This window comes from Arachis stenosperma, chromosome 9 (assembly GCF_014773155.1).
Source record: "Arachis stenosperma cultivar V10309 chromosome 9, arast.V10309.gnm1.PFL2, whole genome shotgun sequence".
Taxonomy (NCBI): Eukaryota; Viridiplantae; Streptophyta; class Magnoliopsida; order Fabales; family Fabaceae; genus Arachis; species Arachis stenosperma.
The window spans coordinates 133,642,929-133,787,107 of record NC_080385.1 but is presented as its reverse complement, the minus strand read 5'-3'; the positions used below and the strand labels follow the sequence as shown (position 1 = coordinate 133,787,107).

At 38.6% G+C, this 144,179-nt stretch overlaps 1 non-coding gene across 1 annotated transcript; it reads left to right on the top strand.

Moving 5' to 3' along the window:
* The first annotated feature begins 72,101 nt into the window (after positions 1 to 72,101).
* Positions 72,102 to 72,209, top strand: LOC130952283 (small nucleolar RNA R71). Its single transcript, XR_009074464.1, has one exon. It is a non-coding gene; the product is annotated as a small nucleolar RNA R71 (small nucleolar RNA).
* The last annotated feature ends 71,970 nt before the right edge of the window (positions 72,210 to 144,179 follow it).

Here is a 144,179-nt window from a genome sequence, read left to right as displayed (position 1 = left end):
ATGCTCCCAACCATGGGTGAAAGAGCAGTAAAGTAAGAGTTTACTAGTCTTCAAACAAATCTCTTGACTTTCATGATATTCGGAGTTAGTAAGTGCTTAGCATATCTAGAAAGCTCGATGAAATGATTCTCATACTACATCACAAACATATCAGGAGTTTGCCTCAACTTCTCAAAATCAGCAGCATTTTTCTCCTTTATACTAGTAGAAAGTAATCTTTTTAAAAAGATCTCAACAAACTCATCCCACACAAGAGGTGGCATTTAGCATTCCTTTCTACTTTGAAGAAGTGTTTCATACCAATGATAAGTATGTCCTATTAAATTGTATACAGCTAAATCTATCGCTGTGTCATCTAGGCATCTGAGGGATTGAAAGACTTTGTTCAAGCTGTTAATAAAGAATTGAGGATCATTGATGAGCGGATAATTTATACGCTTTTTGGCATTGTTTTTAGGTAGTTTTTAGTAAGTTCAAGCTACTTTTAGGGATGTTTTCATTAGTTTTTATGTTAAATTCACATTTCTGGACTTTACTATGAGTTTGTGTGTTTTTCTGTAATTTCAGGTAAATTCTGGCTGAAATTGAGGGACTTGAGCAAAACTCTGAAAAAGGCTGACAAAAGGACTGCTGATGCTGTTGGAATCTGACCTCCATGCACTCAAAATGGATTTTCTGGAGTTACAAAAATCCAAATGGCACGCTCTCAACAGCGTTGGAAAGTAGACATTCAGAGCTTTCCAGCAATATATAATAGTCTATACTTTATTTGGAAATTGACGACGTAACTTGGCGTTGAACGCCAAGTACATGCTGCTGTCTGGAGTTAAACGCCAGAAAAACGTCATGATCCGGAGTTGAACGCCCAAAACACATTATAACTTGGAGTTCAACTCCAAGAGAAGCTTCAGCTCGTGGATAGATCAAGCTCAGCCCAAGTATACACCAAGTGGGCCCCGGAAGTGGATTTATGCATCAATTACTTACTCATGTAAACCCTAGTAGCTAGTCTAGTATAAATAGGACATTTAACTATTGTATTAGACATCTTTTGACAGTTTAATATTTTGACTGTTTAGCCTTTGATTATTCGGTCTCTTGATCATTCAGGGGGCTGGCCATTCGGCCATGTCTGAACCTTTCACTTATGTATTTTCAACGGTGGAGTTTCTGCACACCATAGATTAAGGGTGTGGAGCTCTGCTGTACCTCAAGTTTCAATACAATTATTATTACTTTCTATTCAATTCTCTTTTATTCTTATTCCAAGATATACGTTGTACAACACTTTGATGAATGTGATTATCCGTGACACTCATCATCATTCTCACCTATGAACGCGCGTGATTGACAACCACTTCCGTTCTACTTTAGGCCGGGCGCATATCTCTTAGATTCCCCAACAGAATCTTCGTGGTATAAGTTAGATAGATGGCGGCATTCATGAGGATCCGGAAAGTCTAAACCTTGTCTGTGGTATTTCGAGTAGGATTCTGGGATTGAATGACTGTGACGAGCTTCAAACTCCTGAAGGCTGGGCGTGATGACAAACGCAAAAGAATCAAGGGATTCTATTCCAACCTGATTGAGAACCGACAGATGATTAGCCGTGCCGTGACAGAGCATAGGACCATTTTCACTGAGAGGATGGGATGTAGCCATTGACAACGGTGATGCCCTACATAAAGCTTGCCATGGAAAGGAGTAAGAAGGATTGGATGAATGTAATAAGAAAGTAGAGATTCAAGAGGAGCACAGCATCTCCATACGCCTATCTGAAATTTCCACTATTGATTTACATAAGTATTTCTATCCCTTTTATTTTCTGTTTATTATTAATTATTCGAAAATCCATAAACCAATTTAATCTGCCTAACTGAGATTTACAAGGTGACCATAGCTTGCTTCATACCAACAATCTCTGTGGGATCGACCCTTACTCACGTAAGGTATTACTTGGATGACCCAGTACATTTGCTGGTTAAGTTGAACGGAGTTGTGTCCACACATAGTTAAAAAAGCAATAAATTTTACAAAATACAATAACAAAGGAATCACAATTTCGTCCACCAAGTTTTTGGCGCCGTTGCCGGGGATTGTTCGAGTATGGACAACTGACGGTTCATCTTGTTGCTCAGATTAGGTAATTTTCTTTTTAAAAATCTTTTTCAAAATTTTTCTTTTATTTTTCGTTTTTCTAAACTTTATTTTCGAAAAAAAATAATAAAAATCCAAAAAAAAAATCATAAAAATCAAAAATATTTTGTGTTCCTTGTTTGAGTCTTGAGTCAATCTTTAAGTTTGGTGTCAATTGCATGCTTTAAAAACTTTTCTTGCATTTTTCGAAAATTTCATGCATTCATAGTGTTCTTCATGATCTTCAAGTTGTTCTTGACAAGTTTTCTTGTTTGATCTTGATGATTTCTTGTTTTGTGTTGTTTGTTGTTTTTCATATGCATTTTTCATTTGTTAGAGTCCATGCATTAAAGATTTCTAAGTTTGGTGTCTTGCATGTTCTCTTTGCATCAAAAATTTTTCAAAATTATGTTTTTGATGTTCATCATGATCTTCAAAGTGTTCTTGGTGTTCATCTTGACATTCATAGTGTTCTTGCATGCATCTTGTGTTTTGATCCAAAATTTTCATGTTTTGGGTTATTTTTGTGTTTTTCTCTCTCATAATTAAAAATTCAAAAATCAAAAAAATTTCTTTTCCTTATTTCCCTCCAAATTTTCGAAATTTTGGGTTGACTTGGTCAAAAATTTTTAAAATTAGTTGTTTCTTACAAGTCAAAGTCAAAATTTCAATTTTAAAAATCTTATCTTTTTAAAATCTTTTTCAAAAATCATATCTTATTAATTTCTTTTTCTATTTCTCGAAAATTTCAAAATTATTTTTCAAATTATTTTCAAAATCTTTTTCTTATCTTTATATCATATTTTCGAAAATATGCTAACAATTAATGTGATTGATTCAAAAATTTGAAGTTTGTTACTTTCTTGTTAAGAAAGGTTCAATCTTTAAATTCTAGAATCTTATCTTGTAGTTTCTTGTTAGTTAAGTCATTTTAAAAATTAAATCTTTTTCAAAATATCTTTTTCTTAAAATTTGTATCTTATCTTTTTATCTTATCCTTCTCAAAATTTTATCTTTTTCAAAATTTGATTTCAAAATATCTTATTTAACTTCTTATCTTCTTATCTTTTTAAAATTTTGATTTCAAATCTTTTTCAATCAACTAACTAACTTTTTGTTTGTTTCTTATCTTTTTCAAAACCACCTAACTACTTTTCCCTCTCTAATTTTCGAAAATATCTCACCTCTTTTTCAAAAATTCTTTTTGTTCTAAATTTTAATTTTAAGTATATCTTATATTTAATTTTCGAAAATTACTAACCCCTTTTTCAAAATTATTTTCGAAATTCTCCCTCTCTTTTCTTATTCTATTTAATTATTTATTTACTAACACTTCTCTTCACCTCTCTTCATCTAAAAATCCGAACCATTCTCCTTTCCTTATCCCCTTTCTTCTTCTACTAACATAAAGGAATCTCTATACTGTGACATAGAGGATTTCTCTTTCTTTTCTTATTTTCTTCTCTTTCATATGAGCAGGAACAAGGATAAAGGCACTCTTGTTGAAATTAATCCAGAACCTGAAAGGATCCTGAAGAGAAAATTAAGAGAAGCTAAGTTACAACAATCTAAAGGTAACCTTTCAGAAACATTAGAACAAGAGAAGGAGATGGCAGCCGAAAATAATAATAATGCAAGGAGAATGCTTGGTGACTTCACAAAGCCAACGTCCAAGTTTGATGGAAGAAGCATCTCCATTCCTGCCATTGGAGCCAATAATTTTGAGCTTAAGCCTCAACTAGTTGCTTTAATGCAACAAAACTGCAAGTTTTATGGACTTCCATTTGAAGATCCTTACCAGTTTTTAACTGAGTTCTTACAGATCTGTGAGACTGTAAAGACGAATGGAGTTGATCCTGAAGTCTACAGACTCATGCTTTTCCCTTTTGCTATAAGAGACAGAGCTAGAATATGGTTGGATTCACAACCTAAGGATAGCCTGGACTCCTGGGATAAGCTGGTCACAGCCTTCTTGGATAAATTCTTCCCTCCTCAAAAGCTGAGCAAGCTGAGAGTGGATGTTCAAACCTTCAAACAAAAAGATGGTGAATCCCTCTATGAAGCTTGGGAAAGATACAAGCAGCTGACCAAAAGATGTCCATCTGACATGTTTTTAGAATGGACCATATTAGATATATTCTATTATGGTCTATCTGAATTTTCGAAAATGTCATTGGACCATTCTGCAGGTGGATCTATTCAGCTAAAGAAAACGCCTGAAGAGGCTCAAGAACTCATTGATATGGTTGCAAACAACCAATTCATGTACACTTCTGAGAGGAATTCCGTGAATAGTGGGATACCTCAGAAGAAAGAAGTTCTTGAAATTGATGCTCTGAATGCCATATTGGCTTAGAACAAAGTGTTGACTCAACAGGTCAACATGATCTCTCAAAGTCTGAATGGATGGCAACATGCATCCAACAGTACTAAAGAGGTAGCTTCTGAAGAAGCTTATGATCCTGAGAACCCTGCCATGGCAGAGGTTAACTACATGGGTGAACCTTATGGAAACACCTATAACTCATCATGGAGAAATCATCCAAATTTCTCATGGAAGGATCAACAAAAGCCTCAACAAGGCTTTAACAATGGTGGACGCAATAGGCTGAGCAATAGCAAGCCATATCCATCATCTTCTCAGCAACAGACAGAGAATTCTGAACAAAACACTTCTAATTTAGCCAATCTAGTCTCTGATCTGTCAAAGGCCACTTTCAGTTTCATGAGTGAAACAAGATCCTCCATCAGAAATCTGGAGGCACAAGTGGGCCAACTGAGTAAGAAAATCATTGAAACTCCTCCCAGTATTCTCCCAAGCAATACAGAAGAGAATCCAAAAGGAGAGTGCAAGGCCATTGATATAATCAATGTGGCCGAATGCACAAGGGAGGAGGAGGACAAAAATCCTAGTGAGGAAGACCTCCTGGGACGTCCCTCAAGCAAGAAGGAGTTTCCTATTAAGGATCCAAAGGAATCTGAGGCTCATATAAAGACCATAGAGATTCCATTAAATCTCCTTCTGCCATTCATGAGCTCTGAAGACTATTCTTCCTCTGAAGAGGATGAAGATGTGACTGGAGAGCAAGTTGCTCAATATTTAGGAGCTATCATGAAGCTGAATGCCAAGTTGTTTGGTAATGAGACTTGGGAAAGTGAACCTCCCTTGCTCATTAGTGAACTGGATACCTGGATTCAGCAAATTTTACCTCAAAAGAGACAAGATCCTGGCAAGTTTTTGATATCTTGTACCATAGGCACCATGACCTTTGAAAAAGCTCTGTGTGATCTGGGGTCAGGGATAAATCTTATGCCACTCTCTGTAATGGAGAAGCTGGGGATCATAGAGGTACAACCTGCCTTGTTCTCATTACAATTGGCAGACAAGTCATGGAGACAAGCTTATGAAATAGTAGAGGACGTGTTAGTAAAGGTTGAAGCCCTTTACATCCCTGCTGATTTCATAATCTTAGACACTAGGAAGGAAGATGATGAATGCATCATCCTTGGAAGACCTTTCCTAGCTACAGCAGGAGCTGTGATAGATGTCAACAGAGGTGAACTAGTCCTTCAATTGAATGGGGACTACCTTGTGTTTAAGGCACATGGCCATCCCTCTGTGGCAAAAGAGAATAAGCATGAAGAGCTTCTCTCAGTTCAGAGTCAAGAAGAGCCCCCACAGTCAAACTCTAAGTTTGGTGTTAGAATTCCATATCCAAACTCTAAGTTTGGTGTTGGAACTATACAACATTGACCTGATCACCTTGTGGCTCCATGAGAGCCCACTGTCAAGCTATTGACATTAAAGAAGTGCTTGTTGGGAGGCAACCCAATTTTATTTATCTAATTTTTATTTTATTTTATTTTATTGTTATTTTGTGTTTTATTAGGTACATGATCATGAGGAGTCACGAAAAAATCATAAAAATTAAAAACAGAATCAAAAACAGCAGAAGAAAAAATTCACACCCTGGAGGAAGCACAGGCTGGCGTTCAACGCCAGTAAGATGCATCTGGCTGGCGTTCAATGCCAGAACAGAGCATCATTCTGGCGCTGAACGCCAGAAATAAGCAACATTCTGGCGCTGAACGCCAGGAATGTGCCTAAGAGGAAAAGCTGGCGCTGAACGCCAGTAACAAGCATGAAACTGGCGTTCAACGCCAGAAACATGTTACATGTGGGCGTTTAAATGCCAGAATAGTGTGCAAAGGCATTTTACATGCCTATTTGGTGCAGGGATGGAATTCCTTGACACCTCAGGATCTGTGGACCCCACAGGATCACCTCAGGATCTGTGGACCCCACAGGATCACCTCAGGATCTGTGGACCCCACAGGATCCCCACCTACTATACTCCCACCTTACCTCCTAATCCTATTTTTGTGATTACTCTTCCCCATGTCACACTTCCCAACACCCTTCACCAATCACCTCAATCTCTCTTCCCAATTACCCCCTTCACCACTCACATCTATCCATTCTTCCCCATAAACCCCACCCACCTTCAAAAATTCAAAACCATTTTCCCACCCATTCCCACCCTATATGGCCGAACATATACTCTCCCCTCTCCCTATATATACCCTTCCATTCTACTTCATTTTCACACAACACAACCCCTCTTCCATACCTTGGCCGAACCTACATCTCTCCTTCTCCTCCATATTTTCTTCTTCTTCTTCTTCTCTTCTTTCTTCTCTTGCTCGAGGGCGAGCAATATTTTAAGTTTGGTGTGGTAAAAGCATAAGCTTTTTATTTTTCCATTACCATCAATGGCACCTAAGGCCGGAGAATCCTCTAGAAAAGGAAAAGGGAAAACAAAAGCTTCCACCTCCGAGTCATGGGAGATGGAAAGATTCATCTCCAGGAGCCATCAAGACCACTTCTATGATGTTGTGGCAAAGAAGAAGGTGATCCCTAAGGTCCCTTTCAAGCTCAAGAAAAATGAGTATCCAGAAATCCGACATGAAATCCGAAAAAGAGGTTGGAAAGTCCTAACCAACCCCATGCAACAAGTCGGAATCTTAATGGTTCAAGAGTTCTATGCCAATGCATGGATCACTAGGAACCATGATCAAAGTATGAACCCGAGTCCAAAGAATTATCTCACAATGGTTCGGGGGAAATACTTAGATTTTAGTCCAGAAAATGTGAGGTTGGCATTCCACTTGCCCATAATGCAAGGAGATGAACGTCCCTACACTAGAAGGGTCAACTTTAATCAAAGGTTGGACCAAGTCCTTATGGACATATGTGTGGAAGGAGCTCAATGGAAGAGAGACTCCAAAGGCAAGCCAGTCCAACTAAGAAGACTGGACCTCAAGCCTGTAGCTAGAGGATGGTTGGAGTTCATTCAACGCTCCATCATTCCCACTATCAACCGATCTGAAGTTACTGTGGATCGGGCCATCATGATTCATAGTATCATGATTGGAGAGGAAGTAGAAGTTCATGAGGTCATCTCCAATGAATTCTACAAAATAGCCGACAAGCCCTCCACCATGGCACGGCTAGCTTTTCCTCACCTTATTTGCCATCTATGTTACTCAGCTGGAGTTATCATAGAAGGAGACATCCTCATTGAAGAGGATAAGCCCATCACCAAGAAAAGGATGGAGCAAGCAAGAGAGACCCTTCACGGTTCTCAAGAGATGCATGAGGAAGCTCATCATCAAGAAATCCCTGAGATGCCTCAAGGGATGCACTTTCCTCCCAACAACTATTGGGAACAACTCAACACTTCCTTAGAAGATTTGAGCCACAATGTGGAACAATTAAGGGTGGAACATCATGAGCACTCCATCATTCTCCAAGAAATAAGAGAAGACCAAAGAGCAATGAGGGAGGAGCAACAAAGGCAAGGAAGGGACATAGAAGAGCTTAAGGACATTGTTGGTCCTTCAAGAAGAAGACGCCACTAAGGTGGATTCATTCCTTGTTCTTGTTTCTCTGTTTTTCGATTTCTATGTTATGTTTATCTATGTTTTGTGTCTCTACTTCATGATCATTAGTATGTAGTAACCATGTCTTAAAGCTATGAATAAAATCCATTAATCTTTCACCTCTCTTAAATGAAAAATGTTTTAATTCAAAAGAATAAGAAGTACATGAATTTCGAATTTATCCTTGAATTTAGTTTAATTATATTGATGTGGTGACAATACTTTTTGTTTTCTGAATGAATGAATGAACAATGCATATTTTTGATCTTGTTGTTTATGAATGTTAAAACTGTTGGCTCTTGAAAGAATGATGAACAAAGAGAAATGTTATTGATGATCTGAAAAATCATGAAATTGATTCTTGAAGCAAGAAAAAGCAGTGAAAAAGAAGAAGCTTGCGAAAAAAAAATTTGCGAAAAAAAATAGCAAAGAAAAAGAAAAAGCAAGTAGAAAAAAAAAGCCAATAGCCCTTAAAACCAAAAGACAAGGGTAAAAAAGGATCCAAGGCTTTGAGCATCAATGGATAGGAGGGCCCAAGGAAATAAAATCCAGGCCTAAGCGGCTAAATCAAGCTGTCCCTAACCATGTGCTTGTGTCATGAAGGTCCAAGTGAAAAGCTTGAGACTGAGTGGTTAAAGTCGTGATCCAAAGTAAAAGAGTGTGCTTAAGAGCTCTGGACACCACTAACTGGGGACTCTAGCAAAGCTGAGTCGCAATCTGAAAAGGTTCACCCAGTTATGTGTCTGTGGCATTTATGTATCTGGTGGTAATACTGGAAAACAAAATGCTTAGGGCCACGGCCAAGACTCATAAGTAGCTGTGTTCAAGAATCAACATGCTTAACTAGGAAAGTCGATAACACTATCCAAAATTCTAAGTTCCTAGAGAAGCCAATCATTCTGAACTTCAAAGGAAAAAGTGAGATGCCAAAACTGTTCAGAAGCAAAAAGCTACAAGTCCCGCTCATCTAATTATAATTAATATTCATTGATATTCTGGAATTTATAGTATATTCTCTTCTTTTTATCCTAATTGATTTTCAGTTGCTTGGGGACAAGCAACAATTTAAGTTTGGTGTTGTGATGAGCGGATAATTTATACGCTTTTTGGCATTATTTTTAGGTAGTTTTTAGCAAGTTCAAGCTACTTTTAGGGATGTTTTCATTAGTTTTTATGTTAAATTCATATTTCTGGACTTTACTATGAGTTTGTGTGTTTTTCTGTAATTTCAGGTAAATTCTGGCTGAAATTGAGGGACTTGAGCAAAACTCTGAAAAAGGCTGACAAAAGGACTGCTGATGCTGTTGGAATTTGACCTCCCTGCACTCAAAATGGATTTTCTGGAGTTACAGAACTCCAAATGGCGCGCTCTCAACAGCGTCGGAAAGTAGATATCCAGAGCTTTCCAGTAATATATAATAGTCTATACTTTATTCGGAAATTGACGACGTAATTTGGCGTTGAACGCCAAGTACATGCTGCTGTCTGGAGTTAAACGCCAGAAAAACGTCATGATCCGGAGTTGAACGCCCAAAACACGTTATAACTTGGAGTTAAACTCCAAGAGAAGCCTCAGCTCGTGGATAGATCAAGCTCAGCCCAAGCATACACCAAGTGGGCCCCGGAAGTGGATTTATGCATCAATTACTTACTCATGTAAACCCTAGTAGCTAGTCTAGTATAAATAGGACATTTAACTATTGTATTAGACATCTTTTGACAGTTTAATCTTTTGACTGTTTAGCCTTTGATTATTCGGTCTCTTGATCATTCAGGGGGCTGGCCATTCGGCCATGTCTGAACCTTTCACTTATGTATTTTCGACGGTGGAGTTTCTACACACCATAGATTAAGGGTGTGGAGCTCTGCTGTACCTCAAGTTTCAATACAATTATTATTACTTTCTATTCAATTCTCTTTTATTCTTATTCCAAGATATACGTTGTACAACACTTTGATGAATGTGATGATCCGTGACACTCATCATCATTCTCACCTATGAACGCGCGTGATTGACAACCACTTCCGTTCTACTTTAGGCCGGGCGCATATCTCTTAGATTCCCCAACAGAATCTTCGTGGTATAAGTTAGATAGATGGCGGCATTCATGAGGATCCGGAAAGTCTAAACCTTGTCTGTGGTATTTCGAGTAGGATTCTGGGATTGAATGACTGTGACGAGCTTCAAACTCCTGAAGGCTGGGCGTGATGACAAACGCAAAAGAATCAAGGGATTCTATTCCAACCTGATTGAGAACCGACAGATGATTAGCCGTGCCGTGACAGAGCATAGGACCATTTTCACTGAGAGGATGGGATGTAGCCATTGACAACGGTGATGCCCTACATAAATCTTGCCATGGAAAGGAGTAAAAAGGATTGGATGAATGTAATAAGAAAGTAGAGATTCAAGAGGAGCACAGCATCTCCATACGCCTATCTGAAATTTCCACTATTGATTTACATAAGTATTTCTATCCCTTTTATTTTCTGTTTATTATTAATTATTCGAAAATCCATAAACCAATTTAATCTGCTTAACTGAGATTTATAAGGTGACCATAGCTTGCTTCATACCAACAATCTCTGTGGGATCGACCCTTACTCACGTAAGGTATTACTTGGATGACCCAGTACACTTGCTGGTTAAGTTGAACGGAGTTGTGTCCACACATAGTTGAAAAAGCAATAAATTTTACAAAATACAATAACAAAGGAATCACAATTTCGTCCACCAATCATCCTCTAGAAGTTTCAAGAGAAAGTAGGTGGATTCAGCTTAAGAAAAGATTGGAGAGTGACAGCTCATTCTCCAAAGAATTGTTGGTTTTCTAGATTAAGGACATTTGGCCCCGTGAAAGGTGGGGCTCTAACTTCTCTTCAATCAGTCAAGGACTCCACAAGATTATTAACAGCTTGATAAAGTCCTCGTATCTTAGCAGAAACATTCACTGGCTCTTCTATAATAGTCGCACCTCTGCCTCGCCCTATTGATCTTCTACGACCATCATCCCATTGACTGAGTGGGGGACAAGGTGCTCTATTAGTTTCAACATTAGGAGCATTATGCGCTCCTACCCTTGGAGTAGGAATATGACGTTTTGGTGACATCTTTCACCTATGAATAAATGATTATATCAAATACAGATAGGCTCAAACATAGAAAATAATGAAAACACACTTTAAATACCTTATTTTTACAAGCATTCCAATAAGTTCTTAGTAATATCACAACTTGTGAAAATGGGCTAGCTTTCATTTAACAATTATGATCTTACTATATGACAACTGCTCCATATTACATAGAAAAACCTGAGCTCTGATACCAATATGTCACGACCCAATTCGGCCGTGATTGGCGCTTAGGAAAATCTTTCCAAGCAAGCCTCAAAAATCAATATTATAGAAAACAGAACAAATAAAATTTTCAATTATACTAAAAGACAACACATTCTTAGCATCATATTTAAAACATACTCATTATATTTACATAAAATTTGACTTTAATATTTACAGCAAAGCATGGTCTATTAGTATCATCTACTAGAATATTTACAAAGTAACATACTCAAGTTACTAAAGTCGGATCCTGCCTGTGTCACATGGAGCAGTTTAACAAGTCTAAAGAGCTTTAAAGCTATTTACACAAAATATCAAGCCCTTGAACAAAAAAAGGCTCACCAACAGAAACAAAACTAGAGCGGAACTGATGAAGTTGGATTAGGATCAAGGCCTATATCTAAAAAAATGAAACAACAACAGAGTGAGTTTTGTAACTCAGTGAGTAAACAAAACATCCATAACCCCACAAGAGCAATTCTATAAATAATTAACTTTTAGTGAAAATAAATTCACTTTAATAATAGTGACAGAAATATACTCAAACACAAGGATAATTACTTATAGACATCAAACGTTCAAACTTTCTTATTTTATATAAATATAAGCGGAAGGTCATCTAAATCAGAAAAGTGAAAATAACAGACAGAAATCACATTTATGTTGTTTTTCTTTCTGTGAATTCTGAAACAGACATGTTTCACTAGTTTTGTAGACATGAAACAGACAGAAACCATTTCATCTCATATGGTCCTAAAAATACAATTATATACTGACAAGGTGCACCAAGTCTAGCGCTTACTGTCGCTAGCTATAGTTTTTGTCATAGAACCTTCCAAAATATTTTGACATACAAATTATTATCAAGCTAAAATTGTCAAACAAATCAATAAGTGCATCATCAATTCAATAGTAATAATTCATGTAATAACTTTATCCAAATTCAATACTAAATTTACATTCAAAGTATATACGCAAGATAATATCTACATTGTAATTTAATTTTTCAAATGACAAAATTAATTTCAACACAAAATACTATGTTTCAAGTGGAATTTTTTTTACATTGTAAAATATTTAATATAAATAATGTTGACAAATAAGTTAATAAATAACTAAATAATTAATTTTAAAATTATTTTTAATAATTATAAAAATGATACAATACTAAAATTTAAGTATAGATACAAAATTTATTCACAAACTAAAATCTAAGAGAGGAACTTCTACTCCACATGTTCCAACAAGCAATGAGAGTGGTTCCTTTGAGTATCTAATTGATAAACCCCTATTTCATGGTTTATCTTGTGCTTAATTGAGTGGTTTTTATCAAGTCCTTGCCCACTTATTCATATGATTTGCATGGTTTTACATTCTCCCTCCTGATTTTGTGCTATGATTGAAAACATGCTTCTTTAACTTTTATTTTCTTTTATTTAAATCCTCTCTTATTATCATTCGATGCCTTGATATGTGTGTTAAGTGATTTCAGAGTTTACAGGGCAGGAATGGCTTGGAAGATGAAAAGGATGCATGCAAAAATGGAAGGAATAAAAGAAATTGAAGGAACTGCAAAGCTGTCAGCCTGACCCTCTCGCACTAAAACGACCATAACTTGAGCTACAGAGGTCCAAATGACGCGGTTCCAGTTGCATTGGAAAGCTGACATTCGGGGCTTCGCAACAAAATATAATTTGTCATAGCTTCCTGAAGTTAGGTGATGCAGACGCGTGGATGACGCACCCGCGTCGCATCTGCGAACTTCAATCCACGCAAACGCGTGGACGACGTCTCCTCGTCACTTTCCCGCGACCTGTACGTACCAGAGCAATTTCTGAGCTGTTTTTGACCCAGTTTTTAGCCCAGAAAGCACAGATGAGAGGCTATAAAGTGGGAGAATCCATTCATTCATGAGGGATACTTCAGATCAGATCATAATTCACTTTTCATAATTTTAGATGTAGTTTTTAGAGAGAGAGGTTCTCTCCTCTCTCTTAGGATTTAGGATTAGGATTTCTATTAGGATTAGGATTTATTTCTTCTTCATCATAGGTTCAATGTTCCTTTACTTCAATTTCTCTTCTACTTTTATTCATTCTATTATTTTATTTTAGTTTGCCAAATTGGCTTATGAACTTTTCATGTTAGGATTTTCTTAACTAATACAATTTGAGGTATTTTCAGATATATGATTTTAATTTAGCTTTTTGCATTCTTGGCTTTGGTTGAGTAATTGGTAATGCTTGAGTTGTGAAAATAAAGCAGTGGTTGAAATTGGGAGTTGCTAATTAATTTGGATTCCACTAACTCTAGCCTTTCCAAGGGAAAGACTAGGACTTGAGGATCAAATTGATTGGTCCACTTGACTTTCCTTTATTTAGTAAGGGTTAACTAAGTGGGAGCAATAAATAATTCTCATCACCATTGATAAGGATAACTAGGACAGGACTTCCAGTTTTCATACCTTGCCAATAGATTTTCTAATTATTAATTTATTTTCTTATCAATTAAATTATTTGTTCAAACCTTTTCAAAACCCCGAAGTATACCTTTGCATAACCATTAATAAATCATACTTCCCTGCAATTCCTTGAGAAGACGACACGAGGTTTAAATACTTTGGTTATCAATTCCAAAGGGGTTTGTTACTTGTGACAACCAAAACTTTTGTAAGAAAGGTTGATTGCTTGGTTTAGAAACTATACTTGCAACGAGAATTTATTATAACTTCTCAACCAACAATCTTCAGTTCTTCACTAATATCACAAACATAATGTAATAACTCTAATAAGTTAATCTTAACATCAATTGGTTAATAGAACCTATATATAAAAAAATCTCAAATTCTATACTACTCTAATCCTAAATTTTTAGATTTATTAATATCCATCACAACAAACATGCTAAAAATTAAAAATATAGGTAATTATCAAGTTAAAGAATCACCTTATTGTCTTAATAATTAGTAATACTTAAATTAAAGGTTATTTTTCTCTTCTTTAAGCTTAGACTACTTCAATAGAATTTTGGAATAAAAACCAATATAAAAGAGCACAATAGATATGGTATAATAGAGTTGGAATAGAAGAAAAATAATAAAATTAATTGAAATAAAAGTATATGAAATTATTGTTGAAGAAGTGATATGAGAAAAGGGAGAAAGACCTATTATGGCGGTGAGAAAGGGTGTAGTATAATGTGTGTGTATATGCCGTTAAAAAGAAAGAAAAATAAGAAAAAGTTTTGAACTTGGCCCATCATCGTTGTTTTTTTTTAAGGTTCTACAAAATATTAATGCTATTTATTATTTAAGATTATAAACAAACAAATTATTTAAAACCTTTAGAAATGCAAAGCACCAAGTACGATGAGTTCTTTAATGATTGAGATTTATTTAAGTTTCTCTTGAGTTAAAAAGAGAGAAATAGACATAATGTTAGTTAATATATATGCTGAAAATAATGTTTTCAAATGTAAAAGATTTGTTAGTATATTTTTGTTTGTTTGTTAGATTGTTTAGCTGACTAGTTTGTTAGGGCTAGCTAATATATAGTTTGTTATTCCTTTTGTTTTCACATCTTTTACACAGCTATATAAACCATATATCATAGTATGAAGTTCTTATGATGTATTATTCAATTGGAATTAGAAAATTCATTATCACAACACTCTTTTCTCTTTCTGTTCCTTCTCAATCATTATTTTCTTCCTTTTCTTCCTTATTCTGCTGCAGCCATTTCATTGGCTGCCAACAACTCTTTTTCACTTTCTCCATTTATTGTCGATTTACTGCTTTAGATTGATACCATTTTACATGGTATCAGAGCTAGGTTACATCAATGGCCATAAGTGAAGAAAACGGCTCAAATGCCAACACTCAAGTAGATTTCGCTGCAGATTTCGAATGATTCACAACGTTTATGCGTCAGTTCTCGCAATTTCAAGCTCAGCTCAACAGATCAAACTCTTCTTCTCCAATCTCTGACCCCATCAGCCCGTATTATCTGCATCCGAGTGAAAGTCCAGGTACAGCTTTGATTGCACTTCAGCTTACTTCTCAAAACTACTACCAATGGTCACACAATATGTGGAGAGCACTCAGATCGAAGAACAAGGTGAAGTTCTTGGATGGTTCAATTCCAAAACCAGCTGAGAATCAACCTTTGTTTGAAGCTTGGGATCGTTGCAATAACATCTTGCTTTCATGGCTCAACCTCTCGCTCTCCCCAGAAATTGCTAAGAGTGTGATGTGGATTAGCAATGCTTCAGATCTGTGGAAGGACTTGAAGAATCGTTACTCACATGGAGATATCTTCAGAGTTAGAGAATTGAAAGAGGAATTCTACACTATCAGGCAAGGTGATTTAACTATTACTTCCTACTTTACCAAATTGAAGTCTGTTTGGGAAGAATTAGAGAACCTTCGTACAATCCCTAGCTGTATAGCTTGTGTTAATGGCTGCAACTGTGGATTAAAAATTATTAGGGATTATGCTTCTGAGGAATACGTTGTGAAATTTCTCAAAGGTCTAAATGAGCAATACTCTACTGTGAAATCTCAGATTATGTTACTAAAACCTTTGCCTGATATAAATGCTGTTTTGGCAATGCTAACTCAACAAGAGAGGGAACTAAGTTCAGATTTCTCTGATACAAAGATAATCACAAATTCTATGGAAGTACAACATCAACAAAGAGGCAGTTATTCCTCAAGAGGCAGAGGACGAGGTCGAAGTGGTGGCAAGAGAAACACTACTCCGAAGACTTTTGGTAAAGGATACACTTCCAAATTATGCACTTACTACAACAGAATTGGGCATTTGGTTGAGAATTGCTACAAGAAAAAATGGTTTTCCTACACACTGGAAGCAGAAAAATACAAATCACATCAGCACTGAAGGTGAAATTGAAGATTCAGGTGCTGGTGGTGACATTACTGATTCTGGTCAAGAAAAAGGTGGTAATGAAACTGCTCTTGTCTTGACTCCAGACCATAAGCAAACTTTAATTACTCTTCTCCAGCAACCACTCATGACAGCTTCAAGTAGTGTGAATCATATCACTTCCTCAGCCACCTTAACTCAACCAAAAGGTAGACATATTTTGAATGCATGTTTTACTAAATCCTCTTGGATACTAGACAGTGGTGCTACTAATCATGCCTGTTATCTTCAAGATTTTTTTTAAAACTTTTTATCATATAAAGCCTATTTTAGTTAATCTATCTGATGGATCTAAGACCTCTACGAATATTTGTGGAACTGTGCAATTGTCAACCTCTTTAATTCTTACCAATGTTTTATTCATACCTCACTTTAAATATAATTTAATTTCTATTTCCAAGCTTACTAAATCATTACATTGTGAATTTAGATTCACTGATTCTTACTGTGAGATACAGGAACTTCCTTCGTTGAAGATGATTGGACAAGCTGAGATGCAAGGAGACTTATATGTGATGAATGCTGAACCTATGAAACTGCCTTCATTATATTTTAGGATACAATCTGTAGCTCTTAGTGTGCAGCAAGACCTAGGAACTCTTTGGCATGCTAGATTAGGTCATTTACCTTATAGAAGAATGATTACTATGCAAAAAAGCTTTCCTTTTATTGATTGCATTACTTCTTCACATGTTTGTGATTCTTGTCAATATGCTAGACAGAGAAAATTACCTTTCACAACAAGCAATACAAATTCTAAAAATACTTTTGATTTATTGCATATTGATATTTGGGGACCTTTTTCTATTCAATCAACTTCAGGTCATAAATATTTTCTAACTATAGTTGAGGACAAAACTTGGTTCACATGGATTTATTGCATGAAATTGAAATCTGAAACTAGAAAATTGGTTCAAGACTTTGTCCATCTTGTGTAAACACAATTTAGCAAAAGAATTAAGCGAATTCAAACTGATATGGTATGGAATTCAAAATGGACTCATTTTATAGTTCAAAAGGCATAGAACATCAAACTTCTTGTGTTGAAACTCCACAACAAAATGGTGTTGTGGAGAGAAAGCATCAACACCTATTGACAGTTGCAAGAGCATTATTGTTTCATTTAAATGTTCCCAAACGTTTTTGGCATTATGCTATGCAACATTCAGTTCATTTAATTAATAGGTTACCTAGTGCCTTTTTGAACAATATAACTCCATATGAGGCTTTATTTCATTAAAAACCTTATCTAAATGAGCTTAAAGTTTTTTGTTGTCTTGTGTTTCCTTCAACACTTACAGCTGGTAGGACAAAACTAGATCCTAGAGCTCGAAAGTGCATTTTCTTAGGATCCAAGTCAGGAACCAAAGGTTCTATTTTGTTTGATTTAAACACAAAAAATTTTTTATCTCACGAAGTACAAAATTTTTTGAACACATCTTTCTTTTCAGATCTGTTCAAACAACAACCAAGACTCATGCAAACTCAAATTCTCACCCACAACACTCTTTTAATCCAACAAATTTTGATCATTTACCTGAATTGCAATTGCTTTCTGCATCACATTATTATTTATACATCATCACATCCTAGAATTACTACTAATGTCTCTAATATCAATAGCTCTCTTTCATCTTTGAATAATGACATTAGTGAGAATTCTACATCATATGCTTCTGCATCATACATTCATGAAAATAGTGATAATGCTACTACCCTTATGCCTCATGTTGATCACATTCAACCTGAACCGACTCAGCCTGCCCTGAGAAGGTCTGAGAGGGATAGAAAACTACCCTTATACCTTAAGAACTTTCATTGTTTCAGTATGGCATCACATGAGGATCCCATCAATGCTGTTTATTTTTCTTCAAACTGTAAGTACTCTTTATCACACCATTTGTCATATGCATCTTTCTCTCCAAAACACATAGCCTTCACTTTTGCACTTATAAATAACCCTGACCCGAAGCACTACTCTGAGGCTGTTATGCATGATTACTGGAGAAAAGCTATTGATGCAGAACTTGCTGCTCTTGAGTAAAACAAGACCTGGATCGTCACTTCTCTTCCGCCTGGCAAGAATGCAGTAGGTTGTAAATGGGTTTTTCGCACGAAATTCAACCCAGATGGGACAATTGAAAGACACAAGGCTTAGTTAGTTGCTTAGAGGTTGATAAACCCCGTTTTGACGGTTTATCTTGTATTGATTTTAAGAGATTTTATGACCTTTTACCCACATTTATTCAATGAAATAGCATGGTTTTATAACTTCTCCCTTAATCGTGCTTAAGAGTGAAAACATGCTTTTTAGGACATAAAATAGCTAAATCTAATTCTCCTTGATTCCATTAGATGCCTTGATATGTTTGTTAAGTGATTTAAGGTTTAGGAGGCAAAGATTGGATCAAGGGAATGAAGAAAGAAGCATGAAAAGTTGGAGAACTCATGAAGAAATGAAAGAACCGGAAAGCTGTCAAGCCGACCTCTTCGTACTTAAACGACCATAACTTGAGCTACAGAGGTCCAAAAGATGCGGTTCCAGTTGGGTTGGAAAGCTAACATCCGGGGCTTCGAAACGATATAAGATTTGCCATAGTTGCTATACGTATGGTTATGCGTACGCGCACTGTACGTGCACGCGTCGCTGTTGCCATATGGTCCACTTAAAGCAATACATGGCCAGCGAATTCTAAAGCCTTGTGGGCCCAATCCAACTCATTTCTGATGCTATTTAAGCCAAGGATTGAAGGGGGAATGAGGATACTTTTACCATTAAGTTAGTTACCATTAGTTGAGATTAGCTTAGTTTAGTAGTTAGAGTTAGTTTCTAGAGAGAGAAGCTCTCACTTCTCTCTAGGATTAGGATTAGGATTAGTTCTTAGATCTAGGTTTTAATCCTTGCTTTCTTCCACTTCTATCTCTCAATTCTTTGTTGCTACATTCATCTTCTTCTACTCTTTTGTTGTAATTTCCTTTATGTTGTTCTTATATTTTGTTGTAGATCTAGTATTGTTCCTTCTACATTCTTCCAATTCAATAAGAGGTAATTCATACTAAATGTGTCTTCTTTGATTTTCTATTGTTGATCTCTTGTTTTTGTAGTTGTAGATTCCTTTAATTCTTGCATTTAATAATGATTACTTCTATTGCACTTTATGTGTTTGTTGAAATGTCTCTTTTAGTTTTAGTGTAGATTTTGTTCCTCTTGGCCTAGGTAGAGTAATTAGTGACACTTGAGTTATCTAATTCCTTTGTTGATTGATAATTGGAGAGATTGCTAATTGGTTTGGAGTGCACTAAAGCTAGTCTTTCCTTGGGAGTTGGCTAGGACTTGTGGCTCAAGTCAATTCATCCACTTGACTTTCCTTTATTTAGTAAGGGTTAACTAAGTGGTAGCAATGAACAATTCTCATCACAATTGAGAAGGATAACTAGGATAGGACTTCTAATTTTCATACCTTGCCAAGAGCCTTTTATAGTTGTTAGTTTATTTTCTTTGCCATTTATATTTCTTGTCTAAAATCTCAAAAACCCCAAAATAACTCACAACCAATAACAAGACACTTTATTGTAATTCCTAGGGAGAACGACTCGAGGTTTGAATACTTCGGTTTATAAATTTTAGGGGTTTGTTTTAGTGACAAACAACTTTTTGTATGAAAGGATTAGTGATTGGTTTAGAAACTATACTTGCAACGAGAATTCATTTGTGAAATTCTAAACCGTCAAAAATTCATTCATCAAAATGGCGCCGTTGCCGGGGAATTGCAATGGTGTTGTGTTATTGGTTATTGTATATATGTGAATATTGTGAATATGTTTTCTTTTTGCTTCTTTGTTAGTTTTTAGTTTGTTCTCTCTATTTGTTACTATTTTTTTGTTTTTGCCCTCTCTTTTCACCATGAATTCTCATTTTGGCTATGAGTGTGATTACAACTATGTTGTAGGTGATGGGAGCTACAATGAAGAAATGTATCAAGGATGGGACAACAAAAGGTGGGAGAAGCCATATGCATATGATCAATCTTCATGGCAACAACCTCCACCAATGCACTATGAAGAAGAGCCATTTTTTGATGCATATCAATCCAATGGCTATGGTGAATCTCCTTGTGACTTTCAAGAGCCACCACCATATGCTTATGAACCCCCTCCTCAACATGGCCCCCAACCACACTCACAAGCCTCTTTTCACCAACCACCTTCATATGATCCTAATCCATATCCACCATTCCAACAACCATATGAGCCATATGAACCACACATAGAGCCACCACCATCCCAACATCACCACTTTCAAGAGCCACCCCTTCCATATTATTACCAAGGTGAACCACCTCCAATATATAAAAATTTTCAACCACAAGATGAATACTACTTTCCACCACAACCTTCCATGGAAGAATACTCATATCCATTGATCCAAGAGCCACATGATCCTAATCATATTATCCAAGAGGAACAAGAGTCAAGGGATCATCTCAAGGAAGCATTGGATCAATTTCAAGCAACCATGGAGTGTGTTGTGCAACAAGTGGAAAGAATGGAAAACATTGAACCACCACAACTCTACCAAGAAGAACCACCTTCCTATTATGAACCCTTTTCCCAAAATGATGGATCCTTCCGTCCACCCCAACCTCCAATGGATGACATCCTTGGTGTTCTTGTTCAAGGGCAAGAAGAGATGAAGAGGGATGTGCAAAATTTCATGGCCGCCTTGAATGCGGTAACAAATCAATTAGCCTCCCAATGCTTGAACACTCAAGGAACTCCCACGGCTACATGTGGAGAATCAAATGAAGAACATAGCATGAAGGAGAGATTAGAAATTCCGGTGGGAAATGAAGGAAGTTGCTTTGTATTGGAACAATTGGAGGAAGCTTTAATTGTTGAAGATAAGGAAGAAGTGGTAGAAGACTTAGGAGATGCGGAGCTTCCATGGGAACATAGAGTTGAAGAAAACCCCTCCAAGATGATTGAAATTGATGCTAGGAAGGAAAGTACACACCTTCCAAGGCATACCCCATATGAAGACTTGGATGGGATAGAGCAAGGATTGAGTTCCCTTGGTGATGAAGATCAAGCATCAAGTCTTAGTGGTGAAGAATCCTTTGAGCATGAAGATCCTTCTGCCGTTGGATTTGAAAGCGTTGAGGAGGTAAATTTTTCTCACCCTCCCTATTATGATTTGAGTAAAGGAAAAGGTTTAGATAAAATTGTTAAACAAAGGATTGAGATTAAGAGATCTTGTGAAGAGGTGGAAGTCCCTAGAAATAGAAGAACGAGGGTTGGCTATGCTTTGTCAAGATCTTTGGAAGCATCTTTGCCTAGGTTGCCATCTACACCTTCATTTGAGTGGGTGAAATTCATTTCTATTAGCTTTATTATCCCACTTGAATATGGTTTGCTTGAAACGGATGGCCAACTTAGGGAAGTTTGTGGGATGAAGCGTAAGCGGAAAAGGTTTTGTGGTGGGCATTGCAAATCAAGGCTCATTATGGTTGATGCATCAAACATGAGATATAAAGGTTGGAGTAGTGCTCAAATAGATGGGTCTAGGAGGATTGTTGGCCACTATATAGAGAATTCACCCTACTCACCACCCGGTTAGACTAATAATGATGATCAACCTCAAGACGGGTGTGAAAATAAAGTGTGGGACCCCGGATCACAAAAAGAGGATCAACTTTGGGAGCCCCAAGCTTGTGAAGAACTCCATCAACACTTGGCTCAATCCATAAGAAATCTTGGGGCACAATGGAGAACCAAGCATTGGTGGGAGTTCCAAGATGAGTACAAGCACAAGCCACCTTGAGAGAAGCTCCCTATAAGTCCAACTTAAGGACAATAAACAAAAGTGCTAGGTGGGAGACACCCCACCATGGTAAACTCTTTCCATACTCTTTTAGTTTTGTTAATAAGTGAATTGAGTTGCCATTGTAGGTAGATTCTCATTTTCATCTTTTGTAAATATTAGTAGAATTAGTTTATTTTCTTGTTTTTATTGTTTTATTGAGTTTAGTTAGTAATATAGTATGTTGAATAAGGTTCTAAGGTATTTTGGTAGCTATTTGGAGGTTTGGAATGCTTGGATTGGTGCAAAAACATAGAAAAATTTTGAAAAATAGAGCACCATCCACGCGTACGCGTACATCAAGCGTTTTGGACCATCCACGCGAGCGCGCCATGCGTGCGTACGCGTGGATTGAGAAGTTCCACCTTCCATACATTGACCCGAGAGTTGTGCCTGCGCCGCACCAACGTTGTGCCTTTGGCATAAACCTACTTGCGCACACGCACACATGACGCGTACGCGCCACTCTCGAAATAAGCCATCGACGCGCGCATGCCATGCGTGCGTACGCGTGGATGCCCTTTCTTCCATCCACTTCTTTTCTTCTCCTCTTTCCATTTCTTTCTTTATCTTTTCTTCTTCCCCCCTCCTACCCTTCCTTCAACACTTCCAAACACCATTGATAACCATCTATTTTAGTTAGTTAATTAGTTATTAGTTAGTTAGTTAGCTAATTAGTTAGTTAGTTAGTCGATTAGTTAGTTTTAGTTAGTTTTCATTTCATTTTTTCCTTTTCATTGTAAGTGTTGGATTGTCATTCTTGTTTACCATTAATTGCTGTTGAGTACTAAAAAGGGATGTTATCTTCACATCATTATGTTTACAATCTTTGTTGGATTCTATGATTGAGGTTATATTTTGCTACTTGGTTTTGAGTTTTTCATGCTTACCTTTTTAGAATACCAAGTGATGAGAATTGCCTTCGAGCTTGTAACTCTTTTTGAATTGCATGATTTGGCCACCATGTGATTTGAGCCTTATTTTGTAATTAGGCAACTTCTTGATGGATGATGTTGTGCATTTACCTTAATGCATTGTATTTCATGAACATATGCATCTATAGGCTTAGCTTGAATGCTTTCATGCTTCTTTAATGCTTGTTTTACTTTACAAGTTCACTTAAATCATCTCAAGTACACTAGGATAAGTGAAGTGCATGCTTCTTTTGTGACATCACTTTTTATGCTAATGTGTGTTCGAGATCGCGCAATTTAGAATTCACACACTTATTTGTCATTAATGTCACACTAATTCACTCACTCAATTCTAGTGATTTACCTCATTCCAACAATGTATGCTTCCTTGCTTTTATATCTTCTCATCTTATGGTGTTATATTTTTGTTTTCCATGAACAATGCACCACAAGCAAACATGGAAGCGGAAGAAAGAACACACAGCAATCCGGAGATTCGCCGTACCCCCTTGCTCATCTTTAAGTGCACCGAGGACGGTGCAAACTTTTAAGTGTGGGGAAGTCGTCCGACCGATCGGCGATTTTGGGTGACAAATTTCTAATCCCAACACTTTTGCATTTCATTCTAGGATTTTAGGATTTTTACTTGCATTTTCTTAGTTTTGCATATGTATACACAATAAGCTTAGTTAAAATAATGAAATTTTTCAAGATTTCTATCTATAGGGCACTTCAATTGATTTGAGTGAAAACTTTTCATTAAACTTGCTTGAATTATATATATCTTGTGGATCATGATTTTTGAGCTAAGAACATAAACAAGTGAGTTTTGAGCCTAATAGTGTGGTTACATCTTATAACCACTTATTTTTCCTTCTTGTGTGTATTATTCTCTTTCTATGATTGTAATCTTTGATTTGTTTGATTCTTTATGTCCATTATTTTGTGTATTCATGCATGTATATGATTGAGGCCATCATTTCATTCAACTCACTTACCCAAATAGCCTTACCTTTTATCTTCCATTGTTAGCAAATTTGAGCCTACGATTAACCCACTTTGTTCTTAATTTAGCACATTACAAGCCTTAAAGTGGAAAACAATAAAAGTCCTTATTTGGATCTTTGATTAGCTTAGGCTAGTGTATGTGAGTATCATTCAAGTGTGGGAACCTTGGGACATTGGGTGAATAAAAGGGTAGTTTTGTATTATTAGTGTAAATATTGGGAATTGGGTACATACTCATGTATTGATCAAATGTAAAACCTTATGCATTGATGTTCTTGTATATAGAAAAAAAAAGGAAAATGAGAAAAAGAAAAAGAAAAGAAAAATAATATGGAAAAGAAAAAAAATATAGAAAAAGAAAGAAAAAGAAGAAAAATAATAAAAAGGGGACAAAATGCCCCAAAGCAAAGTGTAGCTCAATAAAATCAATGCATAAGTGTTGTGAAATGAAAAGAAAATGCATGAGTATGTGAAAAAAAAGTGAAAATGGGTAGTTAGATTAGAACTTAATTGAATAGGATGTCATAGGTCAGGTGGGAAGTCTAGGTTAATCAAAGATTCAAATATCAAGTCCACTTAACCAAATATGCATCCTACCTTGACCCTAGCCCCATTACAACCTAAAGAAAAGACCTCATGATAAATGTATGCATGCATGAAATATATGTTGATTGTTAGAAGAAGAACAAATATTAGAAAGCATGATTAGGGGAGAATTGAGAGAATCAACCCTAAACACTTGAGCGAATAGAGTGCAAACATATCCGGTGAGGGTTTGATGCTCAATTACATGTTTTCACCTATGATCATAATTTTCATGCAAGTTTGTAAAAATATTTAATAACTCAATTCAATTGTGGATTAGACTTGCTAGTCCTTAGCCCTTGTGCATATATGCTTCTTGGGAATTGATTTATTTTGACCAAGCAATTGCATTCATTTGATAGTTGCATATAGGTAGATTGCATTTAGTTAGTTTCCATTTGAATAAACGCCATACCCTTACTTCATTCTTGGTTTAAGCATGAGGACATGCTTGGTTTAAGTGTGGGGAGGTTGATAAACCCCGTTTTGACGGTTTATCTTGTATTGATTTTAAGAGATTTTATGACCTTTTACCCACATTTATTCAATGAAATAGCATGGTTTTATAACTTCTCCCTTAATTGTGCTTAAGAGTGAAAACATGCTTTTTAGGACATAAAATAGCTAAATCTAATTCTTCTTGATTCCATTAGATGCCTTGATATGTTTGTTAAGTGATTTAAGATTTAGGAGGCAAAGATTGGATCAAGGAAATGAAGAAAGAAGCATGAAAAGTTGGAGAACTCATGAAGAAATGAAAGAACCGGAAAGCTGTCAAGCCGACCTCTTCGCACTTAAACGACCATAACTTGAGCTACAGAGGTCCAAATGATGCGGTTTTAGTTGGGTTGGAAAGCTAACATCCGGGGCTTCGAAACGATATAAGATTTGCTATAGTTGCTACACGTATGGTGACGCGTACACGCACTGTACGCGCACGCATCACTGCTGCCATATGGTCCACTTAAAGCAATACATGGCCAGCGAATTCTAAAGCCTTGTGGGGCCAATCCAACTCATTTTTGATGCTATTTAAGCCAAGGATTGAAGGGGGAATGAGGATACTTTTACCATTAAGTTAGTTACCATTATTTGAGATTAGCTTAGTTTAGTAGTTAGAGTTAGTTTCTAGAGAGAGAAGCTCTCACTTCTCTCTAGGATTAGGATTAGGATTAGTTCTTAGATCTAGGTTTTAATCCTTGCTTTCTTCCACTTCTATCTCTCAATTCTTTGTTGCTACATTCATGTTCTTCTACTCTTTTGTTGTAATTTCCTTTATGTTGTTCTTATATTTTGTTGTAGATCTAGTATTGATCCTTCTACATTCTTCCAATTTAATAAGAGGTAATTCATACTAAATGTGTCTTCTTTGATTTTCTATTGTTGATCTCTTATTTTTGTAGTTGTAGATTTCTTTAATTCTTGCATTTAATAATGATTACTTCTATTGCACTTTATGTGTTTGTTGAAATGTCTCTTTTAGTTTTAGTGTAGATTTTGTTCCTCTTGGCCTAGGTAGAGTAATTAGTGACACTTGAGTTATCTAATTCCTTTGTTGATTGATAATTGGAGAGATTGCTAATTGGTTTGGAGTGCACTAAAGCTAGTCTTTCCTTGGGAGTTGGCTAGGACTTGTGGCTCAAGTCAATTCTTCCACTTGACTTTGCTTTATTTAGTAAGGGTTAACTAAGTGGTAGCAATGAACAATTCTCATCACAATTGAGAAGGATAACTAGGATAGGACTTCTAATTTTCATACCTTGCCAAGAGCCTTTTATAGTTGTTAGTTTATTTTTTTTGCCATTTATATTTCTTGTCTAAAATCTCAAAAACCCCAAAATAACTCACAACCAATAACAAGACACTTTATTGTAATTCCTAGGGAGAACGACCCGAGGTTTGAATACTTCGGTTTATAAATTTTAGGGGTTTGTTTTAGTGACAAACAACTTTTTGCATGAAAGGATTAGTGATTGGTTTAGAAACTATACTTGCAACGAGAATTCATTTGTGAAATTTTAAACCGTCAAAAATCCATTCATCAGAGGTTCACTTAAATTCCAGGCATTGATTATATTGACACCTTCAGCTCGGTTGTAAAAATGAGCGCAGTAAGAGTTCTCTTAACAATTGCAGCATCAAAGAATTGGCATCTTCATCAACTTGATGTCAATACCGCCTTCCTTTATGGGGATCTCCATGAAGATGTTTATATGAAGTTACCAAAAGGGCTGAAGTGTGATAATCCCAAGTTAGTTTGTAAATTAGAAAGATCTCTTGATGGGTTGAAACAGGCAAGCCGTCAATGGAACATCAAACTATCCAATGCTCTAATTGATTTGGGATATATTCAGTCAGAAAATGATCACTCTTTATTCACCAAGTCCACTAATATTAGCTTCACTGCTATTTTGATCTATGTCGATGATCTTGTGTTAGCTGGTGATGATCTCTCGAAAATTGAAGCTGTCAAGCACTTCTTGGACAGCAAATTCAAGATAAAGGATCTTGGCATTTTAAAATTCTTCATTGGCATGGAAGTAGCAAGAAGTAAAACAGGAATTGCTCTTTATCAAAGAAAATATGCTTTAGATTTGATCAATGATTGTGGTTTACTTGGAGCCAAACTTGCCACTACACCCATGGATTATACTACATCTTTGTCAAGAAATTTTGGCTCTCCTCTACCCGATGATGCTCTTTATAGAAGGTTGGTTGGTCGCCTTCTTTATCCCACCAATACTAGACCTGACCTGAGCTACCCTGTAGGTTGTCTTACTCAATTCATGGATTGTCCCACCGATGTTCATCTCAAAGCAGTTTATAGAGTGATTCGATACTTGAAACAGTCACCAGCATCAGGTCTTTTCTTTTCTGTTTCTAATTCTTTTATTCTCTCTGGATATACTGATTCTGATTGGAGGGCTTGTAAGGATACTAGAAAATCTATTACTGGTTATTGCTTCTTTCTTGACCAAACTCTTATATCTTGAAAAAGCAAGAAGCAAACAACAGTCTCTAGATCCTCTTCTAAAGCTGAATATCGAGCTCTAGCAAATGAAACTTGTGAACTTGTATGGTTGCTGAAATTTATAAAAGAATTCAAGATTTTTCCTCCCCTGCCTGTTGATATATTCTTTGACAATAAATCTGCTATATGTATTGCCTCAAATCCAGTTTTTCATGAACGGACAAAGTATGTTGAAATTGATTGTCATGTAGCTCGTAACAAATATAAAGAAGGTGTTTCAAATTTTCAACATATTGCTTCTAGTGAGCAGCTGGCTGATCTGTTTCCCAGGCCTCTTGCACCAGGACCCTTGTCCTACTTGCTATCCAAGCCGGGATTACTTGATCTACACAAGCCAAGTAATACCAGCTTGTGGGGGGATGTTAGTTAATATATATGCTGAAAATAATATTTTCAAATGTGAAAGATTTGTTAGTATATTTTTGTTTGTTTGTTAGATTGTTTAGCTGACTAGTTTGTTAGGACTAGCTAATATATAGTTTGTTATTCATTTTTGTTTTCACACTTTTTACACAGCTATATAAACCATATAGCATAGTGTGAAGTTCTTATGATGTATTATTCAATTGGAATAAAAAAATTCATCATCACAACACTCTTCTTTCTTTCGATTCCTTTTCAATCATTATTTTCTTCCTTTTCTTCCTCATTCTGCTGCAACCATTTCACTGGCTGCCAGCAACTCTTTTTCACTTTTTCTATTTATTATCAATTTACTACTTAAGATTGATACCATTTTACACATAATATGATGTCTCCAATGCATTAATTAAATTATATTTGTTAATCACAATTCATAACTTGTCTAAAGATATTATTTATCCAATGCATTATTGGTCATTGCGTCGACTAATCATCATATTGATTTGGCCTTCTTAACCTAAACAAACCACTAGCTCATCACATGCACCCTTCTTTTGTTGAATCATATATTCATCGGGATTCTATTCTAGTTTTCTTTGAACAGAGATTCTATTATAATTAAATCAACAATGTACTTATTTTGGAAAATTAAGAATTCTAGTAATTGATTTCGATTCTCTAAATATTTAAAATAAATTTCTTTCCAGTATAGCTTTAAGAGTAATAATTAGACTTTACTTTCTCATTTATTTACTAATTTTTTTTTATTTTAGAGGAGTTGATCTAAACTTTAATAATGGATATTCTCCAAAAATTTGAAATTAATTATATCCAATAGCTTTGAGGGATATCAACATAGAAATAATTTTAAAGCACATTATTTATTTGCTGACTTAACATGTTAACTTAATTTTAACCATCTTTTAATTTAAGAAATTTTTTATCAAAAGAGAATAATTATTAGAAAAAGTTTAGAGGTCAGTATTTTTTTTTAAGATTTGACCAGTACTTAATTAATAAAAAAAAAGTGAGTAATTTTATACTATTAAATATAATCTCATACCATTAAAAATATTAATGATGATTAATTATTGATAACTACAAATCATAAAATCTATTGGTCTCCTATCACTTCTCTAATTATATAAATCACAGCCGTACTTCTAATGGTTAGCACTTAGCAACTCCGTCCTCTGATGTATATCAGTATATACTATGCAAATACGACAAGCTAATTAATTAGAGAAAAACACCATGAAATTCCTAACTAACTACATATACCAATTAGACATCACCATTGACTTCTTCCACCTCAAACATCCAAAACCACAAGGATCCTATGCCCTTTTCAGTTATTGTCATCATCATGCTATATGTGTGTATTTATTTCGGTAATTGCATGCAAATTCGACTCATTTACCATTTTTTAAGGATCTTACTAAAGTTCTGTTTGATTGTGGATGATGAATAAAATGATTTTAGATATATATATTAAATAATTATTTAATCTTGTTCATTTTTTTTCTATTTGTTATTCTGATTTTTTTGGTTTTTTAAGTTTACAATGTCTATCACTCTTATTCTTTTATGAATTGAAGAATTCATTATATATATAATGTCAATTATATTATTAATTTATAAATGATTTAAAAATAGAACTCTAATACGCTTTTTCTTTATTAATCAATGGTTGTTAGTAATGTTATTTCTAAATTACTTTTTCAAGTTTTTTTAAAAACAAAGTGCATTCAGGGAAGGTGTAGAATATAAGGAAACTGAGAGAATAATTCACAAGGCAAACAAATTGGATAATGATATGGGTCAACTAACACTTTTAATATAAAGAGAAGAAAAAATTAGTTAGTGTTGGTTTAAATGGAAGAAATTTTACACCATTAAAGGAATTTTTAATCCGGATACTTCTGCATAAAATTAACTAGCGAATTAAAAGTTTATATATTTTAGATGATATTCATTTAATTTTCAGTGACATTTTATTTTGATATTATGTAATACTATCATTATTAATAACTAAATAACAAATATAATAATAATAATAGTTATTATCCAATGTAGTAAATGCCAATATGTCATCATGTCAAAACAGAAAATGTATGGAATGCCATGATTAAAATTTTACCACAAAAATATCATAGAATCAATATTTATTATGAGCAGATATAGCATGCCCAATAGATTCATAATTCATAGAACAGAAAGATTCCGTTACTTCAATTCCCTCCATACAATAGGTTTAGCGACTCTGGATTGCTGAACATGCAGATTCCTTATTTTGTTGACTTTTTTATTTTTATTTTTTTATAATTATTGTTAATCACCTTACTATTTCTCTTTGAAACTATGATGAAATGAAACACCTTAGATGGTTCAAATCTTAAGAAAATGGAATATTTTTGGTATTGCAATTGGGACTATCAACAAATACATCATTAACTGTAGCCTACTGTCTTGTGGGGCATTTAGAAATTTCAACCGAATGAATACATGTCCGAATATTCATCAACTATGAAACATCATATCATTATATGTGGCACCAATAATAAGTCATATGAGTGAAATTTAATTCCACCACATTTAGGTAACAACCCATTTAGGTTTAAGCATATGTTTTGTTTTGCTGCTGGCAAGTTTGAATATTATTGCTTTTGCGTTTAAAATGAAAAAGAAAACACAAAATTAATTAACACTTTCTAATCATGTGGATACCGTTTATTCAATAAAACTAATAAAAAAATATTATTTATATATTAAATAATCTTGATACTTGAATAAAAAATAGTTTATTATTAATTAATTTTATATATAATTTTTTTTAATTAATAAAATAAGAAATGTTTAATTGTTAAAAAATACTAATATTAAAATAATATTTATTATAAAGAATACGGGATTGCATAATTAAAACACCATCACAGCAGGTCTAGCTAATATACTGGCCATTCCTTGTTGATATTTATGCCAATATTATATTCTATTAATTACTATTATATAGTTTATTATTTAACTTGCTCTTTTTTCCTTTTTGTCTTTTTCCTTGGCCCATACGACCATACCACATATTCAAAGACAATTTCAATTAGTAATCAATTTTGACAATCTTACCCGAGAGATGATCATGATGACGAGTTGACGACCACTGGAAATACTAGAAGTCTCGCATACATATTGTTTGGTGACATGAGCGCCACAATTTTTTAAGTTTTTGACAAATGATGTTTTATATATATGAATTTAATTTTTAACATAATATCAAAATATATATGATATGATTGTTAGAGGGATTTTAAATACTAATGGTGAAGAGTGAAAGGTCGACCTTTTAAAGTCCTAACAAAATGATATTTCCTTTTCTCGAAGATGCCTAAATAATATTTTTCTATTTATACAATATACATTTCATTTGCTTGTAAGATTAAAATAATATGTTTTTTAATTTATTTGACCAAAATACGCTCTAATAATCATTATAATTACATAGATAATTATTTCACTGTTTAAATAATAATAATAATATATTTTACTGTTACATTCGCATCGATTACCCATAACATTTTTAATAGACCATAATAAAATGGAATTTACCGACGACCTAATCATTGATAATAAAATAAATTCGTCGCTAAAAAGTACACTTTGTATTTTTCGCGTATTTTAATTACCGACGGCTAAGCTGTCGATACTAGTTCACTACAACACACATGAAAAATTGTAGCGAAAATTTACCGGCCATTTGTTAAACCGCCGCAAATTGGCAGAATTCCGATGATTCTGTTAGTATTTTTGAGCTCAGTAACAAAACGATCAAGATAGTAGCGGTTTGGTATCCCAACCACCGCAAATAATATTTTGTTGATCTCAATAAAAAAATCCTCGCCTTCAACATTCAAGAACTAGTCTTTTCATTTTCGTGCAAATCCAAAGGGATTAAAGGCGTGAATCACACTCTCTATAAATATCTTTTAGGTTTATGGCTTTCTGTTCACTTCTCAATCTATTGCCTCCAGCCTTTCACACACTACCACTATCCAGAGAGTCAGAGACCAGAGTCTTCTTTTCCAATGCCTGAGAAAACCCGCCGACCTTTATCACCCTAAACCCGCCGACCTCTGCAACGCCTCTTTTCGCCGCTCGTCGTTTCTATGAGCCCGTCGTTGTTGCAGTTTCCTCTGAGCTCGTCACTGTTGCCCCTTTTCTCTGATTGCGTCGCTGTCTTCTTTCGAGCCCGCCGCCACGCCATCATATGCAGGTAAGTTCCTCTCTCTCTCTCTCTCTCTCTCTCTCTCTCTCTCTCTCTCTCTCTCTCTCTTGCTAACTCACTGCATGTTCTTATTCTTCTTCTTTTAAAGATTCATCGCCGTCACTGTGAGCCCATCTCCGTCGAAGCTACTTGTGTGCATGTTATTAAAGTCCTTTTCCTTTGAGTGCGTCGCTGTCTTCCTCGAGCCCATCATGACCCCATCATCTACAGGTAAATTCCTCTCTCTCTCTCTCTGTCTATGTGTCTCTCTCTATCTTGGGGTGTTAATGTGGCGAGTGAAAATTGTCTTTGTCGTTCATGTTGGGTTTTCAACCAAAGACATAATTAAGTTTGTGGCGTTTAGTTATAGCACTTGCTTTCATTCTATCTCTTAACTATATATGTTTTATGACAATAGTAGTACTAGAACATTAATTTTTAAATAGGGGTTCATTTATTAGTTGAAGTGGGAAAGTATATATAGTAATTAGTAATTCAAGGCTTGTTGAGTTTTTCTGGGTTTGTTTTGTTAAATTTTGACATGTGAAATCATATATTATGCTACTATCTTATACTGCTATGGTGCACGAAATGCAATCTAACTCTTTGGAAATTCGCACAACTAACCAGCAAGTGCACTGGGTCGTCCAAGTAATACCTTACGTGAGTAAGGGTCGATCCCACGGAGATTATTGGTTTGAAGCAAGCTATATTTATTTTATTAATCTTAGTCAGGAGGCCAATAAGATTATTTGGATTTAATTGTAAGAAGTCAAATTGTTTAAAATTATTAGAAAAATAAGAGAGAATCAAATCGTTACTTGGTGTGCAGTAATGAGAAATATGTTGGAGTTTTGGAGATGCTTTGTCCTTTGAATTTCTACTTTTCCTTGAAATCCTTTTCCACACGCAAAATCCCTTCTATGGCAAGCTCTATGTAGGGTGTCACCGTTGTCAATGGCTACTTCCCATCCTCTCAGTGAAAATGTTCCTATGCTCTGTCACAGCACGGCTAATCATCTGTCGGTTCTCAATCAGGTTGGAATAGAATCCATTGATTCTTTTGCGTTTGTCACTAACGCCCAGCCTTTAGGAGTTTGAAGCTCGTCACAATCATTCAATCCCAGAATCCTACTCGGAATACCACAGACAAGGTTTAGACTTTCCGGACTCTCATGAATGCCGCCATCAATCCGGCTTATACCACGAAGATTCTGAGTAATGAATCTAAGAGATACTCATTCAATTTGATGTAGAACGGAGGTGGTTGTCAGGCACACGTTCATGGATTGAGGAAGGTGATGAGTGTCACGGATCATCACCTTCTCCATAATTAAGCGCGAATGAACATCTTAGATAAGAACAAGCGTGTTTGAATGGAAAATAAAGGAATTGTATTAATTCATTGAGACGCTGCAGAGCTCCTCACCCCCAACAATGGAGTTTAGAGACTCATGCCATCAAAAGTGTGTAATTCAGATCTGAAAATGTCATGAGGTACAAAATAATTCTCTAAAAGTTGTTTAATAAACTTAGTAACCTAGGTTTACAGAATATGAGTAAACTAAGATAATTGGTGCAGAAATCCACTTCTGGGGCCCACTTGGTGTGTGCTAGGGCTGAGACTAAAGCTATTCACGAGTAGAGGCTTTTCTTGGAGTTAAACTCCAAGTTATGACGTGTTTTGGGCGTTCAACTCCGGATCATGACGTGTTTCTGGCGTTTAACTCTAGACAGCAGCATGTACTTGGCGTTCAACGCCAAGTTACGTCATCTATCTTCACGCAAAGTATGGACTATTATATATTGCTGGAAAGCCCTGGATGTCTACTTTCCAACTCCGTTGAGAGTGCGCCAATTGGACTCCTGTAGCTCCAGAAAATCCATTTCGAGTGCAGGGAGGTCAGGATCCAACAGCATCAGCAGTCCTTTTTCAGCCTAAGTCAGATTTTTGCTCAGCTTCCTCAATTTCAGCCAGAAAATACCTGAAATCACAGAAAAATCACACAACTCATAGTAAAGTCCAGAAATATGATTTTTCCTTAAAAACTAATAAAATTCTATTAAAAACTAATTAAAACATACTAAAATCTACATGAAATTACCCCCAAAAAGCGTATAAAATATCCGCTCATCACAACACCAAACTTAAACTGTTGCTTGTCCTCAAGAAACTAGATAAATAAAATAGGATGAAAAGAAATTAAGAAACAATAATATCTCAGAGTCTCAAGTGAAGCTCAGATTCTAATTAGATGAGCGGGACTAGTAGCTTTTTGCTTCTGAACAGTTTTGGCATCTCACTTTATCCTTTGAAATTCAGAATGGTTGGCATCCATAGGAACTCAGAATTCAGATAGTATTATTGATTCTCCTAGTTTAGTATGTTGATTCTTGAACACAGCTACTTTATGAGTCTTGGCCGTGGCCCTAAGCACTTTGTTTTCCAGTATTACCACCGGATACATAAATGCCACAGACACATAATTGGGTGAACCTTTTCAGATTGTGACTCAGCTTTGCTAGAGTCCCCAATTAGAGGTGTCCAGAGTTCTTAAGCACACTCTTTTGCTTTGGATCACGACTTTAACCACTCAGTCTCAAGCTTTTCACTTGGACCTGCATGCCACAAGCACATGGTTAGGGACAGCTTGATTTAGCCGCTTAGGCCTGGATTTATTTCCTTGGGCCCTCCTATCCATTAATGCTCAAAGCCTTGGATCCTTTTTACCCTTGCCTTTTGGTTTTAAGGGCTATTGGCTTTTTCTGCTTGCTTTTTCTTTCTTTCTTTTTGGCATTTTTTTTTCGCAAGAAAATTTTTTTTTCACTACTTTTTCTTGCTTCAAGAATCAATTTCATGATTTTTCAGATCATCAATAACATTTCTCTTGTTCATCATTCTTTCAGGAGCCAACAATTTGAACATTTATAAAATTCAATATCAAAAATATGCACTGTTCAAGCATTCATTCAGAAGACAAAAAGTATTGCCACCACATATAAATAATTAGAATTTTCCTTATTAAGAACTCGAAAAAATTAAATTGCCTCTTTATTCTACAAATCTACTATTTTATTCATGTTTGATGATGATGAGAAAAATAAGTTATAACTTAATTGGAAATAAAGCCAAAATAGATATGCTAATTACTACTACTCCTATATAACTTCTAAGGTAAAATCCTATAATAATAATATCACAGAGTTAAAGCTAGAATTAGAACTTAACAACCTGTATTTTGGGAAGTGGATGTTCCTCTAGTCTGTGGGGTGCCTTCAAGAATTAATTTCTGACACTTCAGCTCCCTTAAGTTCACATCCTTGCTCTTCCTGTTCCCTTAGGTGCCATGATCTTAATGAGTTTTAGCTCAGTGATCATGGCAAATCACACCAAACTTAGAGGTTTGCTTGTCCTCAAGCAACAGAAAGGAAAGGAGAGCAGTAAAAGGAGAGGCAGTTTCGGAAAAAAAAAAGATGAGTTGAAAAAAGATATGAGAAGAAATTAAAAAGATTTGAAAAAGAATTGGATTGGAAAAAGATTTGTGTTTATGAATTAAGATACATTTGATATTTTTTTGAAAAAGGGATTTTAGAAATTAGGGTTTTTAGAAATTAGGATTAAAATCTTTGGTATTGAAACATGTTTATGCAAGAAATCATGAATTGAAACATAAAAATTAGAAAATTTGTGAAGAAAAACGAATTTTACCTCCTCCCCACCTTTTTGGCGTTAAACGCCCAAACGCTGCATGTTTTGGGCGTTTAACGCCCAAATGTTGCTTCTCCTGGGCGTTCAACGCCCAGCAGATGCATCTTTCTGGCGTTAAACGCCAGGAAGTCCTTTGTCACTGGGCATTTTTCTGAACGCCCAGGATGCTGTCAATCTGGCGTTAAACGCCCAGAAGGTGCTTCTTTCTGGCGTTTAACGAACAGAAGATGCTCCTTTCTGGCGTTTAACGCCCAGATGGCTACCCTTACTGGCGTTGAACGCCCAGTGGGTGCTTCTTTTGGGCGTTCAACGCCCAAAATGTTTCTTACTGGCTTTTTTTTTTTTTGCCAGTGAACTTCCAAATTCTGCTGTAACTCTGTGAATTCAAGCAATTGCTATTTTACCTTGAAGATACTTGGACACATACCTGTAAAAAAAAGGAAATTTATTTAATTAGTAAATAAACTTTGTAAATGGCTGGGTTGCCTCCCAGCAAGCGCTTCTTTATTGTCTTTAGCTGGACTACCACTGAGCTCTAATCAAGTCTCAGTTTCGAGCATTCTTGCTCGAAGTTACTTTCAAGATAATGTTTAATTCTCTGTCCATTAACAATGAACTTTTTGTTGGATTCATTATCCTAAAGCTCTACGTATCCATATGGTGATACGCTTGTAATCACATATGGACCTCTCCACCGGGATTTTAATTTCCCGGGGAATAATTTGAGCCTGGAATTAAATAGCAGAACTTTCTGCCCCGGCTCAAAGACTTTGGATGACAATTTCTTATCATGCCATCTTTTTGCTTTCTCTTTGTAAATTTTTGCATTCTCGAAAGCATTGAGTCTAAATTCCTCTAGCTCATTTAACTGAAGCAATCATTTTTCTCCAGCTAATTTGGCATCAAGGTTTAGGAATCTGGTTGCCCAGTAGGCCTTGTGTTCCAGTTCCACTGGCAAGTGACATGCCTTTCCATACACAAGCTGGTATGGAGAGGTCCCTATAGGGGTCTTGAATGCTGTTCTGTATGCCCACAGAGCATCATCCAAGCTCCTTGCCCAATCCCTTCTACGGTTAATTACAGTCCGTTCCAGGATTCTTTTGAGTTCTCTATTTGAGACTTCAGCTTGCCCATTAGTCTGTGGGTGATATGGAGTAGCTACCATGTGGCTAACTCCATAACGAACCAAAGCAGAGTAAAGCTGTTTATTGCAGAAATGACTGCCCCATCACTGATTAATACTCTAGGGGTACCAAATCTACTGAAGATGTATTTCTGGAGGAATTTTAACACTGTTTTAGTGTCATTGGTGGGTGTTGCGATAGCTTCCACCCATTTGGATACATAATCCATTGCCACCAGAATATAAGTGTTTGAGTATGATGGTGGGAAGGGTCCCATAAAGTCAATACCCCATACATCAAACAACTCAATCTCTAAGATCCCTTGCTGAGGCATGGCATAACTGTGAGGCAGATTGCCAGATCTTTGGCAACTGTCACAATTAAGTACAAATGCTCGGGAATCTTTATAGAGAGTAGGCCAGTAGAAGCCACATTGGAGGACTCTTGTGGCTGTTTGCTCACCTCCAAAATGTCCTCCATACTGTGATCCATGGCAGTGCCATAGAATCTTCTGTGCTTCTTCCTTAGGCACACATCTACGGATTACTCCGTCTGCACATCTCTTGAAGAGATATGGTTCATCCCAAAGATAGTACTTTGCATCTGTAATCAATTTCTTTGATTGCAGCCTACTATACTCTTTGGGTATGAATCTTACTGCCTTGTAGTTTGCGATATCTGCAAACCATGGCACTTCCTGGATGGCAAATAGTTGTTCATCCGGAAAGGTTTCAGAGATCTCAGTGAGAGGGAGGGACGCCCCTTCTACTGGTTCTATTCGGGACAGGTGATCTGCTACTTGGTTTTCTGTTCCTTTTCTGTCTCTTATTTCTATATCAAACTCTTGCAGAAGCAACACCCATCTTATAAGTCTGGATTTTGAATCCTGCTTTGTGAGTAGATATTTAAGAGCAGCATGATCAGTGTACACAATCACTTTTGATCCTACTAAATAGGATCTGAATTTGTCAATGGCGTAAACCACTGCAAGTAGCTCTTTTTCTGTGGTTGTGTAATTCTTCTGTGCGTCATTTAGAACACGACTGGCATAGTAAATGACGTGCAGAAGCTTGTCATGCCTTTGTCCCAACACTGCACCAATGGCATGGTCACTGGCATCACACATTAGTTCAAATGGCAATGCCCAGTTTGGTGCAGAGGTGATTGGTGCTGAGACCAATTTAGCTTTCAGGGTCTCAAATGCCTGCAGACACTCTTTATCAAAGATAAATGGCGTGTCAGCAGCTAGCAGGTTACTTAGAGGTTTGGCGATTTTTGAAAAATCCTTTATAAACCTCCTATAGAATCCTGCATGCCCCAGAAAGCTTCTGATTGCCTTAACATTGGCGGGTGGTGGTAATTTTTCAATTACTTCAACTTTAGCTTGATCCACCTCTATTCCCTTGTTCGAGATTTTGTGCCCAAGGACAATTCCTTCAGTCACCATAAAGTGACACTTCTCCCAGTTTAAAACCAGGTTAGTCTCTTGGCATCTCTTTAGAACAAGTGCTAAATGGTTAAGGCAGGAGCTGAATGAGTCTCCAAACACTGAAAAGTCATCCATGAAGACTTCCAGAAATTTTTTCACCATATTAGAGAAAATTGAGAGCATGCACCTCTGAAAGGTTGCAGGTGCATTGCACAGGCCAAATGGCATCCTTCTGTATGCAAATACTCCAGATGGGCATGTGAATGCCGTTTTCTCCTTGGGGATCTACTGCAATTTGATTATAACCTGAATATCCATCCAGGAAGCAGTAGTATTCATGACCTGCTAGTCTTTCTAGCATTTGGTCTATGAATGGTAAAGGAAAATGATCCTTTCTAGTGGCTGTATTGAGCCTTCTATAATCAATACACATACGCCACCCTGTAACTATTCTTATAGGAACCAGTTCATTTTTTTCATTGTGAACCACTGTCATGCCACCTTTCTTAGGGACAACCTGGACAGGGCTTACCCAGGGGCTATCAGAAATAGGATAAATAATCCCAGCCTCTAGTAACTTAGTGACCTCTTTCTGCACCACCTCCTTCATGGCTGGGTTCAACCGCCTTTGTGGTTGAACCACTGGCTTGGCGTCACCCTCTAGTAGGATCTTGTGCATGCATCTGGCTGGGCTAATGCCCTTGAGATCACTGATGGACCACCCAAAAGCTGTCTTGTGTGTCCTTAGCACTTGAATTAGTGCTTCCTCTTCCTGTGGCTCTAAGGTAGAGCTTATGATTACAGGAAAGGTATCACCTTCTTCCAGAAATGCATATTTCAGGGATGGTGGTAATGGTTTGAGCTCGGGTTTAGGAGGTTTCTCCTCTTCCTGAGGGATTTTCAGATGTTCTACTATTCTCTCTGATTCCTCCAGGTCAGGCTGAACATCTTTAAATATGTCCTCTAGCTCTGATTTGAGACTCTCAGCCATATTGACCTCTCTTACCAGAGAGTCAATAATATCAACACTCATGCAGTCATTTGGGGTGTCTGGATTTTGCATGGCTTTGACAACATTCAACTTGAACTCCTCCTCATTGACTCTCAAGGTTACTTCCCCTTTTTGGACATCAATGAGGGTTCGGCCAGTTGCTAGGAAAGGTCTTCCTAGAATGAGAGTTGCACTCTTGTGCTCTTCCATTTCCAGCACCACAAAGTCAGTAGGAAAGGCGAATGGCCCAACCTTGACAATCATGTCTTCAATCACGCCTGATGGGTATTTAATGGAGCCATCAGCAAGTTGAAGACATATCCTGGTTGGTTTGATTTCTTCAGTTAAACCAAGCTTTCTGATAGTAGAAGCAGGTATTAGGTTGATACTTGCCCCACGATCACATAAAGCTTGCTTGGTACAAGTGCCCTCTAATGTGCATGGTATCATAAAGCTCCCAGGATCTTTAAGCTTCTCAGGTAAGCTTTTCAGAATGATTGCACTGTATTCTTCAGTGAGGTAAACTTTTTCAGTTTCCCTCCAATCCTTCTTATGACTTAAGATCTCTTTCATGAACTTAGCATAAGAGGGTATTTGCTCAAGTGCTTCTGCAAACGGAATCTTTATTTCAAGAGTCCTGAGATAGTCTGTAAAGCGGGCAAATTGCTCAAGCGGAGTTTTTGAGGATAAGGCATTTTGGCTTTGTATTCCTCAACCTTAGTTGCTGCAGGTTTATTACCTACAGAAGTGGGTTGGGAAGCCTTTTTAGAAGGGTTGTCATCAGCACTTGTATGTGACTGATCCCCCACTGGCATTTGAATGCCAGGGGTGGAAGCTGGAGTGGCGTTAGACGCCACCTCCCCATTTGTTACTGGCGTCTGAACGCCAGAACTATGCTCCCTTTGGGCGTTCAACGCCAGATTCATGCTTGTTTCTGGCGTTGAACGCTAGGAATGAGCATGGGCTGGGTGTTCAGCACCAGCATTATTCCTCTCTGGGCTCTGATTGTCCTCAGAGGGATTTTGAGTAGCGATTTGTTCATTTCTTGGCTTCCTGCTACTTTGAAGTGAGGTATTTAATGTTTTCTCACTTCTTAGTTGAACTGCTTGGCATTCTTCTGTTATTTATTTTGATAGTTGTTTTTCTGTCTGCTTTAACTGTACTTCCATATTCCTGTTAGCCATTCTTGTTTCCTGTAATATTTCCTTGAATTCGGCTAGCTGCTGAGTTAGAAAGTCTAATTGCTGATTGAATTCATTAGCCTGATCCACCGGACTGAGTTCAGCAGTTACTGTTTTAGCTTCTTCTTTCATGGAAGATTCACTGCTTAGGTACAGATGCTGATTTCTGGCAACTGTATCAATAAGCTCTTGAGCTTCTTCAATTGTTTTTCTCATATGTATAGATCCACCAGCTGAGTGGTCTAGAGAAATATGAGCTTTTTCTGTAAGCCCATAGTAGAAGATGTCTAATTGCACCCATTCTGAAAACATTTCAGAGGGGCATTTTCTTAGCATCTCTCTGTATCTTTCCCAGGCATCATAAAGGGATTCATTATCTCCTTGTTTGAAGCCTTGGATGCTTAGCCTTAGCTGTGTCATCCGTTTTGGAGGGAAATAGTGATTCAGGAATTTTTCTGACAGCTGTTTCCATGTTTTTATGCTGTTCTTAGGCTGGTTATTTAACCACCTCTTAGCTTGATCTTTTACAGCAAATGGAAATAGTAATAATCTGTAGACATCCTGATCCACTTCCTTATCATGTACTGTGTCAGCAATTTGCAAAAATTGTGCCAAAAACTCTGTAGGTTCTTCCTGTGGAAGACCGGAATATTAGCAGTTTTGCTGCACCATGATAATGAGCTGAGGATTCAACTCAAAGCTACTAACTCCAATGGAGGGTATACAGATACTACTCCCATATGAAGCAGTAGTGGGGTTAGCATATGACCCCAGAGTCCTCCTGGACTGTTCATTTCCACTTAATTCCATGATGGAATAAAGGAGAGGGTATGTATGTTGATATTGTCTATTTTATTATAAAGATAATTTTCGAAATAATAGAATAAAATAAAACCGAATTAAAAATAAAATAAATAAAGAAAGAAAATTAAAAATTAAAATTTATAAAAAAAAGTTTGAAAGATTTTCGAAAAATTGAGGAGAGAGAAGGTGGTTAGGATATTTTTGAAAAAGATATTTTATTTATTTATTTATTTATTTTTTTTAAATTCTTAAAAAGATAAGAATTGAAAAATTTTGAAATTGAAATCTGAATTTTTATAAAAATTTCGAAAAAAAATAGTTCAAAATTAGTTAGAAAAGATATTTTTTTGAATTTTGAATTTTATGATGAAAGAGAAAAACACACAGAAGACACAAGACTTAAAATTTTTAGATCTAATGCTCCTTATTTTCGAAAATTTTGGAGGGAAAACACCAAGGAACACCAAACTTAAAAATTTTAAGATCAAAACACAAGAAAGACTCAAGAACACCTTGAAGATTCACAAGAACACCAAGAACAAAAGAAAGAACACCAAACTTAAAATTTTTAGAAAACCAAGATAAATTTTCGAAAATTAAAGAAAGATCAACAAGAAAACACCAAACTTAAAGTTTGGCACAAGATTAATTTAAAAAAAATTATTTTTGAAAAAAGATTTTGAAAAGAAGATGCCCAATTGCCAAGAACATAAGCCAACGCTATAACCAACTGAGCTAAAAATGTAACGTATTTTAAAGATGTATTATCTTTATGGATAAAAGTATAATTTTTGAAAGTTAATGTTTTGAAAAAGCACAAGAAAAACAAGAAAAGACACAAAACAAGAAAAACTCAAGATCAAACAAGAAAAATTAACAAGAACAACTTGAAGATCAATGAAAAACAAAGAACACAATTTCGAAAATTTAAAGAAAAATATAAAGTATGCAATTAACACCAAACTTTGAACAAGACACTAAACTCACGAAAAATTAACAATTAATAAAGAAAAATAATATTTTGGAAAAGAAATTTTTGAAAAGAAACTATCCTATCAGAATTTGATGACTCTATAACAATAAAAATAATAAAAATAAATTATTCCTAATCTAAGAAATAAAATAAACCTTTAGTTGTTCAAACTCAAATAATCCCCGGCAACGGCGCCAAAAACTTGGTGCACGAAATGCAATCTAACTCTTTGGCAATTCGCACAACTAACCAGCAAGTGCACTGGGTCGTCCAAGTAATACCTTACGTGAGTAAGGGTCGATCCCACGGAGATTATTGGTTTGAAGCAAGCTATATTTATTTTATTAATCTTAGTCAGGAGGCCAATAAGATTATTTGGATTTAATTGTAAGAAGTCAAATTGTTTAAAATTATTAGAAAAATAAGAGAGAATCAAATCGTTACTTGGTGTGCAGTAATGAGAAATATGTTGGAGTTTTGGAGATGCTTTGTCCTTTGAATTTCTACTTTTCCTTGAAATCCTTTTCCACACGCAAAATCCCTTCTATGGCAAGCTCTATGTAGGGTGTCACCGTTGTCAATGGCTACTTCCCATCCTCTCAGTGAAAATGTTCCTATGCTCTGTCACAGCACGGCTAATCATCTGTCGGTTCTCAATCAGGTTGGAATAGAATCCATTGATTCTTTTGCGTTTGTCACTAACGCCCAGCCTTTAGGAGTTTGAAGCTCGTCACAATCATTCAATCCCAGAATCCTACTCGGAATACCACAGACAAGGTTTAGACTTTCCGGACTCTCATGAATGCCGCCATCAATCCGGCTTATACCACGAAGATTCTGAGTAATGAATCTAAGAGATACTCATTCAATTTGATGTAGAACGGAGGTGGTTGTCAGGCACACGTTCATGGATTGAGGAAGGTGATGAGTGTCACGGATCATCACCTTCTCCATAATTAAGCGCGAATGAACATCTTAGATAAGAACAAGCGTGTTTGAATGGAAAATAAAGGAATTGTATTAATTCATTGAGACGCTGCAGAGCTCCTCACCCCCAACAATGGAGTTTAGAGACTCATGCCATCAAAAGTGTGTAATTCAGATCTGAAAATGTCATGAGGTACAAAATAATTCTCTAAAAGTTGTTTAAATAATAAACTTAGTAACCTAGGTTTACAGAATATGAGTAAACTAAGATAATTGGTGCAGAAATCCACTTCTGGGGCCCACTTGGTGTGTGCTAGGGCTGAGACTAAAGCTATTCACGAGTAGAGGCTTTTCTTGGAGTTAAACTCCAAGTTATGACGTGTTTTGGGCGTTCAACTCCGGATCATGACGTGTTTCTGGCGTTTAACTCTAGACAGCAGCATGTACTTGGCGTTCAACGCCAAGTTACGTCATCTATCTTCGCGCAAAGTATGGACTATTATATATTGCTGGAAAGCCCTGGATGTCTACTTTCCAACGCCGTTGAGAGCGTGCCAATGGAATTCCTGTAACTCCAGAAAATCCATTTCGAGTGCAGGGAGGTCAGGATCCAACAGCATCAGCAGTCCTTTTTCAGCCTAAGTCAGATTTTTGCTCAGCTTCCTCAATTTCAGCCAGAAAATACCTGAAATCACAGAAAAATCACACAACTCATAGTAAAGTCCAGAAATATAATTTTTGCTTAAAAACTAATAAAATTCTATTAAAAACTAATTAAAACATACTAAAATCTACATGAAATTACCCCCAAAAAGCGTATAAAATATCCGCTCATCATGCTACAACCACTGTAAGTCAATAAACCTTTCAATACCATTATTGATTGAGTCCTAATCAAGAAAAATAAAAAGTACAACAATATTTTTTCTATCTTTCCCAAAAGATACATTAAGGCATCTATAGACAAGTTCCAAAAGAAATAAATACATACATATAATTTTTCAAAGTAAATGTGGAGAGATTCTAAACAAAATATAAAACAGGAATCGAGTAAGCTTCACCGCTCTAATACTAAGGGAGTCTAAATCTAATTCAACATTTCTCATACTTTCACCACTCTCCAACAGAATAAATCCAAAACCAGAACCAACCCTCAGATAATTTGACTTAGTAATCCTATATCATCACATTAACTTTCCGCACATAGCAAGTGAAATCTCTCCACTACATCAACCCAGGGGCTCAAATTATCCCATTCAATATTTACCTTTATTATTCAACCATTTCTTCATTCCATCTCAACAAGGACAGCCCTCAGCATCAACCGACACCAGCATGAGGGACCTCTCAGTTATGCAAACACAAGCAATGCAAACAAAGAATACACAAGTAGATTCAGGTAAAGCAATTAGCATATAAACATGTAGCATATACAATTAGGCAAACCAAATACAATTAAACAAACCCAAACAATTCAAACATATGCAAATGATGTATGTCTATCCTATGGCCGATGATATCATCTGTCGATTATATAGCCAAACCCGACATGTCCGGAGCAAGTGAAATCACTCCATTGCATCTACCTAGACAGGTATAACTGGCAAATAGAATCACTCCGCTGCGGCAAGTGGAATCACTCCACTGCAAGTAATGGCAAACGAAACCATTCCGCTGTGGCAAGTAGAATCACTCCACTACAAGTAAATAGTTTTCATAATTATTCTCTTCATATCTCAATCAATTGTGCATCACCTCTTAACATCATAATCACTCTCATCATATCTTAATCAAAATTTATTCATCCTCATCTCTTAATATCATAACTATTTACCATTCATCATCTCATTATCCCTTATCATTCATTACTTCACAATTTGTTCATCTCTTATCAATTCACTAACTCATCTCTTTAATTCTCGTTTCTAACTCCTCTATCCTCAATTACACCGGCTCTAGACTCTTGATGGGGTTTATAGAAGTTTTAAAAGGCTAAAAGAATGGTTAGAAACTCAAAAATCTAAGTTTTTCATGCATACACATGAATCCATAATTTTGACAAAGTCGCGTAAGCATGCAACTGCTTGCGTACGCATGAGTGTAATTTTTGCCAAAGTCGCGTACGCATGACATGTCCACGTACGTGAGAGTACTTGGCAGTGGCCAGTGCTCGCGTCGCGTGATGCCTCTGTGTACGCATGCATATTAGAAACCAGAAAGGCTAATATGCTACAGAAATGCAATATTTTTACCAAAACTTTAAATACGCATAATTTTTTCATTTTAAATCATTTTTCAACAATTCTTGAATTGTTGGAAAGATCGATAAATGAATTTTCATTAAAATTTAACTTTGAAAAGTTTTCAACTTCGAGGATCGAGTTATAGCTCACCAAAGTTGGCTAGAAATCAATTTTAACCAAAAACAACATTTATCAACTTTTCCAAAAGTTCACAAACCAAAATAGTTTCAACATCAACAAAATGACCCCAAACCAACTCAATTCACATATTCACACTCAATCAAATTCAAACCTACTTCATCTACATATTTCTACTCAAATTCATCAATTCAACACCTCAAAATCACATTTTTCACTATTCCATCAATCATTTCAATTTTCACTCATTCTATACCAATGTTCCATTCAAACTCATGCATCTTCATACAATTCAATCACCACTAACCATTTTTATCTTTTTTCATTCTCCTTCCCAAATTCACGGCCTCTGACCCAAATTCACCAATTCAATACATAATTCGTAAATATATAACTACCATCCAAACTATTAATTTCTACAACACATCAAATATACATAATTTACACAATCCTTATCTAAATCATCAATTGCAACAACACACCACTACACATATCAATTCCAATTAAATACACAATTCAAACTTAAACCTAGGGGCATCTAGCTTAGGATTTTATACTACATTATACGGTATTTAAGTGAAACTTAAACTATACCTCCATGAAGTCAAAACCAAACCCTCAAACTTGAAGTCCAAGTTCACCACCAATGCTCAACTTAATGCCTCAAGTACTCAATCTACACTAATTTCACATAATATGCACAACACTCAAACTCTAGGGTTTCATAAAACTTTATAAACACAAGGAAAAAGTAGCTTTTACCTTTACCTACTTCCAGCATACCTCAACGAGGTACCTCACATCTTGCATCTAAAAACCACAAAATATATATGGGGTAAAAATCAGAGGTTCTCAGCATGGTAACAGTGCCCACACGTATAACATATAATGTCCCGAGAAAGTCAAAGACGATCGTAGAACTTCAACACTCAGATTCAAGTCTTAAAACTAACATTAAACACTATAAATAGGATAGATTATCTAAGAATTCATGATTCTATCTCAATTCTAACTTAATCCCTAAAATCCTCGCTTTTTCTCCCATCCTCTGAACACCAATAGAACTACACAAACAAACAAAACAGACAAAGCAAACACAAGTAGAATACAGATACGGCAGGTAGAAAATATAGCAGGTAAGCATAATAATCACATAGACAAGCCCAATTAATGCACAATCAAAAAAAGAATACATATGCATATGATGTATGTCTATCTTACTGGCCATGAGCTCACGGTAGGTTACTTTTCCAAAACCCAACACACCTGGTAGCTAACCCAGATACTGTCTCTTGACTGCGCATCTCCAGGAGGCACAAAATCGAGGGATTAGTGCCCAACCACCTTCTCCAAGTGAGGCCGTGCCATACCGATGGAGGGATTAGTGTCCTACCAGCTTGCAGACAAAGAGAGAAAGAATGTGAGGGGAAAACATTGGGGAATTAGTGCCTACCACCTTCCTCACATCACACAAAACACAACCACAAGGAATGCTGGGGAAAAGAATCAAAGGATTAGCACCTTACCGCCTTCTCCACATCTAACAATCATGATCTCATTTTAATCATCGTGATCGTTTTTAACATAATCCAACCAAAGCAAATGCGGGAGAAAAGAATCGAGGGATTAGTGCCCTACCGCCTTTCCCACATCCAACACATCACAATCACAGAGAACGCAGAGGAAAAAGATCGAGGGATTAGTGCCCTACCGGCTTCGCCACATCCAACACACCAGTACCGTCATCCTGTCCGTTCATTCTCAACATCTCTACACTTCTTTAGCATATACCCGGAGCAAGTGGTCAGTGCCATTACCTCTTACCCGGTCACCTCTATCTCATTCAGTTCATTCCAATTCGACCACCATCATACCTTAACGTCATCATTATCATCAACCCATCCCAAACTCAATTGAAATTCACTATTATCATCGTCATAATTATGTTAGTTCGGTCAACACTTCACAAGCCCAAAATCACCACTACACAATCATAATTCATTACTCCGTAACTTGCTTCACTCCCAAGTCAGTCCCCTTCCATAGTTCAGCCCCCCTTCTCTATCATTACAACTTAATTCTAGAGTCTTAGAGAATACAAATAGGGATTTAGGGGGTTCAAAATTACATTCTAAAACACAAAATTCACTTTGCTGATTTCAGGGCTCACGCATAACGCGTGTGCATGTTTTTCTTTCTCGGGTATGTGAAATACCAAACCCGAAAGGGTTGGTCGCGTTGCATGCAGATGATCGTGTACGCAAGTTCTGCAAAATGGGTAAAAATGCTAATTGTTGCAGAATTTCAGTTTTGCGCAACAAACTTCCGACGTGCATAACTTTCTCATTTTGAAATATTTTTCATTCGTTCTTCAAACGGAGTAAACTTCACAGACACAATTTTTATATGAGATAAGTTTGAAAGAATTTGGGGTTTCGAAAGCCGAGTTATGGCTTGATGCATGAAAACTTGTCTCTCAACAAATTTCCCTTCGACAAGTATACCAAATTGTTGTCAAGTAATAACTCACAAAAGAGTAAGGTCGAATCCCACAGAGATTAACGGATTAAGAAATCAATGGTTAATTGATTATCCTAGTTAGAGAAATCATATTGGAGTGATAAGTAACAAGGAAATTGTTCCGGGGGTTACCTGAAACTGGAGGTCGATCTCGGACTAGATCTTCCGTACTGGTCGTAGCTGGTGTGTCCGACAGGTGGATGACAGCCGGAGCTGGTACGTCCAACTTGTTGGACTGATGGTGCTGCTGATCCTCTATCACCGAAGGGTGGGGGTACCTGCAAGGGACTCCGATGCTTAAGTTAGCAAGGGTATTAAGCAGGTTTTATGTAGAATCAGAGTATGATTTATACCTGGGTGCTCTAGCGTATTTATAATGATGAGATGTGACCTTTTGGATAAGATAAGTTAGTTATCTTATCTTATCTTTATCTTTGAGTTGAGGTCAGCGTATCTTCAATGGAACCGCCTTTATCTCTATAGGCTTGGGTCGCCCTAGAATTTGGGTCGTGTTCCTCTATTTGGGCCCTTTACTGGGTTCTCCTGTCGATTTGGCCGAGCTCTTTGAGAAGAGGTCGGCTAGTCGGACCTAAGGAGGTCGGTCGCTTTTATCGCCAATCATCCCAGATCGGGTAACTCGACCCAGGGTATGAACAGTGCCCCTGCTTGAGCTCGGTCTTTTTGTCGAGGTCGAGTTTTTTGGACTTCGGTCCTTCTATGATGAAGCCGAACTCAAGCATTTTGTCGATTTCTTCCTTATGTAGAATCTTTTGAATGTAGAACGTTTTCCTCTAAAAGCGCGCACTTTTATATCAGCGCTTTTTTGGGAACGCGAGAAGGTTTTAATATCTGTATTTAATTGGCATTAATTGCCCCATTTTCTCTTGGTCTTTTATTTTGAATTTCTCAATCAAAAAACGGTTTCTTTTCTTCACTTCTTCTTCGTAACTTCTCCCTTTACTCTCTCATTTTCTGTTTCTTTTGTAGCTTCTTCTGTCTGTTCTGTCGCTGCTTTCTATGGAAGAGGGGTGATTTCCAGGTTTTTTCCTCCGCAGTTTTCCGCTTTCGAGGGGTGTCTTTGTGGCTTTTGTTCTTTCGGCTTTCGAGGTTTTCTTCTACTTTTTTCCAGGTTTGTTTTTTCTTTCTTCGGTTTCCTTATATGTGGAAAGTTTGCATTTTGTTTAGAGGAAGTTTGGGTCTTTCTGCTTTTATCATGCCTGATTATTGCATGCTCTGGAATTTCTTCGTTTTTGGTGTGAATCTTTTTCTTGTTGTTTGAATCTTTTTCTTTATGTTGTCGCCGTTTCTGCTTGTGCCTTCGCTGATGATTTTTTTGCTTGGTTCCAAAAAAGTTTGCATCTTTACTGTTTTTCTGCTTGGCATTTTTTGGTGTTTTTGACAATGATTTTGCTGATAAACTGTAGAAGGGTGGCGATTTTGTATTTTTACTTCCTTTGTATCCTTTGAGACTTTATTTTCTTTTTGATGAGTGTCAGGACGTGAGTTGTAGAGATTTCTTAAAAAACCTTGCTTTGTTACTGCCTCCAAGGGATGCCCCAGGACTTTTGGCTTGAGTCTTGGGGTTTTCCTTTTCTGTTTGTCCGTCCGTCGAGTTGTTTTGCCCCTCATCCGAGATATTTTTTAAGTAATCCGCTCTTCTTTTCTTTTTGTAGGATTTAGTTGGCCTCATGTCTTTCCGAAATAACGTTGTAGAGATGCCTTCCTAGGTCCCTGAGGGCATGGCCGATTGGGTGGACTCGATGGTTCTTATGTGTGTCTCTCTGGTTGATTCTGAGTTTTGCGCGCAGCTTAGGCAGTTTCATAGTGTCTGCAGTAATCCGGGTGATGAGAAGAACTATGAACTTGTCCCTCCCTCTTCTGACGAGAGAGTCTGCTTCTCTACTCAGATTATTGACGATGGCCCTTTCTTCTATGTTTATGACTTTTTCTTTGGTCAGCTAGGTATCACCCTTCCTTTTACTAAATTTGAGGCCGACCTGTTATGGTCCTGTAATGTCGCCCCCTCTCAACTTCACCCTAATTCCTGGGGTTTCATAAAGATTTTTCAATTGTTGTGCAATGGTTTTGGTATCCCTGCTTTCCAATCTCTTTTTTTCTATCTGTTTGTCTTGACTAAGCCCGGAGTGGTAAAAAAGAAGGCAGCTTGGGTCTCCTTTCGCTCTACCCAGGGAAAGAAGGTCTTTTCCATGTTTGACGAGTCATTCCACAATTTTAAAAACTACTTTTTCAAGGTCCGAGCTGTTGAAGGAGCTCGGCCCTTCTTTCTGGATGAAAATGACGAGCCTGCTTTTCCCTTGGAATGGCAAAAAGATGTGAGGGTGTCCCGATATACGTGGGAAATGTTGGATGAGGCTGAGCGAGCCTTTGTGACTGTCTTGGAAGAACACTGGGGTCAACCTTCCCATCTCGACACAAAGAAATTTCTAACCAATCCCTCTCTTCTTCAAACTGAGCTGGGTATTTTGTGTTTCCTTTTTTATCTGTTTATATTGCTTGTGACTGTCTTTTCCGACTTGTAGCTTAATTTCTGTTTTATTTGCAGAGGCAATGAAGAATAATGAATCCATGAAAGCTTTTAAAAGAGCGCAGAGGGCGACTGCTGCTAGAAACATCTCGGCCAAGGCAGCTGGGGAAGGATCCTCCCAAGTGCGCGTGAAGCCGTCTGTGTCGAGTTCCATTGGGGTGAAGAAGGTGATCCCTACTCCCCGAGTTCGTCTGGTGGATCCTCACCCTACTTCTGCTGCTCCTTCTGTTGCTCCTCCCAATAAAAAACAAAAAACAGCTGAGCCTTTCGACCTCAATGCTCCCGATTTTAATGCCATTGAATTTGTGGATCAGCAAATTAGTCCCTATGGTACCCTCTCCATGGATGATGTGTCCATCCTCTATCATTTGGAATTTATGGCCCGAAATAACGTAAAGATGGCGTATATGGCGGCTGCTATATACCGGACTGCTCAGAATCTTCCTCTTCACGCCACCAAAGCATTTATGGAGGAGGCAAAGCAGGAGTTTGACTGGATGAGGGAGCTAAAGGAGGAACTTGAAGTAAAGGTGACCAAGTTGGAGAAGGATCTAGAGAACGAGAAGGCGAGTTCCCTTTCATTGGCAGCTTCTTTGAGGTTGGCCGAGGACACAGCCATGATGCATAAGAAGAGTTACGTTACGTCTTATCGGGAGGTGATGCGCCTGAGGGGGGAGTTGAACAATACCCGGAAAGATTATTCTGAGCTCCAAGGTCATCTCGTTGGCAGCGTGACTGCTGCTTACGAGAACTTGAAGGAGCAAGTTCGGGTCATTGCTCCCGAGGCCGATCTCACCCCATTCAGCCTGGACAACATTGTCAGGGATGGCAAGATTGTCCCTGATGACGAGGGTGATGATGATGCTGATCCTCCCCCTGTGTCCTCTGCCAAAGTGTCGACCTCTTCTGCTCCTCCGGTTGCACCTAATTCGGATTGCCAGGTTCTGAATCGGGAGGATGGAACTATAGCGCTGTGCCTATTCAGACTCGTCCTCCTTCTCCTTGTCCTGATGCTGCCAAGAAGGCTCCTGATGCTTACTGATCTCTTTCTGGATATTTATGTAGTTGGCCCGGCTTGTGGGCTCTTAAAACTTTTTGTTTATTTGCTGACATTTTCTAGTTGCTTGTTTTAGCAACTTTTATTTTGAAAAACAAAGATGCGCTAGCGCGTCGATCCGCGAATTGCCAAAAGGGCGCGTACGCGGCAGGTGTGCGCACGCGTGGATTGGTTTGTGCCTCAGGCATGGTGCTGGCGCAGTGTAGGCGCAACTCTCGGGTCAATGTATGGAGGGGTAATTTTTTTCAATCCACGCGTCCGCGCACATGTCGTGCTCACGTGGATGGTCAAAAATGCTTGAGGTGCACGTACGCGCCAGGTGCGCACACACGCGGGTTGGTGCTCTGCTTTTCAAAATTTTTCATGTTCTTGCACCAATCCAAGCATTCCAAACCTCCAAATAGCTACCCAGACACCATAAAAGCCTTATGTAACCTACTAAACTACCAAACAAACCTAACAAATTAATCAAAACATGAAATTAAACTAATTACCAATATGTACAAAAGAGAAAATGAAAAGATATTACCATGTTGGGGTGTCTCCCACCTAGCACTTCTGTTTATTGTCCTTAAGTTGGACTTATGGGGAGCTCCTCTTAAGGTGGCTTGTGCTTGTAACCATCTTGGAACATCCACCAATGCTTGAATCTCCAATAAGCTCCATCCTTCAATGTTAATATCTTCAAGCCTTGATGGAGTTCTTCACAAACCATGAGCTCCCAAAGTTGATTTTCGCTGTGCGATATGGGATCCCACACTTTATTTTGACACCCATCTTCAAATTGATCATCACGATCCCACTTGGGTGGTTTAGCCTTGGAATTCTCAATTAAGCACCCAAACATTCTTCTAGACCCATGCAATTTGGTTCTACACCAACCATTGCCATTCAACTTCGAGCATGCAACCATAATGAACCTAGAATGATGTTTCCAACCACTACACAACTCTCTCTTACTCTTAACTCCACAAAGAGCTCTAAGTTGACCATCATTTTCAATCAAACCATATTCAAGTGGGAAAGTAAAGATTAGAGATAAGGATTTTACCCACTTGAATGTTGTGTAAGATGGTGACTTAGGAAGGGGGACCTCCCCACACTTAGACAATGCGAAGTCTACTCCCTTGTGCTCTTTCTTGACTACCTCCACCTCCTTGCAAGCTTCTTCAGTTCCAATTCCTTGCTCACCAACTTCTTCTATACACCCTTCATTACTCAAACCATGTGTTGGAGGTTGTGCACGGTCCTCCTTGTCATCAATTTCACAACACAATGAAGGAGATTTATCAATTCCAAAAGACTCATTAGTTGGTGTGGAATCATCTTCAATGATGGAGCTTGCTTCTTGCTCAACCTCCTCCCCTTGGTTGCTTCCTTCCAATTCAATCTCTTATTCATTGCTTACCAAGGGTATAGGAGGTGAGGTATCTTCTTTCTTACCCTCTATGTCAAGCCCAATGGGAGATGATTCAATTGTACATAAGAATTCTTCAATGATTGAATCCATCTCTTGGTCAACCTCTTCAAAGGCTTCAACCACTTCTTCCAGCTCAATTGTCTCATCTTCCTCCCCTTGTGGCAATCCTTGTTTCACCTCTTCTTCTCCACCTTGAAGCTCTAAACTCACTCCCTCACTATGCTCCTTGGTTGCTTCTCCACATTCGTCAATGGGAGTTCCTTGATTGCTTAGTTGGGAGGAGGCCATATTGCTAACGGCTTCCACTAGGATAGCCATCTTGGCTCTTAGCTCCGCAAACTTCTTTTCATCCTCCTCGTGTCGCCCTAGGATGTGAGATTCAAGATCTCTCAATTCATGCATGGGGGCTTCATCGGGAAGTGATGGTGGAAGAGAAGGTTCATTGTTTAGGAGGGAAGTTTCATAATTGGAGGGTGGCTCATCTTGGTAAGGATATGGAGGTGGTGTATATTGAGGTGGTTCTTGAGAGTAATTATATTGGAATGGTGGTGGTTCTATGTATGGTTCATATGGTTCATAAGGTGGTTGGTATGGTGGATATGGATTAGGGTCATAATGAGGTGTTTGGTGGTAGGGGGCTTGTGAGTAAGGTGGTTCAAAATCATGTTGAGGGGGTGGTTCATAGGCATGTGGTGGTGGTTGTTGACAATCACAATAAGGGTCACCACATCCATTAGATTGATATGCATTAGGATTAGAATTATACCCATAAGAAATCGGAGGTTGTTGTTGCCAATAAGGTTGATCAATCCCTTGAGCCTCCTCCCATCTTTGATTATTCCATCCTTGATGCACATCCTCATTGTAGCTCTCATTCCCTACAACATAATTTGAGCCAAACTCATAGCCAAAGGGGTGAGAATTCATGATAGCAAATAAAACAAAAACTAACAAAAATAAGCAACAAAGTCCTAAAGCTAACAAAAACTAACAAATAAGCAAAAGACAAACATATTCACATATTCACAATAGCCAATAATATAACACCATTGCAACTCCCCGGCAACGGCGCCATTTTGATTTAAGAAAATTGTCGTGGTATAGAATTTCCTCAATTGAATGAATTCTCGTTGCAAGTATAGTTCTACACCAACAAACAATCCTCCCAATCAAAAATATTGGTTGTCACATGTACAAACCCAATAAAAATTAACCGAAGTATTAAGACTCCGGGTCGTCTCACGAAGAGTTGCAATGAAGTGGTCAATTATTGGCTATGGGGATCAAAGGGGGTTTTGATTGATATGAGGCAAGAAATTAAATGGACAAGAATTTAAATGACAAGAAAAGTAACTCAAGCAAGTAATAAAGAGAGACATTCATGGCAATAGATTGAGATCATAGACTTTCTATCCTAGTCATGCATGATTAATTCATCTTATTTAGTCAACTCCAACAAATAGGGAGAAAGTCAAACAAGATTAATCAATCATGTTACAAATATAAACAAGAATTTATCTCATTACGTCAACTCCAACAAATAAGGAGAAAGTCTAATGAGACTAGCTAATCTCAATCCAAAAGTCCTAATCGACTTACTAATTAAACTAGCAAAAGATTAGCGTCAATGGAAACAATACTAGCTAACAACTCTAGATTACCAACATGAGTTGGGTTTTCATGACTCAAGATTGCCCAATCACTCTTTCCAAGTCAAGAATGCTCAAAATCTACTCTAACATCCTACCAAGTATTTTGTCAAATACTTGGTAGGCATAAAAGGAAAGCATAGTAAATTGATGACAAGAGTAAAATCTAACAACAACTGAATATAAGAAATCAATAACAACAATCAAAAGAAACAAGATCTAAATGAATTACTTCAAATTACACTAAAAGAAAATAGGATGAACAAAAGTAGATCTACAAACAAAGTAGAAGAAAGTAATAACAACAATGGAAGAATGATAAATGTAACAACAAGGAATTAAGAAGAAGGAGTAGAAGAAAACATGAATTAAAACTTAGATCTAAGAACTAAACCTAATCCTAATCCTAATTCTAGAGAGAAGTGAGAGCTTCTCTCTCTAGAAACTAAGCTAAAGTATAATGAAACTAAACTATGACTAAGTATGTTCATTCCCCCTTCAATCCTTGGGTTCAATAGCATCAGAAATGGGTTGGATTGTGTAACACCCTACCATACAAAGTCTTATGCTTAAGTCATAATTCAGAGATGGTAAGGTATTACGACCTCTAAAATAAAAATTTAGTAAATATATTAGTATGAATGATTGATTATAACTAGGAGCCTTTGTGGAAAAAGGGGTAAACAAAAACCGCAACTCAAAAGCGCATCACTCCGGTCGATAACGTATCGAATAAGGATAGACCAACGCGAGATTATATATATATACAAAAGAGTGTCAAAAACAGGAATATCAAGACTCAAGATCCGGCTGCGAAGATAACCGGTCCGAGCATAACAATATATACATATGATAAAATAAGGAAAACCCCAAAGGAAACCCAAAGGGACACAAATACATAAAACCTATTCTCCAAATTCTCCCATAGGAGGAGTCATCACAGTTTGTATTATTTAATGGAGATAAAAATATCTAAGCAAAACATATAAACCAAAACATAGTCCCGAGAACAAAGGATCTTCGCAATTCTAGAAGTCTCCAGCATGCCTCAGCGGGAAACCTCACGTCCTACATCTGAAAACCACAAAATCCGCATGGGTGAGAACCAGAGGTCCCCAGCATGGTAACAGCTTCCACATATATAATACATAATAATAGAGGAAAGCCAAAGGCAATCCTATAACTCCCTCCAGATAATATCAAAGCTTATAAACAAGCTAAACCATATCAGGGCATCTGACTAAAGATTCTTCAGTCTAACTAATACTTCCCTTTCCAATTCCTTCAAACCTCCCAACCACCAGCAGGAGTATATTATAGCAAACACAGATATATCAAACAAAGAATATACAAATAGTAGCAGATAAGACATTTAGACAATTAGCAAGTAATATGCAGTCAAATAGGCAATCTCAAACAATTCACATAGTATGCATATGATGAATGCCTGTCCCTAGTGGCCGATGATATCATCTTGTCGGTTATAGAGCCAACCCGACAAGTCCTGGTCGCTAACCATTGGACTGTCCCTCTGTCGTGCATCCCCAAACTCGAGTTATACTCGTCATAAACTTGATCATAAACATGATCCATATCCATCACCCTCACTGGTGATTATTTACGGGGGTTCGAGCTCATCCGGGCCTTTCACAGTGCCCGGCCACACTTACGACATAGGGTTAACAGAGTCTCAAGCCTCAACCTGGAGCACGTGGTGGCTAGCCACTGCTACTACCCAGGGAAACTCGTATCTCTGATAGTGGAAGTGCAAATCACAATTATCAATAATTCAGCATCAACATGCATGAATTCTCATCCATGGATCAACATCCATATCAGCCATTCCGGCTCACGGTTCAATCCAGAACCAGCCAATATTCATAGCATACACAGCTATTTCGGCTCACGGTTAAATCCATAACCAGCCAATTCATTAACAATTACAGCCTTTCGGCCCATGGCATAACAAGCACTTCCACCACCATCCTCCGCATCTCACATAATCATCTTGATCCTCATTGATCATTCATTTTTCCCTTGCTTCACTCGCAAGTTACCTCATTCACTAGCCCCTTCTTAATAGCTAGGCATGCCATAATGATTTAAGACATAAATGGTGAGATCGGAGACTTAGAAGTATGAGATTTGGCTTTTAAAACTCAAAAATCAACTTTGGGATGAAAACAGGGCCGCGCGTACGCGCACTCCACGCGCACGCGTGGATGGCCTCAAAAACTCATCGACGCGTAAGCGTCATGCACGCTAACGCGTGGATTCCAAACTTGCCCATCGACGCGCACGCGTCAACCACGCGTACGCGCGGGTGTTCTCGTGCCCCAGGCACAACACTGGCACAGTTCTGGCATAACTCTCTGGAAAATGGCTGGGCATTGGGTGCAGCACGATCGGCGCGCCCGCGCACATTACGCGTACGCGTGGATGGCACTTTTCGGAAGATCGGCGCGTACGCGCCAGGTGCGCCCACGCGCAAGGGGTCATTCTGCTAAGAATTTTCTAAGTTAAAAGCTGCAGAATTCACAGATTTACACCCCAATCTTCCAACGGATATAACTTCCTCATTTTAAATCGTTTTTCACCCGTTCTTCGAACGGCATGGACATCCCGGATCAGATTTCATTTCTAAACAGATTTGGTACAAAACAGAGATCCGTAGTCCAAGTTATGTCCCGTCAAAGTATGCCCAAAAACCATATTTTTCATAAAAACCACAAAGTGCCATTTTCAAAACAAGCCATTTCCATCTCCTTTCAAAATCAATCAAAATGTGTCAATTTCATCCCTTTTCTTTGAAATCAATCAAAATGCATCAAATTCAACATCAAGCCTCCTCAACTCACACATTGACACATTACCACAATATACAAAATCACTATCTCATCATTCTAGCCCACTTCACCCAAGTGGCTCAAACACAAACACATTGACATATCATATACTATTCCTCATGCCAATTCTCAACAACACCAATTCCAATAAATCATTATTGTACATAATCAACATCATACTCACCATCAACATGGTTCAACCCACAATTCAACCATAACCAATCATCAAGCATATATCACAACATGCATATTTCTCATACATCATACCACCAAGGCATCAATAATCATCATCACATATATGACCACATCATATATCTCAATCATTCAACAACATCAACAATTCAATGCCTATCTTAGGGCCTCTAGCCTAAGTATTTCCTACCACATTACATATTAGATACGGGAAACCGAAACCATACCTTAGCCAAATTTCCCAAGCTCCACCGGAGCACTTCCAAACCACTTATCCACAAGCTCTCAAGGCCTCAACACCTCCAAGAACAGATTTTGCACCACCAAACCCTTTCCAAGCTTTTCAAAGTCACCAATTAAGCTCCAATATTCACATATACACAACCTAAGCCACAACCATCATACCCATACACAACATCTCAAAACCCAAAAATCATAGAACAACAAAATACACTGGGGTTGAGAATCTTACCACACCCAAGGTCCAAGGAGACAAGATTAACCTTCTCCTTCAAGAGAGTTGGGTCCTATAACATCAAAGAACCCAAAATCTCAACATTTTACCCATGAAACTCGAAAATAGGGGCTGAGATTTCGAACAGCAAGGTGTGGCTTACCTCAAGATTGGTTGTATGGGTTTTGTAGAGCTCTCCGCGGTGAACGCGTGGCCGCAAACGGGGCGGCAATCGGAGCTCTAGATCAAAAGTTATGGTGGTTTGAAGATCAACCAAGGGAGAGAACTAGAAAGAGTGTTCTTCCTCCCTTTCTTTCTAATTTCAGCTTGTGTGTGTAACAAATGAGGAGAGAGAGTGCTGAAAACTAGGGTTTTGGTCAAGTTAAGTTGGGCCAAGGGCCCACTTTGGGTCCAATTGGCCCGGTTTGGCCCGTTCGGTCCAATCTTGGTCCGAATTCTATAAAATTGGTACCAAAATTCTCGTCTCAGTCTCCTCTATCACATTTAGCCATAAAAATCACATTTTAGGCTTTCTAGAATAAATTCTCATTTATGGGTTAATTAGCCGTTAATTAACCGGGTTTTACATCCTACCCACCTAATTGGGAATTTTGCCCACAAAATTTCAAATGCAATTACCTGAGAATAAATGCGGGTAATCCGTTCGCATCTCCGACTCAAGTTCCCAAGTGTGTTCCTCAACACCGCCTCGACTCCATGCCACTTTGACTAGGGAAACATCTTTTCCACGCAACCGTTTGATACTAGTATCATCAATTCTGACCGGAGCCACTGGAAGCGTCAAATCTTCCCTCAACTGAACCGATTCAGGTTCCAACACATGACTAGCATCAGGAGTGTACTTCCGAAGCTGCGACACGTGAAACACGTCGTGCAGGTTCGAAAGATGAGGTGGTAGAGCCATCCGATACGCCACCGGTCCAATCCTCTCTAGGATCTGAAATGGACCAATGTATCGAGGATTCAACTTCTTTGCCTTAATCGCCCTACCTACTCCCGTAGTCGGAGTAACCTTAAGGAAAACATGGTCTCCTTCCTCAAATTCTAAGGGCTTTCGCCTCTGATCGGCGTAACTCTTTTGACGACTCTGCGCCGTAAGCATCCTATCACGGATTTTCTTGACTTGTTCGGTAGTCTCAGCTATCATGTCTGGTCCCAACAAGCTTTTCTCTCCAGCTTCATACCAACATAGCGGAGATTGACATTTCCTCCCATACAAGGCCTCATACGGAGCCATTCCGATGCTCGTATGATAACTATTATTGTATGCAAACTCCACTAATGGCATATATCGATCCCAACTCACCGGTTGGTCCAAAACATAAGCTCTCAACATATCCTCTAGTGTTTGGATCGTCCTCTCAGATTGACCATCTGTTCGAGGATGGTAAGCCGTGCTCAAGCTTAATCGGGTTCCAAAAGCTTTCTGAAATGCACCCCAAAACCTTGAAGTGAAACGAGGATCTCTATCAGAGATTATAGTAGCGGGTACACCATGAAGTCTCACAATCTCCTTTATGTATAACCGTGCTAGCTCCTCAAGGGTGTAAGTCATCCGAATGGGTAAAAAGTGAGCTGACTTCGTCAATCGGTCCACAATCACCCAAATAGCATCAAAACCAGCCCTAGTCCTTGGCAATCCTGACACAAAATCCATTGCAATACTTTCCCACTTCCATTGTGGAATCTCTAAAGGTTGCAACATCCCGGAAGGTCTTTGATGTTCAATCTTTACCTTTTGACAAGTTAAGCACTTTGAAACATATTCCGCCACATCATTCTTCATACCCGGCCACCAAAACATCGCCTTCAAATCATGGTACATCTTAGTACTTCCCGGGTGAATGGAGAATCCGCTTTTGTGTGCCTCCTTTAAGATATCTTGCCTCAAAGTTCCAACATCCGGCACAATGATTCTACCCTTGAATCTCCATAACCCATCTTTTTCTTCCGACACTCTCCACTGTTTCCCTTGCTCAATGGCCGGTAACACTTTCCATAATGCTTCATCATTTTGATGAGCCTTTAGGAGTTCGGACTTGAAATCACTTGAGATCTCTATTCGGCTCAAACACAAGGTTCCGGATACTTCTTGAGTACCAATTTTCAGACTCTCGAATCCCTTGAGCAACTTCTCCTCTTGGAGCATCATCCAAGCTGCACATAACGACTTCCGACTCAACGCATCCGCCACTACGTTTGCCTTTCCCGGATGGTAATGCAACTCAAAGTCGTAGTCCTTCAACAATTCCATCCACCTTCTCTGCCTCATATTAAGCTCTTTCTGATCAAAGAGATACTTCAAGCTCTTATGATCAGAGAAGACTTGGAACTTAACCCCATAGAGATAATGCCTCCACACCTTCAAGGCAAACACAACCGCAGCGAGTTCCAAATCGTGCGTATGGTAACTAACTTCATGAGGTCTCAACTGTCGTGAGGCATACGCCACCACATTACGATGCTGCATCAGCACGCACCCTAAACCCTTTAATGAGGCATCACAATACACCTCAAATGGCTCATTCGACTCGGGTAACACTAACAGGTCAGTGGTGCAGTGGTCAACTTTTTCTTCAATGTCTGAAAGCTCTCCTCGCACTCAGGAGTCCAAACAAACGGAGTGTCTTTGCGGGTTAACTTTGTCAATGGCAAAGCTATCTGTGAAAAGCCCTTGATAAACCTTCGGTAATAGCCAGCTAGACCCAGAAAACTCCTTATCTCTGTTACGGTGGTTGGTTGTTTCCAATCCATCACCGCCTCCACCTTAGTTGGATCTACTGCTATTCCCTTCTTACTCACCACATGGCCCAAAAACTTCACCTCACTCTTCCAAAACTCACACTTAGACAGTTTTGCATAGAGTTTCTTCTCCTTTAGAATCTGCAACACGGTCCTCAAGTGTTCCGCATGCTCTTCTTCAGTCTTGGAATAAATCAGTATGTCATCAATGAAGACAACAACGAATTTATCCAAAAACGGACGGAAAACTCTATTCATGTAGTCCATAAACACTGCAGGAGCGTTCGTCAACCCAAAAGACATTACAGTGTACTCGTAATGACCATAACGAGTCCTGAAAGCGGTCTTAGGGATATCCTCACCCCTCACCCTTATCTGGTGATAACCGGATCGCAAATCAATCTTGGAGAAAACTCCAGCTCCTTGTAACTGATCCATGAGATCATCAATTCTCGGCAATGGGTACTTATTCTTTATTGTAACCTTGTTCAACTGCCTGTAATCCACACAGAGCCGCATACTCCCATCCTTCTTCTTCACCAGTAACACTGGAGCACCCCACGGAGAAACACTTGGCCGTATGAAATTCTTTCCCAACAAATCCTCTAACTGAGACTTTAGCTCGTTCATCTCTAACGGTGACATCCTATAAGGAGCACTCGAGATTGGTCCCGCCCCGGGCACCAACTCAATAGCAAACTCAACCTCTCGGTTAGGTGGAAACTCATCAATATCATCGGGAAACACTTCCGGAAACTCACACACAACCGGAATCTGCTCCAACCTTTGATCATCACCCGAAACACCCGCGGTTAGCAACAAGATACCCTGACATTCGGTTCCAGAACAGTTCACCATCATCGAATTCAAGTAATAATTATTCACCACGACCGGCCCTTCTGTATCTTCCGGCATAAAATACACCGACTTTGTAGAACAATCTAGCAGAACATGGTTCTTAGATAACCAATCCAATCCCAAATAAGATCAAGACCAATCATCGGCAAGCAGACTAATTATGAATAAAATCTGCTTGAACCTAAAGGAAACTTCCGGGCATCCTAGCCTAGTTACCGTGGCTTGGGTAGCATTGTACTCTTAGATCATAACCTAAGTTACAATCTTCAACCCTAACTCATGGGCTTTCCAAATGCAATGAATGAATGTGATGCTCCCGAATCAAATAAAGCATTTAAAGTTTGACCAGCTAATTCACAGTTACCTCGAATGAGTGTCTCAGATCCCTCAGCTCCTACAGCCGAAGTGGTGAAACCCCGACCAGTGTTGTGCCTTCCCAGCACCTTGTTTCTGCCTCTCCAGACAATTGGCGGCTTTATGCCCGCTTTTCCACAATTGTAGCACAAACCCCATCCGGCCTTGCATGGTGCTCCGGATGGTGACTCCCACTAGTGCAAGCTTGATCATTCTGAGGTGCTTCCCAAACTTCTTTCTTGGGAGTTGTTGTTGTTGGGCCTCCTGAAGGAGCCTCCCCTCTTGAAAGACGGACCTCTAGGTGCAACTCTTCCTCGGTTCTGTGGGAATGATCCTTTGTGACCCTTTCTCAGCGGTTGCCTTTCACACTCCTCAGCAACCCTACACTGTTCACTAATTCGGAGAAAGTCCTAATCTCCATTGGTCCCACTGAAAATGAAGATACTCGGAGTCCTCCTTCATACTTAACACACTTCCATTCCTCATATTCCACCGGAGTCCCTTGGCACATACGAGAGAACCTGAACAGCTCCTCAAACTTGTCAGTATACTCTGATATGGACATAGTACCCTGCTTCAGCTGTAACAATTCAAGTTCCTTAGCCGTCCTAGCAGAAGTCGGAAAGTACTTCTTATAGAACTCCTCTTGGAAAACATTCCAAGTGATATAGTCATCACCCTGCTGCAGAAGACGTCGATACCTTGCCACCAATGCGACGCTTCACGACAAGCATATAGGTAGCAAACTCGACACGCTGCCCTTCAGGTACCACTTGTGCTTGCAGTGCTCGCTATAGCCTGAAACCATGTATCAGCCTCAGTCGGGCTAGTAGTTCCCTTGAACTTAGGGGATTAACCTTCAAAAAGTTTGCCAGTGTCATCGGGCCTTGAACTCCACCTCCATCATTACCATGGTGGTCATCTGTTGGCCAAGAGCTCAGCAGTGGCTTGCATAGCAGCAGCCAGTTCTCCAACGCAGCCATAAAGTTCACCGGGTCATTAGGGTTATTCTCCGGTGCACGAGCATTCGTACGACCTCTCGCACTACCTCTACCGCGTCCACGAGGCGCCATCTGGTTCTATACACACCCAACAATCGATATTAAGTTGATCAGTCTCAATATCGGAAGTCTAGTGCTTCAAAGTCCCAAATGCATGCTCATGAACGTTTATGCCAATTATATCAAGCAGATATACTAATAGCACATAACACACACAGAGAATGCACAGAAGCATAATCAGTCCATCCCTCAGGCTCTATAGGAACGAATGCTCTGATACCATAATGTAACACCCTACCATACAAAGTCTTATGCTTAAGTCATATTCAGAGATGGTAAGGTATTACGACCTCTAAATAAAAATTTAGTAAATATATTATATGAATGATTGATTATAATAGGAGCCTTGTGGAAAAAGGGGTAAACAAAAACCGCAACTCAAAAGCGCATCACTCGGTCGATAACGTATCGAATAAGGATAGACCAACGCGAGATATATATATACAAGAGTCAAAAACAGGAATATCAAGACTCAGATCCGGCTGCGAAGATAACCGGTCGAGCATAACAATATATACCTATGATAAAATAAGGAAAACCCCAAAGGAAACCCAAAGGGACACAAATACATAAAACCTATTCTCCAAATCTCCCATAGGAGGAGTCTCACAGTTTGTATTATTTAATGGAGATAAAAATATCTAAGCAAAACATATAAACCAAACATAGTCCCGAGAACAAAGGATCTTCGCAATTCTAGAAGTCTCCAGCATGCCTCAGCGGGAAACCTCACGCCTACATCTGAAAACCACAAAATCGCATGGTGAGAACCAGAGGTCCCAGCATGGTAATAGTTCATATATAATACATAATAATAGAGGAAAGCCAAAGGCAATCCTATAACTCCCTCCAGATAATATCAAAGCTATAAACAAGCTAAACCATTATCAGGGCATCTGACTAAAGATTCTTCAGTCTAACTAATACTTCCCTTCCAATTCCTTCAAACCTCCCAACCACCAGCAGGAGTATATATAGCAAACACAGATATATCAAACAAAGATATACAAATAGCAGATAAGACATTTAGACAATTAGCAAGTAATATGCAGTCAAATAGGCAATCTCAAACATTCACATAGTATGCATATGATGAATGCCTGTCCTAGTGGCGCCGATGATCTCATCTTGTCGGTTATAGAGCCAACCCGACAAGTCCTGGTCGTAACCATTGGACTGTCCCTCTGTCGTGCATCCCCAAACTCGCAGAACCAGCCAATATTCATAGCATACACAGCTATTCCGGCTCACGGTTAAATCCATAACAGCCATCATTAACAATTACAGCCTTTCGGCCCATGGCATAACAAGCACTTCCACCACCATCCTCCGCATCTCACATAATCATCTTGATCCTCATTGATCATCATTTTTCCCTTGCTTCACTCGTTACATCACTAGCCCCTTATAGCTAGGCATGCATATGATTTAAGACATAAATGGTGAGATCGGAGGCTTAGAAGTATGAGATTTGGCTTTTAAAACTCAAAAATCAACTTTGGGATGAAAACAGGCCGCGCGTACGCGCACTCCACGCGCACGCGTGGATGGCCTCAAAAAATCATCGACGCGTAAGCATCATGCGCTAACGGTGGGATTCCAAACTTGCCAATCGACGCGCACGCGTCAACCACGCGTACGCGCGGTGTTTCGTGCCCAGGCACAACACCGGCACAGTTCTGGCATAACTCTCTGGAAAATGGCTGGCATTGGGTGCAGCACGATCGGCGCCTGCGCACATACGCGTACGCGTGGATGGCACTTTTCGGAAGATCGGGCGTACGCGCCAGGTGCGCCACACGCAAGGGGTCATTCTGCTAAAAATTTTCTAAGTTAAAAGCTGCAGAATTCACAGATTTACACCCAATTTCCAACGGACATAACTTCCTCATTTTAAATCGTTTTTCACCCGTTCTTCGAACGGCATGGACATCCCGGATCAATTTCATTTCTAAACAGATCGGCGCGCCTGCGCACATTACGCGTACGCGTGGATGGCACTTTTCGGAAGATCGGCGCGTACGCGCCAGGTGCGCCACACGCAAGGGGTCATTCTGCTAAAAATTTCTAAGTTAAAAGCTGCAGAATTCACAGATTTACACCCCAATCTTCCAACGGACATAACTTCCTCATTTTAAATCGTTTTCACCGTTCTTCGAACGGCATGGACATCCCGGATCCAAATTTTTCTAAACAGATTTGGTACAAAACGGAGATCCGTAGTCCAAGTTATGTCCCGTCAAGTATGCCCAAAAACCATATTTTCATACAAAACACAAGTGCCATTTTCAAAACAAGCCATTTCAACTCTTTTCAAAATCAATCAAAATGCCAATTTCATCCCTTTCTTTGAAATCAATCAAAAATGCCTCAAAGTCAACATCAAGCCTCCTCAACTCACACATTGAACATACCACATATACAAAATCACTATCTCAATTCTAGCCACTTCACCCAAGTGGCTCAAACTCAAACACATTGACATATCATATACTATTCCTCATGCCAATTCTCAACAACACCAATTCCAATAATCATTATTAATCAACATCATACTCACCATCAACAGAGTTCAACCCACAATTCAACCATAACCAATCATCAAGCATATATCACAACATGCATATTTCTCATACATCATACCACAAGGCATCAATAATCATCATCACATATATGACACATCATATATCTCAATCATTCAATCATTCAACAACATCAACAATTCAATGCCTATCTTAGGGCCTCTAGCCTAAGTATTTCCTACCACATTACATATTAGATACGGGAAACCGAAACCATACCTTAGCCGAATTTCCCAAGCTCCACCGGAGCACTTCCAAACCACTTATCCACAAGCTCTCAAGGCCTCAACACCTCCAAGAACAGATTTTGCACCACCAAACCCTTTCCAAGCTTTTCAAAGTCACCAATTAAGCTCCAATATTCACATATACACAACCTAAGCCACAACCATCATACCCATACACAACATCTCAAAACCCAAACATCATAGAACAACAAAATACACTGGAGTTGAGAATCTTACCACACCCAAGGTCCAAGGAGACAAGATTAACCTTCTCCTTCAAGAGAGTTGGGTCCTATAACATCAAAGAACCCAAAATCTCAACATTTTACCCATGAAACTCGAAAATAGGGGCTGAGATTTCGAACAGCAAGGTGTGGCTTACCTCAAGATTGGTTGTATGGGTTTTGTAGAGCTCTCCGTGGTGAACGCGTGGCCGCAAACAGGGCGGCAATCGGAGCTCTAGATCAAAAGTTATGGTGGTTTGAAGATCAACCAAGGGAGAGAACTAGAAAGAGTGTTCTTCCTCCCTTTCTTTCTAATTTCAGCTTGTGTGTGTAACAAATGAGGAGAGAGAGTGCTGAAAACTAGGGTTTTGGTCAAGTTAAGTTGGGCCAAGGGCCCACTTTGGGTCCAATTGGCCCGGTTTGGCCCGTTCGGTCCAATCTTGGTCCGAATTCTATAAAATTGGTACCAAAATTCTCGTCTCAGTCTCCTCTATCACATTTAGCCATAAAAATCACATTTTAGGCTTTCTAGAATAAATTCTCATTTATGGGTTAATTAGCCGTTAATTAACCGGGTTTTACAGATTGGGCCCAAAATGAGCTGCAAAATCGCTGGAGGCGATTTCATTAATGTGGGCCACAGACAGCATCGGCATGCGCACGTAAAGTGCGCGTGTGTGCCCCTGAACGCGAAGCAACATATAGCAAAATTTATATCATTTTGAAGCCCCAGATGTTAGCTTTCCAACGCAACTGGAACCGCCTCATTTGGACCTTTGTAGCTCAAGTTATGGTCGTTTGAGTGCAAAGAGTCGGGCTTGACAACTTTACGGTTCCTTCATTTCTTCATGAGTTCTCCCACTTTGCATGCTTTTCTCCTCACTTATTCCATCAAATACTTGCCTTATGAACATGAAATCACTCAACAAACACATCAAGGCATCAAATGGAATTAAAGTGAATTAAAATCACCAATTTTAGGGTCTAAAAAGCATGTTTTCACATTTAAGCACAAATTAAGGGAGAATTACAAAACCATGCTATTTCATTGAATAAATGTGAGAAAAGGTGATAAAATCCCCCAAAATAAGCACAAGATAAACCACAAAATCGGGGTTTATCAGATGCATATGTGTTTTGAATAGAAACTAAGGCATGAATGTGGGTGAAAAGAAGTAATGGGTGGTTAGAATGCATATTTTTTTGTGGGTTGATTGATATAGGTTGAGTTTGATACTTGAGCTAATCAAAGATTCAATCCTTTAGTCCACTTATCCATATACTCATCCTACCCTTACCCCAACCCCATTACAACCCTCTAAAAGACCTCATGATACTTGCATACATACATTAAATATTTGTTGATTGTTAGATGAAAAGCAATTCTTTGAAAGCATGATTAGAGGAGACTTGAGTGATTAAACCCTAAACACGGAGTGTTAAGAGTGTATACACACCTAGTGAGGGTTCGATCACTCAACTCTATGCTTCCATACTTCTTATCATGAATTCTTGCAAGTTACTTCATTTTGATGAGTAAATCAATTCTTTAGATTTTGAGTGCATTGGATTATTTCCTTGCTTAGCCCTATATGTCTATATACTTTCTTGGAAATCTGTTTGTTTGTTTTCACCAATTTCATATAGATACTATAGATAGGTATAGCTATATATAGTGTATATATACTTGCATGCATATAGGTAGTTGCATTGAATAAGTTGCTTGCCCTTTTATCCTTCTCCTTTTTATGTGTTTAGCATGAGGACATGCTTTTGTTTAAGTGTGGGGGAATTGATGAGTCCATATTTGATGATATATTTTGACTCAAATTGGATGGATTCTAGCACATGAACTCACACTTAAGCACTCAAATAGCATACTTTTGTATTATCTCCCTAATTTGGACATAAATGTGGAAACATGCTCTTTTGCACTTATTTTGACTACTTTTATTTCGTTTACCTTCCATTCGATACCTTGATGTTATTTGTGAGTGATTTCAGATGAATAAGGTAGAAATGGCTTTATGGGAATGGAAGAGGAGCATGCATTTGGGAGAAAGCATGAAGAAAACAAAAGGAGGAGAGCTCAGCCATGCGTGCATGTGCACAAGGATGCGTGCGTATGCACAGAAGAAATCAGCATGCGTGCGTGCGCACAAATACCTGTGTGTACGCACAAGAACCCAAGCAGAGCGAATCCAGAGCATCGCGAAGTGTGCGTGCGCACAACCATCTGTGCGTACACCCAAGTGAAAATTTGGCGAAGTGTGCATGGGTGCGTCCGCAAAGGTCCCAGTGCGTGCCTTCATTAAAAATGCATGTGCACTCGTGATTTGGGGCTCCTTTTAGCCCATTTCTGAAGGCTTGAGGCTGGTTCAAAAGGCTATATTAAGGGAGCATGGTGCACAAAATTGTGATCATCAATGGCGCCATCAACATGGTACGCTCAATTGCAATCTCAACTCTTTATCACAACTTCGCACAACTAACCAGTAAGTGCACTGGGTCGTCCAAGTAATAAACCTTACGCGAGTAAGGGTCGATCCCACGGAGATTGTTGGTATGAAGCAAGCTATGGTCATCTTGTAAATCTCAGTCAGGCGGATTCAAATGGTTATGGAGGATTAATGATTAAAAGATAAATAAAACATAAAATAAAGATAGAGATACTTATGTAATTCATTGGTGAGAATTTCAGATAAGCGTATGGAGATGCTTTGTCCCTTCCGTCTCTCTGCTTTCCTACTGTCTTCATCCAATCCTTCTTACTCATTTCCATGGCAAGCTGTATGTTGGGCATCACCGTTGTCAATGGCTACAGTTCCGTCCTCTTAGTGAAAATGGTCAATGCGCTCTGTCACAGCACAGCTATCCATCTGTCGGTTTTCGATCATGTCGGAATAGGCTTGCCATTGCTAAACCTGTTTCTTCCACCATTATTGTTGTTGAAACCTTGTTGAGGTCTCTGTTGATCCTTCCATGAGAAATTTGGATGATTTCTCCATGAAGAATTATAGGTGTTTCCATAGGGTTCTCCTATGTAATTCACCTCTTCCATTGAAGGTTCTCAGGATCATAAGCTTCTTCTTCAGATGAAGCATCCTTAGTACTGCTTGGTGCATTTTGCATTCCAGACAGACTTTGAGAATCAAATGACTTGCTGAGTCAATATTTTGTTCTGACCAATATGGCATTCAGAGTATCATTCTCAAACTCCTTTCTTCTGATTTGTCCCATTGTTCATAGGATTCCCTTTCAGAAGTTACATGAATTGGTTATTTGCAACCATTTCAATTAGTTCTTGAGCTTCTGTAGGCGTCTTCTTCAGATGAAGATCCTCCAGCAGAGCTATCCAATGACATCTTGGACAGTTCAGAAGACCATCATAGAAAATACCTATGATGCCCATTCAGAAAGCATGTCAGAGGGACACTTTCTGATCATTGTTTATCTTTCCCAAGCTTCATAAGGGATTCTCCTTCCTTCTGTCTGAAGGTTTGGACTTCCACTCTAAGCTTACTCAATTTTTTAGGTGGAAAGAACTTTGCCAAGAAGGCATTGACTAGCTTTTCCCAAGAGTTCAGGCTGTCTTTAGGTTGTAAGTCCAACCATATCCTAGTTCTGTCTCTTACAGCAAAAGGAAATAGCATAAGTCTGTAGACCTCAGGGTCAACCCCATTAGTCTTGACAGTGTCACAGATTTGCAAGAATTAAGCTAAAAACTGATGAGGATCTTCCAAGGGAAGTCCATGGAACTTGCAATTCTGTTGCATTAGAGAAACTAATTGAGGCTTAAGCTCAAAGTTGTTTGCTCCAATGGCAGGGATAGAGATGCTTCTCCCATAGAAGTTGGGAGTAGGTGCAGTAAAGTCACCCAGCACCTTCCTTGCATTGTTGGCATTGTTGTTGTTTTCGGCTGCCATGGGTTCTTCTTCTTTGAAGATTTCTGTTAGGTCCTCTACAGAGAGTTGTGCCTTAGCTTCTCTTAGCTTTCGCTTCAAGGTCCTTTCAGGTTCAGGGTCAGCCTCAACAACAATGCTTTTGTCTTTGCTCCTGCTCATATGAAAGAGAAGAGAACAAGAAAATATGAAATCCTCTATGTCACAGTATAGAGATTCCTTGAGGTGTCAGAGGAAAAGGAAAATAGAAGGAAGAAGTAGAAGAATTCGAACTTATCAAGAGAGATGGAGTTCGAATTGTTCATTGAGGAGGAGTGGTACTCCATAAATAGAAGGATGTGAGAAGAGGGGAAGAGATTTTTTTGAAAATTAAGTAAAAGATTTAAAAAAAAACATTTTGAAAAAGATTTTGAAGCAGATATGATTGAAAACTTTTTTTGAAAAAGATGTGATTAAAAAGATATGATTGAAAAGTTATGGTTTTAAAAAGATGTGATTGAGAAGATATGATTTGAAAAACAATTTAAAAAGATTTGATTTTAAAAATTAATGACTTGCCTAACAAGAAAAGATATGATTCAAACATTAAACTTTTCTCAACAAAAAAGGCAACATATTTGAAATGTTGAATCAAATCATTAATTGTTAGCAAGTATCTTTGAAAAAGGAAAGAAATTGATTTTGAAAAAGATTTGATTGAAAAGATATGATTTAAAAAAGATTTGATTTTGAAAAACTTTGAAAACTTGAAAAAAAATTGCATAAAAAACAAAATCTTCCCTCTTGTGCCATCCTGGTGTTAAACGCCCAGAATGGTATCCATTCTGGCGTTTAACGCCCAAAATGCTACCTTTTTGGGCGTTAAACGCCCAGCCAGGTATCCTGGCTGGCGTTTAAACGCCAGTTTTTCCTTCTTCACTGGGCGTTTTGAACGCCCAGCTTTTTCTGTATAATTCCTCTGCTGCATGTACTGAATCTTCAGTTCCCTGTATTATTGACTTGAAAATAGAACCAAGATCAATAAACAATGCATGCAAGACACCAAACTTAAAATGAGACTAGTGTCTCAATAAAAAATCTTCAGTTCCCTGTATTATTGACTTGAAAATAGAACCAAGATCAAATAAACAATGCATGCAAGACACCAAACTTAAAATGAGACTAGTGTCTCAATAAAAAACATAACATATTTTTGGTTTTTTTTTATGATTTTGTAATTTTTTTTGTTTTTTCGAAAGTTAAGTGGAAAAGAAAATAAAGGTATCAAAATTCTTAATGAGAATTCCAGGAATCATGCAATGTTAGTCTAAAGCTTCAGTCTAAAGGAATTAGACATGGCTAGCCAAGCTTCAGCAGGACATTTCATTCAAGAGCTAAATTGATGAGAATCAATCAGCTTTGGTGATGATAAGAACATCACCTTTGAAACACTAGAATTCATTATTAAGAACTCTGAAAAAAAAACCTAATCTAAGCAACAAAATGAACCGTCAGTTGTCCATACTCGAAACAATCCCCGGCAACGGCGCCAAAATTGATCCATTCAGAAAGCATGTCAGAAGGACACTTTCTGATCAATTGTTTGTATCTTTCCCAAGCTTCATAGAGGGATTCACCTTCCTTCTGTCTGAAGGTTTGGACTTCTACTCTAAGCTTACTCAATTTTTGAGGTGGAAAGAACTTTGCCAAGAAGGCATTGACTAGCTTTTCCCAAGAGTTCAGGCTTTCTGTAGGTTGTGAGTCCAACCATATCCTAGCTCTGTCTCTTATAGCAAAAGGGAATAGCATAAGTCTGTAGACCTCAGGGTCAACCCCATTGGTCTTGACAGTGTCACAGATTTGCAAGAATTCAGCTAAAAACTGATGAGGATCTTCCAATGGAAGTCCATGGAACTTGCAATTCTATTGCATTAGAGAAACTAATTGAGGCTTAAGCTCAAAGTTGTTTGCTCCAATGGCAGGGATAGAGATGCTTCTCCCATAGAAGTTGGGAGTAGGTGCAGTAAAGTCACCCAGCACCTTCCTTGCATTGTTGGCATTGTTGTTGTTTTCGGCTGCCATGGGTTCTTCTTCTTTGAAGATTTCTGTTAGGTCCTCTACAGAGAGTTGTGCCTTAGCTTCTCTTAGCTTTCGCTTCAAGGTCCTTTCAGGTTCAGGGTCAGCCTCAACAAGAATGCTTTTGTCTTTGCTCCTGCTTATATGAAAGAGAAGAGAACAAGAAAATATGGAATTCTCTATGTCACAGTATAGAGATTCCTTGAGATGTCAGAGGTAAAGAAGAATAGAAGGAGGAGGTAGAAGAAGAAGAATTCGAACTTATCAAGAGAGATGGAGTTCGAATTGTTGATAGTGGAGGAGTGTTAGTCCTTAAATAGAAGGATGTGAGAAGAGGGGAAGAATTTTCGAAAATAAATTAAAAGATTTTGAAAAATTTTTGAAAAATTGAAGAATGATTTTCGAAAATTAAAGTTGGGAAAGAAATAAAGTGATTTTTGAAAAAGATTTTGAAATTAGAAAAAAAAAGATTGAAAATTATTTGGAAAAAGATGTGATTAAGGAGATATGATTGAAGAGTTATGGTTTTAAAAAGATATGATTGAAAAGATATGATTGAGAAATAATTTAAAAAGATTTGATTTTTAAAATTAATGATTTGGCTAACAAAAGATTTAAAGGATATGATTCAAACATTAAACCTTTCTTAACAGAAAAGGCAACATACTTGAAATGTTGAATCAAATCATTAATTGTAGGCAAGTATTTTTGAGAATGGGAAGAAATTGATTTTGAAAATATATGATTGAAAAGATATGGTTTGAAAAAGATTTGATTTTGAAAAATTATGAAAATTTGAAAAAAATTTGAATTAAAAACAAAATCTTCCCTCTTGTATCATCCTGGCGTTAAACGCCCAGAATGGTATCCATTTTGGCGTTTAACGCCCAGCCAGGTACACTAGCTGGCGTTTAAACACCAGTTTTTCTTCTTCACTGGGCGTTTTGAACGCCCAGCTTTTTCTGTGTAATTCCTCTGCTGCATGTTCTGAATCTTCAATTCTCTGTATTATTGACTTGAAAATACACAAATTAAAAAATTTTTTTGAATTTTTAATGATGAGGAATAATCAAAATGCAACTAAAATCAAATAAACAATGCATGCAAGACACCAAACTTAAAAGTTTGTATACTATTGACACTAACAAATTGAGAATGCATATGAGAAACAACAAAACACTCAAGAGAAGAGAATTTAAAGATCAGAGCAAGGAAATCATCAAGAACAACTTGAAGATCAATGAAGAACATAATGCATGTAATTTTCAAAAATTAGAAGAATAAAGGCATGCCATTGACACCAAACTTAAAATTAGACACTAGACTCAAATAAGAAACATAAAAATATTTTTGATTTTAAGATTTTATAGATTTTTTTGTGCTTTTTCGAAAATTGAATGGAAAAGAAAAACAAGGGTTCAAAATTCTTAATGAAAATTTCCAGGAATCATGCAATATTAGTCTAAAGCTTTAGTCTAAAAAGATTAGACATGCCTAGCCAAGTTTCAGCAGGACATTACATTCAAGAGCTAAATTGATAAGAATCAATCAGCTTTGGTGATAATGAAAACATCATCTGAAACTCTAGAATTCATTCTTAAGAACTCTGAAGAACAAAATAAAATAAAATTACCTAATCTAAGCAACAAGATGAACTGTCAGTTGTCCAAACTTGAACAATCCCCAGCAACGGCGCCAAAAACTTGGTGCACGAAATTGTGATCATCAATGGCGCCATCAACATGGTACGCTGATGAGCGGATATTTTATACGCTTTTTGGGGGTAATTTCATGTAGATTTTAGCATGTTTTAATTAGTTTTTAGTTAAATATTATTAGATTTTAGGCAAAAATCATATTTCTGGACTTTACTATGAGTGTGTGTATTTTTCTGTGATTTCAGGTATTTTCTGGCTGAAATTGAGGAAGCTGAGCAAAAATCTGACTTAGGCTAAAAAAGGACTGCTGATGCTGTTGGCTCCTGACCTCCCTGCACTCGAAATAGATTTTCTGGAGCTACAGGAGTCCAATTGGCGCGTTCTCAACGGCGTTGGAAAGTAGACATCCAGGGCTTTCCAGCAATATATAATAGTCCATACTTTGCGCGAAGATAGATGACGTAACTTGGCGTTGAACGCCAAGTACATGCTGCTGTCTGGAGTTAAACGCCAGAAACACGTCATGATCCGGAGTTGAACGCCCAAAACACGTCATAACTTGGAGTTTAACTCCAAGAAAAGCCTCTACTCGTGGATAGCTTTAGTCTCAACCCCAGCACACACCAAGTGGGCCCCAGAAGTGGATTTCTGCACCAATTATCTTAGTTTACTCATATTCTGTAAACCTAGGTTACTAGTTTATTATTTAAACAACTTTTAGAGAATTATTTTGTACCTCATCACATTTTCAGATCTGAATTACATACTTTTTGACGGCATGAGTCTCTAAACTCCATTGTTGGGGGTGAGGAGCTCTGCAGCGTCTCGATGAATTAATATAATTCCTTTATTTTCCATTCAAACACGCTTGTTCTTATCTAAGATGTTCATTCGCGCTTAATTATGGAGAAGGTGATGATCCGTGACACTCATCACCTTCCTCAATCCATGAACGTGTGCCTGACAACCACCTCCGTTCTACATCAGATTGAATGAGTATCTCTTAGATTCATTACTTGGAATCTTCGTGGTATAAGCCGGATTGATGGCGGCATTCATGAGAATCCGGAAAGTCTAAACCTTGTCTATGGTATTCTGAGTAGGATTCTGGGATTGAATGACTGTGACGAGCTTCAAACTCTTGAAGGCTGGGCGTTAGTGACAAACGCAAAAGAATCAATGGATTCTATTCCAACCTGATTGAGAACCGACAGATGATTAGCCGTGCTGTGACAGAGCATAGGAACGTTTTCACTGAGAGGATGGGAAGTAGCCATTGACAACGGTGACACCCTACATAGAGCTTGCCATGGAAGGGACTTTGCGTGTGGAAAAGGATTTCAAGGAAGAGTTGAAGTTCAGAGGACAAAGCATCTCCAAAACTCCAACATATTTCTCATCACTGCACAACAAGTAACGCTTTATTCTCTTTTATTTTTCCAATCTAATAATTCTAACTGATAATTTTAATTAATATCCTGACTAAGAATAATAAGATAAACATAGCTTGATTCAAACCAATAATCTCCGTGGGATCGACCCTTACTCACGTAAGGTATTACTTGGACGACCCAGTGCACTTGCTGGTTATTTGTGCGGATCACAAATTCGTGCACCAAGTTTTTGGCGCCGTTGTCGGGATTGTTGAGTTGAACAACTAAAGGTTTATTTTATTTCTTAGATTAGGAATAATTTATTTTATTGTTATAGAGTCATTAAATCTTGATAGGATAGTTTCTTTTCAAAAATTTCTTTTCAAAATTTATTATTTTTCTTAATTAATTGTCAATTTTTCGTAAGTCTAGTGTCTTGTTCTAAGTTTGGTGTCAATTGCATGCTTTTCCTTGTCTCTACTTTTTTTCGAATTGCATGTTCATGTTTTTCTTTGATTCAAGTTGTTCTTGTTTATCTTTCTTGTTGATCTTGAGTTTTTCTTGTTTTGTGTCTTTTTGTTTCACTTGTGTTCTTTTTAAAGCATTAATTTTCCAAAGGAATATACCTATCAGAACAAGTGTTACATTTACTCCCAATTGGCGAGTATTGGTTTTATTCTTGATGATTGGGTACCAGTTCTTTTGAAAATCTTTTTCAAAAATAATTTTTCTTGATTTAATCTTGGTGTTTTCTTGTTAATTTTAATATAATTTTCGAAAATTTGTCTTGGTTTTCTAAAAATTTTAAGTTTGGTGTTCTTTCTTTTGTTCTTGGTGTTCTTGTGAATCTTCAAGGTGTTCTTGAGTCTTTCTTGTGTTTTGATCTTAAAATTTTTAAGTTTGGTGTTCCTTGGTGTTTTCCCTCCAAAATTTTCGAAAATAAGGAACATTGGATCTAAAAATTTTAAATCTTGTGTCTTTTGCATATTTTTCTCTTTCATCATAAAATTCAAAATTCAAAAAAAATATATATATATATATATACTTTCTAACTAATTTTGAACTACATTTTTCAAAAATTTTATATAAAAATTCAATTTTCAATTTCAAAATATTTCCAATTTCTTTTATTTATTTCGTTTTTATTTTATTTTATAAAAATTAATTTTCATAAAATAAATAATATCAACATATATACCATCTCTTTTATTCCATCATGGAACTAAGTGGGAATGAACAGTCCAGGAGGACTCTGGGGTCATATGCTAACCCCACTACTGCTTCATATGGAAGTAGTATCTGTATACCCTCCATTGGAGTTAGTAGCTTTGAGTTGAATCCTCAGCTCATTATCATGGTGCAGCAAAACTGTCAGTATTCTGGTCTTCCACATGAAGAACCTACATAGTTTTTGGCACAATTTTTGCAAATTGCTGACACAGTACATGATAAGGAAGTGGATCAGGATGTCTACAGATTATTACTGTTTCCATTTACTGTAAAAGATCAAGCTAAGAGGTGGTTAAATAACCAGCCTAAGAACAGCATAAAAACATGGAAGCAGCTGTCAGAAAAATTCCTGAATCACTATTTCCCTCCAAAACGGATGACACAGCTAAGGCTAAGCATCCAAGGCTTCAAACAAGGAGATAATGAATCTCTTTATGATGCCTGAGAGAGATACAGAGAGATGCTAAGAAAATGCCCCTCTGAAATATTTTCAGAATGAGTGCAATTAGACATCTTCTACTATGGGCTTATACATATGAGAAAAACATTGAAGAAGCTCAAGAACTTATTGATACAGTTGCAGAAATCAGCATCTGTACCTAAGCAGTGAATCTTCCATGAAGGAAGAAGCTAAAACAGTAACTACTGAACTCAGTCCGATGGATCAGGCTAATGAATTTAACCAGCAATTAGACTTTCTAACTCAGCAGCTAGCCGAATTCAAGGAAATTACAGGAAACAAGAATGGCTAACAGGAATATGAAAGTACAATTAAAGCAGACAAAAGCAACTGTCAAAACAAATAGCAGAAGATGCCAAGCAGTTCAATTAAGAAGTGGGAAAATATTAAATACCTCACTTCAAAGCAGCAGGAAACCAAGAAATGACAAATGGCTACTCAAAACTCCTCTGAGGACAGTCAGAGCCCAGAGAGGAATAAGCTGGCGCTGAACGCCCAGACATGCTCATTCCTGGCGTTCACGCCAGAAACAAGCATAAATCCGGCGTTGAACGCCCAAAGGGAGCATGGTTCTGGCGTTCAAACGCCAGTAACAAATAAGGAGGTGGCGTCTAACGCCACTCCAGCTTCCACCCCTGGCATTCAAATACCATTGGGGGATCAGTCACGTACAAGTGCTGATAACAACCCTTCTAAAAAGGCTTCCCAACCTACTTCTGTAGGTAATAAACCTGCAGCAACTAAGGTTGAGGAATACAAAGCCAAAATGCCTTATCCTCAAAAACTTCGCCAAGCGGAATAGGATAAGCAATTTGCCCGCTTTGCAGACTATCTCAGGACTCTTGAAATAAAGATTTCGTTTGCAGAAGCACTTGAGCAAATACCCTCTTATGCTAAGTTCATGAAAGAGATCTTAGTCATAAGAAGGATTGGAGGGAAACTGAAAAGTTTACCTCACTGAAGAATGCAGTGCAGTCATTCTGAAAGCTTACCTGAGAAGCTTAAAGATTCTGGGAGCTTTATGATACATGCACATTAGAGGGTACTTGTACCAAGCAAGCTTTATGTGATCTTGGGCAAGTATCACCTAATACCTGCATCTACTATCAGAAAGCTTGGTTTAACTGAAGAAATCAAACCAACCAGGATATGTCTTCAACTTGCTGATGGCTCCATTAAATACCCATCAGGCGTGATTGAAGACATGATTGTCAAGGTTGGGCCATTCGCCTTTCCTACTGACTTTGTGGTGCTGGAAATGGAGGAGCACAAGAGTGCAACTATCATTCTAGGAAGACCTTTCCTAGCAACTGGCCGAACCCTCATTGATGTCCACAAAGGGGAAGTAACCTTGAGAATCAATGAGGAGGAGTTCAAGTGAATGTTGTCAAGCCATGCAACATCCAGACACCCAAATGACTGCATGAGTGTTGATATTATTGACTCTCTGGTAAGAGAGGTCAATATGGCTGAGAGTCTTAAATCAGAGCTAGAGGACATATTTAAAGATGTTCAGCCTGACCTGGAGGAATCAGAGAGAATAGTAGAACCTCTGAAAATCCCTCAGGAAGAGGAGAAACCTCCAAAACCCGAGCTCAAACCATTACCACCATCCCTGAAATATGCATTTCTGGGAGAAGGTGATACCTTTCCTGTAATTATAAGCTCTACCTTAGAGCCACAGGAAGAGGAAGCACTAATTCAAGTGCTAAGGACACACAAGACAGCTCTTGGGTGGTCCATCAGTGATCTCAAGGGCATTAGCCCAGCCAGATGCATGCACAAGATCTTGCTGGAGGATGACGCCAAGCCAGTGGTTCAACCACAAAGGCGGCTAAATCCAGCCATGAAGGAGGTGGTGCAAAAAGAGGTCACTAAGTTACTAGAGGCTGGGATTATTTATCCTATTTCTGATAGCCCCTGGGTAAGCCCTGTCCAAGTCGTCCCTAAGAAAGGTGGCATGACAGTGTTCATAATGAAAAAATGAACTGGTTCCCTACAAGAACAGTTACAGGGTGGCGTATGTGTATTGATTACAGAAGGCTCAATACAGCCACCAGAAAGGATCACTTTCCTTTACCATTCATAGACCAGATGCTAGAAAGACTAGCAGGTCATGAATACTACTGCTTCCTGGATGGATATTCAGGTTATAATCAAATTGCAGTAGATCCCCAGGATCAAGAGAAAACGGCATTCACATGTCCATCTGGTATTTGCATACAGAAGGATGCCATTTGGCCTGTGCAATGCACCGCAACCTTTCAGAGGTGCATACTCTCAATTTTCTCTGATATGGTGGAAAAATTTCTGGAAGTCTTCATGGATGACTTTTCAGTGTTTAGAGACTCATTCAGCTCCTGCCTTAACCATTTAGCACTTGTTCTAAAGAGATGGCCAAGAGACTAACCTGGTTTTAAACTGGGAGAAGTGTCACTTTATGGTGACTGAAGGAATTGTCCTTGGGCACAAAATCTCGAACAAGGGAATAGAGGTGGGTCAAGCTAAAGTTGAAGTAATGAAAAATTACCACCACCCGCCAATGTTAAGGCAATCAGAAGCTTTCTGGGGCATGCAGGATTCTATAGGAGGTTTATAAAGGATTTTTCAAAAATTGCCCAAACCTCTAAGCAACCTGCTAGCTGCTGACACGCCATTTATCTTGATAAAGAGTGTCTGCAGGCATTTGAGACCCTGAAGGCTAAATTGGTCACTGCACCAATAATCTCTGCACCAAACTGGACATTGCCATTTGAATTGATGTGTGATGCCAGTGACCATGCCATTGTGCAGTGTTGGGACAAGGTATGACAAGCTTCTGCACGTCATCTACTATGCCAGCCGTTCTAAATGACGCACAGAGGAATTACACAACTACAGAAAAAGAGCTACTTGCAGTGTTTACGCCATTGACAAATTCAGATCCTATTTAGTAGGATCAAAAGTGATTGTGTACACTGATCATGCTGCTCTTAAATATCTCTCACAAAGCAGGATTCAAAATCCAGACTTATAAGATGGTGTTGCTTCTGCAAGAGTTTGATATAGAATAGAGACAGAAAAGGGACAGAAAACCAAGTAGCAGATCACCTGTCCCGAATAGAACCAGTAGAAGGGGTGTCCCTCCCTCTCACTGAGATCTCTGAAACTTTTTCGGATGAGCAACTCTTTGCCGTCCAGGAAGTGCCATGGTTTGCAGACATTGCAAACTACAAGGCAGTGAGGTTCATACCCAAAGAATACAGTAGGCAGCAATCAAAGAAATTAATCACAGATGTAAAGTACTATCTTTGGGATGAACCATATCTCTTCAAGAGATGTGCAGACGGAGTAATCCGTAGATGTGTGCCTAAGGAAGAAGCACAGAAGATCCTATGGCACTGCCATCGATCACAATATGGAGGACATTTTGGAAGTGAGCAAACAGCCACAAGAGTCCTCCAATGTGGCTTCTACTGGCCTACTCTCTATAAAGACTCCCGAGTGTTTGTACTTAATTGTGACAGTAGCCAAAGATCTGGCAATCTACCTCACAGTTATGCCATGCCTCAACAAGGGATCTTGGAGATTGAGTTGTTTGATGTATGGGGCATTGACTTCATGGGACCTTTCCCACCATCATACTCAAACACTTATATTCTGGTGGCAGTGGATTATGTATCCAAATGGGTGGAGGCTATTGCAACACCCACTATGACACTAAAACATGTTAAATTCCTCCAGAAACACATCTTCAGCAGATTTGGTATCCCTAGAGTATATCAGTGATGGGGGCACTCATTTCTGCAATAAACAGCTTTACTCTGCTCTGGTTCGTTATGGAGTTAGCCACAGGGTAGCTACTCCATATCACCCACAAACTAATGGGCAAGCTGAAGTCTCAAATAGAGAACTCAAAAGAATCCTGGAACAGACTGTAATTAACCGTAGAAGGGATTGGGCAAGAAGCTTGGATGATGCTTGGTGCACGAAATTGTGATCACTACAACTTCGCACAACTAACCAGCAAGTGCACTGGGTCGTCCAAGTAATACCTTACGCGAGTAAGGGTCGATCCCACGGAGATTGGTGGTATGAAGCAAGCTATGGTCATCTTGTAAATCTCAGTCAGCAGACTCAAATGTTATAATGGTGATGAACGCATAAAACATAAAGATAAAGATAGAGATACTTGTATATCATTGGTGTAAGAGCTTCAGACAGTGTATGAAGATGCCTTCCCTTCCGTCTCTCTGCTTTCCTACAGTCTTCATCCAATCCTTTCTTACTCCTTTCCATGGCAAGCTCGTGTAGGGTCTCACTGTTGTCAGCAGCTACCATCCCATCCGCGCAGTGAAAGCTAATGCAAAGCACTCTGTCACAGTGCCGCCAATCACCGTTTGGTTCCCTCCCCTACCGGAATAGAATCACTCTTTTGCGTCTGTCACTAACGCCCAGTAGGTTACAGGTTTGAAGCACATCACAGTCATTCAATCATTGAATCCTACTCAGAATACCACAGACAAGGTTTAGACCTTCCGGATTCTCTTGAATGCCGCCATCAGGTCCTGCCTATACCACGAAGATTCCGAAGAATCCAGAGATATTTCACTAAGCCTCGGATGCTTGTAGAACAAGAATGGTTGTCAGTCACCTTTTCATGGGTGAGATGGTGATGGGCGTCAATCATCACCTTCATCATGTTGAAGAACAAGTGATATCTTGGTAAAAGAACAAGCGGAATTGAATGGAAGAACATAGTAATTGCATTAATACTCGGGTACAGCAGAGCTCCACACCTTAATCTATGGTGTGTAGAAACTCCACCGTTGAAAAACATAAGAACAGTGTGATCATTGGTTTCGGCCCCTAGAGAGGGAACCAGAAGAACCAAGATGAAATACAATAGTAAAGGTTCTATATAGAAAACTAGTAGCCTAAGGTGTACAAAGGTGAGTAAATGACATAAAAATCCACTTCCGGGCCCACTTGGTGTGTGCTTGGGCTGAGCAATGAAGTAATTTTCGTGTAGAGACTCTTCCTGGCGTTTAACTCCAGCTTTTATGCCAGTTTGGGCGTTTAACTCCCATTTAGGTGCCAGTTTGGGCGTTTAAACGCTGGGAATTTTGAGGCCGGATTGCTTCGCGGGTTTGGGCCATCAAATCTTGGACAAAGTATGGACTATATATATGCTGGAAAGCCCTGGATGTCTACTTCCAACGCCGTTGAGAGCGCGCCAATTGGGCTTCTGTAGCTCCAGAAAATCCACTTCGAGTGCAGGGAGGTCAGAATCCAACAGCATCTGCAGTCCTTTTTAGTCTCTGGATCAGATTTTTGCTCAGAACCTTCAATTTCAGCCAGAAAATACCTGAAATCACAGAAAAACACACAAACTCATAGTAAAGTCCAGAAAAGTGAATTTAAACTAAAAACTAATAAAATAATAAAACTAAACTAAACTACTAAAACATACTAAAAACAATGCCAAAAAGCATACAATTATCCGCTCATCACAACACCAAACTTAAATTGTTGCTTGTCCCCAAGCAACTGAAAATCAAATAAGATAAAAAGAAGAATATACTATAAACTCCAAATTATCAATGAAACTAAGCTCCAAATTAGATGAGCGGACTAGTAGCTTTTTGCCTCCGAACAGTTTTGGCATCTCACTTTATCCTTTGAAATTCAGAATGATTGGCTTCTTTAGGAACTCCGAATCCAATAGTGTTTTGATTCTCCTAGTTAAGTATGATGATTCTTGAACACAGCTACTTATTGAGTCTTGGCCGTGGCCCAAAGCACTCTGTCTTCCAGTATTACCACCGGATACATACATGCCACAGACACATAATTGGGTGAACCTTTTCAGATTGTGACTCAGCTTTGCTAAAGTCCCCAATTAGAGGTGTCCAAGGTTCTTAAGCACACTCTTATTGCCTTGGATCACAACTTTATTTCTTTCTTTTTCTTTTCTTTTCTTTCTCCCTTTTTTTTTTTTTCGTTTTTCTGCTTCTCTCTTTTTTTTTTTTTTTTGTATTCACTGCTTTTTCTTGCTTCAAGAATCATTTTTATGATTTTTCAGATCCTCAGTAACATGTCTCCTTTTTCATCATCTTTCAAGAGCCAACAATTTTAACATTCATGAACCACAAATTCAAAAGACATATGCACTGTTTAAGCATACATTCGGAAAACAACAAGTATTGTCACCACATCAAACTAATTAAGCTAGTTTTAAAGATGAATTTGAAATCCTGTACTTCTTGTTCTTTGTGATAAAAACAGTTTTCATTTAAGAAAGGTGATGGATTCATATTGATAGCTTTAAGGCATAGACACTAAGACCTAATGATCATAAGACACAAACATGGATAAACATAAAGCACTAAAATTCGAAAAACAGAAAAATAAAGAACAAGGAGATTAAAGAACGGGTCCACCTTAGTGATGGCGGCTCTTTCTTCTTCTTGAAGATCCTATGGAGTGCTTGAGCTCCTCAATGTCTCTTCCTTGTCTTTGTTGCTCCTCTTTCATGATCCTTTGATCTTCTCCAATTTCATGGAGGAGGATGGCATGTTCTTGGTGCTCCACCCTTAGTTGTCCCATGTTGGAACTTAATTCTTCTAGGGAGGTGTTCAGTTGCTCCCAATAGTCTTGTGGAGGAAAGTGCATCCCTTGAGGTATCTCAGGGATTTCTTGATGAGGGGTCTTGTTTGCTCCATCTTCTTCTTAGTGATGGGCTTGAGGTCATGCCTTCTCAGTTGAACCGGCTTTGGATGCCATAAATGGTTATGGAAAAGCAAAAAGCAATGCTTTTACCACACCAACTTAAAAGGTTTGCTCGTCCTCGAGCAAAAGAAGAGGGAAGAGAGTAGAAGAAGAAGAAATGGAGGAGGGAGATGGCTTGTGTTCGGCCATGTATGGGGAGAAGTGGTGGTTTATGAAGGATGATGTGAGTGGTGAAGAGAAAGAGATGTTGAGGTGATTGGTGAATGGGTGAAGAAGAAGAGAGAGTGGTGGGTTGTTTGGGGATCCTGTGGGGTCCACAGATCCTTAGGTGTCAAGGAAAAGTCATCCCTGCACCAAATGGCATCAAAATCCACGTTTTGAGCCATTTCTGGCGTTAAACGCGGGCTGGTGCCCATTCCTGGCGTTTAACGCCAGGTTGGTGCCCTTACTGGCGTTTAACGCCAGTCTGGTGCCCCTTTCTGGCGTTAAACGCCCAGAATGGCACCAGACTGGGCGTTAAACGCCCATCTGCTAGCCTGACTGGCGTTTAAACGCCAGCAGGTTCTTCCTCCGGGGTGTGCTGTTTTTCTTCCTGTTTTTCATTCTGTTTTGCTCTTTTCATTGTTTTTGTGACTTCTTATGATCATCAACCTACAAAAAAGATAAAATAACAAAAGGAAATAGTTAATTATAAAACATTGGGTTGCCTCCCAACAAGCGCTTCTTTAATGTCAGTAGCTTGACAGATGGCTCTCATGGAGCCTCACAAATGATCAGAGCAATGTTGGAACCTCCCAACACCAAACTTAGAGTTTGAATGTGGGGGTTCAACACCAAACTTAGAGTTTGGTTGTGGCCTCCCAACACCAAACTTAGAGTTTGACTGTGGGGGCTCTATTTGTCTCTGATTTGAGAGAAGCTCTTCATGCTTCTTCTCCATGGTGACAGAGGGATATCCTTGAGCCTTAAACATCAAGGAGTTTTCATTCACTTGAATGATCAGTTCACCTCTATCAACATCAATCACAGCCTTTGCTGTGGCTAGGAAAGGTCTGCCAAGGATGATGGATTCATCCATGCACTTCCCAGTCTCTAGGACTATGAAATCAGTAGGGATGTAGTGGTCTTCAATCTTAACCAAAACATTCTCTACAAGTCCAATGGAATCTCTATGGTCTCATTTTGAGCCTCAGATTCCCATGGTTCCTCATTTGGGGAACTCAGAGGAGGTTGGTGCACGCCCATTGAGGTCTTCCTCAGTGGCGTCCACCTCCTCTCTTTCCTCTCCATATTCGGCCATGGTTGTGGCTTTGCACTCTCCTTTTGGATTTTCTTCTGTATTACTTGGGAGAGTACTAGGAGGGAGTTCAGTAACTTTCTTACTCAGCTGACCCACTTGTCCTTCCAGATTTCTGATAGAGGACCTTGTTTCATTCATGAAACTTTGAGTGGTCTTTATTAGATCAGAGACCATTGTTGCTAAGTCAGAAGTACTCTGCTTAGAACTCTCTGTCTGTTGCTGAGAAGATGATGGAAAAGGCTTGCCATTGCTAAACCTGTTTCTTCCACCATTATTGTTATTGAAACCTTGTTGAGGTTTCTCTTGATTCTTCCATGAAGAATTATAGGTGTTTCCATAGGGTTCTCCTAGGTAATTCACCTCTTCCATGGAAGGGTTCTCAGGATCATAAGCTTCTTCCTCAGATGAAGCATCCTTAGTACTGTTTGGTGCATTTGCATTCCAGACAGACTTTGAGAAATCAAATTGACTTGTTGAGTCAATATTTTATTCTGAGCCAAAATGGCATTCAGAGTGTCAATCTCAAGAACTCCTTTCTTCTGATAGTCCCATTGTTCACAGGATTTCTTTCAGAATGTACATGAATTGGTTATTTGCAACCATTTCAATCAATTCTTGAGCTTCTGCAGGCGTCTTCTTCAGGTGAAGAGATCCTCCTGCAGAGCTATCCAAGGACATCTTGGATAGTTCAGAGAGACCATCATAGAAAATACCTATGATGCTCCATTCAGAAAGCATGTCAGATGGACATTTTCTGATTAATTGTTTGTATCTTTCCCAAGCTTCATAGAGGGATTCCCCATCCTTCTGTCTGAAGGTTTGGACTTCCCTCTAAGCTTACTCCATCTTTGTGGTGGAAAGAACTTTGCCAAGAAGGCATTGACTAGCTTTTCCCAAGAGTCCAGGCTTTCTTTAGGTTGGGAGTCCAACCATATCTAGCCCTGTCTCTTACAGCAAAAGGGAATAGCATCAGTCTATAGACCTCAGGGTTAACCCCATTAGTCTTGACTGTGTCACAGATTTTGCAAGAACTCAGCTAAAAACTGATGAGATCTTCCATTGGAAGTCCATGGAACTTGCAATTCTGTTGCATTAGAGAAACTAATTGAGGCTTTAGCTCAAAGTTGTTTGCTCCAATGGCAGGGATAGAGATGCTTCTCCCATAGAAATCAGGAGTAGGTGCAGTAAAGTCACCCAGCACCTTCCTTGCATTGTTTGCATTGTTGTTGTTTTCGGCTGCCATGTGTTCTTCTTCTTTGAAGAATTTGGTCAGCTTCAAGAATGCCTTTGTCTTTGTTCCTGCTCATATGAAAGAGAAGAAAACAAGAAAATATGGAATCCTCCATGTCACAGTATAGAGATTCCTTGAGGTGTCAGAGGAAGAAAAATGGAAGACAGAAGTAGAAAATTCGAACTTATCAAAGAAGATGGAGTTCGAATTTTGCATTAAAGAATAGAGTTAGTCCAGAAATAGAAGGATGTGAGAAGAAGGGAAGTAATTTTCGAAAATTAAGTGAAAGATTTTGAAAACATTTTTGAAAAACACTAATTGATTTTCGAAAATAAAAGTGGAAAAGAAATCAAGTGATTTTTGAAAAAGATTTTGAAATTAGAAATCAAAAAGATTTGATTGAAACTATTTTGAAAAAGATGGTTAAGAAGATATGATTGGTTTTAAAAACATGTGATTGAAAAGATATGATTTGAAAACAATTTTAAAAAGATATGATTTGAAAACAATTTTAAAAGATATGATTTGAAAAACATTTTAAAAAGATTTGATTTAAAAATTAATGACTTGCCTAACAAGAAAAGATATGATTCAAACATAAAACCTTCCTTAACAGAAAAGGCAAAAAATGTTCAATCAAATCATTTAATTGTTAGTAAGTATCTTTGAAAAAGGAAAGAAATTAATTTTGAAAGCATTTGATTGAAAAGATATGATTTGAAAAAGATTTGATTTTGAAAAACTTTGAAAACTTGAAAAAAATTGATTTTGAAAACAAAATCTTCCCCCTAGCACCATCCTGGCGTTAAACGCCCAGAATGTGCACATTCTGGCGTTTAACGCCCAAACCTATACCTTTTTGGGCGTTAAACGCCCAACCAGGTGCCCTGGCTGGCGTTTAAACGCCAGTCTGCCTTCTTCACTGGGCATTTTCGAATGCTCAGCTTTTTCTGTGTGATTCCTCTGCAGTATGTTCTGAATCTTCAATTCTCTGTATTATTGACTTGAAAAGACACAAATTAAAAATATTTTTGGATTTTTAATAATAGGGAAAAATTAAAATGCAACAAGAATCAAATAACAATGCATGCAAGACACCAAACTTAGCAGTTTGAGCACTACTGACACTAATGCATATGAGAAACAACAAAACACTCAAGTCAATAGAATTCAAAGATCAAAACAAAGAAATCATCAAGAACAACTTGAAGATTAATTAAGACACATGCAAAAATTCGAAAAATGCAAGAAGAACAGAAACATGCAATTGACACCAAACTTAAGATGAGACTCTAGACTCAAACAAGAAACATAAAATATTTTTGGTTTTTATGATTTTGTAATTTTTTTGGCTTTTTCGAAAATTAAGTGAAAAGGAAAATAAAGGTATCAAAATTCTTAATGAGAATTCCAGGAATCATGCAATGTTAGTCTAAAGCTTTAGTCTAAAGGAATTAGACATGGCCGGCTAAGCTTCAGCAGGACATTGCATTCAAGAGCTAAATTAATGATGATCAATCAGCTTTGGTGATGATAAGAACATCACCTTAAAACACTAGAATTCATTCTTAAGAACTCTGAAGAAAAATACCTAATCTAAGCAACAAGATGAACCGTCAGTTGTCCATACACAAGAACAATCCCCGGCAACGGCGCCAAAAACTTGGTGCACGAAATTGTGATCACTACAACTTCGCACAACTAACCAGCAAGTGCACTGGGTCGTCCAAGTAATACCTTACGCGTAAGGGTCGATCCCACGGAGATTGGTGGTATGAAGCAAGCTATGGTCATCTTGTAAATCTCAGTCAGGCAGACTCAAATGTATAATGGTGATGAACGCATAAAACATAAAGATAAAGATAGAGATACTTATGTATATCATTGGTGTAAGAGCTTCAGACAAGTGTATGAAGATGCCTTCCCTTCCGTCTCTCTGCTTTCCTACAGTCTTCATCCAATCCTTTCTTACTCCTTTCCATGGCAAGCTCGTGTAGGGTCTCACTGTTGTCAGCAGCTACCTCCCATCCGCGCAGTGAAAGCTAATGCAAAGCACTCTGTCACAGTGCCGCCAATCACCGGTTTGGTTCCCTCCCCTACCGGAATAGAATCACTCTTTTGCGTCTGTCACTAACGCCCAGTAGGTTACAGGTTTGAAGCACATCACAGTCATTCAATCATTGAATCCTACTCAGAATACCACAGACAAGGTTTAGACCTTCCGGATTCTCTTGAATGCCGCCATCAGGTCCTGCCTATACCACGAAGATTCCGAAGAATCCAAGAGATATTCACTAAGCCTCGGATGCTTGTAGAACAAGAATGGTTGTCAGTCACCTTGTTCATGGGTGAGAATGGTGATGGGCGTCAATCATCACCTTCATCATGTTGAAGAACAAGTGATATCTTGGTAAAAGAACAAGCGGAATTGAATGGAAGAACAATAGTAATTGCATTAATACTCGAGGTACAGCAGAGCTCCACACCTTAATCTATGGTGTGTAGAAACTCCACCGTTGAAAATACATAAGAACAGTGTGATCATTGGTTTCGGCCCCTAGAGAGGAACCAGAAGAACCAAGATGAAAATACAATAGTAAAAGGTTCTATATATAGAAAACTAGTAGCCTAAGGTGTACAAAGGTGAGTAAATGACATAAAATCCACTTCCGGGCCCACTTGGTGTGTGCTTGGGCTGAGCAATGAAGTAATTTTCGTGTAGAGACTCTTCCTGGCGTTTAACTCCAGCTTTTATGCCAGTTGGGCGTTTAACTCCCATTTAGGTGCCAGTTTGGGCGTTTAACGCTGGGAATTTTGAGGCCGGATTGCTTCGCGGGTTTGGGCCATCAAATCTTGGACAAAGTATGGACTATTATATATTGCTGGAAAGCCCTGGATGTCTACTTTCCAACGCCGTTGAGAGCGCGCCAATTGGGCTTCTGTAGCTCCAGAAAATCCACTTCGAGTGCAGGGAGGTCAGAATCCAACAGCATCTGCAGTCCTTTTTAGTCTCTGGATCAGATTTTTGCTCAGAACCTTCAATTTCAGCCAGAAAATACCTGAAATCACAGAAAAACACACAAACTCATAGTAAAGTCCAGAAAAGTGAATTTTAACTAAAAACTAATAAAAATATAATAAAAACTAAACTAAAACTACTAAAAACATACTAAAAACAATGCCAAAAAGCATACAAATTATCCGCTCATCAATGCTCTGTGGGCATACAGAACAGCATTCAAGACCCCAATAGGGACCTCTCCATACCAGCTTGTGTATGGAAAGGCATGTCACTTGCCAGTGGAACTGGAACACAAGGCCTACTGGGCAACCAGATTCCTGAACCTTGATGCCAAATTAGCTGGAGAAAAACGATTGCTCCAGTTAAATGAGCTAGAGGAATTTAGACTCAATGCTTTCGAGAATGCAAAAATTTACAAAGAGAAAGCAAAAAGATGGCATCATAAGAAATTGTCATCCAGAGTCTTTAAGCCGGGGCAGAAAGTTCTGCTATTTAATTCTAGGCTCAAATTATTTCCCGGGAAATTAAAATCCCGGTGGAGAGGTCCATATGTAATTACAAACGTATCACCATATGGATACATAGAGCTTCAGGATAATGACTCTAACAAAAAGTTCATTGTTAATGGACAAAGAGTTAAACATTATCTTGAAGGCAATTTTGAGCAAGAATGCTCAAAACTGAGACTTAATTAAAGCTCAGTAATAGTCCAGCTAATGACATTAAAGAAGCGCTTGCTGGGAGGCAATCCAGCCAATCACAAAATTTAATTTTATTTGTTTTTGTTGATTTTTACAGGTATAGGTCAAAATATCTTCAAGGTAAAAAAAAGCAATTGATTGAATTCACAGAGTTACAGGGAAATTTGGAAGCTCACTGGCGTGAAAAAAGCCAGTAAGAAACATTTTGGGCATTGAACGCCCAAAAGAAGCACCCACTGGGCGTTCAACGCCAGTAAGGGTAGCCATATGGGCGTTCAACGCAAGTAAGGGTAGCCATCTGGGCGTTAAACGCCAGAAAGGAGCATCTTCTGGCCGTTGAACGCCAGAAAGAAGCACCTTCTGGGTGTTTAACGCCAGATTGTCAGCATCCTGGGCGTTCAGAAAAACGCCCAGTGACAAAGGACTTCCTGGCGTTCAACGCCAGAAAGAAGCATCAGCTGGGCGTTGAACGCCCAGGAGAAGCAGCATGTGGGCGTTAAACGCCCAAAACATGCATCGTTTGGGCGTTTAACGCCAGGATGGTGGAGAGGAGGCAACACTTGCTCTCCTCCTATCCCTCTCATTTCTTCTCTTTTGCTTGAGGACAAGCAAAGCTCTAAGTTTGGTGTGGTTATCCGTGATCACAAAAACATACTCATTAAGATCATGGCTCCTAAAGGAAAACAACCCACCCCAAGAGGCAAGAAAGAGAGTACTCCAAAGCCACTTTGGAATCAAGGGAAGTTCTTAACTAAAGAACATTCAGACCATTACTACAAAATAATGAGTCACAGATCAGTGATCCCGGAAGTCAAATTTGATCTAAAAGAAGATGAATATCCGGAGATCCAAGAGCAAATTCAAAATAGGAACTGGGAAATTCTGGCCAATCCTGAAACGAAAGTGGGAAGGAACATGGTTCAGGAGTTCTATGCTAATCTATGGCAGACAGACAGGCAAAGAATAATTGGAGCTGCTCTCTATGACCATCGGACCTTAGTCAGAGGAAAGATTGTTCATACCCATCCTGACAAGATCAGGGAGATATTTAAGCTTCCTCAACTGAAAGATGACCCAGACTCCTTTAATAGGAGAATGATGAGGGTAAATAAAGGTCTAGACAAGATTCTAGAGGATATATGCATCCCTGAAGTCAGGTGGACCACCAGCACGACTGGCACCCCAATTCAACTCAAAAGAGAAGATCTAAAACCAGTAGCCAGAGGCTGGCTGGATTTCATTGGGCGTTCCATATTGCCCACCAGCAACCGTTCTGAAGTTACCATTAAAAGAGCAGTAATGATTCACTGTATCATGTTGGGAAAAGAAGTAGAAGTCCATCAACTGATCTCATGCGAATTATACAAAATAGCAAACAGGAATTCCAAGGACGCCAGATTGGCCTATCCAAGCTTAATTTCTATGCTCTGCAAAGATGCCGGAGTAAAGATGGGAATAACAGAGTATATCTCAGTTGAGAGGCCAATCACCAGAATATCAATGGACAGACAACAGCTGCAGGATGATCCAATCAAGAGGAGAGCACAGGAAGTCCTCCCAGAACTCCCTCAATTCGAATATTGGGGACATCTTGAAGCCTCTATTGCCAAATTGCAAGAAGCTATGGACCAAATAAAAGAAGAACAGAACAATCAAGGTAGCTTGCTTTGCAAACTGCTTAAGGAACAGGAAGAGCAAGGGCGTGATCTAAGGGAGCTGAAGCGCCAAAAATTAATCCTTGAAAAGCACCCCACAGATTAGAGGAACATCTACTTCTCAAAATAACAGGTTGCTGAGTTCCAATTTTTAGCTTTAACTCTGTGATAGTGTTTTTATAGAAATTTACCTTAGGAGATATATATATAGTAGTAGTAGTAATTAGTATAGTATATCTATTCTGGTTTTATTCCCAATTAAGTTATAATTTATTTTTCTCATCATCATCAAGCATGAATAAAATAGTAGATAATTAGAATAAAGAAGTAATTTTTCTTTTCGAGTTCTTAATAATGAAAATTATAATTAACTATGTGTGGTAGCAATACTTTTTGTTCTCTGAATGAATGCTTGAACAGTGTATAACTTGTACTTTGAATTTGATGAATATTGGCTCCTGAAAGAATAAGGAACACGAAAAATACTATTGATGATCTGAAAAATCATGAAATTGATTCTTGAAGCAAGAAAAAGCAGTAAAAAAAAAAATTTTGATCAAAAGGAATAAAAGCCAAACAGCCCTTAAAACCAAAAGGCAAGGGTGAAAAGGATTCAAGGCTTTGAGCATCAGTGGATAGGAGGGCCTAAGGAAATAGTTCCAGGCCTAAGCGGCTAAACCAAGCTGTCCCTAACCATGTGCTTGTGGCATGCAGGTCCAAGTTACAAACTTGAGACTGAGTGGTTAAAGTCGTGATCCAAGGCAAACAGAGTGTGCTCAAGAGCTCTGGACACCTCTGACTGGGGACTCTAGCAAAGTTGAGTCACAATCTGAAAAAGGTTCACCTAGTCATGTGTCTGTGGCATTTATGTATCTGGTGGTAATACTGGAAAACAAAGTGCTTAGGGCCACGGCCAAAACTCATAAAATAACTGTGTTCAAGAATCAACATACTACACTAGGAGAATCAATAATACTATCTGAATTCTGAGTTCCCATGGAGGCCAATCATTCTGAAATTCAAAGGATAAAGGGAGATGCCAAAACTGTTCAGAAACAAAAAGCTACAAGCCCCGCTCATCTAAAACGAATCTGAGCTCCATTTAAAACTCTTAGATATTATTACTTCTTAATTTCTTTCATCCTATTTTATTTATCTAGTTGCTTAAGGACAAGCAACAGTTTAAGTTTGGTGTTGTGATGAGCGGATATTTTATACGCTTTTTGGGGGTAATTTCATGTAGATTTTAGCATGTTTTAATTAGTTTTTAGTTAAATATTATTAGTTTTTAGGCAAAAATCATATTTCTGGACTTTACTATGAGTGTGTGTATTTTTCTGTGATTTCAGGTATTTTCTGGCTGAAATTGAGGAAGCTGAGCAAAAATCTGACTTAGGTTAAAAAAGGACTGCTGATGCTGTTGGATCCTAACCTCCCTGCACTCGAAATAGATTTTCTGGAGCTACAGGAGTCCAATTGGCGCGCTCTCAATGGCGTTGGAAAGTAGACATCCAGGGCTTTTCAGCAATATATAATAGTCCATTTGCGCGAAGATAGATGACGTAACTTGGCGTTGAACGCCAAGTACATGCTGCTGTCTGGAGTTAAACGCCAGAAACACGTCATGATCCGGAGTTGAACGCCCAAAACACGTCATAACTTGGAGTTTAACTCCAAGAAAAGCCTCTACTCGTGGATAGCTTTAGTCTCAGCCCCAGCACACACCAAGTGGGCCCCAGAAGTGGATTTCTGCACCAATTATCTTAGTTTACTCATATTCTGTAAACCTAGGTTACTAGTTTATTATTTAAACAACTTTTAGAGAATTATTTTGTACCTCATCACATTTTCAGATCTGAATTACATACTTTTTGACGGCATGAGTCTCTAAACTCCATTGTTGGGGGTGAGGAGCTCTGCAGCGTCTCGATGAATTAATACAATTCCTTTATTTTCCATTCAAACACGCTTGTTCTTATCTAAGATGTTCATTCGCGCTTAATTATGGAGAAGGTGATGATCCGTGACACTCATCACCTTCCTCAATCCATGAACGTGTGCCTGACAACAACCTCCGTTCTACATCAGATTGAATGAGTATCTCTTAGATTCATTACTTGGAATCTTCGTGGTATAAGCCGGATTGATGGCGGCATTCATGAGAATCCGGAAAGTCTAAACCTTGTCTGTGGTATTCTGAGTAGGATTCTGGGATTGAATGACTGTGACGAGCTTCAAACTCCTGAAGGCTGGGGGTTAGTGACAAACACAAAAGAATCAATGGATTCTATTCCAACCTGATTGAGAACCGACAGATGATTAGCCGTGCTGTGACAGAGCATAGGAACGTTTTCACTGAGAGGATGGGAAGTAGCCATTGACAACGGTGACACCCTACATAGATCTTGCCATGGAAGGGACTTTGCGTGTGGAAAAGGATTTCAAGGAAGAGTTGAAGTTCAGAGGACAAAGCATCTCCAAAACTCCAACATATTTCTCATCACTGCACAACAAGTAACGCTTTTATTCTCTTTTATTTTTCCAATCTAATAATTCCAACTGATAATTTTAATTAATATCCTAACTAAGAATAATAAGATAAACATAGCTTGATTCAAACCAATAATCTCCGTGGGATCGACCCTTACTCACGTAAGGTATTACTTGGACGACCCAGTGAACTTGCTGGTTAGTTGTGCGGATCACAAATTTGTGCACCATACGCTCAATTGCAATCTCAACTCTTTATCACAACTTCGCACAACTAACCAGCAAGTGCACTGGGTCGTCCAAGTAATAAACCTTACGCGAGTAAGGGTCGATCCCACGGAGTTTGTTGGTATGAAGCAAGCTATGGTCATCTTGTAAATCTCAGTCAGGCGGATTCAAATGGTTATGGAGGATTGATAACTAAAAGATGAATAAAACATAAAATAAAGATAGAGATACTTATGTAATTCATTGGTGAGAATTTCAGATAAGCGTATGGAGATGCTTTGTCCCTTCCGTCTCTCTGCTTTCCTACTGTCTTCATCCAATCCTTCTTACTCCTCCATGGCAAGCTGTATGTTGGGCATCACCGTTGTCAATGGCTACAGTCCCGTCCTCTCAGTGAAAATGTTCAACGTGCTCTGTCACAGCACGGCTATTCATCTGTCGGTTCTCGATCATGTCGGAATAGAATCCAGTGATTCTTTTGCGTCTGTCACTAACGCCCCACAATCGCGAGTTTGAAGCTTGTCACAGTCATTCAATCCCTGAATCCTACTCAAAATACCACAGACAAGGTTTAGACCTTCTGGATTCTCAAGAATGGCCGCCAATGGATTCTAGCTTATACCACGAAGATTCTGATTAAGGAATCCAAGAGATATCCACTCAATCTAAGGTAGAATAGAGGTGGTTGTCAGGCACACGTTCATAGGTGAGAATGATGATGAGTGTCACGAATCATCACATTCATCAAGTTGAGGAACAAGTGATATCTTAGAACAAGAATAAGCTGAATTGAATAGAAGAACAATAGTAATTGCATTAATACTCGAGGTACAGCAGAGCTCCACACCTTAATCTATGGTGTGTAGAAACTCTACCGTTGAAAATACATAAGAACAAGGTCTAGGCATGGCCGAATGGCCAGCCTCCCAAAGAGGGTTCAATCATAAAAACATGATCAAAAGATGATCCGAAGATTGAAAGATTCTCCCTAAATACAATAGCAAAAGGTCCTATTTATAGAGAACTAGTAGCCTAGGGTTTACAGAAATGAGTAAATGACATAAAAATCCACTTCCGGGCCCACTTGGTGTGTGCTTGGGCTGAGCATTGAAGTTTCTATGTGTAGAGACTTTTCTTGGAGTTAAACGTCAGCTTTTGTGCCAGTTTGGGCGTTTAACTCCCACTTTTGTGCCAGTTCCGGCGTTTAACGCCGGGAATTCTGAAGCTGACTTGGAACGCCTGTTTGGGCCATCAAATCTCGGGAAAAGTATGAACTATTATATATTGCTGGAAAGCCCTGGATGTCTACTTTCCAACGCAATTAAGAGCGCGCCAATTGGGTCTCGGTATCTCCAGGAAATTTACTTCGAGTGCAGGGAGGTCAGAATCCAACAGCATCTGTAGCCCTTTTCAGCCTCTGAATCAGATTTTTGCTCAGGTCCCTCAATTTCAGCTAGAAAATACCTGAAATCACAGAAAAACACACAAACTCATATTAAATTTCAGAAAAGTGAATTTTAGATAAAAACTAATAAAAATATAGTAAAAACTAACTAAAACATACTAAAAGCATACTAAAAACAATGCCAAAAAGCGTATAAATTATCCGCTAATCAGAGCAACAACACATATGAAGGCATTAGCTTAGAGAGCCATCTTAGAAGAGGAACAATAGTTTTTAGGAGTAGTTTTAGCATAGTTTAGTTTTAGGTTTTCTCTCTTAGGGTTTTAATTAGGGTTTCAATGTAGCATTTTATACTTCAATTTTGTTCTTGGATCTTGCTATCTCTTTGTAAGTATTTCTTTAATTCCTCTTTTATTATACTACTTGTTCTACACTTTCTTCTATCTTAATTTCTCTTGCTAATTAATATAGTTTTGCAATTTTGGATTTCTAGTTGTTGAATTTGATGTTTGATGCTTATTTTGTGTTTATTTGAGTTGCCTTTATTGATTTTGATCCTTTATGGTTCATAGCTTTCATCAATTTACCAATTTTGCCATGCTTTATATTTATGCTCTCTATGTGTTTGATGAAATGCCAATTTTGATTATGGGATAATTTCCACCCTTTGACTTGGGAAAAATGAGTGTATGGATTGCTAGAGCCATAATGTCCAACATTTAGTGATAATTCTTGGGTTGTTAGTATTATTGTTTCCATTAACGCTAGTATTTTACCAATTAATTTGGTATGTTAGCTAGGACTTGTGGACTAATAACAATTATGCTCACTTAACTTATCCTTTGATGTTAAGGGTTGACTTAGTGAGACTAATTCATCATAATCATCATAGTTGTGGTTATGGCAAGGAAGGGATTCTATAACTCATCCCAAGTCAAGGTTTCATTTATGTTTTGAACCACTTTTCCATCACTTTATAGTTTCACTTGTTCATATTACATACTTAGTTCTTTTATTCCTTTATTAGTTTATTAATTGCAATTTTGAATCGTTCTTTTATCTCTTTATTCTTTGCTTTCATCATTGAGAACCCCCTTTGCTTCTCCCAACTAAAATTGTATGCACTCGTTGTCACTAGTTCCTAGGGAGAACAACCCGAGAGCCTAAATACTTTCGGTTAATTGTGGTTTGATTGTGACTATCCTTTTGAATTAAATTTGATTGAGATGATTCATTACCGGTTCGAACTATACCTACAACGGAAATCTATTTGATTCTGAATTGGTATAATTATCTCTCATCACACAGCTTGTGCGCCCACACACTAATGAGGAATTGTAACATGTGCATACGCACACACACGTTGAGAAGGCTAGTCTGTTGAGGGCGCTAGCACAGGCTGTGCGAGTGAACAGACATTTTGAATTTTGGTACCTGTGCATACACACACCTCTATGCGTATGCACACTTTTAAAAACTTCTCATGGGCGTGCGCACACACACTACGCACACGTCCTGTTTCTTAAATTTTAACTTTGTTTTCAACTATTTCACTTTTCCAACATGATTGTAAGCTTCTATAACACCATTTTAAGACTTTTGGACTTAATTTTAACCATGAGAACATGGGAAATAACCTAAGGGTTATAGTTGATGATTATATAAAAATTTAGAAAATGGAGACTTAGGTTTCGAGTGTACTGAGGATGTGTCTGATGGCATGTGAAGAATGACTCATATATGAGATGAGAACTAATGAACTGTTGAGTTCGGAACTGAAATGTGAATTGACAGTAGTTGAGATGAGTCGAGGACTCAAAGATGGAAATGTTGAGGTGACAGTGGTTGAGATGAGTCGACGACTCGAATATGCAATGATGAATCTTTGATGTATTGAAAATGTTTTCTGAAAAACCACTGAACTACTGTTATATGAGTATGAGACGCTATGTGATAAACCACTATTTATGATAAATCTTGTGCCTAAATTGAATGATTTATCAACTCTTCACCTACTTATTCATATGGAAATTGCATAGTTTTGCTTTCCCTTCCTTATTGTGTGATATATGTGAAATACATGTTTTCTATGCTTTAAAAGTAATTATTTTAATTACACTTTATTACCATTCGATGCCGTGATTTGTGTTTTGAGTACTTTCAGGTTTTATAGGGCAGGAATGACTTAAAGAATGGAAAGAAAACATACAAAAATGAAAGGAAAGCATAAGTTGGAATTTTAAAGAAACTCACAGAGACGCGTCTGCATGGGCGACGCGAAAGCGTGGTACGCGCAAAAGGGAATCGACCGAGCGCATGGATGAGGCGAATGCGTGACTTGCGAAATACAACTGACGCAGGCGCATGACTGACGCGACCGCGTGGAAGAGCAACACTCCAGATGACGCGACTGCGTGACCCACGCGAACACGTGACGTGCGCGATCTGCAGAATTTGTAGATCTCGTTTCCAGTGATTTATGGGCCCCTTTTGACCCAGATCCAAGCCCAGAGAACACAAATTGAAGGATTATAAATGGAGGAGTCCATCCAATCAGAAGGAGAGATTCATACATAGCTTGAGGATTAGACGTAGTTTTTAGGGAGAGAGGTTCTCTCCTCTCTCTTAGGATTTAGGATTAGAATTTCTATTAGGATTAGGATTTATCTCATCTTCATATCAAGTTCAATATTCCTTTTACTTTGTATTTTTCTTTTTCTTTCAGATACTTTGATGCTTGTATTATTTATGTTGCCTATTTGGCTTATGCATCATTCATGTTAGGATTTTCTTAAATAATATAAATTGAGGTATTTTAGACTCATGATTGCTTTTCCCTATTTTTTATTTAGATTATTTACTATTGGCTTTGGTTGATTAATTGGTGACTCTGGAGTTATCAAACTCATCGTGATTGATAATTGTTATTTTCGCTAATCGAATCGCATTCCAATAACTCTAGTCTTTCCTTAGGAATTGACTAGGACCTGAGGATCAAACTGATTAGTCCACTTGACCTTCCTTCATTTAGTAAAGGTTAACTAAGTGGGAGTAAAAACATAATTCTCATCACCATTGATAAGGATAACTGGGATAGGACTTCTAATTTTCACACCTTGCCAAGAGTTTTATTAGTTATTAATTTATTAATTCTTGCAATCTAATTCTTCTGCTCAAAAACCCTTTTCAAAACCCAAAACACTATTTTCCATAACCAATAATAAAACACACCTCTCTGCAATTCCTTGAGAAGACGACCCGAGGTTTGAATACTTCGGTTAATTATTTTTATTGGGTTTGTTACTTGTGACCACCAAATGTTTGTACGAAGGGATTTTCTGTTGGGTTAGAATCTATACTTACAACGCGACTATATTTTTATAAAATTCTTTACTAGCAAAAATCCTAACGTCAAAATGGCGCCGTTGCCGGGGAATTGCAAACGTGTGCCTTATTATTGGTTATTGTAAATATTTTTCTTTTACTTGTTTATTTGTTTTTGTTTTCCCTTCCTATTTCTGATAGCTATTATGAATTCTCACCCCTCTTGCTTTGAGTTTGGTTCTAATTTTGTTGAAAGGAATGGAAGCTATAACAGGAATATGCATCACGGTCTAAGTAATCAAAGATGGATGGAGCCAAGAGGATCTGATCAACCCTTTAGGCAACAACACCCTCCTAGATACCATGGACGGAGACCATTCTACAATGCATATGCAACTGATAGAGATTTCTGGAGATTTCTGGTGGAGATTTCTAGACGAATTCAAGTACAAGCCACCATAGCAGGAAGCTCATCAAATGTCTAACTTAAGGACTTTAACTAAAAGTGCTAGGTGGGAGACAACCCACCATGGTATGATCGTTCCTTCTCCATTCTATTCTGTTTTTTTTTTTTTTTTGAATTTTGTTTGAACCTGAAATCTTTGCATGACATTCATTTCATTTTGCATTCTGCATACTGCATTAAAAAAATTTTAAAAAAATAAAAAAAAAAGAGAAGAGAAGAAAAGGGCACGCGACGCGTCTGCGTCCCCTATGCCCTAGGAAGAAAAGAGACTTTACAGAGAGTCACGCGAGAGCGTGGCTGGAGGCATGCCTCTGGCACAATTTGACCCACGCGACCGTGTGGATGATGCAATCGCGTCATTAGTGAAATAGCCTCCCCACGCATCCGCATCACTCACGTGAACACGTGATCTAGATATCGACGTAAAGATCCAACGCCCAGAAAGTTGGGATGGAATCGTGCGGCTAGTGTGCGTTTAGCACAAACCCACCCACGCGTACGCGTCCCTGACGCGAACGCGTCACTAACACAACACCCATCCCACGCGAAGGCGTGAGCGACGCGATCGCGTCGCGCGGATATTATGACCCCCCCTATATTAAACAGAGAGTTGCGCTGAAACGACGCTGGAAGCGTGCGTCTAGCACATATTCTAGCGACGCGTTCGCGTGCTTCACGCATCCGCTTCACCTATCTTTTACCCAACCCACGCGATTGCGTCGACCACGCATCCGCGTCAACCCCATTTCACCCTAGTCACGCAATCGCGTCCTCCACGCGATCGCGTGGACTCGCGATCACTAACCCCAAGTCACGCGAACCCTACCCTTCGCGCAACCCAAACCCCAACCCTCTTCCTCTCCTCTACAACTCCCTCTCTCTCTCAACCACCCCCAGCAACCACCAACGACCACCTCCGTCCTCTAAGACCACAGCCACACCACCACCACCCAGACCCCGCCACACCCCACCCCTCTCTTCCCCTTTTTTCCTCCTTCTCTCTCTTCCACCATTGCCCCACCGTGCCTCACCGCGGCCAACCTCGCACCGTCGCTGCTCCCTCCACCGGCCACCACCCTGAACCTCACCCCCTCTCATCAAACCCCACCACTCTCACCTTTCTCTGCCACTGCCACCTCACCGCGGCCAACCACCGACGGCCATCGCCCCACCGCCGCGCCGCCGTGTTCTCCTCCCAGTGCCGCCACCTCCCCATTGCCTTCCCTCTGCCCTACCCCTTGTCCTTCGCATACTAGATTCCGTCGTACACCGATTTCTTTTCCTTCCTAGTTAGCTGCACATTTTTCAGAATTTGTTCAATTTAGGATAGTTAGAGATACATGTTCGTAGTGGATTCTAGGTGGTTAGGTAGCTAGGATGTGGTTAGTGGATTTAGGCCCGATAATTGCACCGTTCCTATTATCTGTTTATCTATTCTGCAATTTATTCTGGCTATGATGTTGATCCTGTTCATATGGTGCTCTTAACTGTTTCATGCTGCTGTTACACTGCTCTTTCTTATTCTTGCTATTTGTGCAGCCCTATTTCAATTCATATGAACTGTTCTTCCTATTTGTTTTCCGGGAACACCCAATTTTAGGCGGAATACTGCCCAATTTTCTGTAAATTATTCCCTCTTTACATTCAAGTATTGGTTTTGGTAATTCTCAATTTTGCACTACTCCACGAATACCAAACCAATTCATGAATGCACGGGCCAGCATTCTTATTACTTTTGATCTCCTGGTTAATAAATTGGTTTATTGATGGTTTGATTTTACTTTTTACTACTTCTATATTTATATGAATCATCATCAATACCCTGTTATCCCTGCTTGAATATGAGTTGACTGTTGCTTAAAATTGTGAAATTCTTGTTACTTAGAAACCAATCATCATGCCACTTACTCTGATTTCCTTTTTACTAACTCACTGATTTTCGCTTTCTAACCTCTTTTTCAATTTTATCCACTTTTAACTTTCTAACTTCTCCCTTTGCCTTTTCACTGCTTCTTTCAATTAATTTCACTCATGGCATGATAATTATTTTTCCTAATTAACAGACTTTCCACTTCTAACATATTTTGGAATGTGATTTCTCATCTCAGCTTTTTAACTCCAACACAATCCAAAATATACATTTACTTAACTCATTTCATTTTTCTACTGCTCCTTTAACACTTCATACTTATCTAGTTATTTGCCTATTTGTTTTCCTGCTTTTATTCCTCAATTATATCTTGGAAATTCTATTTTTCAGGATGTCTGACTCTCAAGGCAGGGGAAAGGGCAAAGTAACTACTGGCAAACGAAAAAGAGGTGAATCCTCTGGTTTCATCCTTGGCATCTTACATGATGATTCCTGGCGGGAGAAGAAGTTTATCCCGCAGGAAAAGGCTGATCAGTTGGTACCTGCAGCCGACCCGGTTAAGTTTGCAAACAAATACTGTGAGCTGAAGTACCCAGTTTTTGCTACATCCAGGAACCTATACCTGGAAAGGACACTAAAAATTCCAAAAGAACTCAAGCAGTACACTTTAGATCAAATCAAACAGAGAGGCTGGTTCTTCCTGGAGAGAAATTTGACTGAGGTCAAGTCATCTTGGGTCAGAGAATTCTACTGCAATTATTTTCTATCATCCCTGGATGCAGTACAGCTCAGAGGCAAGCAAGTTCTGATTACTGAGGAAGCAATTGAAGAGATCCTCCAGCTTCCACCTAAATCTAATCAGCCAGATGGTTACCAGAAAGCTGAGGAGGATATGCGATTCATGAGGTTTGATTCGGATGTAGTAAAGTGGGACATCACTCTTGATTCTACTGTTCCTTAGGTCATGGGAACAAGCACATTGGTACCCAAGGGAATCAGACTTATATATCTGAATGATGAGGTTCGGCTATGGCAACAGATTCTGAGTAACTATGTGATGCCGAGCACTATGAGACGGAGGTGCTAGCTGCTATGATTACCCTCATCTGGTGTGTGGTGACGGGTAAGGACCTTTATCTACCTCGCTTCATCCGACATTACATGGACAGGGTCCATGTTAGAGGTACCATCTCCTTCCCTTACCTGATCACTCAGTTGGGTCACCGAGCTGAGGTACCTTGGGAGGTTGCTGATGAAAGACCCCCCACCGCAGAGTGCCGGAAGATCATCCCTCACAGTCGGAAGTTTCTGGCTTTCGGCTACCGCCCTCCATTCCTCATTGACACTACTGAGATAGCCACTTTTTCAGTTGCTCCTTCTGCTTTCACTGGCCCAACACCACCCACTGCACACCCACCTGCTCCTGAGCCCGTCTACCGTCTGGTGCACCGACTCTTTGACCGTCTTGATCAGATGGAGCACCATCACCAGTAGCAGTTTGAGAGGTCTGAACGTCATAACAGGCGACGTTTTGAGAGGTCTGAGCATCGCCACAAGCGGCGCTACGAGCACCTCAAGCTATTGATCAGATCTGGTGGTGACATCCCCTCCGAGCCAGACACGCCCTCCGACACATATGAGGAGGCAGTGAGCGATCATGAGGACGAGGCACCTACCCAGGCTGAGCAGGCAGGCCCGGAGTAGACTGAACCACATTCTGAGGCGCCACACCAGATACAGACCACAGATCCTGAGATTCATATCCAGTCAGACCCTCCTCTGCAGCAGACAGATCCTCCTACCCTCATCCAGTCTACAGATCCTCAGACCACAACCGAGACACCAGCCGCCCATCCTTCAGGAGATGACACTTCTTCACACCAGGCTTGAGTGAGCATCGCGGATAATGCTATTATTTAAGTGTGGGGAGGTCACCATCTCTGGCATCTATTTATTTTGGTGAACTACTACAGACTCTCTTCTTATTTTGTCCATTTTCTGTATTTTTGCACATTTTTCTCTTTTGCTTTTATTGTACTTTTTGCATTATGCACTTTGGGCTGTATAATATCTTGGATATTTTAGCTTAATTTGCACCTTAGTTTACTAGTTATATATTAAGTGGATTAATTAGTATAGTTTACCCTTTTTAGCATATGATAGTTGATTTGATTGAAAATAAAAAGGAAGTAAGCTAGAGACTTTAAACAGAATCAATACACCCCCCTTGTATATATAGCATTACATGTTAGTTAGTTAATAATATTTCTTCAAGGAGAAACACTAAAACTTTAAAGCCATCCAATAAATTTTACATTGAGTTGAATAGAAACTCTTGAGTTTCTACTTGCATGACATACATAACTGATATATGATTTATGAGCTTGAGAACACACAGCCTGTGAGTTTTGAGCTTAATTATATGGTTACATTCAGACCATAATTTATATTCCTGTGTGCTTTGCCCTTCTTTTTTATTCTGGTGTTCTTTGCTTTGTTTTAATCTATATGTCCGATTATACAATATAGATACAAACTAAGAAAGTGATTGAGGCCATCATTTGAATTTTTCCTCACTTATCCCAAATTAGCCTACCTTTTACATCACCCTTGTTAGCCCCCTCGAGCTTGTTAATCTCCCCCTTTTTTTTAGTAAACCACATTACTAACCTTAAGCAGAAAAACAAGTTAAATATCCCAAGTTGAATCCTTAGTTAGTTTAAGATAGAAATTGTGTATAAATTAAGTGTGGGAATTTTATGGGAACATGGATGATAGAAAAAAGTAGGAATTTAAATTGAATAAATTATTTGAAAACTTGGGAAGCATGCTCATGTAAAAACAAAACAATTAAAAGTCACCATGTGCATATGAAAAAAAATTGTTATTTTCAATAAGAGAATACAAAAAAAATCCCCCAAACGCAAAATAAGAAGAATTAGTGCACATGGGACGAAGTTAAATTTAATGCATGAGTTTGCAATACAAAGTGGAAAAATTTGGGCAAATAGGTTAAGAAACTTTTGATTTGTATAAAGTATGTATATGTTAGGTGAGATCTTAGACTAATCAAGGATTCACTTATTAGCTCACTTAGCCTTATACATATACCCTTACCTCTACCTTGGCCCTATTACAACCTTAAAAAGACCTCATGATTTTTGTATGTCTATATTATATAATTGTTGATTGGTTAGATGAAGAACAAAGTTATAGAAAGTAAGGATAAAAAGAAGAATAGCGTGATTAACCCAATAAACACTGAGTGACTAGAGAGTAAAATACAAAATCCAGTGAGGGTTCAATAGCTCATCACCATATATCTCTACCTCTATTGTTAATTGTCTTGCAAATTTGAAAAATATTTTTTTACCCATCTCAATTGTAAAAGTGCTTTAACATTATCTAAGGTTGGCTATGCGTATATGATTCCTTGAGAATGTGAATTAATTTAACTACATGTAAAGCTTTATATATAGGTGAATAATAACTAGATTTGCATGACTCATTTAGGTAGTTGCATCCAGGGTAGATTGCATTGTATGAGATTCCACCATTTTTACCTTTACTCTTTCCTCTTGGGTTTAGCATGAGGACATGCTATTGTTTAAGTGTGGGGAGGTTGATAAACCACTATTTTATGATAAATCTTGTGCCTAAATTGAATGATTTATCAACTCTTCACCTACTTATTCATATGAAAATTGCATAGTTTTGCTTTCCCTTCCTTATTATGTGATATATGTGAAATACATGCTTTCTATGCTTTAAAAGTAATTATTTTAATTACCCTTTATTACCATTCGATGTCGCGATTTGTGTGTTGAGTACTTTCAGGTTTTATAGGGCAGGAATAACTTAAAGGATGGAAAGGAAACATACAAAAATGGAAGAAAAGCATAAATTGGAATTTTAGAGAAACTGGCAGTGACGCGTCCGCATGGGCGACGCGAACGCGTGGTTTACGCAAAAGGGAATCGATGCGAGCGCATGGATGAGGCGAACGCATGACTTGCGAAATACAACTGACACAGGTGCATGACTGACGTGACCGCGTGGAAGAGCAACACTCCAGATGACGCGACCGCGTGACCCACGCAGACGCGTGACGTGCGCGTTCTGCAGAATTTGCAGATCTCGTTTCCAGTGATTTATGGGCCCCTTTTGACCCAGATCCAAGCCCAGAGAACACAGATTGAAGGATTATAAATGGAGGAGTCCATCCAATCAAAAGGAGAGATTCATACATAGCTTGAGGATTAGATGTAGTTTTTAGGGAGAGAGGTTCTCTCCTCTCTCTTAGGATTTAGGATTAGGATTTCTATTAGGATTAGGATTTATCCCATCTTCATATCAAGTTCAATATTCCTTTTACTTTGTATTTCTCTTTTTCTTTCAGATACTTTGATGCTTGTATTATTTATGTTGCCTATTTGGCTTATGCATCATTCATGTTAGGATTTTCTTAAATAATATAAATTGAGGTATTTCAGACTCATGATTGCTTTTTCCTATTTTTTATTTAGATTATTTACTATTGGCTTTGGTTGATTAATTGGTGACTCTGGAGTTATCAAACTCATCGTGATTGATAATTGTTATTTTCGCTAATCGAATCGCATTCCAATAACTCTAGTCTTTCCTTAGGAATTGACTAGGACCTGAGGATCAAACTGATTAGTCCACTTGACCTTCCTTCATTTAGTAAAGGTTAACTAAGTGGGAGTAAAAACATAATTCTCATCACCATTGATAAGGATAACTGGGATAGGACTTCTAATTTTCATACCTTGCCAAGAGTTTTATTAGTTATTAATTTATTAATTCTTGCAATCTAATTCTTCTGTTCAAAAACCCTTTTCAAAACCCAAAACACTATTTTTCATAACCAATAATAAAACACACCTCCCTGCAATTCCTTGAGAAGACGACCCGAGGTTTGAATACTTCGGTTAATTATTTTTATTGGGTTTGTTACTTGTGACAACCAAATATTTGTACGAAGGGGTTTTCTGTTGGTTTAAAATCTATACTTACAACGCGACTATATTTTTATAAAATTATTTACTAGCAAAAATCCTAACGTCACTATGCGCCCGGCAGGGACGGCGGTGGGATCCCGCCTGTCGAGGTAGCGACGGCAGTGTAAGGGCGGTGATTCATCCCGCTTGCATTGAGATTTAAGGTCTGAGGCAAAAGTTTCCCGCTCGCATCCCTTCGGATCAATAGAGCGTGCAGGCACAAAACCCTGGACAGTGATCCGAGCACTATATCTCGGGGATTCCCATTAATGATTCCAAAGGGCGACATCTTCATGGAGATGTGTCGGGTTGGTAGTTGAACTGACAATGTGATATCACAACCAGTAGGACATACATTCATCATGTGCATTTTCTATCTGCTTGTTTGCTTTGCCGACTTGTAATTGTATGCCTAATTGAATAACATGCATATCTACTTACTTGAATTACTTGCCTTATATGCATCTACTTGTGTTTTCCTTGCATTGTAATTAATTGTAATTTCTACTGGGATTGTGGAGGCTCGGAAGGCAATGCTGATGGGATCGCATGGAGGATAGGTTGGAGAAGGATGTGGGACAGAGGTGTTTGGTTATAATAGAAATTCCCTAAGACAGATTACCCTGTTTATTCATGTTAAGATTTGTATATTAGGTTATATTGTTTTAGTTATACCTTAAGATTGAATCTTGTGATGGATATGAAGTCTAAGATTGCCTTTGGCATCCCGGGGTCTTATATCCTACAACACTCGGCACTATTACCCTACTGAGAACCTCCGGTTCTCATATCATATTTCTGTTGTGTTTTTCAAATGCAGGTTGCAATCTACCTAGGTGAGTTGCATTGATGGTGACAGGAGCAGAGGATATCTATCTATTTTGAAGTCTTTGGATCTCTTTTGTTTATTCTCTCATCTTGTGTATTTTGATTTTTGCCTAGAAGCATGTATTGAGAGAATAAAACTTGTATAAGCTGTTTTAAACTTCAGTTTCTGGTTGTATGTATATATGGCTAGCTGGGTTAAACTCTGCGAGTCGTGGCTAGATTATTATGATATTATACTATTATCTTTCGTTATATATGTTGCTTGTGCTTTAAGTTAGTAGCTTCGTTAGTATGTTTTGCGCTTTTCAAATCCTATTTTTGAACTATATTAGTCATCGGGCTTCTAGATTATACTATTCTATATATATATATTATGTATGAGCTTAGAACTATTGTAATATCTGATTAACCTTTGCTTTACGACGCGAGGTAAAGCTTAGGCTAATTAGGGTGTTACATTTAGTGGTATCAGAGCGGTTCGTCCTCGTGCGCCTGAGGGATGGACTGATTGTGCTTCATTGCATACTCTATATGTCTTTTCTTTGATGCTATTAGGTTATCTAATTGATATTGCATAGCATGCTTGTTTGTGAGTGCCTATTTGGGATAATTAAAGCGCTAGACTTTTAATATTGAGACTGATCACCTTGATATCGATAGTTTGGTGTAGACAGGAACCCTAATGGCCACTCGCAGACGAGGTCAAACTCGTTCACGAGAAAGTAGGAATGAGCAACCGTCTGATAATCACGCCGAATTTATGGCGGCAATGGCTAATCTAGCAAACACTATGGAGGCTAATGCTGCTGTGACTCTGCAAGCTGTGCAGAGGTTGGGCCAACTGGCCAGAAATGGAAACAGGAATGGTGAAGGGAATGCTAATGACAATGCTGAGAGAAACGGCGATAACACGGGAGGTGTTCTGATGACCTTTGTGACGTTCCTCAAGGTTCATCCGCCAATTTTCTGAGGATCAACTAATCCTACTGAAGCAAACAACTGGTTCCAGGCCATGGAGCATGCTTTACAGGCGTAACACGTACTGAATGATCAGTATGTTGAATTTGCTGCTTATCAGCTGGCGGGAGAGGCCCATCACTGGTGGCAAGCAGAGTGTCGCTTGATACAGCTCCAGAACGCTGATGTTCCTTGGGATGTATTTCAGACGGCCTTTTATAAGAAATACTTCCTTGAGTCTGCAAGGGAAGCGAAGGAGATAGAACTGATGCAGCTAAAGCAAGGTTCCCTGTCTGTGGCAGATTATACAAGCAAGTTTGAGGAGCTTTGTAGATTCTCTAGGGTCTGTCAAGGTGTCCCAGTGACTTATGAGAGCTGGAAGTGTATTAAATACCAAGAGGGAGGTTAATGAGCATCTAAAACCCTCGCACGTTCCCAATGCAGTGCAAAAATACGCACCACAAGGAGAAACGTTTCGCATTTAAAAGCTACTGAATCGAAGTTCTATAAAAACAAATTCAACAAAAATGCTTAAGCTTGGCTTCTCAAGAAGAGGTCGAAAGACCAAAAGGACACGACCTCAAAAGGAAGACCACGCTTAAGCAGGGGCACTGTTCATGCCCTGGGTTGAGCTGTACGACCCGGGCTGATTAATGACAAGTCGACCTACCTGTTCAGACCAGGACTACCCGACCTCTTTATGAAAGAGGTCGGCCAAAACCGCTGCAGTGGCTCAAGAAGGCCCAAAAAGAGGAAAACGACCCGAATCTAAAGGCAGCCCAAGCCTAGAAAGATAAGGGCGGTCCCCTTAAAGATAAAATAACTCCACTCAAAGGTAAGATAAGATAACTATCTTATCCCCGGAAAAGATCAATCCCCACCATTATAAATACATTGGAGCACCCAGGTATAACTCATACTTTGATTCTACTAAAAAACCTGCCTAAAGCACGTGCTAACTTAAGCATCGGAGTCTCTTGCAGGTACCACCACCCTCTGGTGACGAAGGATCAGCGGCACCATCAAGTCCAACAACTCGGACACGTCAGCTCCGACCACCACCACAGATCTCGTCTGAGATCAACCTACAGTTTCAGGTAACCCTCGGAACATTGGCGATGTTGCCGGGGACTTGAAAGTCATCCCACCATCATGGCGGGCAACCTTGACAACGACCATGACTCTAATCTAGAAAACAGGACGCCGCATAAGAACGCGGACACTACACCAAAGGATACTCCTTAATCAAACAAAGATAAGAGTCCATCAAATGCCAAAATCCTGGAAGCACTTCAAGCTCAACAACATCATCTCAAATAACTCGAAAAAGAGGCCGAGCACCAATGAGAGGCCGAGAAAGACCTCAGAGGGGAAATTAGGCGACGAAAAGAGTTAGAAAATAAACTCTTAAAGGTTGAAGCAGATCTAAAAGCCAAGACTATCCAATCTAGTCATAAAGATAACCCTCGCAAAGATCAAGACCCATTCACCAAAGAAATTATGAAGGCCAAAGTCCCAAAGGACTTTAAAGCTCTCGATATGACCCCGTACGACGGCACATCAAATCCAAGCCATAATCTCAGTAATTTCAGAAGCAGAATGTATCTCACCGATGCCTCGGATGTAATTCGGTGCAAAGCTTTCCCGACTACCTTAACAAAAATAGCAATTAAACGGTTTGATAACCTGCCCCCAAGGTCCATCACAAGCTTCGATGACTTAGCTGGAAAGTTTCTGGCCAGATTCTCCATCCAGAAGGACAAAACCAAGCACGCTCCGAGCCTATTAGGAATCAAGCAAGGAGATTGGGAAAGTCTTCGCAACTATATGGAAAGATTCAACAAAGCATGTCTGGACATACAAAGTCTGCCAACAGAGGCAGCAATTATGGGTCTTATCAATGACCTACGAGAGGGACCTTTTAGTCACTCTATATCAAAGAAACATCCCACATCTTTGAATGAAGTGCAAGAACGAGCAGAGAAGTACATTAACATAGAGGAAAACTCTCGATTAGGTGAGATTTCAAAATCAGGATTCTCCTACCCCTCCCGAGATACGGATAGAGACTCCAAGAAAAAAGAAGATCAGCATGAAGAGAAGATTAAGAAATACCACAATTACACCCCTCCTTGGGTGTATCTTATGGAAGTGTACCGAGAAGTATGCCACACCGAGAAGATTCTACCACCTCGACCAATTAAAAGCAAAAAAGGAGGCAGAAATCGGACGAAATACTGCGAATACCATCGAATCTATGGACATCCCACCAACGAGTGCTTCGCCTTGAAGAATGTCATAGAAAAATTCGTAAGAAAAGGGAGACAAGATCGGTACTTTGCCAGCAAGACAGACAAATCTAGAAAAAGAAGAAGGGATGAAGAGGTCGAACGAACTGAACGACCACCTCGCACCCCAGAGAGACATGTCCACATGACACATGGTGGATTTGTGGGAGGAGGAATCTCCAAATCATCCCGCAAAAGACACCTTAAAGAAGTATATCATGTCGAAGAAAGAGAAGAAGTGCCCGACCGACCTCCCTACTATCACTTTTACTAAAGAAGACGCGGCTGGCATCATCTCGGGACATGACGATCCCATGGTCATCACTATCATATTGGCCAACACTAACCTCCACCGTACATTGGTGGATCAAAGAAGCTCGGGTGATATCTTGTTTAAAACTGCCTTTGACGAGCTCGGCCTAGAAGAGAAAGAGCTTAGAGCATATCCGAACAACTTATTTGGACTAGGAGACACTCCAATCCAACCACTTGAATACATCTCACTACACACAACCTTTAAAAAATTAAACAGGCCAAGGACACTTAACATAGACTATATCGTGGTCGACGTAAGTTCAGCCTACAATGCCCTAATAGGTCGGACAACACTAAATCAGCTCTCCACAGTAGTCTCGACTCCACATCTATGCAAGAAGTTCCCAACTACAAAAGGGATCGCTACGATAAAAGGAGACCAGAGAATAGCACGTCGCTGTTACAATGAAAGTCTGAACCTTAGAGGCAAAGGAGAAGAAATCCACACCATCGAACTCGGGGAAATTCGAGGTCGGGAAGAACTTCGTCCACAACCTAAAAGAGAGATAGAAAAAGTCCAGATCGGAGATGTCCCAGATAAAACAACCAATATTGGCATAGTCCTGAATAGAGACGTAAAGGAGTCTCTCATACAGTTCTTAAAGGATAATGTCGACCTCTTCACAAGGAAGGCTGCAGACATGCCGGCCATTGACCCCGAACTAATGTGCCACAAGCTGGCAGTATACCCAGGAGCCTAACCAGTACAACAAAAGCATCGGAAACTCGGACTGGAAAGGTCCCAAGCCATGGAGGAACAGGTACAAGCTCTACTCGAGGCAGGATTTATAAGAGAAGTCAAGTACCCACTATGGCTAGTGGTGCACGAAATTGCAATCACACTTTTGCAATCCCACACAACTAACCAGCAAGTGCACTGGGTCGTCCAAGTAATACCTTACGTGAGTAAGGGTCGATCCCACGGAGATTGTCGGCTTGAAGCAAGCTATGGTTATCTTGTAACTCTTAGTCAGGATATCAATAATTATCAGGTTTAATTGTGAAAAGTAAAAGAACATGAAATAAGTACTTGTTTTGCAGTAATGAAGAACAGGTTGAGGTTTTGGAAATGCTCTATCTTCTAAATCTCTGCTTTCCTACTGTCTTCTTCTTCTTGCACGCAAGGCTCCTTCCATGGCAAGCTGTATGTAGGGTTTCACTGTTGTCAATGGCTACCTCCCATCCTCTCAGTGAAAATGTTCAACGCGCTCTGTCACAGCACGGCTAATCATCTGTCGGTTCTCAATCAGGTTGGAATAGAATCCAGTGATTCTTTTGCATCTGTCACTAACGCCCATCCTTCAGAAGTTTGAAGCTCGTCACAGTCATTCAATCCTTGAATCCTACTCATAATACCACAGACAAGGTTTAGACCTTCCGGATTCTCTTGAATGCCGCCATCAATTCTAGCTTATACCACGAAGATTCTGATTAAGGAATCCAAGAGATATCTACTCAATCTAAGGTAGAACGGAGGTGGTTGTCAGGCACACGTTCATAGGTGAGAATGATGATGAGTGTCACGGATCATCACATTCATCAGGTTTAGGAACAAGTGATATCTTAGAATAGAAGCAAGCATGATTGAATGAAAAACAGTAGTAATTGCATTAATCCATCAAGACACAGCAGAGCTCCTCACCCCCAACCATGGGGTTTAGAGACTCATGCCATAGAAGATACAATGAGAAACGTGTAATGTGTCATCCGGTACAGATACAATATCAAAAGATCCTATTAATAGTGAACTAATAACCTAGGGTATACAGAAATGAGTAAATGACGTAAAAATCCTCTTCCGGGGTCCACTTGGTGTGTGCTTGGGCTGAGCATTGAAGCTTTCATGTGTAGAGACTTTTTCTGGAGTTAAACGCCAGCTTTTATGCCAGTTTGGGCGTTTAACTCCAATTTTTGTGCCAGTTCCGGCGTTAAACGCCGGGAATTCTGAAGCTGATTTGCAACGCCGGTTTGGGCCATCAAATCTTGGGCAAAGTATGGACTATTATACATTGCTGGAAAGCCCAGGATGTCTACTTTTCAACGCAATTGAGAGCGCGCCAATTGGGCTTCTGTAGCTCCAGAAAATTCACTTTTGAGTGTAGAGAGGTCAGAATCCAACAGCATCTGCAGTCCTTTTCAGCCTCTGAATCAGATTTTTGCTCAGGTCCCTCAATTTCAGCCAGAAAATACCTGAAATCACAGAAAAACACACAAACTCATAGTAAAGCCCAGAAAAGTGAATTTTAACTAAAAACTAATAAAAATATAATAAAAACTAACTAAAATATACTAAAAACATAATAAAAACAATGCCAAAAAGCGTATAAATTATCCGCTCATCAAGGCGTCAGAGGAGATGGATGGAGTTGCTTAAGGACTATGATTTTGAACTGAGTTATCATCCTGGAAAGACAAATGTGGTAGCAGACGCATTGAGTCGAAAATCTTTAACAATAGCTTAGATAAGAATGATGGAAGAGGAACTAGTGGATAAGTTTGTGGATCTTAAGCTGGATATTGGTAAGGTTGCCGGAAGAGCTTGTTTGAATCAGTTGCAGATTTCAAGTACGTTTAAGACGGAGATTCAAAAGGCTCAGTGGTGGACGAAATTGTGATTCCCCTTTTTTAGATCTGATTCATTGTAATTGGATTATGGGAATTGGCACTGAGTAGAGATTATTCCTTTTAGAAATTGGCCTTCCTTCACAACTCCGTTCAACTAACCAGCAAGTGTACTGGGTCGTCCAAGTAATACCTTACGTGAGTAAGGGTCGAATCCACAGAGATTGTTGGCATGAAGCAAGCTATGGTCACCTTGCAAATCTCAGTTAGGAGGATTAATACATTTGTAATAGTGATAATTGGATTGTACTAATAAAAGGGAATAATAAAAGGGATAGAATACTTATGTAGATTCATTGGTAGGAATTTCAGATAAGCGGAATGGAGATGCTGTAGAGCTCTCGGACGCCTGCTCTCCTATTCCTTCTACTCAATCCTTCTTACTCCTTTCCATGGCAAGCTTTGTATAGGGGTTCACTATCAGCTGTGGCTACTTTCATTCCTCTCGGGGAAATAACCTGTACGGCTGTCACTCGCACAGCTAACCAGTCTGGAGGCATCACCCATGGTTGATAGCTACATCCCATCCTCGCAGTGAAAGCTACGCACGCACTCTGTCACAGCACGGCCAATCACCGGTTGGTTCCCGCTCCTACTGGAATAGAATCCCTCTTTTGCGTTTGTCACTAACGCCCAGCAGGTTAAAGTTTGAAGCACGTCACAGTCATTTATGAACGGAATCCTACTCAGAATACCACAGACAAGGTGAGACTTTCCGGATTCCCAGGATCCTACTCGGAACACCACAGACAAGGTTGGACTTTCCGGATCCAGATAAATGCCGCCATCCATCTAGCTTATACCACGAAGATTCTGTTGGGGAATCTAAGAGATACACATTCAAGCTTCTTTGCATGTAGAACGGAAGTGGTTGTCAATCACGCGCGTTCATGAGTGAGAATAATAATGAGGGTTATTAACTCATCACATTCATCATGTTCTTGAGTACGAATGAATATCTTGGAATAAGAATAAAGAGGAATTGAATAAAAGAAATAGAACTTCATTAATCTCTGAGGTACAGCAGAGCTCCACACCCTTAATCTATGGTGTGCAGAAACTCCACCGTTAAAAATACATAAGCAAGAGGTCCAGGCATGGCCGAATGGCCAGCCCCCTAAACCGTGATCAATGATCTCCTAAGATGAAGAATAAAACAAAACTGAGACCAAAGATGATTGATACATTAGTAAATCATCCTATTTATAATAAACTAGCTCCTAGGGTTTACATGAGTAAGTAATTGATGCATAAATCCACTTCCGGGGCCCACTTGGTGTGTGCTTGGGCTGAGCTTGATCAATCCACGTGTAGAGGCATCTCTTGGAGTTGAATTTCGAGTTATGATGTGTTTTGGGCGTTCAACTCCGGATCATGACGTTTTTCTGGCGTTTAACTCCAGACAGCAGCATGAACTTGGCGTTTAACGCCAAGTTACGTCGTCATTCTTCGATTAAAGTATGGACTATTATATATTGCTGGAAAGCCCTGGATGTCTACTTTCCAACGCCGTTGAGAGCGCGCCATTTGGAGTTCTGTAGCTCCAGAAAATCCATTTCGAGTGCAGGGAGGTCAGAATCCAACAGCATCAGCAGTCCTTTTGTCAGCCTTTTTCAGAGTTTTGCTCAAATCCCTCAATTTCAGTCAGAATTTACCTGAAATCACAGAAAAACACACAAACTCATAGTAAAGTCCAGAAATGTGAATTTAACATAAAAACTAATAAAAACATCCCTAAAAGTAGCTTAAACTTACTAAAAACTATATAAAAACAATGCCAAAAAGCGTATAAATTATCCGCTCATCACAACACCAAACTTAAATTGTTGCTTGTCCCCAAGCAACTGAAAATCAAATAGGATAAAAAGAAGAGAATATACTATAAAGTCCAAAATATCAATGAATATTAATTTAATTACATGAGCGGGACTTGTAGCTTTTTGCTTCTGAATAGTTTTGGCATCTCACTTTTTCCTTTGTAGTTTAGAGGTATTGGCGTTTCTGGGGGAACTTAGAATTTGGGATAGTGTTATTGACTTTCTTAGTTAAGCATGTTGATTCTTGAACACAGCTACTTATGAGTCTTGGCTGTGGCCCTAAGCACTTTGTCTTCCAGTATTACCACCGGATACACAAATGCCACAGACACATAACTGGGTGAACCTTTTCAGATTGTGACTCAGCTTTGCTAGAGTCCCCAGTTAGTGGTGTCCAGAGCTCTTAAGCACACTCTTTAGCTTTAGATCACGACTTTAACCACTCAGTCTCAAGCTTTTCACTTGGACCTTCATGACACAAGCACATGGTTAGGGACAGCTTGATTTAGCCGCTTAGACCTGGATTTTATTTCCTTGGGCCCTCCTATCCATTGATGCTCAAAGCCTTGGATCCTTGCTTTTACCCTTGCCTTTTGGTTTTAAGGGCTATTGGCTTTTTCTATTGCTCCTTCTTTTTCTATATACTCTTTTTAGATCTTCTTTTTTTTTTTTTTTTCACTGCTTTTTCTTGCTTCAAGAATCAATTTCATGATTTTTCAGATCATCAATAACATTTCTCTTTGTTCATCATTCTTTCAAGAGCCAACAATTTTAAACACTCATAAACAACAATATCCAAAGACATATGCACTGTTCATTCATTCATTCAGAAAACAAAAGCATTGTCACCACATCAATATATTTAAACTAAATTCAATAATAATTTCGAAAATTATGTACTTCTTGTTCTTTTGAATTAAAACATTTTTCTTTTAAGAGAGGTGAAGGATTAATGGAATTTATTCATAGCTTTAAGGCATGGTTACATACTAATGATCATGAAATAGAGACACAAAAACATAGATAAACATAACACTTAAAAACGAAAACAGAAAGAAAATAAAGAACAAGGAATGAATCCACCTCTAGTGGCGTCTTCTTCTTGAAGGACCAATGATGTTCTTCAACTCTTCTATGTCCCTTCCTTGTCTTTGTTGCTCCTCCCTCATTGCTCTTTGATCTTCTCTTATTTCTTGGAGAGTGAGGGCGTGTTCATGATGTTCCACCCTTAGTTGTTCCACATTATGGCTCAACTCTTCCAAGGAGGTGCTAAGTTGCTCCCAATAGTTGTTGGGAGGAAAGTGCATTCCATGAGGCATTTGTTGATGGTGAACTTCCTCATGTTCTTCTTGGGGGCCGTGAGGTTCTTCCCTTGCTTGCTCCATCCTTTTCTTGGTGATGGGCTTGTCTTCTTCAATTGAGATATCTCCTTCTATGATGACTCCAGCTGAGTAACATAGATGGCATATGAGGTGGGGGAAGGCTAGCCGTGCCATGTATGAAGGCTTGTCAGCTATTTTGTAGAGTTCATTAGATATGACTTCATGAACCTCTACTTCCTCTCCAATCATGATGCTATGAATCATGATGGCCCGATCCACAGTAACTTCAGATCGGTTGCTTGTAGGGATGATGGATCTTTGAATGAACTCCAACCATCCTCTAGCTACAGGCTTGAGGTCCAGTCTTCTTAGTTGGACTGGTTTGCCTTTGGAGTCTACTCTCCATTGGGCGCCTTCCACACAAATGTCCATTAGGACTTGGTCCAACCTTTGATTAAAGTTGACCCTCCTTGTGTAGGGGCGTTCATCACCTTGCATCATGGGTAAATGAAACGCCAACCTCACATTTTCCGGACTGAAATCCAAGTATTTCCCCCTAACCATTGTGAGATAGTTCTTTGGATTCGGGTTCATACTTTGATCATGGTTCCTTGTGATCCATGCATTAGCATAGAACTCTTGAACCATGAGAATTCCGACTTGTTGCATGGGGTTGGCTAAGACTTCCCAACCTCTTCTTTGAATTTCATGTCGGATTTCCGGATACTCATTCTTCTTGAGCTTGAAAGGGACCTCAGGGATCACCCTTTTCTTTGCCACAACATCATAGAAGTGGTCTTGATGGCTTTTGGAGATGAACCTCTCCTTCTCCCATGACTCAGAGGAAGAAGCTTTTGCTTTCCCTTTTCCTTTTCTTGAGGAAACTCCGGTCTTGGGTGCCATTGATGGTGAATGAAAAATAAAAAGCTAGGCTTTTTACCACACCAAACTTAAAATTTGCTCGTCCTCGAGCAGAAAGAAAAGAATAGTAGAAGAAGAAGAAGAAAATATGGTAGAGAGGGAGAAGAGAGGGTTCGGCTATAGGAGAGAAGAAGGGGTTTGTGTTGTGTGAAAATGAAGAAGAATTGAAAGGTATTTATAGGGAGAGGTGGGGTTGGGTTTCGGCCATTTGGGTGGGATAGGGTGGGAAATTGAATTTGAATGTAAAGGAGGTAGGTGGGGTTTATGGGGAAGAGGGGATTGATGTGAATGGTGAATGGGTAAATTGGGAGGAGGAATTGAGGTGATTGATGAAGGTTTATTGGGAAGGGTGACATTGGGAATGAGATTTAGATTAGGAAAGTGTGAATAGGATTAAAAGAAAAGGTAGGTGGGGATCCTGTGGGGTCCACAGATCCTGAGGTAGGAATCCTGTGGGGTCCACAGGTCCTGAGGTGAAAACAAATACCATTCCTTCACCATATAGGCATGTAACATGCCTTCATGCACCATTCTGGCGTTCAAACGCCCATTGGTGCCTGTTCTGGGCGTTAAACGCCCATGTAATGCTTGGTTCTGGCGTTGAACGCCAGTTTCAAGCTTGTTTCTGGCGTTCAGCGCCAGATTGTCTTCTGTGTGCGCAACCTGGCGTTAAACACCAGGTTGTTGCTTGTTTTGGGCGTTCAACGCCAGAAAGATGCTCTGTTCTGGCGTTGAACGCCAGAAAGATGCTCCTTCTGGGCGTTGAACGCCAGCCTGTGCGCCTCCAGGGTGAAAAATTTTTTTTCTTCTGTTTTTGACTCTGTTTTTAATTTGATTTTTTTTTTTTTGATTTTTTTCGTGACTCCTCATGATCATGTACCTAATTCAACACAAAAATAACACCAAAACAAAATAAAATAAAATTAGATAAATAAAATTGGGTTGCCTCCCAACAAGCGCTTCTTTAATGTCAATAGCTTGACAGTGACTCTCATGGAGCCACATGGTGATCAGGTCAATTTAGTGTGGTATTCCCAATACCAAACTTAGAGTTTGGATATGGGGTTTGAACACCAAACTTAGAGTTTGGTTGTGGCTTCACAACACCAAACTTAGAGTTTGACTGTGGAGGCTCTTCTTGACTCTGAACTGAGAGAAGCTCTTCATGCTTACTCTCTTTTGTCACAGAGGGATTGCCATGTGCCTGAAACACAAGGTATTCTCCATTCAATTGAAGGACTAATTCGCCTCTGTTGACATCTATCACAGCTCCTGCTGTGGCAAGGAAAGGTCTTCCTAGGATGATGCATTCATCATCTTCCTTCCTAGTGTCTAGGATAATGAAATCAGTAGGGATGTAAAGGCCTTCAACCTTTACTAACACGTCCTCTACTAACCCATAAGCTTGTCTCACTGACTTGTCTGCCAGTTGTAATGAGAACAAGGCAGGTTGTACCTCAATGATTCCCAGCTTCTCCATTACAGAGAGTGGCATGAGATTTATTCCTGATCCAAGATCACATAGAGCTTTTTCAAAACTCATGGTGCCAATGGTGCAAGGTATTAGGAACTTGCCAGGATCTTGTTTCTTTTGAGGTAGAGTTCTCTGAATCCAAGTATCTAGTTCACTAATGAGCAAGGGAGGTTTACTTTCCCAAGTCTCATTACCAAACAGTTTGGCATTCAGCTTCATGATAGCTCCTAAATATAGAGCAGCTTGCTCTCCAATCACATCTTCATCCTCTTCAGAGGATGAATATTCTTTAGAGCTCATGAATGGCAGAAGGAGATTTAATGGAATCTCTATGGTCTCTAGATGAGCCTCAGATTCCTCAGGATCCTTAATAGGAAACTCCTTCTTGCTTGAGGGACGTCCCAGGAGGTCTTCCTCACTAGGATTTTCGTCCTTCTCCTCCCTAGTGCATTCGGCCACTTTGATCAAATCTATGGCCTTGCATTCTCCTTTTGGATTCTCTTCTGTATTGCTTGGGAGAGTACTGGGAGGAGTGTCAATGACTTTCTTACTCAGCTGGCCCACTTGTGCCTCCAGATTTCTAATGGAGGATCTAGTTTCATTCATGAAACTGAAAGTGGCTTTTGACAGATCAGAGACTATATTAGCTAAATTAGAATTATTTTGTTCAGAATTCTCTGTCTGTTGCTGAGAAGATGATGGATATGGCTTACTATTATTCAGCCTATTGCGTCCACCATTGTTAAAACCTTGTTGAGGTTTTTGTTGATCCTTCCAGGAGAAATTAGGATGATTTCTCCATGATGAGTTATAGGTGTTTCCATAAGGTTCACCTAAATAATTAACCTCTGCCATGGCAGGGTTTTCAGGATCATAAGCTTCTTCAGAAGCTGCCTCTCTAGTACTGTTGGATGCATGTTGCAATCCATTCAGATTTTGAGAGATCATGTTGACCTGTTGAGTCAACACCTTGTTCTGAGCCAGTATGGCATTCAGAGCATCAATTTCAAGAACTCCTTTCTTCTGAGGTACCCCATTATTCACGGAATTCCTCTCAGATGTGTACATAAACTGGTTGTTTGTAACCATGTCAATGAGTTCTTGAGCCTCTTCAGGCGTTTTCTTCAGGTGAATAGATCCGCCTGCAGAATGATCCAATGACATTTTCGAAAATTCAGAGAGACCATAATAGAATATATCTAATATGGTCCATTCTGAAAACATGTCAGATGGACATCTCTTGGTCAGCTGCTTGTATCTTTCCCAAGCTTCATAGAGGGATTCACCATCTTTTTGTTTGAAGGTTTGAACATCCACTCTCAGCTTGCTCAGCTTTTGAGGAGGAAAGAATTTATCTAAGAAGGCAGTGACAAGCTTATCCCATGAGTCCAGGCTGTCCTTGGGTTGTGAATCCAACCATACTCTAGCTCTGTCTCTTACAGCAAAAGGGAAAAGCAAGAGTCTGTAGACTTCAGGATTAACTCCATTTGTCTTTACAGTGTCACAGATCTGCAAGAACTCAGTTAAAAACTGGTAAGGATCTTCAGATGGAAGTCCATAAAACTTGCAGTTTTGTTGCATTAAAGCAACTAGTTGAGGCTTAAGCTCAAAGTCATTGGCTCCAATGGCAGGAATGGAGATGCTTCTTCCATCAAACTTGGATGTTGGCTTTGTGAAGTCACCAAGCATTCTCCTTGCATTATTATTATAATTTTCGGCCATCACCTCTTGTGCTAATGTTTCTGAAAGGTTGTTTCTGGATTGTTGTAATTTAGCTTCTCTTAATTTTCTCTTCAGAGTCCTTTCAGGTTCTGGATCAATTTCAACAAGAGTGCCTTTATCACTGTTCCTGCTCATATGAAAGAGAAGAAAACAGGAAAAGAAGAGGAATCCTCTATGTCACAGTATAGAGATTCCTTTATGTTAGTAGAAAAAGAAAGGGGTAGAAGAATGAAGAATGGATTCGGATTTTGGATGAAGAGAGGTGAGGAGAAGTGTTAGTAATTAAATAATTAAATAGAAGAGGAGAAGAGAAGGAAGAATTAGAAAATAAATTTCGAAAATAAATTTGCAAAGATGGTTAGTGATTTTCGAAAATTATAATTAAATTGTAATTAAAATTAAAACATGAAACAATTAATTAATTAAAAAGAATTTTTTGAAAAAGGAAAGAGATATTTTCGAAAATAGAGGAGGGAAAAGTAGTTAAGTGGTTTTGAAAAAGATAAGAAACAAACAAAAAGTTAGTTAGTTGATTGAAAAAGATTTGAAATCAAAATTTAAAAAGATAAGAAGATAAGAAGTTAGATAAAAGATTTGAAATCAAATTTTGAAAAAGATAAAGTTTTTGAAAAAAAATAAGATAAAAAGATAAAAAGATTTTTTAGAAAAAGATTTTTTTGAAAAAAAATATTTAATTTTTAAAATTACTTAACTAACAAGAAACTACAAGATAAGATTCTAGGACTTAAAGATTGAACCTTTCTTAACAAGAAAGTAACAAACTTCAAATTTTTGAACCAATCACATTAATTGTTAGCTAATTTTTGAAAATTACATGTAAAGATAAGAAAAAGATTTTGAAAATAATTTGAAAAAGATTTTTGAAATTTTCGAAAAATAAAAAAAATGAAAAAGATATGATTTTTGAAAAAGATTTTGAAAAGATAAGATTTTTAAAATTGAAATTTTGACTTGACTTGTAAGAAACAACTAATTTTGAAAATTTTTGACCAAGTCAAACCAAAATTTCGAAATTTTGGAGAGAATTAAGGAAAAGATATTTTTTTGATTTTTAAATTTTTAAAGAAAAAACACAAAAATGACCCAAAACATGAAAATTTTGGATCAAGACACAAGATGCATGCAAGAATGCTATGAATGTCAAGATGAACACCAAGAACACTTTGAAGATCATGATGAACATCAAGAACATATTTTTGAAAAATTTTTGATGCAAAGAAAACATGCAAGACACCAAACTTAGAAATTTTTAATGCATGGAAAATATGAATGCAAAAATGCACATGAAAAACAAGAAAAGACACAAAACAAGAAATCATCAAGATCAAACAAGAAGACTTGTCAAGAACAACTTGAAGATCATGAAGAACACTATGAATGCATGGGATTTTCGAAAAAATGCAAGAATGATTTTTAAAGCATGCAATTGACACCAAACTTAAAAATTAACACAAGACTCAAACAAGAAACATAAAATATTTTTGATTTTTATGATTTTATGATTTTTTTGTAATTTTTATTAATTTTTTTCGAAAAAATAAAGTTGGAAAAACGAAAAATAAAAAGAAAAATTTTGAAAAATATTTTTGAAAAGAAAATTACCTAATCTGAGCAACAAGATGAACCGTCAGTTGTCCATACTCGAACAATCCCCGGCAACGACGCCAAAAACTTGGTGGACGAAATTGTGATTCCCCTTTTTTAGATCTGATTCATTGTAATTGGATTATGGGAATTGGCACTGAGTAGAGATTATTCCTTTTAGAAATTGGCCTTCCTTCACAACTCCGTTCAACTAACCAGCAAGTGTACTGGGTCGTCCAAGTAATACCTTACGTGAGTAAGGGTCGAATCCACAGAGATTGTTGGCATGAAGCAAGCTATGGTCACCTTGCAAATCTCAGTTAGGAGGATTAATACATTTGTAATAGTGATAATTGGATTGTACTAATAAAAGGGAATAATAAAAGGGATAGAATACTTATGTAGATTCATTGGTAGGAATTTCAGATAAGCGGAATGGAGATGCTGTAGAGCTCTCGGACGCCTGCTCTCCTATTCCTTCTACTCAATCCTTCTTACTCCTTTCCATGGCAAGCTTTGTATAGGGGTTCACTATCAGCTGTGGCTACTTTCATTCCTCTCGGGGAAATAACCTGTACGGCTGTCACTCGCACAGCTAACCAGTCTGGAGGCATCACCCATGGTTGATAGCTACATCCCATCCTCGCAGTGAAAGCTACGCACGCACTCTGTCACAGCACGGCCAATCACCGGTTGGTTCCCGCTCCTACTGGAATAGAATCCCTCTTTGCGTTTGTCACTAACGCCCAGCAGGTTAAAGTTTGAAGCACGTCACAGTCATTTATGAACGGAATCCTACTCGGAATACCACAGACAAGGTGAGACTTTCCGGATTCCCAGGATCCTACTCGGAACACCACAGACAAGGTTGGACTTTCCGGATCCAGATAAATGCCGCCATCCATCTAGCTTATACCACGAAGATTCTGTTGGGGAATCTAAGAGATACACATTCAAGCTTCTTTGCATGTAGAACGGAAGTGGTTGTCAATCACGCGCGTTCATGAGTGAGAATAATAATGAGGGTTATTAACTCATCACATTCATCATGTTCTTGAGTACGAATGAATATCTTGGAATAAGAATAAAAGAGGAATTGAATAAAAGAAAATAGAACTTCATTAATCTCTGAGGTACAGCAGAGCTCCACACCCTTAATCTATGGTGTGCAGAAACTCCACCGTTAAAAATACATAAGCAAGAGGTCCAGGCATGGCCGAATGGCCAGCCCCCTAAACCGTGATCAATGATCTCCTAAGATGAAGAATAAAACAAAACTGAGACCAAAGATGATTGATACATTAGTAAATCATCCTATTTATAATAAACTAGCTCCTAGGGTTTACATGAGTAAGTAATTGATGCATAAATCCACTTCCGGGCCCACTTGGTGTGTGCTTGGGCTGAGCTTGATCAATCCACGTGTAGAGGCATCTCTTGGAGTTGAATTTCGAGTTATGATGTGTTTTGGGCGTTCAACTCCGGATCATGACGTTTTTCTGGCGTTTAACTCCAGACAGCAGCATGAACTTGGCGTTTAACGCCAAGTTACGTCGTCATTCTTCGATTAAAGTATGGACTATTATATATTGCTGGAAAGCCCTGGATGTCTACTTTCCAACGCCGTTGAGAGTGCGCCATTTGGAGTTCTGTAGCTCCAGAAAATCCATTTCGAGTGCAGGGAGGTCAGAATCCAACAGCATCAGCAGTCCTTTTGTCAGCCTTTTTCAGAGTTTTGCTCAAATCCCTCAATTTCAGTCAGAATTTACCTGAAATCACAGAAAAACACACAAACTCATAGTAAAGTCCAGAAATGTGAATTTAACATAAAAACTAATGAAAACATCCCTAAAAGTAGCTTAAACTTACTAAAAACTATATAAAAACAATGCCAAAAAGCGTATAAATTATCCGCTCATCACTCAGCAAGATGAGTAAAAGCTCCAACAGTTATTTCAACCAGTTGGTGAGAAGAGGCATGGAAAATTCACCAAGGATGATGAAGGGCTGTGGAGATATAAGGGGAGGATTTGTATACCGGATGTCGGAAGTTTGAAATAAGACTTGTTGTCGGAAGCTCATAATAGTGGGTTTTCCATTCATCCCGAAAGTATAAAGATGTATTATGATTTAAAGAAGATGTTCTGGTGGCCTGGGATGAAAGGTGATGTAGTCATGTAGCTACAGTAGTATCTAAGTGCCTGACATGTCAGAAGGAAAAGATAGAGCATCAGAAACTATCAAGGATGCTACAGCCACTTGAGATTCCTCAGCGGAAGTGAGAAGGAATTACGATGGATTTTGTGACGGGTTTACTGAGGACTAGGTCGGGATTTGATGCGATTTGGGTGATCGTGGATCGCTTAACCAAACCCGCTCATTTTCTGCCTATTCGAGTGAACTGTTCTATGGAGGAGTTAGCAAGGTTGTACATAAAGGAGATAGTAAGGTTGCACGGTGTGCCATTGATGAGCGGATAATTTATACGCTTTTTGGCATTATTTTTAGGTAGTTTTTAGCAAGTTCAAGCTACTTTTAGGGATGTTTTCATTAGTTTTTATGTTAAATTCACATTTCTGGACTTTACTATGAGTTTGTGTGTTTTTCTGTGATTTCAGGTAATTTCTGACTGAAATTGAGGGATTTGAGCAAAACTCTGAAAAAGGCTGACAAAAGGACTGCTGATGCTGTTGGAATCTGACCTCCCTGCACTCGAAATGGATTTTCTGGAGCTACAGAACTCCAATTGGCGCGCTCTCAACGGCGTTGGAAAGTAGACATCCAGGGCTTTCCAGCAATATATAATAGTTCATACTTCATTCGGAAATTGACGACGTAACTTGGCGTTGAACGCCAAGTACATGCTGCTGTCTGGAGTTAAACGCCAGAAAAACGTCATGATCCGGAGTTGAACGCCCAAAACACGTCATAACTCAGAGTTCAACTCCAAGAGAAGCCTCAGCTCGTGGATTGATCAAGCTCAGCCCAAACATACACCAAGTGGGCCCCGGAAGTGGATTTATGCATCAATTACTTACTCATGTAAACCCTAGGAGCTAGTTTATTATAAATAGAACATTTAGCTAATGTAATTCACATCTTTGAACGCATAGTTCTCAGACCATGGGGGCTGGCCATTCAGCCATGCTTGAACCTTTCACTTATGTATTTTCAACGGTGGAGTTTCTACACACCATAGATTAAGGGTGTGGAGCTCTGCTGTACCTCAAGTTTCAATGCCATTAAGATGATATCCTATTCAATTCTATTTATTCCTATTTCAAGATATACGTTGCACTTCAACTTGATGAATGTGATGATCCGTGACACTCATCATCATTCTCACCTATGAACGCGCGTGATTGACAACCACTTCCGTTCTACCTTAGGCCGGGCGCATATCTCTTAGATTCCCCAACAGAATCTTCGTGGTATAAGCTAGATAGATGGCGGCATTCATGAGGATCCGGAAAGTCTAAACCTTGTCTGTGGTATTCCGAGTAGGATTCTGGGATTGAATGACTGTGACGAGCTTCAAACTCCTGAAGGATGGGCGTGATGACAAGCGCAAAAGAATCAATGGATTCTATTCCAACCTGATTGAGAACCGACAGATGATTAGCCATGCGAGTGACAGCCGCAGAGGACCATTTTCACTGAGAGGATGGGATGTAGCCACTGACAATGGTGATGCCCTACATACAGCTTGCCATGGAAAGGAGTAAGAAGGATTGGATGAATGCAATAAGAAAGTAAAGATCCAAGAGGAGTACAGCATCTCCATATGCCTATCTGAAATTCCCACTATTGATTTACATAAGTATTTCTATCCCTTTTTATTTTATTTATCTTTATTTATCCAATCTAATCACATTTGACTTTATGAGTCCACTTAACTGGGATTTACAAGATGACCATAGCTTGCTTCATACCAACAATCTCTGTGGGATCGACCCTTACTCACGTAAGGTATTACTTGGACGACCCAGTACACTTGCTGGTTAGTTGAATGGAGTTGTGTCCACACATAGGTGCCATAATAATGATTCCATACAACAACAAAGAATACTACATTGATGTGATCACAATTTCGTCCACCAAGTTTTTGGCGCCGTTGCCGGGGATTGTTCGAGTATGGACAACTGACGGTTCATCTTGTTGCTCAGATTAGGTAATTTTCTTTTCAAAAAGTTTTCTAAAATCTTTCAAAAATATTTTTTTATTATTTTCGTTTTTTTTAATATAATTTTCGAAAAAAATAATAAAAATACAAAAAAATCATAAAATCATAAAAAACCAAAAATATTTTGTGTTTCTTGTTTGAGTCTTGAGTCAATTTTTAAGTTTGGTGTCAATTGCATGCTTTAAAAACTTTTCTTGCATTTTTTTTTTTAAATTCATGCATTCATGGTGTTCTTCATGATCTTCAAGTTGTTCTTGACAAGTCTTCTTATTTGATCTTGATGTTTTCTTGTTTTGTGTTGTTTGTTGTTTTTCATATGCATTTTTCGTTTGTTAGAGTCCATGCATTAAAGATTTCTAAGTTTGGTGTCTTGCATGTTTTCTTTGCATAAAAAATTTTTCAAAATTATGTTCTTGATGTTCATCATGATCTTCAAAGTGTTCTTGGTGTTCATCTTGACATTCATAGTGTTCTTGCATGCATCTTGTGTTTTGATTCAAAATCTTTATGTTTTGGGTCATTTTTGTGTTTTTCTCTCTCATCATAAAAAAAAAATTTAAAAATCAAAAAATTATCTTTTCCTTTTTTATCTCCTAATTTTCGAAAATTTGAGTTGACTTAGTCAAAAATTTTAAAAATTAGTTGTTTCTTACAAGTCAAGTCAAATTTTCAATTTTAAAAATCTTATCTTTTCAAAACTTTTTCAAAAATTAAATCTTTTCCTTTTTTTATTATTAATTTTCGAAATTTTTTTTAAAATATTTTTCAAAATCTTTTTCTTATCTTTTACATCATATTTTCGAAAATTAGCTAACAAGTAATGTGATTGATTCAAAAATTTGAAGTTTGTTACTTTCTTGTTAAGAAAGGTTCAATCTTTAAATTCTAGAATTTTATCTTTTAGTTTCTTGTTAGTCAAGTAATTAATTTTAATTTTAAAATCAAATCTTTTTCAAAATATCTTTTTTTATCTTTTTAATCATATCTTTTTATCTTATCTTTTATATTATATCTTTTTCAAAATTTTATCTTTTTCAAAAAAAAAAATTTTGATTTCAAAATATCTTATCTAACTTCTTATCTTCTTATCTTTTCAAATTTGATTTTAATATCTTTTTCAACTAACTATTTGACTTTTTGTTTGTTTCTTATCTTTTTCAAAACCACCTAACTACTTCTCCCTCTTCTATTTTCGAAAAATATTCAAAAATTCTTTTTAATTAATTAATTGTTTCAAATTTTAATTTCAATTACATTTATCTCTAATTTTCGAAAATCACTAAACCCTTTTTAAAATTATTTTCGAAATTCTCTTTCTTTTTTTTTCTTCTATTTAATTATTTGTTTACTAACACTTCTCTTCACCTCTCTTCATCTAAAAATCCAAATTCTTCTTCATTCTTCTACTCCCTTCTTTTTCTACTAACATAAAGGAATCTCTATACTGTGACATAGAGGATTCCTCTTTCTTTTCTTGTTTTCTTCTCTTTCATATGAGCAGGAACAGGGATAAAGGCTTTCCACCTCTGAGTCTTGGGAGATGGAAAGACTAATATAAGCCGTCATAGCTCAGTGGTAGAACATGTGGCTGCAAATCAAGAGATTCCTGAGATACCTCAGGGGATAAGTTGTCCTCCACACAAATATTGGAAGCAACTAAGGGGAGGAACACCAAAATTACTAGGAATCAAGCAACAAAGGCAAGGAAGGGACATAGAAGAGCTTAAGGACATTGTTGGACCTTCAAGAAGAAGACGCCACTAAAGGTGGATTCATTCCTTGTTCTTTATTTCTTTCTGTTTTTCGGTTTTTAATATTGTGTTTATCTATGTTTTGTGTCTTTATTTCATGATCATTAGTATGTAACCATGCCTTAAAGCTATGAATAAATTCCATTAATCCTTCACCTCTTTTAAAAGAAAAATGTTTTAATTCAAAAGAACAAGAAGTACATGAATTTCGAATTTATCCTTGAATTTAGTTTAATTATATTGATGTGGTGACAATACTTTTTGTTTTCTGAATGAATGCTTGAACAGTGCATATGTCTTTTGATCTTGTTGTTTATGAATGTTAAAATTGTTGGCTCTTGAAAGAATGATGAACAAAGAGAAATGTTATTGAGGATCTGAAAAATCATGAAATTGATTCTTGAAGCAAGAAAAAGCAGTGAAAAAGAAAGCTTGTGAAAAAAAAAGAAAAAAAATGGCAAAAAAAATTAGAAAAAAAAAGAAGGAACAGTAGAAAAAGCCAATAAGCCCTTAAAACCAAAAGGCAAGGGTAAAAAGGATCCAAGGCTTTGAGCATCAATGGATAGGAGGGCCCAAGGAAATAAAATCCAGGCCTAAGCGGCTAAATCAAGCTGTCCCTAACCATGTGCTTGTGTCATGAAGGTCCAAGTGAAAAGCTTGAGACTGAGTGGTTAAAGTCGTGATCCAAAGCAAAAAGAGTGTGCTTAAGAGCTCTGGACACCACTAACTGGGGACTCTAGCAAAGCTGAGTCACAATCTGAAAAGGTTCACCCAGTTATGTGTCTGTGGCATTTATGTATCCGGTGGTAATACTGGAAAACAAAGTGCTTAGGGCCACGGCCAAGACTCATAAGTAGCTGTGTTCAAGAATCAACATGCTTAACTAGGAAAGTCAATAACACTATCCAAAATTCTAAGTTCCTAAGAGACGCCAATCACTCTAAACTACAAAGGAAAAAGTGAGATGCCAAAACTGTTCAGAAGCAAAAAGCCACAAGTCCCGCTCATCTAATTAGAATTAATATTCATTGATATTCTGGAATTTATAGTATATTCTCTTATTTTTATCCTATTTGATTTTCAGTTGCTTGGGGACAAGCAACAATTTAAGTTTGGTGTTGTGATGAGCGGATAATTTATACGCTTTTTGGCATTATTTTTAGGTAGTTTTTAGCAAGTTCAAGCTACTTTTAGGGATGTTTTCATTAGTTTTTATGTTAAATTCACATTTCTGGACTTTACTATGAGTTTGTGTGTTTTTCTGTGATTTCAGGTAATTTCTGGCTGAAATTGAGGGACTTGAGCAAAACTCTGAAAAAGGCTGACAAAAGGACTGCTGATGCTGTTGGAATCTGACCTCCCTGCACTCGAAATGGATTTTCTGGAGCTACAGAACTCCAATTGGCGCGCTCTCAACGGCGTTGGAAAGTAGACATCCAGGGCTTTCCAGCAATATATAATAGTCCATACTTCATTCGGAAATTGACGACGTAACTTGGCGTTGAACGCCAAGTACATGCTGCTGTCTGGAGTTAAACGCCAGAAAAACGTCATGATCCGGAGTTGAACGCCCAAAACACGTCATAACTCAGAGTTCAACTCCAAGAGAAGCCTCAGCTCGTGGATTGATCAAGCTCAGCCCAAACATACACCAAGTGGGCCCCGGAAGTGGATTTATGCATCAATTACTTACTCATGTAAACCCTAGGAGCTAGTTTATTATAAATAGAACATTTAGCTAATGTAATTCACATCTTTGAACGCATAGTTCTCAGACCATGGGGGCTGGCCATTCGGCCATGCCTGAACCTTTCACTTATGTATTTTCAACGGTGGAGTTTCTACACACCATAGATTAAGGGTGTGGAGCTCTGCTGTACCTCAAGTTTCAATGCCATTAAGATGATATCATATTCAATTCTATTTATTCCTATTTCAAGATATACGTTGCACTTCAACTTGATGAATGTGATGATCCGTGACACTCATCATCATTCTCACCTATGAACGCGCGTGATTGACAACCACTTCCGTTCTACCTTAGGCCGGGCGCATATCTCTTAGATTCCCCAACAGAATCTTCGTGGTATAAGCTAGATAGATGGCGGCATTCATGAGGATCCGGAAAGTCTAAACCTTGTCTGTGGTATTCCGAGTAGGATTCTGGGATTGAATGACTGTGACGAGCTTCAAACTCCTGAAGGATGGGCGTGATGACAAGCGCAAAAGAATCAATGGATTCTATTCCAACCTGATTGAGAACCGACAGATGATTAGCCATGCGAGTGACAGCCGCAGAGGACCATTTTCACTGAGAGGATGGGATGTAGCCACTGACAACGGTGATGCCCTACATACAGCTTGCCATGGAAAGGAGTAAGAAGGATTGGATGAATGCAATAAGAAAGTAAAGATCCAAGAGGAGTACAGCATCTCCATATGCCTATCTGAAATTCCCACTATTGATTTACATAAGTATTTCTATCCCTTTTTATTTTATTTATCTTTATTTATCCAATCTAATCACATTTGACTTTATGAGTCCACTTAACTGGGATTTACAAGATGACCATAGCTTGCTTCATACCAACAATCTCTGTGGGATCGACCCTTACTCACGTAAGGTATTACTTGGACGACCCAGTACACTTGCTGGTTAGTTGAATGGAGTTGTGTCCACACATAGGTGCCATAATAATGATTCCATACAACAACAAAGAATACTACATTGATGTGATCACAATTTCGTCCACCAGCCATCGAGCATAGTGTCAGACTGGGATCCCCGATTCACGTCAAGATTTTGGGGAGCTTTCCAAAGAGCTTTCGGTACGAAGATATGTCTCAGTACTGCATATCATCTGCAAACGGATGTGCAGTCAGAAAGGACTATTCAGATGTTGGAAGATATGCTGAGAGCATGTGTATTGGATCAACCCGAAAGTTGGGACCATTACATGCCATTGGTGGAGTTTGCGTACAACAACAGTTTTCATGCGAGCATAAGGATGGCTCCGTATGAGACCTTGTATGGGCGGAAGTGCCAATTTCCACTTTGTTGGTATGAATCTGGTGAAGCAAGTATATTGGGTCCAGATTTGGTAGCAGAGACTACGGAAAAGATTAAAAAGATTCGGGAGAGAATTCTAACTGCTCAAAGTCGACAGAAAAGTTATGCGGATCAGAGGAGAAACCCATTAGAGTTTGAAGTGGGAGAACACGTATTTCTGAGGGTTACACCGATGACTGGGATTGGAAAAGTAATCAAAACCAAGAAGTTGAATCCGAGGTTCATGGGACCGTTTAAGATTCTAAGACGATTCGGGCCAATGGCGTATCAAGTAGCCTTGCCACCCCATCTGTCTAACTTGCATGACGTATTCCACGTGTCACAACTTCGTAAGTACACGCCGAATGCGGCTCATGTGTTGGAGCCTGAGTCAGTCAATTTGAGGGAGAACTTGACTTTCCAAGTGACGCCAGTGAGAATCGACGACACTAGTGTAAAGAAGCTACGAGGAAAGGAAGTTTAGTTGGTTAAAGTAGCTTGGAAGCGAGCAGGAGTAGAAGAGCATACTTGGGAATTGGAGTCCGAGATGCGAAAGGATTATCGTGAGTTATTCTCAAGTAATTCAAATTTTGAGGGCAAAATTTCTTATTTGGTGGGGAGAATGTAAGAACCGAGCTTAATTAATCGTTTAATTAGGTAACTAATTGCCCAAAGTAGGTTCCAAAATATTAGAGTGAGAATTTGAGGCTTAGATTTGTGGTATGTTTCTTGAAATTCGTCTTCCCTTATTCTGCCCTAATATTTCGAGTTTGATGAGTGATGCTCTTAAGAAAACCTTGTGTTTTTGTTATTTAGGTGCTACTCTTAGTGAGGAAATGTTGGGTTCTAGCCCAAATTTCAGTGGATGAGGTAAGATTCTCATAAACCCTAGTAAGAATGACTAATTTTGAGTATTAGATTTTGATTTATGTGAAATATGTGATGTTAGCTTGGATATTGGAGCTTGTTGGTGATTGTTGATGCTTCTTGGAGATTCTTGGTGGCTTAGATTGTGATTGAAAACTAGCTTGTGCTCAAATTTGGATTTTGGTGCATATAGGGAATCGGCCAAGGTATGGTTTTGATTTCCTCTATGTAGTAGATAATATTCATGGACACCTCTGTGCATACGCACACTTTTAAAAACTTCTTCTGGGCGTGCGCACGCACACCCCTATGCATACGCACATGCCCTGTTTCTCAAATTTTAACTTTGTTTTCAACTATTTCACCTTCCCAACATGATTGTAAGCTTCTATAACACCATTTTAAGACTTTTGGACTTAATTTTGAGCATGATAACATGGGAAATAACCTATGGGTTTTAGTTGATGATTATATAAAAATTTAGAAAATGGAGGCTTAGGTTTCGGGTGTACTAAGGATGTGTCTGATGGCATGTGAAGAATGACTGATATATGAGATGAGAACTAATAAACTGTTGAGTTCGGAACTAAAATGTGAATTGACAGTAGTTGAGATGAGTCGAGGACTTGGAGATAGAAATGTTGAGGTGACAGTGGTTGAGATGAGTCGAGAACTCGAATATCCAATGTTGAATCATTGATGTATTGAAAATGTTTTCTGAAAAATCACTGAACTACTATTATATGATTATGAGATGCTATGCGCCCGGTAGGGACGGCGGTTGGATCCCGCCTGGCGAGGTAGCGGCGGTGGCGTAAGGGCGGTGGTTCGTCCCGCTTGCGTTGAGATGTGAGGTCTGAGGGAAAAGTATCCCGCTCGCATCCCTTCAGATCAATAAAGCGTGCAGGCGCAAAACCCTGGACAGTGATCCGAGCACTATATCTCGGGGGTTCCTAATGATGATTTCGAAGGCCGACATCTCCATGGAGATGTGTCAGGTTGGCAGTGAACCGACAATGTGATATCACAGCCAGTAGGACAGGCATTCATCATGTGTATTTTCTATCTGCTTGTTTGCTTTGCCGACTTGTAATTGTATGCCTAATTGAATAACATGCCTATCTGCTTACTTGAATTACTTGCCTTATATGCCTCTACTTGTGTTTTCCTTGTATTGTAATTAATTGTGATTTCTACTGGGATTGAGGAGGCTCGGAAGGCGATGGCGATGGGATCACATGGAGGATAGGTTGTGAAAGATGTGGGACAGCGATGTTTGGTTAGAATAGAAATCTCCTAAGATAGATTACCCTGTTTATTCATGTTAAGATTTGTATATTAGGTTATGTTGTTTTAGTTATGCCTTAAGATTGAATCTTGTGATGGATATGAAGTATAGGATTGCCTTTGGCATCCTGGGGTCTTATATCCTACATCACTGGACACTGTTACCATACTGAGAACCTTCGGTTCTCATACTATATTTTTGTTGTGTTTTTCAGATGCAGGTCGCAATCTACCTAGGTGAGTTGCATTGATAGTGACAGGAGCGGAGGATATCTATCTCTTTTGAAGTCTTTGGATCTCTTTTGTTTATTCTCTCATCTTGTGTATTTTGATTTTTGCCTAGAGGCATGTATTGAGAGAACAAAATTTGTATAAGCTGTTTTAAACTTCAGTTTCTGGTTGTATGTATATATGGCTAGCTGGGTTAAACTCCGCGAGCCGTGGCTAGATTATTATGATATTATACTATTATCTTTTGTTATATCAATTTATTGTGCTTTAAGTTAGTAGCTTCGTTAGTACGTTTGCGCTGTTCAAAACCTACTTTTTGAGCTATATTACTCATTGGGCTTCTAGATTATACTATTCTTTCTATATATATATATATATATATATATATTATGTATGAGCTTAGAACTGTCGTAATCTCTGATTAACCTTTACTTTACGACGCGAGGTAAAGCTTAGACTAATTAGGGTGTTACAATCCGATCCTGAGCAGCCGACCCGACGGTCACACCATCCAAACCAGGAGGGGTGTGGTCAACTTCTACTAGCTGTAAAGGCTCCACGTGGTGAGGAGGGAACATGCCTTTCCCTCCTCACCACGTGGAGCCTTGACAGCTAGTAGAAGTTGACCACAAAGGGCCCACCCGAGTACGGACTACAAGAGGGGAGGGACCTACCCCTCTCCAGAGGTACGTCATCTAATCTTACCCTAATAACCGTCTCTTGTACGAACCTTGACTTGAGTGTTGGAGTCCTTGCAGGTGGCCCCACCACTTTCTCAACTCGGCGACCGGAGGAGCTCCCATACTAGAATCCATCCAAGACCAGTCCCCCACAACCTCTCTATCCCGGTGAACTCCATATCCGACCCTTTTGGCTTCCCGGCCTTTTACTCAGTGGAGAGTCGACCTCCTGGATCCATTCCCAACAGGTCCCGGGCAGGTTAAGTATCTAATCATAGCCATCAATTACTACACCAAGTTGGTTGAGGCAGAATTGTTGGCTATTATATCGTCGGAAAAATGCTGGAAGTTCATGTGGAGGCAAGTGGTTTCCAGGTTCGGGATTCCGGAAGTCGTGATCTCAAACAATGGGACGCAATTTACGGATAAAAAATTTGGTGATTTACTTTCAAGATTGGGAGTTAGGCAAAGGTTCTCTTCAGTTGAGCACCTGCAGAGCAAAGGCCAGGTAGAAGCTACTAACAAAATCATCCTCAAAGGCTTAAAAAAGTGACTCGACCAGAAAAAGGGCTCCTGGGCTGATGAGCTCGCCTTAGTCTTGTGGTCCTACAAGATGACGCCACAGTCCTCCACCGAGAAAATGCCTTTCCGGCTTACCTACGGAGTCGACGCGGTGAACCCTGTAAAGATAGGAGAGCCGAGTCCAAGATTACTCCTCGGGGGAGTCAAGGAAGCAGTGGAGAAATATCTGATCGATGAAACCAGGGAAATGACCCATCTATTGGAAGCTGTGTTGAAGCAAAGAGCAGCTTTACGGTACAACGCCATGGTGCTAAAAAGGAGTTTCAAACCAGACGACTTGGTGCTACGACGCAACGATATTGGGTTGCCGATCCCAGGAGAAGGCAAGCTAGCAGCGAATTCAGAAGGCCCCTATAGGGTGAAAGAAGTGGTCAGCAAAGGTGCGTATAAGTTAGAACATCTGGACGGAAGAGAGGCGTCGAGAACGTGGAATGCAACAAACCTTAAAAGGTTCTACTCGTAATATGCCATATGCGATCCAACGACTAGCCGCCCCCTATTCCAGTACCTTATTTTTATTTTACTTTTCGACTTTTCTACCTTTGTTTTAAATATATCATCTCCATCGCATGTTTAATACGGTTATTGCTCTATTGTTTTTAATATTATTGCCATTAACGTGATTAATCATTGACCCCGCAGCACTTCGGGACTAATCACCCAGGAGCCAACAAAATCTTAAGTACCCAACATATAACGGCCAGTGACTTTAAAGCCAAACGGGAACTAGACCAACAAAACCAAACATTCAGGCGGATGAAAAACAGTTAAAAAGCAAGGTCCAATCACAAGAAGTACAAAATATAAAGGTTACATATCAGCTTCTTGGGATATCAATGATTTAGCCATCTTTGATGGTCTTGAAAGCCCCAACAGCTGAGACGTCGAAGTCGGGAGCCAGCAGCTTAACCTGAGCCTTGATCGCCTCCTCGGTACCCCCTATTGCGTTTCGAGCGTTCTTGATGGTTTCTTTGTTCTTCTTCTTGAGGGTGGAAACCTCCAACTTGAGGTTGGAGACCTCCAACATAGCAGCTTCTGCCAACAAGACAGCGTCCACCAATTTTTTCTCTAGCTCGGCCACCTTGGATTCAACTGTCTCTGCCCGACCCCGAGCAGCTTCAAGCTGACTCTCCAAGGTAAGCTCTCGTTCATCCTGACGGGCCACCGTCTCATCGGAAAGTTTTAGCTTTTCTTCAGACTCTGCCAGCTTGACCTTCACAACCTCCACCTCGGTTTTCATCTTGTCGACATCCCAGGAAGCCACCCAAATTTTACCGTCCAGTACCCCAACACCAGCCAATCCGGGCCCAGCCTTCCTTGCAATGGCAGCGGCACAAAGTAAGGAACATTAACCCACTTTGCCTGGGAGGCAAGATCCCCGTCATGGAAGAACTCCTCAGTGCCTGGCAGGAGCTGGAATCGATGAAGCTCCCAGCATTTCCTCTCCATCACGGTAAGAACCACCTCCGGACTAGAGGCGGACTTCCTCTTCTTAGGATTCTCAACAATGGTTAGTACCCGTTTCGTCCTCGGGTATCTCCTCGGGAGGGGGATCACACCGGAACTGGGAATCACATCGGCGCCGATACCGGCGGCCTCCTGAGAAGGAGGAGGAGGAATTGACCGAACCTCGGGAGCAAGAGAAGGCAAAGCATCGGCCGATTGGGTTTCGGAGCTGTCGTCGCTGTTCCTGGGAAGGAACTAGGCCACACTACAAGAAAAAGGCACATTTGTAATAAAAAAATATTGTTACAAAACGTCGAAATTTTAAAACAAAAGTTTTTTGTAACAAAAAAAGGGTCCATTGCAGTAAGTCCCGTTACAAAAAGTTTTTGTAACGAAAAATGGAACTGTTACAATTCAATACCATATTTTGTAACAATTTTTTCTGATACAAAAAACCAGAAGCCGTTACAAAAGTGGTAACAAATTTTTATCTTGAAGGTATTTTTCGTGACAGTCAATTTTTTCCTATCAAAAAATTTTGTTACAAAATGTAATATGATTTTGTAACATTTTTTTTTCTTTAGTTACGAAAGCAAATTAATTATTTTGTAACAACTTTTTTTATTACAAATTACATGCATAATTTACTAAATTATTTTTAAATTAACTAATATATTAACGATTTTAATAAGCAAGTTTACATGTATATAATATGCAAAAACATACATAAGTCAAACAAGATCCTTTTAGCTAAAATTGTCTTGAAACAAAATAACATTAGCTAGTGAGTACATTGATTAGTTCAACCAAAACATAAAAGTTCTAACATAAAAGTTTAACCAAAACATAAAAGTTCTAACATAGATTAGTGTCTCTATGCATCAAAACATTCTTGAGCCCTCAAGGTAGCATATGGTCACCATTTCAGCACTCCTGTAAATAAGAAAAACAGAAACAAAAAAGTTAGAAACAAGATATAACACTAATTATAATTTTTTCACTAAGTTTTATCCAAAATATTTAGAAAATTTTCAAAAAAACCTCCCTTAAAACATGGATATTTTCACCGTCCACGGTTCCAACAAAAATAACCAATTCACAACTTATATCTCAGTCATACCCAACCAAATTTATCAAACCAAATAATAGGACATTTGTCATTTTTCAACCATGACACAAGTAAAATGTGATAAATAGATCCATATACAAATTAAAGTATACTAATATAAAATGGGAATTATCTACGAAAATGTATTAAAACCATAAGCAACTTTAGGAGTACCTTTAGGGTCTAGTTTGTTTCATTGTCAAAGCACGCTATGAGAGAGTTCACAACAGCTTGTTGAGCTTCCAATTGAGCTTTCACTCGAACTTATTCTTCCTTTTGGCGTGTTTGTTGCTTTTTATGTTTTTCTTTGAGCACATCTATTTCCTTTGATAGCTCCTCACAGTCTTGCATTGCCTCTTGAAGTTGTACTTGAATCCTTAACTTAGATTTCTAAGCCTTTATGCCATAACCTAGCATCACAGTGACTATCACTTTCAAAGGGCTCTATGTAAACTAAATTCCAAGGCGGTTCTCTATAACTCCACAATACAAACTATCCTAATTCAATGTATTGTAAAAAATGTTCCATTTTCTTGTAGTGCCATCAAATTGCTAAGACCCACCTGCTCGGCAGCCATGGACACTGAAAACCAAGAAAGTAAAGTCATCACAAAACGCAACTTAAACAAGTCAAGCAAGCAGGAATCACAAGCTACGAAGTAACGGCTACCCGGTAACTTACCCACGTAATTTCTACCCATTTCAGAATCACCCATCAGTAGATGGGGCTTAAGGTTATTCTTGCCAAAAATGGCCAGCAGGACGTCGGCGATATCCCAATTTTGCTGGCTCAAACCCTTATAAGTACTCTTTATTAACCAATTCGACCTAGCGCCAAAGCTCCAGTAGGTCGGGATACACCGTTCCCCCTCCAAGGTTAACCAGAAGGGATGACAACCCTCGGCAGGTCGTACCTTGAAGTATTTCTCTTTGAAGCTATGAAATAAATCTTTGAATAACCCGAATATCTGGTGACCCTACACGGCTCAAAACAACATGTATCCCTTTTTATGTTTTCCTTCTTTGGAGGGATTCGTCAAGAGGAAGAAATAGAGGAAGACTTCCACTGAGATCGGCAGCTCCAAGTATTCACATCCCATCTCGAAGCAGCAAATGGAGGACCAACTATTTGGATGCAACTGAGATGGCGCCACGTCACATCGGTTCAAGAGAGAAATGACAAAAGGGGCGAAGAGTAGCCGAACCCCCAAGTTAGTGAACATGGATTTGTATACCCACATCCAATTGGCAACCCGGGGAGTGTTCATGTTAAGGTGACAAATGCGCTCTTGATCCCCAGGAACAAACGTGTCGTAATGCTCTTCTTCGGGACCACCCCCACAAAGTAGATCGAAGTTCCGGAGCTCTTGCAGCTCTGTAACGGTCATCTTAGAAGCCGTATCTTTAAAATTGGAGGTAACCCAGATATAACGATCTACGGAAACTCTCGGGATGGGGCGCTACGCCATACCTACAGTTGGGGTACCACTTAAAGTTAGACCCGGGTGGTCGGGAACTTGGGAGATGCGAAAACTAGCGATACGTCCTGCTATACACTAATCTATGGCCAATTAAAAGCAAAAACGGTGCACTTAATGGTAACCCTCCTAGAATCTATCTAGCAGCAGCGTAACTCAAACGGAAGCAATTATAAACAATCTAGGCAATAAAAGAAGAAAACAACAGCAACGGCGAAAACCAGAAATCAATCTGTTAAAGATAAAGGCAGTCAATGCTTACCAGAAAATGGAAGATGAAGAGTGATGAATTCCAAGGGAATTCAACGAAGCAAGAAAGGAATGGAGCGCCTGAATTGGAGTGAATTAGGAAAGAAAAGAAAGAAGGAAGCAGCAACGAATGTAGAAGAAATTAGGAGCAGTGTAAAGGAATAAGGAGTGAGTGGTAAGAAGGGAGAATGGTAACTGACACTGAGAAGCGCGAAAGTCAAGGGCAACATGGGCTTTTTACCCAAGGTTTCAAATCAGCCATAACGAGCATTAAATGCAGGAAACAAGAATCGAGGCGACACTTCCGATAAATGAGCGAAGACCACACGCCCTGGGGGCATGAATCCCATTGTGGATTCCCGTGCCTGTGAGAGCCCGACCAAAGAACGCGAGTAGTTTGAACGCGCTAGCTATGAGCTGCGCCACACCTGGCGCGTTGAGAGCACTGTTTTGACCCGACCCGTCAGCGATCCAGATCCGAGCCTGAGCGGCCAACCCGACGGTCATGCCACCTAAACCAGGAGGGAACACGCCTTTCCCTCCTCACCACATGGAGCCTGGACAGCTAGCAGAAGCTTCCAGAAAGGTGGACCTGACCACAAAGGGCCCACCTAAGTATGGACTATAAGAGGGGAGGGACCTACCCCTCCCTAGAGGTACGTCACCTAATCTTACCCTCATAGCCACCTCTTGTACGGACCCTGATTTGAGCATTGGGGTCCTTGCAAGTGGCCCCACCACTTCCTCAACTCGGCGACCCGGAGGAGCTCCCATACCAGAATCCATCCAGAACCAGTCTCCCGCAACCTCTCTATCCCGATGAACTCCATATCCAATCTTTTTGGATGTTAGGCGACCAAACAATATCTAAATGTATTTAAAATTTAATAAAAATATCTTAATTCTTTTAAAAAACTCAAATAAACCATTTAAATCAGCATTTAATTCTAATATGTGAAATTCCAAAATTAACATGCACTAACTATATGAACCCAACTTGTTATTTGTTAAGTCATCCAATTAACACGCACTGACCATATGAACCCAACTTGTTATTTGTTAAGCCATAGTTTCTACTATAATTGAGGACTGTTGAATCACAATCATGTCAAGAATAAAAAAGAAGAGATCCACTTCCTTTTGAGAAGACAATTAAAACCCATAAAACAAAATGCGTTCGATATTCCTTTTTGCACACATTTTCTACATGTCCTTTCTATAGTCATCAGTCAACAAATGAATAGATGCTTCCATAGTTCTATATATCTAAAAGATAACATAAATTATATAAACACAAGCTTCAATTGTTATTCCTAGATATTAGAAGAACCGTAGGATCCAGAATCCTATGTTTGTTCTAAACCAAAATGCTTAAATTGTCCTCCAAGCATCACATTCCCCTTGATGAAAGATTGCAAATTAAATATCATCCCATAGTAGCTAGTCGCTAGAGCCTATTATAAGTTATTAGGAAACTTTACTCAGCTCATTACTATCTAGTAGAGATGGAAATGAAATGCCCCTATATGTAACATATATTCTACAGCACAAAAATATCTAAACAATTACCATTGTGATCACTTTATTCCATGCATTCATATAATTTCTATCGCAAAAGACGAATGAAATAATAATAGTTAAACCTATAGATAATTATTGCTCTTTTTTTTTTTTGGGAGAATACACTAGAGAGCAATGATAACTTTGTCAATTCATCCCTGCATTTCTGGATTGTTATAAAACTATCATTATATTTTCAACACGTTCTTTTAAATAAAAAAATTTTAGATTTATTTAAATTTTTATATATACTTTTTTTCTTTTTTATTTATTTTATCTTTTTTTCTCTTTTTAAAGAAATAACAAAGATGAAACTATAGATCTTTCGATCATAAAAATTCTAAAATTAAGTAATAAAATTATTTTTTTCAAAAATTTAGTCTAATAAAAAGATTGCACACGATATTATTGAGTAAATAAATCCCACTAAACTAATTTACATATATGATGATGTCTAGGCATTTTTAGTTGTTTTTAGATTTTTTTAATTAATTTTCTTAAATTTGAATCAAAGTTCTTATGTTTTAATGAAATTTTTATAACCAAATTTACATATATGATTGTATTTTCAGGTCATGTTTAAAGTAAATAAGGATAAAATTTATAAGAAAATACAAGTGCACTTCAAAAAAAAAAAATACAAGGCTAGCGCTAGGTTTGAAGAGACCAAGCTCAACACTAGGAACAAGCGCCCAACTCCCCTGCTCCAAGCCCAGCATCCAAAATGGGCGCCCAACTCCTGCACTCCAAGTCTGGCGTTTTTGTGCCTGGGAGAAGCCAAATTGGGATGGCGTCTAGCTCCAAAAAGTGGCTTCCAGTGCCACTAACTCCAAATGTGTTGGGCGCTCAGCACCCAATCCCAGAGCCCGGCTCCGAGTAAAATTTCAACTCCTAATGACCCAAAATTTCTCAAAGCCCAGTACCAATCTATGGAGCCCAGCGCCAAGATCATAATCCACTCCCAAGAAGCTCTAAAATCAACCCAATACTCAAGATTTAATTGATTAGTTAGCATTAACTTCTTCTAGAAAAATAAGAAGATTTAGTTGTTAGGATTTAGTTTAGATTAGATTTAAATTATTATTTTGAATTGAAAAAAGTTGTTATCTTACTCTTCGGAGATACGAAGATAAAATTAGTTTTTGAATTTCAATCAATTAAGGAGTTAGAATATAAATAAGAGAACAAGGTTCACAGAAATAATATTAGAATCTACAGATCAAGGAACACTTTAGTTTAGGTTGTTTTAGTTTCTATTATTAGTAACTAAACCTCCTCTGTTAGATGTTAGGAGTTCTATTTAATTGTATGGATTAGTAATACAAATGTTTTCTTTATTTTGATTCATGATTTTCTATTTTTTTAATATTGAGTCTCGTTGTTCATCTTTAATGGTTAAAAATATTGGAAAATATTCCAATTCTATCTTGGATTCTATTATTTCTTTGGAAAATTAATATCAGAATTAGCTTGAAACTCTTTTTCATGATTTTCAACTTGACTAGGAATAGTATTTTAAAAGTTGTGTGACTTTAAATCGAAATCGTGCTTAACCTCTTCTCTTAATTAGTTGATCAAGGAATTGGCGACTAATTAAGTTAAGATATATTAGATTGCCAAGGAATTGAAATTTAATTATAAATAATTTGTTGTAAAAATAATTTTGCATGCGTCAAAGTAGGAAAATACAAGTATTATTTTTTCTAAAAATTAAACACCTCCAAAACTTTTAACATTCCATTTCCTAATTACTTCTCCAAAGTTTCTAAGTTTTTTTTCACTCACAATCAATACTTTTTCACTGTTCTTTGTTTTTACTACTACTTCAAGATCCACAACCCTCTTGCCAAAATTTGATCGATCTAATTAGAGATTCAATTAGACGTTGCTTGATTTAATCCGTTAATTCTCGTAAGAACGATATTCACTCATTGTGGTATTACTTGAAGTAATTTGATGTATTTGCCAATATACGAGTGTATCAATTTTTGACTCATCAATAATATTTCATCCAATGAATATATACTATCACTACAACAATATAGATTATTTTTTAGGGTTATAATGTGTAAAAGAAAATTAAAATTTGTCAAAAAAAAAACAAATTTTAACACTATTTTAACTATGAAAATATGTTAATAAAAGTTTTGTCAAAAATAGTATTTTTAACATATAAGTGATTGTGAAAAAAATTTAAATCTTATTTTGATAAATATTGGCTGTCAAAAATAATTTGTTAGAAAATTTTGAGTACATATTTTCTGTGATACTTATTAATTGTCAAAAATACTATTTATTTTGACACTTATTGACTATAAAATATTCTCAACAAAAAATTTTAACAAAGAATGAGATGAGATCTTAAAATTAAAGAATAAATTGAGATTTTGAAGATAAAGAATGAGTACTATAATCTTAAACTGAGAGCAGTGTGATATCAAAATTAACAGAGCACAAAGAAGAAGAAAAATAGTGGAGTAAATTAAAAACAAATGAGTGTCAAAATTGAGGAATAATTTTCTACGGTCAAATTATTCATCAAGAAAATATAGAAAATTTGACATTTGTGATATTTGTCAAAAATATATATTAATCTTGACATTTAATTATGGTGTTAAAAAATAAAGTGTTAAAATAACTCTATTTTTTTGTAGTGTATATAATTTTTGTAAGAAATAATGGCTTTCTAAAAAAAATAAAATTGTAGGATTACTTAACTTAATACAATTTTTTTCATGTGAAAGTGTCACTTAAATATATATGCTTAACTTTTTAAGTCTTTAATTTCTAATCTTTCATGTTTTATGGATCTTTTCTAACATAATATATACCGTCGAATTTTATACTGATCTCTTGAAACTCTTGAAGTGACATTATATTCTCACACACACTGCAACGCTAGCTAGCTAGTTATTAATCTGATCTATTACATATGAAAGAAAAATCACTATGAATAACGTTTTATTCTTCATATTGTTCACGTTGCATTAATACGACTTATACAAATGATTTCAAGATTACTAAACTATATAATTGATCAATAACTCCATTATGGAACCCCACGATCCCGTTTGAGGAGGTTTA